The sequence below is a fragment of the Manis pentadactyla genome, chromosome 9 (genome assembly GCF_030020395.1).
Source record: "Manis pentadactyla isolate mManPen7 chromosome 9, mManPen7.hap1, whole genome shotgun sequence".
Classification (NCBI taxonomy): domain Eukaryota; kingdom Metazoa; phylum Chordata; class Mammalia; order Pholidota; family Manidae; genus Manis; species Manis pentadactyla.
The window spans coordinates 110,308,598-110,425,652 of NC_080027.1; the positions used below are offsets into that span (position 1 = coordinate 110,308,598).

The following is a 117,055-nucleotide window of genomic DNA, read 5'->3' on the forward strand; positions in this document are numbered from 1 at the left end:
CATCTCCCAAAGAGAGATAATCCCTTCTTCTCTGTCACGAAAAAAGAGGCCCACCAGTAAACACATACACCATTTGGTTCAATCACCATGATGTCGTTAACACCAGTCGGCCTGTACTTGGGAAGGTTTAAGACAGGAATTGGCTCTACAGCATTACTGCTATCTTCTGAGCAAGCACTTACGGATGGTGCCGTCCCAGTCACCCCTACTGAAAAAACAATGTGTTCTTTGTTCTCCCAACCTTTGATCTTGTGCTCATATCACTATTTCTTAAGGCCTGCTGTATCCATTTGCACTGACCTGGCTGGGAAAAATATGAGTTGGGCTTTGTCTACACCTTTAATCAGTTCACTGGAAAGGATCAGAAATAAAAGAGGGAGGAAGCATTAAAATATACACACTGTTGAGTGCTCACTATATGCCAGGCCTTTTGGGGATTACAGGGATGAAAAAGGAAGGGTCCCTGAGAAAGGCAGAGACAATAAGGCAAATACGAAACAATATAGTAACTGCTATGATAGAGGTGTGCACAAAGGGCTGAAGGAGCAAAGATGATTTGTTTTATTGGGATATTGAAGAGGAGCATCTGGAAAGGTCACAGGGAGGTGACAGCTTTGAAGAGTGGAGGAGAGTTTGTTAGGTGCAAAGAGAGGGTGATACATGGAGGAACAAGAGAACAGAAAGGACAAAGCAGAAGCAGGGAACCCACAGCAGTTCAAGGAGCTGAGGGGTGCAGGACAGGCAAGCTGGGGCTAGAGTGTGGATGACCCCAGGTGCCACAGTTGGGGGCTGAAACTTTATTCTGGAGGTGATGATGGGGAGCCTTTAGAGACTTAATGGACTTAAAAGAAGCGAGAGAGGTCATGAGATATGTGCTTTCAAAGTGATCACTGGTAACAACAGGGAGGGATGTACCGGCAGAGAGAAATCCTGGGTTAAAAACAAGTCAGGGGTGATGAAGAAGTGTGGCAGGAAGAAAGATCTTGGATACAACAGGACTTCAGGACCTATTGAGCTCTTACGCGAAGTGGCTTAACTAGATTTTGATGAGCACCAAAAAGCTGCTGGGTTTGCAAAAAGGGAGTCGTTGGTGAACTGGGCAGGAGTGGTCCAGTACAGTAGACTAGTAGGAACAGAACACAGACTCCTGCTAGTTCATAAGTCAGCGGATCGGAGAAGTAGGGGCAAGAGGCATAGAGTCTACTTCCAAGAAGTGACATTTCTACAACTATTCTTTTCTTTTTTTCTTCTCAAAAGCCAATTATCTGTCCTGGAAACACCTCTGCTTTCCAATTCACTAGCCCTGGGCACTGTGTTCTAGAAACAGACCAATTGATGTTTCCGGTTCTCCAAAGTGGCGTTTACCCTTCCACAGATTTCTAGGTGGGCCTTAGAAGAACCCATTATTTGAGGGATTTTTGCTCTTGCCTAAAAAAGCCTGTCTAGATAAAAATCAATAAAAGGGATGAAAAGGTCTTGTTATGGAGGTAAGCCCTACAGGATGGGCTCCTCTGTAAAGGGGTCTGCCGTGAATCCATGCAAGTCAGCCCTCTTCTCTTTCCAGCATAGCGTGCAGCACCAGTAAAGGAGGGACAGGGGCCAGCTGTGTCCTTAAGCTTCATTTCTAATACCAAGTTCTCCTTTTCACTTTAGTTAGAGAACAAAAAGGAAAAGAGAACTTATGGCAAAGGGACCAGGAGAGCTGATTCTGGTTCCAGATCTCCTTACCCACAGGTCCTGCCCAATGGTGACAGCTGTCCCTATTCCAATTTGATTTTCTTAAAATACAAATATGATTAATGTACTTGCTTAAAACCTCCAATGGCTGTACTGTGCCCTAGGATGAAGTCTAGTATCCATAATAGGGCAATCAGGGCCCTCCACATCTAATAGCTCCTCGATGTCCCTGCAAAGCCTCTTGTCCAACCCACTGGATTTTTTTTGTTCATTCCAAAACAACATACTGCTCTCTATTCAGTAACTTTGGAATGTGCTAACCCTCTGCCCAAGTGATCTTCACTTTCCCCCTTTATCTGGCACCTTAAACCCATCTCAACATAGGTGTCCAGCGCCTCAGGGGACACTTCGCAATCCCCTAGGCTAGTTAGACACGTTCCATCAAACTATATTGTCCCTTTCCATGCCTCTACTTGCTCAAGGTTAGTCTCTCCTGCTAGAGTATTAAGGGCCCATCAGGGTAGAGAGTTGGTTCTACTTTTTACTACTACGACCCTACCACTGAACACAAAAAATTGAATGATGTGTTCCTCTGTTCACTCGCTTATTCATTCATTCATTTAACATGTTGAGAGCAGCCAATCACATGTTATATGGAAAAGCTCTTTGAAAATAGTAATATAAGATCCAAATATTTGAAATGTTTTCAGCAGAAAAAGTCAATGTAAATCCTTCTGAAAAAAAATTCAAAATGTTCTATTATTATATAGCCTTTATAATCAAAGAACAATACTATTATTATTATACATACCTCAAACAAGTCGTTATATGTTGTTTTTATAATCAAAGGATAATATTGTTATTACTTTACATGATCCCAGATAGTTCAATTTATCTTAAGGCCAGAAGGAATCTTAGAGGCCCTCTAATTCTACTCCTTGTATTGTCTGGAGCTATATCAAATTTAAATATCCCAGCCCTAATAGATCATAGGCATTTCACAGAATCTCTGATATGCCAGTAAACAATAACTTAATGAATCAGGTCAGTAAGTATAAACACTGAATGAGTAAGGTGAATTCTTCAAGCACACAAATAGAAGCAAAATAATATTCTTTCTTTTAACTTCTTCTTTGGTCAATGAACAGTAAAATGAACTCATATATTTTATTCTCTTTACTTATAAAAATTGAAGTAAAGTGCCCAAATCTTTGAGTGACATTGAATCAATTTTTACAAATATGTACAACCATAAAGCTGTCACCTAGACCAAGTTACAGTAATAATATAACATATATAATCATATAGATATTATCTGCAATCCAGAAACCTCCCTCTGCCCCTTTCTAATCAACCCTTAGCCCCACCCACACCAAAGGTAACCAATATCCTGACTTCTTTCAACATAGATTAGGTTTTCTCTTCTTAAATGTTATATAAATGCAACCACACAGTATGTCCTCTTATGTCTGGTTGCTTTTATTTTTGCTCAATATTATGTGGGTAAGATTCATATATGTTTTTGTATGCAAAAATAGTTTTCTCTTTCTTCATTACTGTACAGTATTCCATTGAATAAATATGCAACAGGCATTTATCCATTCTACTATTAGCAGACATGTGGATTGTTTCCAGTTTGGAGCTATGATGAATAAAACTACTGTGAACAGTTTTGTGTTTTGTTGCATATATCTACACATTTCTGTTGGGTATAAACCTAGATATGAAATTGTTAAGAAATAAGATAAGCTGATGTTTGTCTTTAGTAGATATTGCCAAAAAGTTCTCCAATGTGACTGTACTAATTTCATGTGTCACTCTATCACCTACTAGCAGAGTACGAGAGTTCCAGGTGTTCCACATCCTCTCTAACACTTGCTACTGAACATTTTTGTTTTATTTATTTATTTTTTAGCCTTTCTCATGTAAAGATCTCTCCTTACAGTTTTCATTTGTATTTCCCTGATGCATAAATATGTCGAGCATCTTTTCATATGCTTATTAGCCATATGGACATTCTTTTTTATAATACAGTTTCTAGAAGAAGATATAGAATATTGTCATGACATCGGGGTAAGCAAAGACTTCTTAAATAGAACACAAAAAAGACCTCTTGTAAAGGAAAAGTGATAATGTAGACTTCCTTAAAATTTAAATATTCTGTTGATCAAAGGACATCATTCAAAGAATGAAAAAGCAATCCACTGAGTGAGAGAATATACTTATAATCATAAACAGAATTCTTAAAGAACTCCTGGAAATCAGTAAAAAAAAAAAAAAACCCAGACAACTCAATGTTACAAAAATTAAAATATTTTTGATGGCCCTTTGTTCTTTTGTGTAATTATAGTCTTTAATAAAAACAGTACATTCAATGTGATTTCATTGTTTTATATCTTTGTGTAATCTTTTACATAAATAAAATCACACATCAAGATCTAAACAATTATTTTCGGCCATAACTTGTCCTACCTTGATTTGGAAAACTCAGTGATTACTTCATCTAGTCCAGCTCCCACCCACCCTGAGCCCTTATCTGATGAATGATCTCCCTATTCTCAGGAGTTCCAAATGCTCAACAAAAACATGGAAAAGAATGGTTGCTCCACCTGCCTTACAGTAGCAGGTGGATAGGTCTGTTCAGATAAGTTCTTCAAGGCTCCAGGCCCTTAGGGAATGTATACAACTTCATCTTCCTTTATCCCTCCTGGACTGTCTCAGAAAGTTGGATGGTTTCTCCAGGCTGCATGCAAACTCTTCCCTTGTCACCACAACTATCACCACATTTTTTGAAAGTGTTCAAAGAACCCAGGAGTGGACAGAGGAGGCAATAATAGCAGGAAGGGGTCTCTGCATGGGGCAAGGGAGGTGGACCAGTGGGAAAGGCTAGGGTAGGCACCAAAGATCTCTTATCTACAAAAATAACAGCTCCCTGCAGCCCCTTGGGGGCTGGACCACAGCCCAGGGCTGAGAAATCTCAACAAGTAAATGCAAATATCTAACCCCTCCACCCCATCTTCTCATCTTTCTCATTGTTTGAAAAGAAAAAAATAGTTGAATTGAGAATCTGAAATGGCAAAGCCAATATTGAAAAAATACCCAAATATCTACTGAATGCCTATCAGAAGCTAGGAAGTATACTAGATATTGACCAAGTCATTGCCTTCAAGGCATTTAGACTAGTATGGATGAGCAATAATAATTACCAGAATAACAGTGACATTTATTCAGTACTTATACTATGCATTGTCCAAAGCATTCTAACATGTATTTTAATATATGTTTTGATATATAATATGAAACAATATATTCTGACATATATTTAATATACATTATAATTTTTTTTGATATTTTTAAAACCTAATTTAAGTTTTAAAATTTAATCTTTAATCTTCATTTATAGGTAGATACTTACAGGGAGATCTTATACAGCCCATTTATAGATAGGTATTATTTCACCCTATTTTTTAGATGAGTAAATTGAGGTATCAAAAGGTTAAGTAACATACCTCAGGTCAAGCAGTAAGGAAGAGGCCAGATGAGGAGCTGAACCTAACACAATTAGAAGGGAGTAATAACAAGTGCACAGATAGCAAAGTGTATATAAAGTATGCTGGAGCACAAAAGAGGGGCCTTCAGCCCAGCTGGGGGAAATCAGGTAAGGCCTCCTGGAGTAGGTGATGTACACCATCCTGAAGGGTAGGTGTAATGTTAGTGAAACTCTGCGGGGGGAAATATTTTCCCAGCCCAGGACAAATTACCTTTGGAACCAAAATCAGTCAAATGGAGAAATAAAGTGGGAGAAATCTGTTTATTGCTTACAAGTAGTCATCCACTTCTGCTCGCCTGTCTCTCGACCTGGCTGCAAAAAGGGACCCCACCCAACCTCTCCTGCCCAGATATGCCCTCGCTCCCCCTTGTAATTACCTGTTGATATGGAGATGGACCACTTTTCTCCACCACCCCTTGGAAACAACTATTGATATGGAGATGCACTAAGGCCATGTGAGAAATTCTGGAAATACTGCAGTTTTACCCACAGTTAAGGAAGGCAGGTGAAGGCATTTCCACGACTGGGAGAATACAGAGATGTGGACAGTAGACCTCCGTGCAGGGTGGCCAAGCCTAGTTACAGGTGGCAGACAGAGGTCGTTGCTGCTGGAGAAGTTTGTGCAAATGATCTCAGAAAAAAATATCAGAGAGATGCAATGGTTGGGATTGCAGACTGCTACAGAGAAGGGATGAAAGGAGCAAATGGAGAATCTACCTACCTGACCATCCAAATAAAGCCCTTTCTTCCTGCTTACAGTTCTTAAGGCAGTATCTGTTGTCCCTCGAAGGACAGTCGGCAGTTTTAGAAGTCCTTGGCAAGAGTGACTTCACTGTAGGCTTTTACTCCCAAAGTATCAACTGATTTTCCAGGGTGATCTCTCTCCTTTTCCCTGTAATTCAGAATAGTGCTCAGCTTATGTAGACTGAATATTAAAGATGGAGTGGCTGAGACTCAGGAAAATGCTTTGCTCATGCCTTGTAAAGGACAACACTTAAATCCTTATTTCGGGATCCTGGGTGGCGGGGGGAGGGAGAGACAATGTGCATATACCTTGCCATAAATTGGATGGGATCCAAAACTGGTTAAGAGAGAGGTGCTAGAGCCCAATTGATTTAAAAAGCTTTAAGGGTCTCTGGGTAGGTAGGGGCTGAGCTGCAAACATAGGAATAATTTGTTAAGAACTGACTTCTGGGATCATCACATTTCATATATGCATGTCTTCTATTTATAGTTGAACTATAAGATCCTTGGAGAGAATGGGCAGCCCCAAAGTCCTAGACATACAGTAAGAATTTATTATACAATAGAATACTTAGACACAGGAATGCCCCTTAGAGATCGTCTAGCTCGGGTGTATCAAATTACCCATAATAGCTTTCTTGTTGACTTGTCAGTGTCCACTTGATTATAAATTGCTTTGGGACAGAGTATCTGTCTTATTCATTTTTTTTGGCAGTGTCCAGCAGACAGCCTGGCCACAAAAAGCACTCAATAAATGTTTGATGAATAAATGCACACATAAAATCCCCTAGATGTGAAAGAGGCAATGAGCAATACCTCTCCTCCAGATCCTGGATCAAACATCACTTCCTCAAAGAGGACTTCCTTGTTCAGTGGGTACTCTTTTTAATAACTTCACAGAACTTTTCAGTTTTTACATTTGCTCATTTATTTTTTGCTTGTTTGCTTTTATGTTATAATGTAAGTTTCTACTATAATGTAAGAAGTTGGAGATCTTACGTATCCTGTTCAATGTTGTACTGAATATAGTGCTAGCAATGGCTGACGCATAGCTGGCACTCACTATTTGTGAATGAATAAATGAATGGAGCTGAAAGAAATTAAAGCTAGAATGGAAGACTCAGATCTGTAAAGGGATCACAGTCTTGGACAAACCCCACCTGGCCTGGGTGCTCTTTTAGCTTTTACATTTCCAGAACAAGGCAGCTCATAGCCCTTCTTATCTTCTCCCTTCCCACCCACTCCCCTATTCCGGGACAGAGCCTCTGGCTTCAAACCACTTTTAATTCTCCAAACTATAGTAAATTTGGTTGGGTTGAATTGAGACCCAGGCTTCCCAGGATTAATCAGATAAACCCAGCTAGTGAGTCAGCTAGAGTTTTTACTCATCCCTAACTTGCAGTTTAATCCCCTTCTGTCTCCAGAAGCCCTTAAAGAAGAGCTAGGGAAAAAATCATGAGAGCTTTTCAAATCCTCAATTATTTCCCTCCCCCCACCCCACGTTTACTCTTCAAATTCTGCAACTCCTCCTACCCTACTAGAAAAAGGATGTTTTTCAGGTGGGCTGTTGAGAGAGGAGGCTTCCCACACCAGCCCCTAGACAAACATAATACAGGGCGAACTGAGTGAGACCAGGTTCCAGCCACTTTCTGCCTTGTTTACTTGATTTATTGCTCAAGTCCAGATGGTTCAGAGAAAATTGCTTGTGTCACCTTCTAGCCTGAGGGAAGATCTCTGGCTGCAGAAACTGCTTACTTCATTCTTCTGCCATCCCAGATTATCCACTCATTTCTTAATCCTGGTTTGCTTTTTCTTGGCTTGCTGCTAGGGGCTAGATGGCTCAGGGGATTTCTTCTGTTGATGTTGTCATTCTACTGGGTTTTGTTTTGTCTTTCTTCTAATTTGAAACATTGGAACAAGGAAATGAAGAACAATTGACAATCCTAGCAGCCACTTACCTTTGGCAAATTTCAAAGGGAAAATTGGAAGCAAATAAACATCCATTCAGTAAACAAATATTTAATGTACATTGAGGAGAGAGATTAGTCCTGGCCAATAGAAATATGTGAGCCATGTATGTAATTTTTTTTTATTTTTAATATTTTTATTAGAATAGAGTTGATATACAATATTATATCAGTTAAAGATGTACAACATAGTGATTTGACATTATATATGTTGCTAAATTCTCACCACAGTAAAAGCAGTTACCCTTTGTCACTGTAACAAGATATTACAATATTATTGGTTATATTCCCTATGCTGTGTACTTCCACTCCTGTGACTAATTTATTTTATGAATTGAAGTTTGTAGCTCTTTATCCCCTTCACCTATTTCACCAAACCCCCACTCCCTTCTGTATGGTAACCAACTGTGTTTATGAGTGTATTTCCTTTATCTTTGTTTGTTTTGTTTTTTAGATTTCATGCATAAGTAAAATCATATGGCATTTGTCTTTCTGTCTGACTTATTTCACTTAGCATATTACCTTCTAGGTTCATCCATGTTGTCAGAAATAGCAAGATTCCATCCTTTTTTATGGCTGAGTAATAGTCCATGTACATAACTTAAAATTTCCAGTAGACATTTTGAAAAAGTAAAAAAAAAGTGACATTAATTTTTATAGTATATTTTATTTAGCCTAATGTATTTAAAATGTTATCATTTCAACATGTAATCAGGATTCATTTATCAATATGATATTTTCATACTAGATCTTCAAAATCTGGTGGGTGTTGTATATGTAAAGCACATCTCAACTTAGACTAGCTCATTTCAAGTTCTCAACAGCCTTATGTGTGCCTAGGGGCTACCATACTGGACAGCACAGATATGGACAGAAATGTCTCTTGCTATCATACTGGTGGGAGTGTTATTAGAAAATTAATAAATGAAGAGATTAATAAAGGTGATTTTAGACTGTGAAAAATGCCAGAAATGAAATAATGGTGATGAGCGGGCGAATGAGGGGTAGGGATGGGGAGCAGTGGTGCTTTAGCTGAGGAAGTCATCTGGGGTGTCTCACTGGGGTAAAAATGGGCCAACCAGGTGAAGAAGGGCAAGAGCATTCCAGGCAGAGAGAACTGTGAAAGCAAAGGCCCTTAGCCATCAAAATGTTTGGCTGGGAATGTTTTCCAGGTGGCTGGAGACCAGTAACTATGGAAGGAAGTGGAGTGAGACTCCTTAGCAGAGCTGAGTGAGAACCAGAGAAGGTGGGGCTTGCAGGCCTTGGAAGAGAGCTGGATGTAATTCCAGGAACAATGAGGAGCTGGTGAATGAGTTCAGCAGGGCAGTCATGTAATCTAATTTGCAACTGCAAAAGATTTCTCTGTCTTCTGCATGGAGCACGAATTACAAATCAGCAAGAGCACATGCATCTAAACTAGCTGGAGGAGGTGATCTGGTGAATTAGGTGAGAGGCAGAGGCTTGGCAGGGGTGCTGATAGTGAAGGCAAACAGATGGGATGACTTCAGGACAAGCTTTAAGGATGGGACTGATAGAATTGCTAATAGTTTGGTTATGAGGTGTGAGCAGGAGAGAACGATCAAGAATGTGACCTAGGATTTCAAGCACATGGCTTCCTCCCCACTTCTCCATCCCTAGCCCTGGATTCTATAACCCACATCCCATGAATTTCTGGTCTTGCTGGGACTTTAGCCACAAGACCAGCTTTCCTGGGCATTAGACTTTCTCTCCAGGGTTTCAAGTCAGCAGATGTGTCCCTCCTCTCTGCTCCTGTGCTTATTTATGCATTGCTGAAATCTGTGAGGAATTTGCAAGCTCCCATGCCGGACTGCATTCCTGAGAGGAGCAACATTTGCACTGTGGTCAAAGAAGTGCTGAGAAGGCAGCCCTATTCGAATCACTTACAGCCCTAAACAGGTGAACCAGACCAAGATGGCATGTGAATTCGTCCCACTGATTGGAGAAATGGTAGAAATTTATTCTAGGGGTGCAAACCCATAATACAGGAGTCAGAAAGGCAAACCTATGTGTACCACTCTAAAAAAACAACTGCAATAAGAAAAGGTGCTGGTCTAGTTTAAGATATAAATAAGGTCCTAAGGAATGGATTCCCTAGCAACACTTCCTTATTTACTCTAAGCAAACATTGAGCCTTAGTGCACTTGATACAAAGACTACACTGTATATGAAGACTCACATGAGCATTTAAATCATGTCATGGCTTGAAAACTAAGGGAGGGTCTGGGTGTGCATGTGTGGGGTCAGTGGAGTGAGAGGTATGACAGAGAGCTGGGGTAACAAGTAGAGCATACAAAAAGAGGGTGAATTGGATGATGGCAAATGCCTGACCCTTACCCTTTCTCCCTGCTGCCTGGGCCAAGGGTAACAGGCGGCTTGCTACACAATAATTACATGAAAACAGAACTAATAGCATTTGGCTGCCTAGGAATTAGTATTCCCACCAGATGGCATTTCCCAGGGGAACTGATCTAGGGCCTAATAGGCCTGAGCTTAAACCCTGGATTTGTCTGAGTCACATTAACTATGAAGGAAACGTCTCCTCTTCAGCTTGACTTTCAGTCTCTCCCAATGCAAGACAGCTACCCCCACCCTCCAACCCAGGGACCCACGCTCTATGGACTTGAGATGGGAGGGCACAGAGTCTAATGTATTTCAGTCTGTGGCATGACACTTTCTTAGCAATGGGCCTGGGCCTGGTTCTCCAGGAATAGTCAATAGCTCCCTAGGAAGAAAGCCTGGCTTTCTCTCCAGTTCCGGCCCATTTCCTCTTCTGACACTTTGCCATGTCCTCACTGGGGGACTGGGGAGGGCAATGTTGTCTAAAGGAGACCCCAAAAGCTAACTCATTATTAAGGCTAGAATACCATGACCTGAAGCCCATCTCCAAAGGGAATCTCAGAGGAAGGAGATGCTTCCTCCCCACCAGATTCAAGATATGAATGGATGGGAGGAAGAAATGGAGTGGAAGAGGCAGGTAGGAAGAAAGTAACAGAAGAGAGAAGGCATCAGCTGAGTCCAGACCAATTCATACCCCCTTTGGACAACCAACAGAACTTCAGATACTGACCTGGTAATCTTATTATACATCATCATCAACTTTTCATTACTCACCTTTCAAGTGATATTCATGACCTTCCCTGACATCTTTCTTTTTTTAATTTCCCTTAACATGTGTTTGTGTTTTCACTTCAAACTGTTATAACCATGCACTCATGTTTAATTAAGAGAGTTTGTTTTTCTCTAAATCAGAACTGGCTTTTCCATGGATGGTGTGACACTGTCAGGCAGAAAAATAGATATGAGCAGGGTGGAGAGAGAATAAGTCCAGTAAAGTCCACTAAAAGGGACTCAAAGAGTTAACCAGCTAAAAATAGAGAGCCAGAAAAGACTCACAGAGTTAGCGAGTTAATCAGTTGAAGCTCCAAAGGCCAGGAGTAACTTGGAATATCCAGATATTCCCCAGATAAAGAAAAGTATCCAAGCACATAGCCCATCTTGTGTCAATTAGATCATGCCATTGTAAGAGTTACTTTAGCCTGCTAAAAGACCCAGCTTATTCTTTAACTTAACCTATATGCTGTTTTTGGCTCCTCCGGCCCCAATCAAGTAATTTGCAACCTGGGTAAGAGACAAGCACTTTGATCAATTTAGCAAACAAGCCCAGATATAAACAGCATAGTAAAAACAGGAAAGATTTCATCTTAAAGCTAAGATTGTATTTTAAAACCCAGGAAGTTAAGAAGTAAGAAGCTAAACATATTCTTTAGCAAACAGACAATAACTCAGCCCTGCTTGGGGGCAGGGCAGGCAGTGTTGATTGATAGGTTCCCAGAGAGAAGCTGCTATCCTGGGAGAAACCGGATCAGTACATTTCTTGTGTTAAATTAATTTTTCAGAATTACCTGGAGGAATAGAAGTGAGAGAGGCAAATGGTAAATAAGCAAATAACAACATGTGAAATAACCCCTATGAAAGACTGAAAAAAAATAGAAGAGAAGACACGTAATGTCTCTCATCAAAGATAAACATCTTGAGACCACTTAACAAGTCTACACTTCCAGCCCTTTTGTCACATTCTGAAAAATCCTTAAAAGGGGGAACTCCAATCTTTCAGCACGCCTCCTCTCTGAGGACTCTCGCACTTTCTCTCTAAATACATAACCTCAAATAAAACTTCTTCTCAGCCTTTCAGGGTGCACCTCCTCTCGGAGGACGCTTGCACTTTCTCTTTCTATAAGTGGGTAACTTTAAATAAAACTTTTACTCTGCTTCACTACTGTGTCTCTGCCCTTCAATTCTTGGGTGCAGCAGGGACAAGAACCAAGGAAAATGAACAACCGCCCCCTAACAACACTTCCCATAGAGTTAGTAAGGACTGAAAATTCTAACCAACTGACTCCATGGCCTTCTGATAATATTGCATGTGTAATCTGAGCAAGGCTACTGGATATAACCTAGAGCCTAGAGAGCAGAGACCCAGAAATCAGGAGTCCTAGATTCAAATTTCAGCTTTGCAGTGGAGTTGTAAGACTTTTAGCAGATCACTGCTTCTTTCTACTGCCCACCCCATAGGTGAATTTAGGTCAACATCAGTTCAAAAATAGCAACAATTCTTGTTGCACAATGTCACATTGTTCTCTGAGTTTGTTAAGGATTGGAAATGGGGTGGGCAGGGGTGTAAATCACTTGCATTTTTAAACAATAGTTGTGCATGTATGAAAAACCCACTCAGCAATGAACAAAAACCTGATCTGAGATAAAATTTTGCACAATACCCTATTTATGAGAATCCACAAATTTTGAAAATTCACCAGCCTTTCTTGTTTTTCTGGGGCTTTCAGATCATTTAGTCTTGCACAAGCAGGAGCTATGATCAGCAGGGAGATTCTGTAGGGGGAAAGTACACTGCTGAGCCTGGCCAAACAGACTTGCCTTTCATTGCTGGAGACCTGGAATTATGCTGCCTGCCTAGGAAGCAGGGAGAAATGAAGGGTTAATCTAATCAGCCAAGATGCACAAAACAACCCTTTTCAAGTGGATGAGGGTCAGAGGACCTAGAATCGTAACTACATGCCTTCAAATTACAGGAGAGAAGTTAAAACTGGGTGTTCCTAGAGGGCTTTGACATTCTCAGGAGAGGAAAGATCAAATATAAAGTCTAGAGAGAAATGCAAAGTTTAGTTAGATCAGTAGCTCTTAACCTGTTTTATGGGGTTTTTTTTTTCAGTGTGATATAGGGGTATTTCACATGTTGTTATTTGCTTATTTACCATTTGCCTCTCTCACTAAAATGTAAGGGTAGGGTGTGAGGGTAGAGACCACATCTATCTTCTTTCTGTTATATTCTCTGGGCCTAGTAGAATATATCACATATGGTAAGCACTTCAAAAATATTTGCTAAATGGATGCACAATGAATAAATTATTTAGCCTTTTTTAAGGTAACGGACCCCTTTTAAAAAATTGGGTGAAATTCCTCTAGAAAGAGAGAGAGTTGGATTATGCGTACACACATAACCCAAAACTCTACCATCATTGCATTCTCCAAAGGAGCAATTCTGAAGAGGACTAGGGTCTCCTAACTCCAATTTAAGACATCTGAACTTGGCCCTTGGAGATTCCTGAAGGAGTCCAGGTCACCTTCGGACACATGTCCACTAAAAGGAGACCCTCAGTGAAAGGGAACAGGAAAAAATCCTAAATTTATGACTCAGAAAACTTGAGCTGAAACCCCTCTTGCCCCTGCCTAGCCATAGTATAATTACCATGTACTGGACTTCTGTTTTTCTCATGTAAATTCACAGGTCTGGCCTAGGTCCAATGTTCCATGACCCGTGAAGCAGCCGGCAGAGCTTTAATGCACGAGGATGTTGCTATTTAGTTTAAATGTCTGTCTCAGAGTAGGTGCTCTCTCACTGTGAGAAGAAAAGAACACCATTTATGTTGCATCAAGAGAGATTCTAAGCAAGACATCTAGAAAACTCTGCAGTATGTAAGAATGTGAGACCCCAGGGTCAGGTGTCTGGGTGGTGGACTCTCCGTCTGATGGTGTCCCAGGATGATGGCCCAGACTCAGCTCTCACATGACCTATTCACAGGGTTGCCCAGAAAGGAGTCATCCAATTACATGGTCTCTAAAATCCATCCACTTTTTTGACTCTAAAAAAAAAACCTAGCATTTGCCACAAATAAGATCTTAAGTGTAAAATTCCTGACAATTTATTCTAATGCTTTGGAACAGAATATTGGTCGCCTTGAGGTGTTCTTCTTCCAGTCAGTTCTTTAATATGAAGAAGCCCGAAACACTGAGCACCTGCCTGCCGTGCTTTCTGTCTGTCATCTTTTTTAATCCTAGAGCAACCCTATTAGGCACATTTTTCCACACCAATTTTATAGATAAGAAAACTGAGACTCAGAGAAAGAAAGCAACGTGCTGTCACATAGCTAGGAAACACAATGTAAATCCAGGTCTATCTGGCTTGAAAATTCTTTCTACAACAGCTGGCTGCCAGTGCATGGGAGCAAAGTGGTAGTTGAGCAACAGAGGGGTTTCCAGGCCTCCTGTAGTGCTGCATTATGAGCAAGGTCTCCTTATTCTGCTTACTGAGGGCCAGTGTGTATGCTGTATCTGGACTCCTCTCTGCTGATTCGTTCCCTCAGATACTATCTCTGAGTATCTCCCTTTAAACAAAGGACTTTTAGACCCCAACATGTAGTTGGAATTCAAGACATTTTGAAAAAAAAGAAACAATAAATTTATGAAGAGATGCTCAACCTCATTAGAAATTAGGGAAATGCAAGTTGAGATCACAGTGAGAGAGCACTTCACACCCACTACAAAGACAAGAGTTTACAAGTCTGATAATATCTCATGTGCAGCGAGGATATTGCACAATGGGAGCTCACGTATGTCAACAGAAGAATGTCTGTACCATCATTTTGGAAACAAGTGGACTTATCCTGCAATGTTAAACAGGCCTATAACCTTTGACTCAGCAATTGATAACTGCAGTACTTTACATATAATCTTCTGTATATGTCAACCATTTAATAAAAAATATTTTAGAATAAATAAATTAGAAGATAGGCTATGATATACACAGACACTGCAGGACTAATTCACAGAATTAGGAGAGGATTCACAGAAGCCTTACATGAAGAAGTTCCCAGGAGAGGGGTCAGCCATGCAACAGGGCAACACTAAGTGGCCTCCAGAGAAACTAAACTCACCACCTCAGTCTCATTCATTATGAATACGGGTGTCAGATAGGATACAAATCTCCATTTGAATTACAGATAAACAAAGAATTTTTTTTTAGTGTTTAATATATTCCATGCAATATCTGGGACATACTTACACTAAAGTTATTTAACTAGAAAATTATTTGTTTTTTATCTGAAATACAGAAATACTTGGTACTCCTTTTATATGCAAAATGTGACAACCCTGATAATTAACCTCTTATTATTTGTAAGGGAAATGTCTTTTGACCCATAAATCAAAACCAGTCAGCTGGCATATAAAGAGAACCATTTCATATTAGTAGGACTTCCTTACCAAAGGGGAATCGAATGGTTCCGTTAAGAGTTTGAAGTGTGAAATCAGGCAAACTTAAGTCTGAACTATAGCTCTGCCACTTTCTAACTGGGTCTGCAGTAAGTTATTTACCCTTTTGTGTGGTGGTCTCTTGATCTATAAAATGAAGAGCCTATCTCTTTAGGGTGTAGTATTAAATGAGGTTAAGATGCATCGCAAATAGCATGGTACCAGAGACAACATTACTTGCTTTCAATAATTTGAGTCATTCTGGCCCATACGCTAGGGTTTGTTTACAACTAAACACTAGGATAAATTGACAGCATCTTACTGGCCAGGAATCATCCTCATTTCTAGAAGAGGTAGGACAAAATCTGAGTCAGGAGCTCCCCAGTCCCTGCCACCCAATCCACTCATTGCCTGAGAGCTGGAAGTCAGGAGCAGGGACTAGCTCACCTCTAAAGTCCTCCCAACCCTAGCATTCCATGGTCTTCACGTGCTTAGCAACCTTAGGCTCACGATGGCCACCCTTCTTTGTGGCTGTAACTAAGGGACAACTTGCCAAGTTGTGCTCTATCTATCAACTGTGCGTCAGTTCTGTCATGGGGATTCACTCCGAGATGGTAAACCACATATTTACACACCTGCTCTGGGAAATGCACTTTCTCATTCTTTTGAACTCTTCTTCATAGCTCAAGTTATGACTCTGGATCCAGAGAAAGTAACACCCATAATTAAATGAAGACTTGACCAAGGTTTAGAGACCCCAACAGCACACCCTTGATCACCTGAAGAACCGTATCTCTGTGGCCCTTTTCCTGGCCTTGCTCTCCCCCTCCCTGTTTGCTCCATCACTGTATCTCTGTACTCAACATTGAAGACTATTTTTATTAACATAGTCACAGGTATCATTAACAGTTTCCAACATTACATATTAACTTTAGGAATGTGGTTAACAAATTATTGATAATATTGCCAATCATAAATCAAGTCCATAAAATAGACTAGCCCTCTGTTGCAAAATAAGGAATAAAGTTTCTAGAACAGACACTGCCATGCTGTGCGTTTGTGGCTCCATAACATCAAATGACTTGAAACTATGAACAGGAATGAGATGGGTAGGTTTTGTTGCAGCTACAGGCCCTGAATTACACAGTGGCCATCCTTTGTAGTAAATAACTTCCCTAGCATGGCTGAGAGGCCCAAATTTTAAACTTAGCCAAGGTCTTATGAGAGATGGAGTTACACAGAGGCTTCAGATGATGTCAGAGTCATAGTGGGTCCCCCTGAGCCTGGGATATGCCAGACTTTGCTCAGTTTCCTCCTTCCTCAATAACAGAAGCCACAGACATTCCAATTTTGGCAAACTAATTCTGATTGAATGCTCAGAAAAGCGTCAAGTATGTTTCCAATATCTTGAGTCGCAGGATAAGCGGCCTTTCTTTGCAGGCCGGTCGTCTCATTTCTATTTAAACCCAACCTAGTCAGCCCAAGAATATGACACAGCTGGCCAAGTCCTGTGAGATCCAGAGCATGCTCCAGCTCGAAAGCTGCAAAAAGTGTCCTGTCATGCCATGCTTCAGAGAGAGCTCTGGAACTCATGAAATCACATAACAAATACTGTCCCCACTTTCAGGCTAAAGCTGTAGAAAAAGGCAGTGCTACAAGTGTCTAAGCCTTGGGCCTCCTACTGCTTTAAGAAGGTGGGTCGGGACAGTCCCCGAGGCCCCTCCTCATTCTGACCTTTCTCGGCCTGCCCCGTGCTCTGGGGAAGGAAGCCCTCTCCCCACTCCCAGATGCAGATTCTGGTGCCTTCCTATTTTACCTCTCTCAGATGAGTAATATTTTGTTATTTTTTTCCTTTTTCATTGAGAGAAAGGAAGGGAGGAAGAAATGAAAGAAAAGAGGGAGGAAGGGAGGAGAGATAAAATCTTTTACAACAAACAAAAAAAATACTAACTCAAAAAAAGTCATGCTTTTTAGAGCTGGTTGGTGGCTGGGGATGGATAGAGCGGCTCCCCTGCAACGCAGGAGCTGTAGAAGTGGCATTCCAGGGTCATGACTCCGTCCTCACTTGATCATCAGATGCAACTTGTTTATGCAAAGTAACATATGGGACCCAGACAACCTACCTGGTGGTGTCAGAGGTTTCCAATGAGTTAGGAGACATCACATCCTCCCCTGCTCCTGCTCCTGAAGGATTTGAGCCTCCCAGCCTTTGCTTCCTAATCTAAACACACCATCTCTAAAATTTCACTGGAATGACTAATGAACACATTGCCCATTAGCCCATAATGAGTGTTCTGTTAAATGAATATACTAAGACACTGAGCAGTATTTGATTGAAGGAAAGGCAGAAGACTCCTTCCAAGTGTCCCTCCTCTTCCTACCAACGGTCAGAGTGGAAAGGAGATTTTGCAGAGGGGAAGGAGGAGGGGCTTCCTCCTTGTTACCACCACAGTTAGACACACAGTCCCCAAACGGCAGTGACAACAGCAATGTTAATCATTACTGGAAAATGAAGACAAAATCATTTAGCCATGGGATCCAGGCAACGAGGAGGGCAACACTCGAATCCACTTAGTTCAATAGGGTTTCCAGAGGAAAATTCCCCTTGGTGTTCCCCAGGCCAGCGCTTTCCTGGCTGCCTATCACCTACCCCCAGGCTTCCTCCTCCTCCTGCACCCACCCAGCTGCCCCATTAAAGAGCAGCCCCTGTGCCCCACCAGGCAGCAACTCCTGTCACACCCCAGGGCAGCTTCACATCTGGAAGGGAAGAGAACTGGAACTTCACTCAGGACACTTCCTCTCCTGCCTTCCTGGGGAACGGAGCTGGGGGAGGTGTGTGTGTGTCTCTGCGTGTGCATCAGATTGTTCTTGCGTGCCCACGTGCAGTTTCCATTCCAAACAAAACAAAATTCCTCCCTTTGAAGAGAGAAAGTATCCAAAGGCAGTGCCTCTCTAAATATGGGCCACAGAATAAGCAAAAATGCTTTTGGTCCTGAACCATCTTACGCCCATCTCTTGACTACAAGACTTGTCAGATGTGCGCTGGGAGTCCCCAGGAAGGGGTTCTGGCTGCCAGCATCTTCTCATCTCATTTGACTATGACACTTTTTTTTGTCCTGGCATGACGTATGTACCTAATATTCTTCAGAACATACTTTGGGAAAAGCCGCCTTTGGAGGAAGATAAGAATTTCTCTTTTTCCCACTCTTTAATCTCTGCTTAGATCTTTGGGGATTGTTGAAGCCAGAATTGATTTAGAACACAAGGCTCCACTGCAAGCCAAGAATATGATGGATGTTGAGTTTGGGGGCCTGTGAACCATTATTTAAGACTGCTTATTCTGGCAGCCAAGGAAAGAAAGATCTGTTTGTCCACCATGGCTTCCTCAGTGGAGAAGCAGTCTTTTATCTCAGAAGCCCCTCTGAGTAAAAAGGAGCCTGACCGGGGTCCTGGAGCCCCTTAACCTTTTCCACAATACCTTTGAGGTCAACTTGTCTGGACTTCTCTCCCTCAATCAGGTCTGTCCTCCCACGGTCCTCCCTGTGACTGGCCAACAGATATACTTTAATAAGGTACAGATGGGGTTTGATCCCTTGCAATGTCTCTCAAACTATGATCCCCGAACCAGGAGCATGAGCAGCGTTTGGGAACCTGATAGACGTGCCCCTTCCCAGACATCCAGAATCAGGAATTCTGGGAGTGAAGTTCAAGCAATCTTGTATTAAAAAGCTTTCCAGCTGATCCCCTTACATACTGAAGTTTGAGAAGCCCTGTCTTGAGGGATCCTCTTTTACACTTTCATTGATTCATGCTACAAATATCTGCTGAAGGATAAGTGTAGAATAGTGTTCAAGGCAGACAAGATCCTTACCAGGAGGAACGAACATTAATGGAAGAGCCAGCAATAAACAAATAAATAAAAAAATAATTAAAGATTGGTGTAAGTGTGACAAAGGAAATAAATAGGGTGGTAGGCAAAATAAATGCAGGGGACACTTAGAAAGGTGCAGGAGGACTTATCTGGGTTGGTGACACCTGAGCTGAGACCTGAAGAATGAGAGTGAGCCATCTTCTAAGGAGCGAGAAGACCCTTCAGACAGCAGGGACAGCACCGTCAAAGCCTCTGAGGAGAGAAAGAGCCTGTGCTCTCAGAGGACACGAGGGCCAAGAATATGTTAGGTGGTTGGTACAGTTGGCAGTAGTCAATTGCAGTAAGATTTTACTCAGGCAGCAGTGGGGACTCAGGAAGGGAGTCGTGTTGGCTGGCTTCTGTTTGGGGTGCCTTGCAAGAACCAAGGATGTGTGCAGTTTTCATTTTGTTCCTGAGTCTGACTCTTAAAATAGACAAACTGCCCAAAGCATAGCATTTAATTTCAGATTGCTTTCTTCTAGGAAAGAAGCTATCTGTTCCTGCTGTGGTGTCCTGACCATGAACGAACCTGTTCTAATATTCCCTAAGGCCAAAAATGCAATTTGATCACAAGGAAGGTAAATCAGTAGGGGTGGGCGGGGGTGGGGGTGGGGGAAGCCTCCTGTGATATATTTCGAAGCCACATGAGGAAATCCAGATGACTCCCCACTCCCACTCTTCACCTTCACCTCTCACACACACATCTTTCGGCACTTGGCACCTGGCCTGCCTTTGAATTCATGTCTTGCAAACTTTTCTTTCAAGTAAAGAGCTGTGGGCTCTTTCTTTACTCCCCTCTGTCAGTTACAAACCCTTCTCCCTGCCACATAAACCAGGTGTACCCTGTACTATTCTCTGGGTGTGAGCCTAAGAGGATGGTTCATGGACCTGGGAGGCACCATTACTTTAAAGGAGACTGAGAAATCTTAGTGCTGTGTGACCTGAACCAAGCCACTTACACTCCCAGAACTTTAGCCAAAAGTTGTGCAATGTATGGATTCATTAATTCATTTAACCAAGTTTCATCAAATGTTTCTTATGTTCCATAGACTAGGATAGTTACTGAAACACAAGACTACTAAGGCATGTTCCTACCTCACAGATGCTACATTTCAGTTGAGAAACATGCAGTGACCTGTGCTACAGCTGACTCAGACAGATTCTGTACAAATGCTGGTCATTAGACATTCAGGGATTTTAAAAGCTGGTTGTTAAACACTGCCATTATTTAAAAATTACATAAACTTACAATTAAGTAAACTGTATTACAAACAAAAGTAATGCTCATCATTCCTAATTACTTATCATTTAATTTTAATATTTTACTATTTATTACATTTTACTATACACTTGTAGTTATTTATGTATACCGTATCTATATGGTACAAATATCATATAATGCTATGCTACTGTGCATCTCTCCAGCTCCTCAATGATGTCATGTTAAAACCCTGAATTTTCTATGGTAGAAGAATTTACACCATGGAAACTGGCAAATGCTACAAATCAGTGCTTGATTTATTGTTTTGTTGACTGTCAGACTTACGTGATGGAGAAAATATTAATAATGTTGAAAGGAATTCAGTGTGTCATATCTGTAGCTACTACATTGTAATCAACACAGAAAAAAGAGGAAATAATCTCCCCATGCTCAAAAGCTATTATTCATTTCAGCAAAGTCATTGACAAACAAAGAAGGTCTGATACATCTTTACTGTTCTACTTTGCCTTCTTTATTAATGTAAGACTGGCTATGAATTCAAGATTTTGTAAGAAATCAATGAAAACACTCCAAGAGACTCAATTTGGCTACATAAGATTCACATTAGGAGATTGTGTATTTTATAATTATTTATAAATTATGTGCTATACATCCTTTATATCAATAAAATTTGTGATAAACTTAAATGCAGATAGATGATAGATAGATAGACAGATGATAGATAGATAGATAGATAGATAGATAGATAGATAGATAGATAGATAGATAGATAGATAATGTATCTATCCTTTTTTTTTCCCCATGGAGAGCCAGTTAGTAACAATTTACCAGCACACAACTGGCTTGGCTATTACCAATATTTGTAGCATGGTGACAAGTGCTTTGACAGTGTGTGTGCAAGGACAGCTGTCAGGAAAGCGAGGAGCAATTACTTTACCAGGAGTCATTGGGAAGGCATAATAGAGATAATGACTTAAGTTTTATCTTGAGGAAAGAATGAGAAATTCTTAAGTGCAATAAAATGAGGGCAGGAATTCCATGAAAAATATCCACAAAGATTTTAAATCATAAAGTTTTGCCCAAATTTTATACCTTTACACATTTAAAGGTTATTGACCTTTAAATAAGGTGAATCATAATGTATACATTCTTCTGCAACCTGGTTTTTCTAATAAGTATTATATTATTGAATTTCATCTATGTTGATGCATAATTATATTCATTTTCACAGCTGTATCATTTGCCATTGTATCTGCTTAATGGTTTATTTATTCTTCTACCATTATGCACATTTTAAAAACTATATACATTTACAATACAGTAAATCAGATTACAAATGAAAATAATACTCATCTCTTTCTAATCATTTATCAGTTCATTTTACTATTTTGGATTGTTTGTTTCAGGTTTTTGCCATATAAAACAATACTTCCATGAACATTCTTATATATGTCTCTTATTGTACATGGGCAAGAATTGAGTAACTCCCTAGAAGTGGAATTGCTGAATTATAAAGCACACAGGCACATGTGTACCTTTGCTTGAGGGTGTCCAGTCTTTCCAAAGTGGCTGAACCATTAACCGTTTATTAGTAGAGTTTTTATCATGCCACATCCTTGTCAACACTTGCTATTCTCAGACATTTTATTTCTGCCCATCTGGCAGGTGTAAAATGGCTTTCCATTCCCAGTTAAATTTTCTACTTCTTTATTTTAATAGGAATTTTAAGTTTTGTTAAATAATCTATTGTTTACATCCCTTACATCCCTGTTTTTTCCTTACATCCCTGCTGTTCAGGCCCTAGAGTTTAAAGGGAAGAAAAGGAAATAAATTATTACCCCATCCTTTCTCACTGCAAAAGAAATTGCATGAGTCACTTTAATATGCTCAAATGATGTGTTTGCCGTATCACTGGGTATCAAAAATACCTTAATGTCCTAATCTGAATTTGGTTTTTAATCATATAACACTGATTCTATGGGAGTCGGTTAGAATCATTATTTGGAGAAACAGGGAATTCCTTCAGACAGTGTAGGTCCACCTCAATATGCTTTCAGACCTTCTCTTTCACCCAAGGGAAATAGAAAAGTAGGTGGTGTCATTAACTCATTCAACATGTCAGTATGTATCGGGCCCTAGGAATAATTAAGAACAAGGCACCTCCTTTTCTGGAATTTGCATTGTGGCACAAACTAGTAATTAACAGTTCACCCCAACTTCCCTTCCCATCTCTCCAAGTCACTGGGCCCTTCATTCAAACAGCATTACTGACACATACTCCACACCTCTGACCTGCATGAAGTGTTGGGGCCACTTCTGAGGCTTTCTTGTTCTGTGTGCCACCTCCAGGAAACCCTGTCTGGCAGCCTGGCTTTGAGGCTCACAGAAGAACCATTAGTCCTTTAAGGGGGAAATTAGCTGAATCGACCTTTGGTGGCAGCTACTTTGAACAGCCATGCTTTCCCAGCTTCAGTCTACCTGCAATCAGAACCACTTTTCAGTGCCTGTTAAAAATACACATTCCTGTACCCCACCTCCTCAATGAGCTGCTGACTCAGTAGGCCCAAGAATCAGCAGTTTCACAAGCTCTTAGAGAATTCCAGTGCCTGCTGAAGTTTGAAAACCACTACCTCTCTGAAGTCCTGAAGCCAGAGAATATCAGACCCAAAGGACGTAACTAACAGAAACAAAACCGCAGAGCAGGCCCATGCAGAGCAGGTAGCATGTTGTGGCTCTCTGTCCAGTGTCCTTGGCTCTAAGGAAATGCACCCAGAGAGAATCTGAAGCAGTAGGCCCCACTGCGCCCACCGTGTGGAGGTTTGCTGGGTTGGTGAGTCAGTGAACTTTGCTGCTAGGATTCTATGAGGAAGACGTCTGTGTGACCACTCCACCCGCCTCTGGACGTTTGTCCAGAGAGAGCACACATGCTAAGACATTCCGGCCCCTAGGTGGCCCCTCTGGGTGGTAAATGGCATCAATTCACAAACACAGCACACTTGGAGCCCTGCTGACTTCCCATAGGGATCCAGCTGGCAAGCAAAGAATAACAATGAGAATGGACTGTAGCCAACAGGACCCTAGGAGAGGTGGTCTCCACGAGGCCCAAGACATGAATGGGGTGTGGTGGGGAGTACTTCCTGAGTTCCTGCTCAGAGGAGGGGAGGATCCCTGTCTCATAGCGGGTGGCCCATAAATGCCAGCCGAATGTGCAAAAAAAGGGTGACAAAGAACTGAAGCATTTGGGGACACAAGGCTGTGGGAGGAGAAGGGTCTATGTATGGACTGGACTGTCATGTCCTCAAAGAGAACAGAACTCTTAATCCACCCACCCTCCTGCCGCCCCTCCCACCGAGAGCCCTAATGTTGGTCTCCTGCGTGACTTCAGGTTCTAACATCGCCTCCCACACACTGTCCAGTTGTGCCAACTCGAGGCTCTGATCAAGGAACATGGGGCAAAACCACAGAGAAGGAAGGCGGTTTCGCTCACGTTAAACTGGATATCTGTGTTATGCTACACACTCTGCAAAGCGCTTACTTTTGTTAGCCCAAAGCTCCACCCGGGAGGCTCTTCCCTGGGGGACAAGACTGGCCCCTTCTCAGCTTTCGGGCGGAGGCTTCTAAATAAATACCACCTTCTCCAAGTTACTCTCTGTTTTATCATTCTGTTTATCTCCCACAGAGCCTTTGTCATGCTTGGTAATGATCTTATTTCCCTGTTTCCCTGTTGTCTTCTCCTCACTCTGCAATATGCTCCGTGAGGGCAGGGATCACAGCTGCCTTGTTTAGCACCACATCTGGACGCTGGGAAGAGCCAGCACACAATTTTTATTAATGAATGAGTCACAATTCTAAGGCAGGTGTTACTTGGATGAGTCCCAGGGGCGCAGAGAGAAAAAGTGAGTAGCTCAACTCCGAGCACCTGGTTAGGGGTTAACACTGACAGGAGTCTGAGGTCTCTAGCTCCTGGTCCAATAGTGAGCAGGATGCTAGCACCTGTCCCTGTCCAGAAAGAAGACGACTCAATGACATGCCTGCAGGGTAGGAAATGAGGGAGAGCCAGACACAAGCCCCATATTGGCCCAAGTCTGTCCGCCCCATAACCAGTGTTCCCAACCAGTTTCCTACTCCAGGCTCGGGACCGGGGGCAGAGAAGAGAGGATTTAGGTGCATCTTTCTGCACCAGCATTGCTTCCTGCCCCAGCCTCACTAGAACCCAGAGGTGAGGACTCGGCGCAGGCTTAGCTGGGGCCACTACTATAAAACACCACAGGCTTTGTGGCTTGAACAAAAGAAATTTATTTTTTCAGTCTGGAGGCTAGAAGTCCAAGATCAGGGTGCCAGCAAGGCCGGGGTCTGGTGGAGACCCTGTTGCTGGCTTACAGATGGCTGCCTTCTTGCTGTGCCCTCCCATGGCGGAGAGAGAGGAGACTTCTTATAAGGACATTAGGCCCATTATGCAAGCTCTACCTTCATGACCTCATGATAAGCTAATCACCTTTCACAGGCCTCTCTAATTACTTCCTAATTAACATCATTACACTGTGGGGTTAGGGCTTCACCATATGAATATTGGCGGGACACAAACATTCAGTTCCTAACAGGGACCCAGTAAGCAGTAATCTCAGGGCAAAAGGGAATGAATGCAAACCTTCTGTGATCCTCAGCCAAAAGGGGAGAAGAGGTCACAGGAGGTGAACAGGAAGACAGAGAATTCCACCCATGACTGAGTGCACAGCAGCCCTCAGATGGTTCCCGTGGCTTCCTGGGCTCCCCAGACACCCCTAGGGAGGAAGGCTGCTCAGCTGGACCTCATTAGCAGGCCCTGTTTTCAATTCCCGTTTGCCGCTGGCCTGGCGCTGGCCAGGCGCTGGTCTGCATGCTGCCCCAGGCTGGGAAAGAGCAGAGCACCACCTCATGCTGAGTCACCCAGCTCAGCCACCAGGAAACTTATACAACGAGCCAAACTGCATGTTTGTTTATCAGTCTTCAGTTCCAGGGACAGGAAAGAAAAGAGGCGAGACTGGGTGCAGTGAGAGGGCATGAGAGGTGGCACTCTCTGGGTCCCCGGGTCTGTCCATGCCAGGAAGTCACTGTGGACCCAGGAGACTGAGAGAGGGCACACAACATGCCAGGATTCCTAGGGATTCAAGGTACAGATGAAAGAGAACAGCAAGTCGGAACATTAGCTTTAAATCGGTGCAGCACGATTCCTACACAGCCTGTTCTGCGCGGCCTGGGGAATGTGAGGCCAGTCCGAAAGAACACAGGTGGTAAATGAGGAACTTCATAAAAATGTGAACTCCTGAACTAAGATATGTCTTCGGGGTATTATTTACAACCACAAGACACAGCACTGAAGTGACAGAGGATGATGTGGCAGTTGGGTAGGGAAATAGCCTGTGGGCTAGAAAAATGTGAGACGGAAGCTGTTTGAATGTGGCTGTAAAGTTCCTTTCAGTCCCGACCCTTTACTGATGAAAATTAGGAGACTTGTCCTGGTAGGAGACGTTCCTGAAAACTGGTAGAAAGGGGATACTTTCCTTTAGAAGAATATTTGTCAACCCTAGGCCTGCAATTGCTTCTGAAAGAGCAGCAACACTCCTACCCCGACAAACACCTCCCCTAATAGGCTGTGTCAGAAGTAAGTTGTGTACAAATGAAGTTAGTCACTCTTTCCCACCTAAATCTGTGTATTTGTTGCTGTTGTGGGACTTTACATGCACACAATTTCTAGGTATCTGGGTATAAATGGGGTGGTGTCTTGTTGCACCGTTTCAGCGCCTTGCCGAGTGAGAAAAGACCATCAGAGTGAGACAGACCTGAGCTGATTCCTGGAACTTTAGGTCACCTTCCTGCCTCTCTGCACCTCAGTCGTAGTACCTAACCTCACAGGGCTTCTGGGAAGGCTTGTAAAGGATATTGAAAGCTTTGGGTAATCTAAATCCCTGGGCAAGTTTTGGTTAGTGTATTTTTACTGACATTTTTTAATGGATGGAAAATTAAGAAATAAACCAGCAGGAAGTGAATAGGAGAACATGTTTTATCCCATGGAGGGATAATAAAAGGAATAGCAAAAGGACAGTGTTACTATTTTTATTAACAACTTTTTGGTCTCACACATACACACACACACCACAAAAGAATGTGATAAAAACCATAGCCAAACACCCCAAGAAAAAAATACACATGATCATCAAATTTTCACACAATTTCAGGTTTTTGGACCCTCTGAGGGCTAATAGAAGTCTCAAAATAAAAGTCTTATAATGTAAAGAATTAGTGCTTACAAGTCCCATGCCTGCCTATTGAAAAATCTACAGGAGGCACAGGACTCTATCCCTGAAAATCTTTGGTCACAACCTGTCTGCTATAGGGACCTTACTGCCCTCTTCTCCTGTCTGATTTTTGTCTCGGAGGCCAAAGATGACATTCGGGAACTGAATATTGATTGTTTGCGTAGTTTAAGGCTGGAGCTAGGATGTGAGCATCCGCTTGTCCACTATCTGGACATACCTTTTGCACATTGTCTGGAGGGTTGGTCAGGGAGGCTGGCACTGAGGACCAATCCTCTGTGTGGTTAAGAGAAACAAGACTGGATGCTAAAGAGGGAGTGAGGAAAATGAAGGAAATTTTTCCATCATCAACTGCTTCTGCTAGCCCTTGCCTGTGAGGTGATGCAGAAGATACAGGGGGCAGTGAATTCTCCTCACACACCCATGACTTTGAACCCTTGGCCCAGACAGAGAGACAGTGACCAGACCCTCCAGATCCCAGAACATAAGACTTTTGAGTCTTTACCCTGAGAAATGTTCAGAAGTCAGACTCAGTGCTCCTTTCTGCCTTGCTGTGTACTTTCTCCGTGCTCAGTGGCTCACCAAGAAAACAACTGAGCTCAGTCTACTAAGGCTAAGAGAAGCAGAGAAGGGCCTGTTAGGTAGAAAGATAGGCATGAGCAGCTGGGGAAGCGTAAGATAAAGTTCAAGGAAGAACTGCCCCAACTGCCGCAGGAGGCTGACCCACGTAAAGACAACAAAGGCTTTGCAGTAGATAACTTCTTGCCTATCGGACCAGGCCAAACCGGTCCCAAACAGGTCCCAAGGCGCAGGCGCAATCGAACAAAACTAAGAACCGCCCAAATCACACTGCCTTCATTAAAATGAAATTGTGGTTTTGCTCCCGCCTGATCCCATGCACTTTTCTGTGGGAAAGATTACCCAGGTACCCTTGGGAAAGATGGTACCAGAAGGAACCAGAGCTGTCAATCAAATGACCTCACCCTGTCAATCACAGGAAGCGCCTCCCAGCGAGGTGATGAAAAGTAGACCCTCCCCTAAAAGTTCTGCCCCTTTATCTACCTTGTCTCTGGCCTAGTCCTCCCTTGGAATGCATTCAAATACAATTTGCATTCTGCTTCACTACTGTATCTCTGCCTTTAAATTCTTTATTGCAGCAGGGAAAAGAACCAAGGAGAATAAACTCAACCCAGAACAGGCCCAGATAAGGGTAGATTGGAGCAAGCACTTCTGCGGCCCACAGGGCATCCACCACGAGCTTATTCTTAGGGCAAGACTCCAGAGAGCCTTTTATCTGGCAGAAAGTTGAGCTTGCTGTTTCGGTGATGCGTTACCACTGCTTCTGCTGAGGACCAAACGTTTCCCTCATGGTTTACTTCTTTAAGTCATGGCTCAAAACGCATTTGTGCAAATGTAAGTGTTGATCATGTCTAAACCATTACCCACATTAACTGCTTCAATTCCATCTATCAGATGAACTAGCAGGAAACGGTGGCTCAAGAAAATAGAACACAGGTAGGTAGGTGACTGGGAACAAACTGGGCCATGGGGTGCTACCCAGAAGGGATGATCTGGGTGGGGCTCTTGAGAGGCCTGGAGTTTTGAGCAACATTCACTGAATATCTAAGGAAGCAGGCTGTTGAGTGAGAATACCATCACCATCATCATACGTAAAGTTTACAGGGTGATATTTTTAAAGAAAGAATCCTTCTAGGCAGTTGGCACAGTTTGTTAATCATTTCAAACTCACAGCACCACACCATTATAAGGCAGGTACCATAAGGTAGGAAACTTATGTTCAAATGAAGAAACCAAAAATTAACAGAGACATGAAGTAACTTGCTGAGGATGGCACAAGCTAGGAAGAAGGCGATTGAGCCCCAAGTCATCTGAGTCCATCTGCCATTTGTATCTATTGAGTACCATCTCTGTGATAATGATGCCTCAAGATACAGTATGGTATATTAGACTCCTGAAAAAAAAAGTCATGTAGACTCCCTACTCAACATTTGTGCATCCGAGAGCTATCTCAAATTCAGCACATTCAAATGAAAGTCTTATCCTACTCCCCCAAACAAACAAACAAAAATCTCTAATATACATAGTGGTTGGTGTTTCAGCTAATGGTAACTTTAACCTTCTGGGTATTGAGACCAAAATCCCCAGATTCTTCCTCAACTCCTCCCTTTCTCTCAGACCACACATCCAAACCATCAGGAAATCCTTTTTGGCTTATTTCCAAAACATATGCCTATTCTGACCACTTTGTACCATCTTCACTAGTATGACCCAGTATCGTCTCTCTTACTGAAATTACTGTATTAGCCTCACTAACTAGTAGCACTATAACTTCCTCTTGACCCTATAGCCAGAGTTATTCCCACCTTTTTTTAAACCATTTTAGTGTAAAAAAAGTTAGAGATACAAAAAGCTTGAACAAATACCTAGCTTGATGAATTATTATAAGGTACATACATGCCCTTGTAACCGCCACCCAGGTCAAGAAAGAGGTATTACCAGCCACCCTGTTTTATTTGTCGGAAGTATCACACAGGATCAATGGGCCCCATCCCAATCCCAACCCCTCTCTGCCTCCAACAGTGACAGTTATCCTGACTCTTGTCACTTCCTTCTTGTGTTTTCTTATGGTTTTATCATCCAGTGGACATCCCGAGGTACTACAGTTTAGACTTGCCTATTTTTCAAAACTTGATATGTCTTTTAAATCTCTTTTAATTTACAGTATTACCTCCAGCCCTTTCTTTTCCTACTGGTTTTTCTGCTGAAGAACCTCAGCTACATGGCCTGCATGCTCTCCTGCATTCTGGGTTTTGCCAGTTAAGCACTCATGGTGCTTTTCGACATGTTCCTCTGTCCTCTACGTGTTCTGTACATTGAAAGCAGCATCCAGAGTCAGCTCAGACTCTGATTTGATCCCTTTGGCAAAATGTGGTGCATTCTTTCAACAGGAGGCACATAAAATCTGGCTTCCATTCTTTTTGTTTTACTGTTTTTGATAAACTTTATTTTTCAGCTTTCACACTCTTTTGATGTTAGCTGTCAATGATGCTCAATACCTAGATCCATTAATTCACTAGGGTTTGCAAAATAAGCATATTCCAATTGTATGGATTTTTTTTCATTTAGTATCTGGAATAATTTTATAAGATCTTTCCTTCTTCTATTAATATTACAGTTTATGTAGGATATGTGCTTGGTTCTTCCCACTTATTTGCTCAGAGTTCAGATAATGAATTGGCTTCCCATCTTCCTCAAAAGGTGACCAATTTTTTGTGTCATGTGGATGTATATAATTTTGAAGTCATAAATTTAAATGTAAATGATGGGTTTCAACACTTTGCATGTTTTATTGTTAGTGAAGCTCAAAAGGCTTTTGTCAGAAACATCAAACAGGATCATTGAAATGACAAGATTTTCATGACCTTTCAGTTTTCATCTTAGATTTGTACATTAAAAAAAAAATTATTTGTCTGCCTGTAATTATCCAGGTTGAAGAGGTTTCTCTGGAAGAAAATGCTTTATTTCTCCCAAATTTTGGCCAATGAGATCCTCTTCAAGTTGAGTAGTTTTGACTTGAGTTTAGTAGTATGTATGGATTGAATAACATCTCCCGAAAATTCATGTCCACCCAGAACATGCATACCTGTGATCTTGTTTGGAAATAGAGTCTTTGCAGATGTAACCACATTAAGGTAAGGTCATAATGGATTAGGGTAAGCTTATAAGAGGAGAGATATTTGAACACCAACACACAGGGAAAAGGTCATGTAATGATAGATGCAGACATTGGAATGATGAATCTACAAGCCAAGGATTGCCAGCAACGACCAGAAGGTAGGAGAAAAGTATGGAACAGATTCTCCCTCAGAGCTTCCATAGAGAACCAAACTTACTGATGTCTTGATTCAAACTTCTAGCCTCCAGAACTATGAGAGAATAAATTTCTGTTGTTTTAAGATCCCAATTTCTGGCACTTTATTATGGCAGCCCTAAGAATCTAATACATAGTTTTTTATAACTTTTCCACCCTCTGGTATGCAAAGGTATTATAGGCTTATCTTGGCCATATTGCAGCCCAGATCTAGAGTGTTTCTTAGCCATTTTAGTAGACAGAACTAGGGGGAAAACAAGCATATTTGAAGATAAAATTATCATGAATTCACAATGACATTTCCAATTCAAATTCTGAAAATCCAATTTCTGAAGGATGATAGAAAATCCTACAATTACTCATTTGCTTTATCCTACTTTATAAATACAACAGTCTCAGAATAACAATATCAATATTACCACCACCAGTTATGATATTTAAAAAGAGTTTCAAAGCTTCTGTTTATGCCCTCCCAATTCTCTTTATTTTGTAATGGTTATACTAAATTTACATTGTCAGAATATATGGTTATTATATATACTCTACCCTATATCTTTTAATTCTCATTTAGTATAATTCTATAAGTAACTGTATATTTAATTCACCAACAGTCTTTACATTGATTATTCTCAAGTCATTTTTGGTTGTCTGAAGCACATTTTTTAGAAAATTCCTTAAGAAGGGCTCACAGGAACAACACTCCTTGACTCTTGAATGCTGAAAAGTTTGTCAGGGCCCTTTCTGCTTTAAGTTCTGATAGATTTAAATTTTCTTTCCTTGAGTATCTTAAGTATGGTACTGCATTTGCTTTTGGCATAAAGCATTGCTGTCAAAGATTCTGATGATAAACTAATTTTCTTTCTCTTATAAGTAACATGCTCTTTTTATTGAGATGCCCAAAGGAATTTTTTTCATTTTCTTTAAAAACCTCAAAATTTTACTAATATATGTTTATTCTCCAGCATATCATATGCTCTTTCAGTACATAGTTTCAAATCTTTTTCTTTCTTTGTATACAATTTAGGCAGGTTTTCTTAAGTTACAGTGTTTAGTTTTCATTCTGTTTCCTTGTTTCAGTTTTTGTCTTCAGGACTCTTATTATTTTTGTGTTGTATCTTTTGGCAATCTGAAACATCTGTAATGTTCTCATAAATCCTTGTCTTCTTCATTACTTTTTGATATTTAAAATGTTCTGCCTCTTCATTTTATATTTCGTTGTGTTATTTTTTTGTGTGTTTATTTGCTTTTGCAGTCATTCTAATTTTTTATTTCTAATTATTTGTTGAGTTTTTCACCTTATTTCTGAGCTTATCTAATTCTGATTTACTTTTTTCTCTAATTCTGGTAGAAGACATTTTCTTACTGTCCGTTATTTCATTTTGAAAAATTATACTAAGATTTTTCTTTTTTTCTTTTCCTTTTTTTTTTTTTTTTGAGCATGCTTTTTTGGCATGATTTCATGATCTGTAAGGATGTTATTTCATATTATCATTCTCTTTCTCTTATGACAGTTTTGTATGGGTTTAAATTTGATAGTTCTCCGCTGCTCACTTTTTTGTGAATTGTTTTCTAGAACTATGAGAAGGAGGTTTGATTCAGGTGGCAGCCCTAATTTCACAGAGCTTCCTCCACTGTAGTTTTTGTGCAATATTGAAAAAAAAAAGCCATGACAGCTTACTTTCTGAGATTTCTCAAGTCCAGTCCCCTCCACCACTTTGCTCTTAAGCATCTTTTCCATGTCTCTTTTGCCCTATTTTGTTCTATTTTGAATCCACTCCCAGTGGCTTCTCCTCAAAGAGAACTGTGTCCAGGAAGGGAGCCTGAAACAGGCAGTTTCAAAAGTTCACAAGGACTGGAAAGGTTCAGCCCTGTGGGCCTTTCCAAAGGTCCCTGCACTCACCTGCCACTGGAATGTTCTTCTCAAACTGGCCTCCTGCACCTTCTGTGAATAACTGTTGGCTATTTTGGGGTTCCCCTGCCCTGAGGTCTACCAATGCCTTGTTCCTTTCCTCTGCAGAGATGCTGATACCATGCAGGGCTGTGGCTTTTGGTGATTGGTTTCTGTCTACTGCTACTTTGGGGTTTGTGAGGATACCATGTTACCTAGTATTGACCCAAAGATTTTTGTTCAAGCGTTTTTATTTTTCATTCTAGTTTCTCTGTCTATTGCTACATGGAGATTCAGAAATATACAAAATGATGCTGCCACTGCTGTGGCCATCAGGGTGAGTGTGTTGTGACATGTCAGGTTGTGCCACTTCTCAAAAATCCCGAAATGGCTTCTCATTTCACTCAAAGCAAAAGCCAACGTCTTTACAACAGCTGCAAAGGCCATGTAGGATCAGGACCTCCCTCAGCCTCATTACTTCTCTGACCCTGCTTCTCCTCTCCTCCCTCCACTCTAGCTACCCTGGCTTCCTCGCTATTCTGTGATCATGCCAGACACCTTTCTCTCTTTGCACCCTTGCTCTAGCAGTCTCCTCTACTTTGATCACTCTTGCCTCAAATGTGAGCTGAGTTAAACACTTCCTTCAAGTCTTCGAAATCTCTTTCTCAATGACATCTAGTCTGACCACCTTCTAATACACAACCTTCTGCCCAGCACTTCCAAGTCCCTTTACTCTCTGCTCTACTACTTCTTTTTTTTTGCACAGTATTTAACACCTTCTAACATTCAATATTTTACTTTTATTTACTATTGATCTTCCCCTTGATAGAATATAAAATCCATGAAAGCAGGAGTGTGTTTTTTTCTCTTATGCATATTCAGTGCCCAAACACGTCTGGCAGAGGTAGCTTCTTAATAAATGCATGGATGAATGAATAAATGAAGCAGCCAAGGGTGCGGTTAGCTCTCAGCCAGCCACTGCTGAGCTCCTTTGGTGCTGCATCACCACCTCTATCACCTCGCTGCCCTGGCCCCTCTGGACGCCTAGTGTCTGAATGAGCACCAAGCACAGCCAGGCAGTTTGTCCCTGAGCCTCGCAGATTATCAGAAGGCAAGCAGTGTCAGAAACATTCTTTCTAGGACCTCGGAGTTCAGCCCAAGCCAGAAATAGTGCCCCAGTCATGTGCATTCTAACATTTCGGCACCTCTGCTCCTCCTCCCACTGGAAGAAAAGCCTGGAGGGCTGGAAAACAGACAACTCCAGGCCTGGGGAAGGGACTCAAAGGTAGGGAAGAAGATGAGAATACGTGACAAGGTCCCTGCCCCTGAGCGTCAGCTGCTGGGCTGTTTAGAAAGCCTGTAACTGGAGCCAGTTGTATTCTTGCCCCTTTGGATGGAATTCCTGACTGTTATTTACTGGGTGTTCTCAGTTATTTACTGTTAGTCCCAGGAAATAGATGCCACACTGTCCGTCTTAATGATGTTCCAGCATAACTAATGAAGTCAGGACTGACTAAGCAAGCATCAGACTCAGCACTCTTGCCTTCTAAGCAAACCTTGTAGGTCTCAGACCTTGCAGGTAGGTCTCCCCTGTCTCCTTCCCTGAGGATAAGGAAGCCTAAGGTGGAGGCCATTTTAACAAGGAAGCCCTGCACGAAACAGTCTCTCCTAAGTTTAGTCTTGGAAAATGCTCCCTGAGCTCAGATGCCTGAAGGACCATTGTCTAATCTAGAGATCGTAAGCCTATTGCCAGGGCCAAGAAAACAGGTAAAAGGTCAAAACTGAGGCCTTTTCTAGCCGTAAGCTTCAGTTCCATTTTATTCTGATGGACACTGCACACACAGCAGCCAGGATTAGCTCCCACCCTCTCCACGGTGTCACGGGCATGTCAGAACCTCCTGTGAGCCTTCGTTGCTCCATTCCAGGACAGTACAAGATGTGCTTTTTGAAGCCCTTTCTTCTCTTCCTTTTTTTCCCTCCTCATTCTCACCTGGTGGATGGATATTCCTTAACCAGCAAAAATGAGTGGATTCTACTTCCATCAGCGAGGAGTGGGCCAAGAATCCTCAAATCGTAGGAACCTGATCACATTTCAAGGATTCCAGAGTTCCTCTGATCTTGGACCAAATATCCAGGGACCCCTACCACCCCACCAGCCACAGGGTCACCAGCCCAGCTGAGAATGGGACTACTATGGACCAGACATAGTACCTGTGATACCTTACTCATTCCATGTAAATCCCTTGAGGTAAATACCTTTCTCTTCATTGTACGCATGAGGAAACTGAGTTCAGGGGTCAAGTGACTTATCTAACATCATGTTGCTTGGAAAAGGCCCCATCAGTTTTACTGCCTTATGATATTTTCTAGCCAGCCTATAGGTTGTGTCTGTATTCAAGGGTATCAGGGATATTCACCTCTGGTTCCTGAATTATTACAGAAATAAGACTTCCAAAACAGGGAGCCTGTGCATCCTGGTTTCCCCAGGAGAGTTCTAATACCCCAGTGTAATCATGAAGAGTGCCTTCTTTTCAGAATTGTCTTCATTTGGACAATAAGTTACATAGTTATCCTATACAAGATAGACCAGGAGTGGAAAACACTACAAAAAGAATTTCTCAGGAGGTCACCAGGCAGTGGGCATGAAGAAGGTCTCCTTAGGGCTTTGGTGTTCTCAGGGTCTGCCTCACCCAACTTCTCCTGCTGGCTTTGCCTCAGATGCTCCCTTCCAGGCTGCTTGTACCTCTCCTTGCACAGTGCCAGAGCTATGACCTGCCGGACAGGAGGAAATGAGGCTGGAACATTCCAGGGTGTTCTTATTACCCCCAAATGACCCTTCCAAGTGGATACCTGCATTACTATGAACAAACTAATTCTCCAGGCAAGTGACCCATGTCCTTCTGATTCTAACAGACAAAGGACTCTCTCTTGTGGAGGAGAAATCAAAGAGACACCAAGGTTTTGAATGTCCTGTTAGGGAAGGAAATAAAAATATCTTTGTCTAAAGCTTTTATTCAACATTGGAGCTTCCCCAGAAATGCTCCTCTATCACACAGTAGGAATGACACCATAGGAAGAGCAAGTATTTAGAAATCAATGATCTAAGTTTGTATTCTAGCTTGACCACTTATTATTTTGGTGACCTTGGGTAAGTTTCTCAACCTCCTTGAGCATCAGTTTTCTAACTCATCTGAAAAATGGGTATAAGAAGGCCTACATTGCAGTGCAATTGCAAAATAGTAGATTGAATAATGTATAAACATCTGGCATATAAGAGGCATTTATTAATAGTAATGATGATGATGATGGTGATGGAAGTCACCTTTCACTTTCACTGAATACAACATAGCAATGCTGATCTCTGGACACAGAAGGAATATTCCAAAGACATAAACTCCAAGAGGAATAGCAATAAATACTTCTCAAGGAGTCAGAAGGTTTAAGAAGAAATGGTTCAATTATTTAACCAATTCAAGCTAAATTGAGATTTATTTGCAAACCAGTATGTGCCAAGTAAAATAATAGATACTGGGGATTGCAGGAATTACCACATGTAAATGAGTTCATGCCTTTAAGGTGCTCACAGCCAAATGGAGGGGCCAGGTTAAAAGGGGACCATGTCCCCACTTCACCATCATGTTAGGTGGTTTTAAAACACTGTCAGAGCAGAAAGAATGAACCAGACTGGTTTTATTTAGCACATGCAGGAACCTCATAGAGTAAGCAAGTGAACTGACCCTTGAGAGCTAGGCAGGATTCCCCAGCATCTGACAGCATGTTTATACACTAGGCTGGGAAAATTTGGTTCCTTTCTTCCTTCTTCAAAGAAGACAAGGTTTTTCTTTAAAAAGAGGATAAAAGAGACTACTGCATAATGCTCCTCTTCCACTTTCTCATCTGAAGCCACTGGCCAATTCTAAAACTGAATATCACATTCTGAGAACCATCAAGACTGCAACACAGAAATTTTGATGCAGAAATTAATCAAGACTTGGATACGAATTTAAGCCACATATAAAAAATGTTCTAGCTTCACAGAGTTCACTTTGAGACATTTAATGTCATGGGATCACAAAATCAATACACAAAATAAGTCCTATCAGAGGTTAAAAGATAAACAATACTTGAGTTATGTCACTGCTAAGAACTATCAACAAGGTATTGGAAAGAAGTATCAACTGGCTGGAAAGAGGAATCAGCAAATTCACTCATTCTCAAACCTTGTTCAGACTAGTAAACTTCTCAGCTAAATAGACAAATAAGCACTTGGCTCTGGAATGTAAAATGAAGCAGAAGTATAATTCAGTCCAATTGTTCTTTTTGTTTAGATATTCGCTAGGAGACCATAAGATGTTATTGTGTCTGTTACTTGCCTTCTTGTCCATGTTTCCTCCTTGGGCTGTAAGTCCAAAGCCGTAGTTCTCAATATGGAGAGATCTGGCCCCAGGGAACGTTTGGCCATGTATGGAGACATTTTTGATTTGGAGACAGAATGTCTACAGAAAGGGAGTGCCATGGGCATCTGGTGGGTCAAGACCAGGGATGCTGCTAAACTTCCTACAGTTCACAGGGCAGCCCCACAAGGCAAGAAATTATCCCACCCAATATGTCAATAGTGCTGAGATTGAGAAACTCTGGACCAAGCTGAGAAAGATTTTGCAAAGATAAAAGAAGATAGGATTCAGGAAATCCATAGCTTACTTCATCTTGAAAATGTGAGAAGAGTATTACCATAGGCAGGTACTTAAAATCAAAGTTCCTATAGCATTTTGAGAAGAGAAAACTAAAGGGGCTGCCCCTGGCTTCCCAGATTATAGCTTCTGCAGTTGCTGCTCAATGCCTGCAGTTATATTTTATGAAGTCCACATTGACTGTTAAAGAATTTCCTTCTCTGAGTAGTGAATTTATGTATATGAAATCTGTAAATAGTAAAAAAAATTATATTGCATATGTGTCTATATCTGTGTATAGATACACACATATATACATATATATATATATAGCAATTGCCCTTAATTAAAAATAATTATACTACAGAATGACTTAAGTTTCCATAAACAGAGGACTGCTGAAACAAATTATGGTACATATCTTTTTATCAGAGTACCTGTGTATCCATTAAATATAAATAAAAAATGGAAGTGGGAATAAGATATACTCTCAGGGATTTGCTTTTAAATCCTACAATGAAAAGTTTTAAACTAGAAGGATAGATTTAAAAACTGGAAAATTATGAGTAATTGTTGTAGCTGGATGGAGGTTATATGAGAGGTTACATTTTATGTATATTTTTTACATTTCCCATAATAGAAAAGTCAAAACTAATCATTGGGAGGCACTCTATGTTCTCACATGGAAATATCTTCAAGATAAAATGTAAATGGAAAGCAGTGAGGAATAGTTGGGGCACAGGGGTCACAGTCAGGAAACAAAAAAATTATTTTTAAGTACGTAAGTACTTAAATAAATAAATTATGGAGTGATACCCAAAACATTAATTAAAACAGTTACCTGGGAGCATAGAGAGAGGAGTCAGGAATTGAAAGAAAGGATGGGGGATCAGGGTGGGAGCAAGACTTTTTGCACTTTTTTTTGAGTTTTTGAGCCATGTGAATATATTACATATCCAAAAACTTATGTAATACCTAATGAGAGTTCATCAGATAGAAACTAGTGTCTGAAAAAAAAGTTGGGACATACTGTTGCCATACTTACATTCCAGCCTTGAAAATAACTCATGCTGCTTTCACAAAGGTTATCTTATTTATCCTCACAAAAACCCTGAAAAATTAAAAATAGGCATGGTGGAGAAGAAAGCAGGAATTTCAGTCTGATATAGGCTGGGCACATCATGTGAAACAGGAATTACGTTTATTCTCCCTGGTTCTTAGGGCAGAACCAAAGTGTAACTGTAAAGAGAGAATATTAGATTCAACAGAAAGAAATTTCTAACATAGAAAACAGTCTAAGAAGACCTCAGGATGTAGCTAATTCCCTATGATCTCCATACAAAATCTTGGAGGAGCATGCAATTTAACAAACATTTTTTGAACTTAGGCTGTGCTAGGCTCAAAGGTAAACCTGAAGTAAAGATGAAAAAAAGCCCAAATTCTTAGCTATGGCTATCTCTGTGAGGGAAAACAGGTTACTTGGCAATATCTTTAAAGATTTAAAATTCTCTCATTGCAAAACTCATAAATTTCTTTTTATTGTATCTACATGTACAGAAGAGGCATATGTATAAAGAAAATCTTCACAGCATTTTTGTGCAGTAGCCTACGTTGGAAATGACCTATGTGTCAATGAATAGGGGTTTGCTAAATAAACTATAACATTATATATCCAAATTAGGAAATACCAGGAAAAGTTTGGCAAAAGAAAATAAAAAACAACTTGGGAAAGCAACATCTAATACAAGAATAGATTGCAAAGATGCATGGTTGAGTTGGGGAAAAAATGGGAGTTGAAGAATGACACATACAGGTGAAATTTTTTTTTAACTTCTTATTTTCCATGGTTACACATATGCATAGGAAAAGGTCTGAAGAAAAACCAAAAAGTGCTAACAATGATCACTTCCAGAGATTGGGAAAAGGGATTGTAAAGCAATGCAATTATCAAAGAGGCCTTTAGCCTTCTCTGTAATGTTTCAAATTTTTATAAGGCAAGTGAATTTACAGATCACTTGTTTAGTTAAAATAGTTGCTTTTGTGACTTAAAAGCAGAGGAAAAAGGAGCTTCCTTGCTCAACAGACTCACAATCTTTTATATAATGTGTTAAAAGTATGATTCAGCATGATCTGTACAGCAGTTGAATAGTACTAGCAATCAAGAAATTATAACTGACATTTGTTGCATTCTTATTATGTGCTATGGGTTATCTATCTATTAAACCATTTAATCCTGGCCATGACCCTTGAAGTAGGAACAATCATTAGCCCTGCTTTGTAGGTGTGAAAGCTGAGCTCCTGAGTAAGTGGACCACGCTTGCAAAGCTACTGAGCACAGAGCAGGGACTTGAACACATATGTTTCTGACTCCGGAGCCTGGGCTCTTAACTCTTATGCTATATTGCCCAAGTATAGAGAAAGCATAGCTGATTTACCATGATAGAGTTGGGAGTTGGAAATATCTGTGAACTTGGAAGCAGGTGCTGGGGGAAGAGCACCAGCTGTGGCAGACAGGGCTACCTACCCACGTAACACCCACTTTCCCTTTCTTCTTCACCAGGAGAACCCTGATGTGGTGATAGGTGTCCAAGTACCTCAGTTATAACCCGCATAGCCTCCCTTCCAAATAGGGACAGCCAGGGGACAGGGTGCTGGCCAATAAAAGGCAAGCAGAAGTTGTTTGCAGAAAAGTGTGTTGAAGGGGCCAGTGCAGCTGGTCAGCATCCCTTTGGAATTTTTCCCTTCACCATTCATCCTTTTCTTTCACCTAGAATACAATTATAATGCTGGGAGATGCAAAAGCCATCTAAAAGGAGTTTGGTACATTACTTACATCCTGGCACTGCTGCACAGCCCCAGACTTCTTGCTGTGTGAGAAAAATAAACCTCTTTGGGGAAAGAAGAGAGATGTCTGAAAGGTCTTGGCCTAGCCTGGCTTTGAAAAGTAAAGAACTGATGCTCTCTCCAAGCCAGGGCGTATGCCAGCCCCACCTGGCCATGGGACAGACCTGCAGCTCTCAAAGACACAGGCGAACTTGGAATGGAGCCAGCAGTCCACAAGGCGTCAGACCCTCTAGTAAAAGCACAGATACTAGAGCTAAGTATCTGCAACTTGACCCTGGTGTTTAGGGCTGCAGATCCCCTGATAGCCATAGCAGCAGCAAGTGCTGCAGGAGAAGGGCTGGGCCACTGCAGCTGTTCTGAGCCTGCCTGGGCAGCTCCCTGAACATTTGTTTCAAAAACATTCAAGGGAAGGGGCCATTCCAGGGATGGAAAAAGGAGTTTAGAAGAGAAAAGAAGACGGGCACACAACCTAGAGACGGACTATCAATGTCTAAACTCTCTGAGGGCTATGTTTGCCAGCCCATCTTGGTCTTTTCAGATGAGCCACATCTCCCCTAATGGGATTCCCTGAGCCTGGCTGCCCCCCTAGGCTGGGGCTTGGCCGAAGGTCAGCTAGACTTGAGTCAGAGGCTGTTTGAAAGTCTGAAGGAGCCAGGAGAAGAGCAGAAGAAGAAACAAGAGTGTCAGTCAGTAATAACACTAAATGGGAGGAGCATTTTTAGGAGACAATTGAGTCGAGGTCCTCAGAGAGGCTGGGAGGGAGGACAGGGATGTGGCCTGGGGGCCAGGCAGTGTGGATTGTCTGGCAGTACAAGGAAGGAACAAATACGGTAGTAGATTAACAACATGGTGAAGTTAAGGAACGGAGGAAGGTCGGGGTGTGTAGGCAAAGAAGTAGCCGGAATGAGGGGCAAACAGAGACTTTTGGATTGTGGCGGGCTGCAGCCATGCCCCCTGTCACTCCACCTCCCAGGGTGGCTGCTGTCCCCTTTTTGCTATTAGGGTCCCTCAATCTTTTTTGCTTTTAGAATATCCCAAAGAATTTGAACTTCAACTAAACCATCTTAAAAATTGAAACATTCATAATGTCCAAACACATGAAGTTATAATGGTAGATGTTGAGGGACAAGTATACTGTGATCACTTAAATGACACTGCAGAGAGCAGGAACTTGATAGAAACTTGAGCTTGTTTTCCAATGACTAAAAAGAGGTCAGAAGCTCAGAACTTGAAAGTTAGAAAGGAATCTGGATCACCTATTCCAACTCCCTTACTTTTTAATTTAAAAAAGTGAAGGTCAGAGAAGGAAGTGAGCTTCCCAATCACACAGCTAGTTTAGGGATTATAAAGGCAAACACAGAAAGCATGTACCCGGAACATTATGCTTTATATCTATTAAGTCATTTAATTTTTACATCAATCCCGCAATGTAGATACTCTGACAAAGTAATTCACCTGAGGTCACACAGAGACAGTAAGGGGCAGGGCTGGAATTTGATCCTTCATAATCTGGCTCCAAAGAATCTGTGCTCTTAACCACTTCGTTTTATTCCCATGATTCCCACAGGAGCTTTTTCTCCACTTTCCCAAGATACCGCCACCATCCCCCCCACTACCTCCCTACCCCACCACTGCCAGCCACCTCCTTTCAGGGTCAACAGGTTATCCTCACCTTGCTCCCACGCTCTGAAGGATGCAAGCGAGAAGGATGGTTCTCCTGAGTGTGAGAAGAATGGCAGAGGAAGAACAAAGGAGTGATGGCCGCTGTGCTCCCCGTGGAGGACAGGAAGGGGCGAAGGCAGCACCAAAGAGGGTCATGTCCTACAGCCTCTGCTGAGTTCAAGGGGTGAACTGGCCTCAGCTTCCTTTCTTTTAGTTTGGAGCAGGGAGTTGTAATGTTTAATACCAACTAATGTGGGGACAATGGACCCCAAGAAACCCCAAGAAATGCCCCCCCAATACAAAAGCTGATCTAGAATGAACCAGACTCTTATATTGTCCTCGCCCACAACTGCTGGGATCCCAGGAAAGATAGCTATGACCTTAAGGCCTGAGCACCAGGGATGGAGTAAGGAAATCAGGGTTCAAATCCTGCCTGTGCCTTTTAACTAGCTGGGGCCTGAAGCAAATCACATCATTTCTTGGAGCCTCAGTTTCTTCATCTATTAAGTGAGAATAACCTACCTCTTGTGTAGAGTTGTTGAGAGAATCAAATGAAAATTAGCTGTAAGTGATTGCACCTCCTCCAGGTTACTGTTGGTCTGTTGGTTGGACTGCTGGTATATTTGCAGCTGGGGAAGCTTACAGTCCCATCGCAGGGAACACCTGAGCAACAGCAAGACTCCTAGATAAAGGGTCTTGGTGGCTGAGTCTGGTTGGAAGAGAGCCCTGAGCTATTTGATTCGAAGTTATATTTGCATAGCAAGCAAGCACACATTGTTTTCTTTTACTTTGAAATCTATTTTACTTAAAAACTTTTTTTGTCATAATATAAACCTCCTGATGAAGAAACTATTTTAAATGCTTTTATTATAATGTAATACATTTTCATTATTAAACATTTAGAAAATGTATGAATATCAACCATAGTTCCACCATTTAATTTTAACATTTAATATATATTTTTCCTAATCTGTTCAATGCATGCTCTTCTTTGTTTTGACTTTGGTAAGATGTTGATAAAGACTACATAATTAGGGCTTTTTGGTCATAGGATGAAATTATAAATTCACATATACATGTATATAGAGAGAGTGAGAGAGAGACAGATTGTGAGAGAGATTTACGGATTTGGCTCACACAACTGTGGGACTTTGGTCAGTTCAACTTCTGATGCAGTCGGCTGGCAGGCAGGAGATTCAGGGCATAGTGATGCACATCATAGCAGAATTCCTTGCTCTGGAAGCTAGTCTTTGTTCCACTAAGGCCTCCAACATGTTGGATAAGGCCAACCTACATCAAGGGTAAACTGTTTTACTCAAAGTCCACCAACTTAAATATTAATCTCATCCAAAATCATCTTTACAGAAACATCCAGAATAATGTTTGCCTAAATATCTGGACACCATTGCCCAGCCTAGCTGACATATACAAATCAACACTTTGTAAAAGCTTTTTATAAATAAAATCTATGAGGCTCAAATGAAAGTCTGTATAACAGTATTTGTGTAAAGCTTTGTGGAAATCATGTCAGGTGTTCAACCTTGAACAAGTTTAGCTTTCACTCCAGGAGGACCTAGTAAATTGTGGTAGTGTGTATGGAGTGGGTTCCTTCTGGAGCTAGCTAGCACAGTGCTGCTTTTCAGATTGTGTGATGAGGCTGCGGACAAGTAGAGCTGACGGAAACTGTGGAAGGTGGTGATTAAATCGCATGACTTTCCTTGGTGGCGTTACTTGGCTTGGAGGAACTAGGTGGGACAATGACATCCTGCCAGTGCCTCTTAAGGAGATAATAAAATGTTCTCATCTGTTTTTCTGGACATGAAAAGTCTGTCAGCCCAACCCTGCTGTTCCAACAAAGCTCCATCATCCTCAGGAGAGGGCTTGAAGCAGCCAAAGCAGCAAAGGAAATTAAAACTCTGGCAACAGTGGGGAAAGACTTCAGGCCAAGGAGAGGATGGGAATTGGGAGCCAAGAGCCCTGCTATTTCTATCATAGATTACTAGTCTGGCTGGAAGGCATCTCTATCTACAGAAATTTGCAGAGCATGAGAGCCCGTGGGTCATGTGGGTCTGATGAAGGCATGGTCCCACCCCTGTCCCACCTCCCAACATATCCCCAGCAACTTCCGTCATCAGCAACTTTAGTCACCCCCAGCCTAACATAGAGGTGTCCTGGAGCCGTAGCAGGAAAGGTCAGTTGATTTAAATAGCTGTGGCATCTGCAGCAACTTTCCTGGCCAAAGAAAGGAAACCCAAGCCATTAGAGATTGATGTGCTGATGGTTCTCCCTATGTGGGAGGGATGGGGGCAGAAAGAGAGACTAACAAGCATTTGTTAGACCTCTGCTATGTTCCCTGCTAGTGTCTTTTGGCACATCCACATAGTGGCTTGCTTAATCCTGAGAGCTGTACATCATTATAACCATGTCATAGGTGATGAAAAATCTCAGCAAGATTTAGTGACTTGCCTAAAGGTAATAGGATCAGACATCTCTTTTTCACTGACTCAGTGCTGTAGATTTAGTGCCATGGTGCTAAAGAGTGTAGAAGTTTTTTCCAGAAAGATCATAAATGCATTATTTTTTTTTAACTCCCAACTGTGGAGAAAAACAACCACAAACAATTCTCTCCTACCCTGTCTCAAGTGAGTCACTACTATCAATACGTGTTTATTTTTCTAGGAATAGTCTTTGAAGATAAGCGTGTAAGTATGTGTGTATGTGTGTGTGTGTATGTGTGTTATGCTCTTTTGCACCTTGCTTTGTCACTTAACAATATAGTTTCAATTTCCCTATCGACCACACACAGATCTGCTTTATTCTTGTTAACAGCTACATAGTACTTATGGATGAGCCATACTTAGCTAACCAATTGGTTCCAAGTTTGCTAATATAAAAAAAGGGGCAACGATCTTTCCTGTATGTGTCTTTACACACATATGTAAGCATATACATTCCTAGAAAGAAAAGGCTGGGTCACAAGGATACATGTATTGGAAATAATGATTTAAATTGTGAGTGGCCCTCCCAAAAGGCTGTCCCAATTTATACTTCCATTCAGCAATGTCTGAGAGACCGCCAGGATGCCAACCTGTGAGAAAGGTCCAAAACCTCCCTAGGCTCTAACTGATAGGACCAGGAACCAGACTCCAGGACTTCTATTTTTAAGTACAGTGTTTGTTTACGTTCCCTTTTATGCAGAAGTTACCTTCCACATACCCATGGTCTAAAGGATGTGGGAGAAAGACTTCAAATGAAATAGAAGGGAGAGTGTCTCTCCCTTTGGAGCTTAGATCCTGGGAGTAAAGAAAACAATCCAAACTTTTGAACAAACCACTAACCACCACTAACCAACCCAAGCTTCAATGGCCATCCCCATTCCTGAGCCTTACAAGTCCAGAGTTTGCATGGCGATACTCAAAAATGTTACTTTGTCTCTGCAGGATCTGCTGGTTTTGGGTGACTGGCACCGTTTTACTATGTAGGTCCAGGAAGCTTCGCCTTCCTTCCCTGATGTCTGTTTTCCAAGAGTGGGGGTACCTGTGTCCACTCCACTGATTTGCAAGATGAAGGTACCCAGAGCAATTCCTTGATTCATACCATAAGAATGGGAAGGGAATCATAGAAAATACTTTCTATAAAGACATCTTAAATAATTCTTTTGCTTGGGATGTCATTCTATGAAAGTGAACATCTTCTGAATTACCATGCCCAGTATGTAGTAGCAGGAAAACTCTGCTTAGCACTTTATGGATCTCATCACATTAATCCTAACAATGCCCATAGAATGCTATGTTAATCCCGTTCTACTGATGAGAAAAATAAGGCATAGAGAGAGAAAGTGAATTGCCAGGGTCACATAATAAGACCTAAAATTAACCTGCCATCAAAATCCATACCCCAAACTCCTCTAGTACATCATATTGAAAATAACCATTATTATTGTAAGGAATACAGATGATAAACATACAAATAAGTAGGTTAGCATGGTAATGTTGTGCTAATTCTAAACTTGTGATGGAAGAAACCCTAAGATCAATGGGATAGGGTGAAATGGAGGACGGAGGGGAGGGTTTAGAGAGTGTGGTTAGGGAAGGCTTCTCTGAGAAGGTGACAGTGAGCTGAGACCTCTGAGAGAATCAGATAGCTTCGCTCGGGACTTGGGGATGATCCTCTTCCGACTGAAGAAACAGCAGACCCACAGTGGGGCTGAGCCCAGGGCATAAGGCCCCTCTGGTCTGAGATGAAGTTGAGGAAGTAAAAGGGTCAAGATCAATGCAACAGCGTGCAGCTGCGATTTCATCACAACAAAGGGAACCCATTAAAACATTTTAGGAGGGAGGGACATCATTTGTTTTGGGGGTTTTGAAAAAATGTCTCTGGTTGCTGTTAGAAAGTACATTAATGAGAGCTTAGAGTTGAAGGAGAAAGTCCATTTGTGTGGCTAAAGGAAAAGTACAAGTGAGAGCAGATGGTCACTTGGGTTAGAAATATGATAGTAGAGATGGGTAAAAATGGAAGGACTCAAAATATATTTGTAAATAAAACACGCAGGATTTGCTGATGGACAAGCTGGGAGGAGAGCATGCCATGAATGAAAAGGAGGGATCAAGATTCATTGTTAGGTTTGGGGCAGCAGAGGAGAGTGCCAGAGGAAAGGTCTTAGAAAAGACAGGTCTAAGACTCAGAGAAGAATCTTAGAAAGGGTGCTCTGAAATAAAGAGCTCCATGTTGACCATATCTAAGTTTTAAATTCCTATTAAATAGCCAATAGCCAACTGGGGTTATAAAGTATGTAGTTGGATATAGAAGTCTAGAGCTCAAGGGAGAAACCTGGGCTGGAGATAAAAATTCGGACATGTAGACGGAGGGTTACCTGGGAAGGTTGGGGGTAGGGGGATGTACATTACGGGAGTCTAGGATAGAGCCCTAGAAACTCTCCCAAATATAGAACGGGTCAAGGGAGGAGGAGGTGCCAGTGAAAAAGACTGAAAAGGAAATGCCAGGTGAGATGTGGGGGGTAAGGAGGGGCCAAACGCTCAGAGAGGTATCTGGAATCATATGTGGCCCTGAAGGAAAGCCTTGCTATAAAGGGATTGGCTAAGACAATGGGATGGAAAGCTTGTGCAGAGAGTAAGTTAGGATTATACAGGGAGCCTGCTGATCACAAACCAGGAGCTCCAGAGAGCACGGTGGAGGATCCAGTGTGGGGCAGGAAGGAATAAACTGGTCCACATTAGGGTATGTGTGGAGCAGGGTGGATCTGAGAGGCACTGCAATAAAGGCTGAGGCTTGAAGCTCTGGCTGGAATGAGAAAAGTATGAATGGGGGCTTGAAGGAATTAGCGTCGGATGATCAGTTCAAAGTATGGTCCAGAAGAGTCCCAGTGCCTGAGGGAAGAGATGAGGCCTTGTAGTAGTGAGCTCCCTAGGGCACCTTGGGGTGTTATGATGCCCACTTTACAAGAATGGAAAATTAACCTTTATGAGTTAAGTAAACTGATGCCACCCAGATGGAGGGTGAGCGCAGGTCCTTGGAGTTCCAAGGCAGGGCTTTGCTCAGCACTCTGAAGCCAATAGCTATTTCCTGAACTAGATTGAAAAGAATCATTTGGGATGGTTCTTTAAAATCCATGCTCCTCTCTTCCTCCTCTAGAGATAATCATGCAGTTAGGTCTAGTGTAGGGTCCTTGCCCCAGAAAGTTTACAGTTTGCCCCATTACTGCAGTTGTGGGAAGAAGATGGTGCTAGGCACATGGCACTCTGGTTAGTCTGGAATCTTAGAGAATACCTGCTATATGTTTGGGATGTTTGAGGAAGAGGTGGAAAGAAGGTGAAAGTCTTAGGTTTCCCTGCCAATGAAAAACAAGCAGCACACACTAAATCCTTTCCCTTTTGAAAGGCAAAACTTACATGGTCAAGGAATGCACTAGCTGTGTAGGAATTGCCATTTCCAGATCCAGAAAGCATTTCTATGAGGGATCTCAGGGACTTCGCCCTTATTTCCACATTCCTTTCTTTATTTCCTCGCCACCTGCCTTTTAGGGATATCCTGTTGATGCAAAAGGTTGCCTGCCAGCTCCTAGCACTTAGATGGGAGGAGCCAGCTGAACTGAGAATCACTGGAAAATTCAGGATATCTGTTTTCCTTCTTCATCCATCTGGTCATGTTAGCTGCTGTCACAGTTCTTTAAGAATACACTAGCGCCATCATCATTACACTTAAATCTTTTCATATCACAAAGGAAAGCTGCATGGAACAGACATATTCCCTTCAGCATCTTGCTCTGTTCCCTCCCGTCTCCACTGCAGCATATAGTTGCTTCCCAATCAGTGTTAATTAAAAATACAAATTGAGAGATTCCATTTGCAATCGAAAGACCAAGGCATCAAGAAGAGAACCAACTTCCCTGAGTTACACGTGTTCTCTTTCTGCAACACGAAGGCAAAGGAGCAGCACCAAGACACAGGTTCTCAAATAAAACTGGGGCCACTTAGGCCAACAGACACATGAAAAGATGCTCCACATCACTAATCATCAGGGAAATACAAATTAAAACCACAATGAGATATGACCTCACACGAGTAAGGATGACTACCATCCAAAAAACAAACAACAACAAATGTTGGCGAGGTTGTGGAGAAAGGGGAACCCTCCTACACTGCTGGTGGGAATGTAAGCTAGTTCAGCCATTGTAGAAAGCAATATGGAGGTTCCTCAAAAAACTCAAAATAAGAATACCATTTGACCCAGGAATCCCACTCCTTGGAATTTACCCAAAGAATACAACAACTTCTCAGACTCAAAAAGACATCTGCATCCCTATGTTTAACGCAGCACTTTTTACAATAGCAACCTAAGTGTCCATCAGTAGATGAATGGATAAAGAAGAGGTGGTACATATACACAATGGAATACTATTCAGCCATAAGAAAGAAACAAATCCTACCATTTGCAACAACATGGATGGAGCTGGAGAATATTATGCTCAGTGAAACAAGCCAGGCAGAGAAAGACAAGTGTCAAATGATTTCCCTCATTTGTGGAGTGTAACAATGAAGCAAAACTGAGGGAAGAATATAGCAGCAGACTCAGAGACTCCAAGAAGGGACTTGTGGTTACCAAAGGGGAGGGGTGTGGGAGAGCAGGTGGGGAGGGAGGGAGAAGGGGATGGAGGGGTATTATGTTAAGTACACATGCTGTGGGGAATCATGGGGAAAACAGTGTAGCACAGAGAAGGCAAACAGTGAATCCGTGGCATCTCACCACACTGATGGGCAGTGACTGCATTGGGGTATGGGGGGGTCTTGATAATATGAGTAAATGTAGTAACCACATTGTTTTTTCATGTGAAACCTTCATAAGAGGGTATATCAATAATACCTTAATAAAAAAATTTAAAAAGAAAAAGAATGAAAAATAAATAAATAAATAAATAATAAAACTGTGGCCATTTTACAAGCTAAAACTAAACATATGATCTGTTACTATTGGAGCCAAATATACATTGATGCCACACTGTACAAGTTGCAAAGCACTTTTACATTTGCTGAGGAAAGAATGTTACTACGTCTTCACAGCAACACAGAGATGAGCACAGAACAGTTACTGCTGCCATGTTAAAGATGAGTGCCAGGAAACCATACGAGCAGATCCCCTGGATCAGATCCTGACTCTGCTTCCTGCCGGCGTGTGCTTTTTGGCAGGTCAAATAATCTTCATGTGCCTCGGCCCTCTTCTCTGTAAAATGGGAATAACAATAGTGACACCACTTCGCAGGGTTGTTGTGTAGGTGAATGAGTCAACAGCCCACAGTACTTACCAAGCGGGGGTGGGAACCTTGCAAAGAGTTGTTTATTATGTCGATTTTTGTGGAGTTTATAAATTTTTAAAGCACATGCTCATACACAGAAAAGGAATAAAGAGGCGTAGCTCAGAGCCATAATAATTCATCTACTCATTCAAAAACATTTATTGAGTATCTCGCCAGAAATTGGATAGACTCAAAGAGCAGATGCCAGAGATAGAGCAGAAGGTTCTGAATCTACCCCTACAAAATGCCACTATTTAATTTGCTTTAATCAAGTTAAACCTGAAGCCAATAATAGTGATACTAAGGTATAGAGCCTGGTGGATTTAGCAGTCCCATAATCTCCATCAGAATCTCTACTCAGTCATTCCAAATGGACTTACAAACTAAGTAAAAACAGTGTCCCACTGTGAAAATGCAGCTCCTAGAAAAATCTTCCAGTTGATGCCCCAAGAGCTGCCCTGTGTCCATCCCTTAAATGGACCCCTCTCTGGATTCCTGGGCCCCAAAATAATGTCAATATCCTTTCTGTCTTAGAGAATATTTCCTTCAAGTCTTTTCAGAGGTTCTTGTGCACCCCTCTCCCCTTTCCTATAGAAGATTCAAAGTCTCTGAGCTTTCCCTAAGGACTACAGGAGAGGTGGTCTTCTGGAAGCTTTAGATTTCCACCCAGCAACCAAGCCCTCCCCGGAGGCAAAGAAACAAAAAAATCCCAGCTAACCACAGCCCCAGCAGGTGAGACCTAAATTGGGGGTGGAGGGTGACTACCTGCTCCTTAGTCCTGGAACCATCCTCAGTAACCTTGGCAGAAACAGCAGGGGAGCCAGAATACTGTACACTGGGTGAATGTTGTTAAAATATCAATTTGGTAATGAAACCTGTAAGCTTTATGATACCAAAATAATTTTAGAAAAATTATTAGAGCAAATTATCAGGTAGTATTAAAAACAAAAGGCATGATCTTGATAAACTGGTTAAAAGTTATGACAGTCTGGTCAGATTTTCCTCCCTTCCTCCCTCTCTCCCTCTCTACCTTTATTCCTTCTTTTTTCCTTTTTTTCTTTCTTCCAATAGTGTCACTAATAGTAGAAAAGGGCAATATTTTTTGACATAATGTCTTGATTTCAGTATGACATTTGAAAAAATCTCTTACAAGCAATCTAAACCTGAAAAAATGCAAACCGGACAAAGAAAAGTTACATGGATTGGTATCTGGTAGAAAAACCCAACCAGTATTCATACAATGTTGATTGATGAATTCAGTCCAACCTGAAAGGAAATCTTTCAGAATTTTGTAGCAGAATATTCTATTTATCTCTGCCTTCATCCAGCTTTTTGTCATTTACTTGACTGGAGAATTTGCAGTAATACAGTTGAGAAATTTACCCATGATTCAAAGAGGGAGAAACAAGATAAATTCAAGACCACAATGTCCTGAAAAGGTTACATCAAAGTAAGTAAAATGAAATGTAATAAGAATAAACCTTTATGTCCTTATAAAGTCCTAAAAATCAAGAGCACAAGTATATGTTTGAGTGCAATTTATCCTTTTCCTCAAAGATTTTAATAGACTGCAAAGGAACAGGTATGAACAGACTTTTAAAAACTCAGGGAGATTTTTCTTACGTTAAGTAGAAATTTCACATCTAGAAGAAGGAAGGTTGGTCCCTATTCTGAAATCATGCCTATTTGACCAGTCCTGGAGAACCAGCCTTTTAAGAACTGGATCAACACTCCAGACAGTATCTAGAGGAATAAGAACAGGCTGGTGAAGGATCTAGAAGTTGTTATAGAACAGAGGTAACTACCAATGCTTAATCTGCCAAAGAAATGACTCGGACACATGAGTCCTGTCTTCAAGTCTTTTAAATTGTCATGTAGAAGAGAAATTAGCCTTGGTTTCTGTAGTTCAAGGGCAGAATGGGCATAAAGGCAAAAACAACAACAACAAAAAACAAATGCATAGAGGTCACTTTTACCTCATCATAAAGAAAAGTATAAAGCAGTTTGTAAATGGAAAGGGCTTCCTTGTGATGGATGCAGTTACTTCCCTGCCCTGCAGTGTTGGGACACATATTGATGACCCTGGGAGCTGGATAAAACGACCTGTGGGACAAGGGTTCTTAACTGGAGTCCCTGGTCAAGCTTCAGCAAGACTCAGAACACACTGAAATTCTATTTAAAGCACATTTTAGGGGAGAATATCCATAACTGCTTCTGTTTGTATGTTTTAACCAGAGTCCAAGAAAGAAGTAACCCAAAATAAAGTTTTGCCTAACTGCTCTAAACTGACTTCCAGTTCTGATATTCTAGGGTTAATTCACACGCCAGCAACTTTGAGCACCGGAGGCCAGTGAAATTTCCACTGAGCACGCACTGAGGAGAGAGGAAAATTTCTTCGATTCTGGGGATGGAGATGCAGGCCACACTTCAGCATCACTTTGTTGGCTTCAGATTTAATTTCACTGAAGCAAATAAAACACAGTGACACCTGTGGGTGTAAATTCAGAACCCTCTACCCTACGTTTGGCATCTACTCCTTATGTCCCTCTGGAAGTGGGCCGTTGTGGGCTATTATGAGATACAGAAAAGGAAATGCTCAGCTGTCCAGGCCCCTTGGGGGTCTCCCCAGTCACCGGCCCCCGGACTCATGTAGTCAGCATGGAATTATGATGGGGGCCGGGTGAATGGAGACAGTATCATGCCTGTTTGTTTTCCATCAGGAACTCTCAGGGATACACCACGCTGGGCATTGGCAGCCTCCCGCAGGGACACCACAGACCCCCAGGGAGAAGCTTGCTGGCAGCTGGCACTCTGGTGTCACTCCTCTGGAGTGAGCTCCTCCAGATCACCAACTGAAGGAGGCCACCTTTGCAGCTCAAACGAGGGGAGAAGAGCTTCTCAGGTAGCATAAAGCTGCCCCGGGAAACCAAGAACATGTGAGCAGGCGGTAGAAATGAAATGGTCTCACTATCTCCACTCTCCCTCTGTTTTTCATCTCTAGTCTCCTTCTCCCTTTTTGCTCTCTTTCCTTGTTCTCTTGCCATTTCTTTGATTGTTCTTCCCTCCCTTCTGCTGTGACCTCCGAGTTGGCTCAGAGTCGCTGTTCAAGATCTTAGTTACATAATACAGCTTATAAAGGCAAAATCACCCTGCTGCCTTCCATGCCAGGCTGGGTGAAGCCAAGTGAAACGAAAACACCTGGTGGTTGGCACTTCTGGGCTTTTCTGGACTCAGCCAGAAGGTTCAGCAGGAGAGGGCTTACATGTTCCGGGGGCACCAGACATCTCAGTCTTTCTGAGGATTAGTCAGGCATGTGTTGGAGCTTTTCAATCTAAAAGGCAGAGAAAGATCATACCAGAGACAAGGGATGGTGGCGATGTAGTGGGCGTTGGTAGAGAGACACTCTGTGATTAAATAATGTGAGGACTAAGACAAGAATCCCCCATTCTTTCCACCCTCTGTCACTACTCTGGAATTCTCCATCTGCATCTCTCCTAAAAAGTTTGCACAATCCACATTCGTTTAGTAGCCCATGGAAATGTTTCTTGGTTTTTATAGTTGTGTGGACAAAAGGGCAGGGCCATACCAATATTTTCAAACTTCCAGAAGTAACATATGGTAACTTTGTCCCAGATGTCCCTGACTCCAAGATCCTGATTATTCAGGCAGAAATATTAATGCAGCCCCTTTAGGGTCCCTCCTAGGAGCACGGTGGCAAGAACATAGAAGTCTTTGGGGATTTCTGGGTTTATATTCTTCCTGATGAGGACTTGCCTCTCTTAAGTATCAGAAGAAGGACTGATCCATAAAGTCTTTTTTTTTGCCTAGGGTAAGGAGGGAATCAATCATGTTGCATCCATACGTCTTCTCCAAACCCTTTAGTCCAGGTGAAATGTGGTTGCAGTGACTATCAAGAGCATCTTTGGTGGAGGGAGATTCCCCCAAAGGAGGATGACGGCTTGGGTTTGTAGTAGGCTAATATAAATGTACAAGTTGCAGCTAGTTTTGGAAGGCCAGTAGGAGTCTCCTGTAGGACTCCTTTACATGCAAAAACACACTTCCTGCTATTTTGGTCCCTGTACACATTGTTTCTTTCTTCTTGCTTACGACAGGCTCCCTGAATGGCTCCTCCTGCTGTTTGGGATGGAGAAAGGGAAAGAAGTAACCAACACTGTCCCCCACTCCCAGTGAAGTAGAAATCCTTAATTCCACTCTCTGACAGACAAGAGGGCATCGAGAACGAGAAGCAAAGGAAGGAAACCAGAAACCTTAAAGATGTTCTCCCCAGCATAAATGCTTTACTCTTCCCTGCTGTCTCAGGGCCAAAGCTGCCCACCTTGGTGAATGTAAAGATTGGACCACAAATTCTTTGATATTCCTGCCCTCAGGAGGTGGAGCATTTCCTTCCCCTAAGGGTGAGCTGAATCATAAATACACTAAATAATAACTCACTTCTAGCTTATGAAGTATGGCAAAAGTGATGGGCTATCCAATATTAGGTGACAGGAAGACTGGCTTCCACACACCTATCCACTGTTCTCTCTCTCAGGCACTGTTCGCTCGGGGTTTACTCACTCGGGGGAAGGACATGTGATGAGCAGCACTATGAAGAGGCCCCTGTGGCAAGGAGCTGAAGCCTCCTGCGAAGTCATATGAATGACCTTGTGAACAGATCCTGCCCCCTGACCACTGGCTGCAACCTCCAAAGAAACTCTGAGGCAGAACCATACCCCACCCCCAACCAAGTCACTCCCAGATTCCTGAATGTATGAAATAATAAGTATTTGCCATTTTAAGGGGCTACATTTTGGGGTCATTTGTTATGCAAAAATAGATAATATGCTTAACAATGCTTTCAAGTGATATATACCTCTCAGGGATGGAGAGTACTGGGCTGGGCTATCTGAAGATTGCTATCCAGCCTTAGAACTCCTGTACACTAAACTGGAATCTTGAAACAGAAAGAAATGGGTATCTTTAACCTGGAAGAAATGAGTTTTGAATCACTTTATAGTTAAATATTCCTATAGCTACTCATACAAAAATAGTATGTTGTAATTTTTTTCCCCAAAAAAGAAATGCTGAGTTAAGAATGACTTGCTCATTTCTTTTAGATTTCTCCAATACCTGACTTTCTGAATTCAGCTGTGAACCTTGATGGCAAAATAAATAATCGTCAACTGGAAGAGCGCTCTTATCCATCAAGAGAGCGAATTGAAACCTAAACTCCTTCATTTCTGGGTTGGACGTGATGGTTCACAGCCCAGAATTCTAAGTCTGAAAGGAATTTCGTCCCTTCCCAAGGGAAGGGAAGCCCCGAAAGGCTCAGCTGCTTCCAGGATGTAGCAATAGAGAGAATTACCTCCGAAGTCCCTGCCGTTGGAGATCAAGGAGGATATTTCTGGCCCACGTAATTTGGGATTAACTGCAGGAGTTGGGCAGCTCATACCCAAACCATTAATATCTAAAATTAATGCTTGCGAATAAATTGCCCCCTGCCCCTCCACCTCCACCCCCGGCTTTTATATACTTCCTTTAGCCCGTGATACTGACAGTGCCTTTCTCTGAAAACTTAACTCAACAAACATTAAATGAAGGCTTACTTGGCTAAGTGCCTTACGCAGGCAACGTGTTTATATTAAACAATGTTCATAGGTTGGCAGTTCTGAATCCTAACCCACCAGGGAATAAATCTGGTGGTAGGTTGCCCAGGGAGGAGAATCCCAGAACATTAATTTTATGAATTTAATTTATTGTAAAGCCAGCCCTGAAAAAGTGTATTCTCCTACTACACTGTCTCTTTACGCTTAGCTCCTAATGGATCATAAATCTCTTCCCTGAGACAAGTGTTCACTTCTTCCAAAAAAACACCCTCCTCTCTCCCCTCTACCAATACAATACTGTACTTCATTATACAGCATTCTTTGAGTAGTTACCAAAGCAGCTCACAAAATCTTTTAAGGATAGCTAATAAACAGAGCAAAAAACCCAGAAGTCCTATACTGTTTGGTGATGTCAATGACACTCTTTACTGTAAGAGCAGGAGGAACATGAAGAGAATTTCCATTCATTTGACCATCTCATTCATATACGTTCACCAAAACACCAAAAAGAGTGCCTATTTGGCCCCCACTTACTAAATTATGGAGCTATTTTGTATGCCTCTCCCACTTAACGTTGATACAGCTTTGTAATAGTTACGAGGGGCGCATTATTCTGAACCGCTATTGAAAGGCAAAAGGAGAAAGGCTTTCCACACAGTTCAGATTAAGTGCGTGGGTGCCCACTGGAGTTAGGTCGACAGGTCTGCTGATGACTCAAGGCCCCCCAAAAAGCAACTCATCAAATGACAAGAGGAACTACACGGATACTTCCTCCACAACGTGGAACTAGAATATAACCTTTTTACATCAGAGACCTCTGGTCAGTGAATCAGAGGCAAATAATTAATAGTTGGCAGTGCCTGAGAACCTCCTGTCTGTAAGGCACAGGGAAGGGTACAATTAGAAAGGGTTGGCTACAGAACCATGCTTTAAGATTGATGTTAGCTTCTGTCTCCTGCCTTCCTGCATTTAGTGACAGCTTTTCAGCTCAGTTTGGTGAATTATCTTGAGTGTGCCCTGCTTCTGGAAGAGATATTCTCAAGCGCCTCTCTGTAAGATGTTACATCTTGGGCAAAAGGTTGTATACATATGTAATGTGTACACCTGTGCATGTTTAAATATGGTATATTATACATATGTAAATGTGTGTATTTCTGCATATTGTTAAAACAAAGTATGACTTCTTTAAAATGAGTGGTGGGTGACTGAGCTAAAGGCTATAAAATGGCAGAGCTCTAATCAGCTTAAATTGTTTACCATAGTGATTTATCTGAAGTCTTTGGAATTACATGATGAATTACCATTTTATAGTAGTTGCAACTCATCAAGCCACGTGAGGCTCGATGCTCTTGGCAGCCCGACTCCAGCCAGAATTAACCAAGCCAGGAGTAGCTAAGCTCCGTAAAACAGAACTTCGCCTTGGTACAATGACCAATTAAAACACAGCCAGACCACCAAGATCTCACGGGTTTGTCACCACCCAATAGAGCTATGGGCTCAGAGCTCAAAAACCTGCTACTTAAAAAGAATTCATTAAGCAAGTACTTAAGACACTGTGATAGGTGACAGGTCTGGGGCAAATGGCCCTGACAGCAGGGTTCCTGCCTTTGTGAAGTTTAGTCAGAAAGTCCTGTAGAGTGATGGGCTTTCTTTGGGTTGAGTTACTTTCCAGACTTTGCACCTTATTGGTAGTGAAGCCTTTGGTGAGGTATTTGATGCCCAGCATTTGTCTAGGAACTTGGTTTACTTACTACTGTACTATTCTACCCAGCAGCCCAGATCTGACTTGTTAAAAGGCTTTAACTGTAACCATACAAGAACTCCTTGGAATTCTCTAGCAGCTCCCAGACATTCCTCTATTAGCTTGTACTGTCATTTAGCTCTTACCCAGTAATTGGTAGAATGAAATTAGGGGAATTCATTTAAAATGGAAACCTTCTTTTATGAATGCTGGCCTGTCTCTTTAAGGCTGAAGGCTGAGATGTCCATTCTCAAGTTTAATCCATCACTGATAAGAGTTACCGTGTTACCCAGGGTCTGCTAAATGAGCTATAAAAAAAAAAAACCTTAGAAATACAAGGGGATTGCACTGTGACATATAGGTCAAAGCTAATTCTAGGTGAGAGGGTGGAGAAAGAAATATACGGGTTATTTCCACCTAAATTCTGATCATGGTAATTTAGAATTCCTGATCACAAGTGTCAGGGAATGGTTACAATGGGCAAAAATTCTAAGTGTGCCGGTTGTTGCCTCAATCTTGGGCTTGCACTGTGCAGAAGACAGCCCACTGGTGACCCAGTGAAGGAAAGCCAACTTCAGCTGGGGAAGGAAAAGAGAGCTTCAGCTGAAATAAGAATGTCACCCTATTTATTAGCAAACCCAGAAAATGCTGAGTAACAGAGGACATGCTTAGTAATCAGGGTGAAACCGGGGCAGACTGGACCAAGTCCAACAAACCAATAGGGAAGATCATACTACTTTGAAAATTAAATTATGTCAGGAGCCAACCTTCCGAGAAAAACACACAGGTTACCTAGAATTACTCAAGACTAGAGCAATATAAACGCTTGCCCCCAAGAGAAATCTGTTTCCACAGGCCCCAGCTGCCTCCAAACTGGGAGGACCCTACCTTCTACAATTGTTACCATTGCCCTCAAAATGTGGCACATAAGGTTGAAGTATTAGACAAATGAGTGCTTTTTGCTAGAGGTATACACATAGCACTGTGAAAGAAACTCCTACCCAGCCTACCGTGGGAAAGAAGGTAGGAATAAGCCAGGATAAGGTGTTAAGGGACCAGAGCGAGGTCACAGAGATGTCAACATGGAGGTCTGGGGGGAAACGTAAGGAGTTCAGTGTCCAGCACAAGGCATATCCAAGGCATTGCAGGGCTAGCTGGCCATAAGCACAGCCAGGCTCAGTAAGCTTTAACCAGGTTAGCAACGTGGTCAATATTTGCTATTTAGAGGAATCACTGGCAGCTGGGCAGAGAATGAAATCAAGGCCAGCAGGGACAGTGACACCAGTTGGTGACATTGAATACTGTAAAGCTGCTATAAAATAAGCCAGAGGGGTGTTCAAAACAATGTTGCAATATGGTAGGTCAAAGCCAAGCTTGAGCACAGGAGGGGAGGGCTGGGGTGTGCCTAAATCCAGAGATCCCAAATACTTGAAGAAAAATACAGGGAGGCGCTGGCTGGTAACATAAGTCACGGAAGATTTGAATTCCTAGAACAGGTAAACCTGAGCTTACTTCACCTCTTTAAAAAAATTCTTTTGTAGTAGGAAAGAAGAGTAAAAGGGCACCTAGGGATATAAAAGAATCACAAAGAATCAAGTCAGAAAAGATTTTATAAATGTTAGGTTGGTTTATAAGAGCTGCTCTGGGCAGTTAACAGTTTGTTTACAATGAGGAGTTATCTAGCTGAACATACTGTACGCGGCAATCAGAAGTCGTCATGGCAAGAGAAAACCACAGCCAGCCTGCGGCAGCCGGCCAACACAAAAACAGGCAGCAACAGTACAGATGATGTAGGGATGAAGGTGGGGCTTGTTTTTATTGTAAAAGAAAGAAAACTCCTCAAGGATCTTAACAAAGGAAAAGGAACAGTACAATCAAGAGAACAGACACCAGGATACAAACAAAATTACAAGTGTTTTGACTCCAGTCCTGTCCCCATCTCAAGAGCAGAGATGGGAGGGAGAGCTCAAGCAAACAAGCAATTCTGTAAAACAAGGACTTAGGAACCCTACAAATATGATTAAAATCTAAACTTGCTTTACTTAAAAAAAATTTTTTTTAATATATCAAAAGGCCTGCTTTAGTGACATGCTAACCCCACCAGAAAATAACTCCGATAACCCCCTCGTCAGTAACATGCTCAAGTTGACCAGCCAACTCTTATTTCTAAACGCGTGTACAAGTACATGTGTATCTTTTAAACTAAAGCCACAGGGCTCAGGTGACTATTTCTAGAACGTGCTTCCCACCTGTTAACCAGCCAGTTCTACCCCCCATCTAGTAGGGTGGGCAGGACACAGAGAGACCCTTGAGTGAGGGAATAACAGCCCCAAACAGCCAACTTTTCAAGCACCACCTGCCTCAACCCTGCTCAAAAAACCCTTAGAGTTCGAACCAGACTATTTGCTTCAAATTTGGCTCCCAATGACAAGAATGGTTTTTCTCCTTAAAACACAGGTATCTATCTGCACACCCATATATATAATTTGTTTTTACATTTAAATATAAAAATACTACTCTGCTTTGTGTTATAAATGGAGGACCAAGCAGTAAGAACTTTTTCTTCTAAGGTAGGACAAGCCATCGTATGCTGACCTTGACCTGAGGTGAGGGCATTTAGCTCCAGGCAAGGGAAGGATCCCACCAGTAAAGGGCCTGATTCCCACCCTTCCTTCTCTCCTAATTCTCACTTTTAATAGAAAGTTGGTTATAACCTTGTAAGAAACAGAACTTTCTACCAAGAGGGGAAATCCTAACCTAACCAGAGTTTAAGTCAGCAACCCCTTCCCCAGCTACCTCAAGAAAAAATCCTAGTCCCCCTGTCACAAATACTATGCTCTCTGTCCAGACAGCTACGCCTATTGGACAAACACACCTGATTAAATGGAAGCAGTGGTTATGTTTCCCCAACCCCTTCCCCTCTAATGCATTAGAAAGCTTCAGAGATAGGAAAAAATGGATGGGTGGGTGCAAAGATATTAAGAACTTGACCCCTCTATTCTGGCCAAAGAAAGCACTGAGATATTAACTGGGCATGAGGAATTAAAAAAAAGACCTGGATATTCCGCCCTTTGAGTTACAGCTATTAGGACAATTGAGAAGGGAGAGAGTGGGAACGGGTGAAGAATTAGGAGGAGTTTGACGGCTGCAAGTCTAGTCCACTTAGTTTTTATACTGGAAGGGCTCATCGCCAGTTTCGTTGAGAAGACATGTGCGGATGAGGGCTTCCGTCACCGAAAAGGGGTCACAGTTGGCAGAGGGGCGACGGTCTTCAAAGTAACCCTTCCTCTCCTGGCCGACAGTCCTGGGAATGCGGATGCTAGCGCTGCGGTTGGCCACGCCGGCAGAAAAGTCGTTGATGTTGGAGGTTTCGTGGAATCCAGTTAGGCGCCGGGCATTATCCAGGCCCCCCTTGGGATCATAGGCTCGGATGTGGTACTGGTGCCGCTTGCTCAGTTTCTCGATGGCCTCCTCAATGTACCTAGAGGAAAGAGAAAACACGGTCAGACCTGTCACCGGGAAATTTGCCCTTCTAGGGTAGAGAAGCAGGTATGGATCTAATAGAGTGATTCATCTGTCAAAGACTGTTCTCTAGCTTCCAATCATGAAAACACAGCCCTAGAAGAAATACTTCGCAAGAGCAGAGACTCACCTGTGTACCCAGTTCTCAGAATAGTGCCCGACATACAGCAGATGGTATCTGCTGACAAGACCCTAAAGACTTTCTCCCACCCGTAAACATGAAGTTCATTCACATGCTTGTAGTTATTAATTTCTTATTAAGGATTTTCAAATGCGTTCATGTATGTCAACTATCCTGATCACCATCCTTGAATTCTAGTCCTAGGATATTTTTGGTGTTTTACAAATAGGAACAAAATGATAGGATCAGATGACAATTTCTGAAGCCAAGTGATAAGAGAGTTAAGGTATGAACTGAGAAATCTGGCTTATGCATCCCCAGTACATCAAATACTTCCAAGTATTCTTGCCAAGAGTGTAAGATGGCCCCGGCAGGAGCAGGCACTCACTTCAGACCGTTCTCCTCTCGCATGGCCTTGGTGCTGAAGTTGGTGTGGCAGCCTGCACCATTCCAGTTCCCAGGAATGGGCTTAGGATCAAAGGTTGCTATCACTCCAAAATCTTCACATACACAATGTAAGATGAAACGGGCCACCCAGAGATGATCTCCCATGTCGATTCCTTCACAGGGTCCTATCTGGAATTCCCACTAAAAAGAACGAGAGGGTTGACCTTTAAGATAAAGCCAACTGCTTACCCCAACTCAGAAGCCCCAAAACCTGCTCTCTTCTCACCTTTACTCCAACCTACTTCTTAGATTTTTGGTTAAGCAGCAGCCCTTGCTAACAGAAGTCCCCACTTGCTCCCAGGTAGGGAAAGCGATGGAGTGGAGCCATTTACCTGGGCAGGCATGGCCTCAGCATTTGTCCCTGCAATCTTGACACCAGCATACAAACAGGCCCGGTAGTGAGCCTCTACGATGTCCCTGCCATAGGCTTTGTCCGCACCCACACCGCAGTAGTATGGACCTGCAGAGGTACCAAGATGAATGTCAGAAGGCTGTAAACCCAGAAACCCCCATCCCACTCTTATAAGACTCTTATTATTCCCAAGTCGGAACTCAGAAAACTCGCTAAAAACTTGCTATCTGGAATTACCATCCTGGCCTTCACTGGAGGAGCAGGGGGTGGGGGGTTTCTCATCTGGGCCACTTCCTAAGTGGAGCCAAAGGTCTTCTGTTTTCCCTCCCTGTTAATGTCTGGATTTGGGCAATAAGAGGGCTCGTTCCAGTATTATTTCAGCCAGTCTTAGGGATGGTCCCATAGCTTGTTGATCAATAAGTGGGTACTCCCACCTCTGGGGAGAGAGACTTTCCTTGCCAATTAAGCAACAGGGGAGGAGCAGGTTCACCTCTCACCAAGGGACTTACCCTGGGGCCCAGGGAAGCCATTGGAAGGCCAACCAAAAGGGTGCCCATCTGTGCCCATGAGAGTGTATTCCTGCTCCATTCCAAACCAGGGTTGCTGATTGCTCACCATGTCCATTATCCGTTTACAGGTATGCCTTAAATTGGTCTCTAAAGAAAAAAAGAAGAGTCAACGTTTCATTAGAGACATATGAACAAATATACTGAATCCAGTGCTGATAGGAAAAAGGTTTCTGGATTCCATGCAGCTGAAATGTTGATGACAAGCTGAACTGATCCAATGTAAACCTTTTTGTGTCCCATCAGCGTTAAGAGAGGGAAATGGGAGAAGACGTAATTACACATCTGTAGGGAGATTCCAGAAAGACTAAACCCAGTTACAACCAAGTCACACGACGGTGGATCCAGAATGGAGCAAGTTTTCACCTTATCTGCATCCTGGCATGTCCCAAGTACCAAATGTCAGGCACTCTACTCACAAGACAGCTGCTTAGCATTATCAGACTTACTCCTAGCTTCTCAGCCATTCAAAGCTAAATCTACAATTTTTATTGAACAATCATTGCCTATCAGGAGCCGTATATTCCAGGTAAGATGATTAAGTGCTAAGGTGTTACTATATTAACTAGTACAAAAAAACCCAAAAAAACAGAACACTAAAATGAGATGAGCCACTGGAAACAATTTCCAGGCCAAAATGGAATTAAAAAATGAAGTAAATATAGTCTTATTAATGACTGTTTTACCAAGAATCATTTACGGAGACCTCTATATTAAAGAAAGCCCACAAATGAGCCTTTATTACAACTCTCAAGTGGATATTCTAAGTCCCCATTTTTATAAATGAGAAACTGAGGCTCGGATGTTAGGTAGCCTGCCCAGGTTACAGGGCAAGCAGTAGAACCAGGAAATCTGAGGGGGTCTTGCCTTCAGAGCTTCCATATGTCTCTCAAAGGCAGTTAAGGTATGGAGTCACTAAGTGACTTGCCAAAAAGTCTCACTGGCAGAGTACAGTGCAAGACTTCAGAGAAGTAAGACTTCACCGTTGAATTCAAAAAGCTGAATGGCAGAGAACTGAGAGCAACAGGTATGGCCAGAAATAACCAAAATGTAGCTACAGCAAACCTAGAGGCAAATGTATGTCATCCTTAAGCCAAAAGGCTCATATTTTATGTAGCGCATAGGAGGATAAAGAAGGAAAACAAGCTGTCTGGAATGAAACAGCAACCATATATATAATTGTTCTCAATCATTTGTACATATTAACTCATTTAATCCTCCAACAGCTTTAGGAGATAGGTTTTATTATTTTTCCCACTTTAGAATCCTAACAGAAGTATCAGGGATACTTAAGGTGCTCAAGTTCATAGCCACTACGTGACAGATTCAGAATCCAAATCCAACAATCTCACTCCAGTCTACACTCTTAAAATCTACAGGCAGGCAGAAAGGCTGTGTCCAGGGGACTCCACTGATAAATAGATCGAGAAGAATCTGAAGTCCTTTTACGCAACCGAGAGGAGACCATGGGAGGGAAAGCCACAAAACCTCTTTGAATGAGGAAGTTCAGGGTGGAGACATGCACATCCAATCCCCCAGGCTCCTAGAAAAGTTCTGAGATAGTCTCATCTTCCCAACACTGATCCTGGAATAATCTTTCCTTCCCCTTTACAGCATTCTTAGATTGGGGTGGGGACACCCACAACTACTCCAGACATACCTGCAGGCTTTCGGTTGTACTTGAAGACTTCACAGAACACCAGCTTGTTGGGGTCCTTGCGGAAAGGGTCCCGAAACATGGCAGCAGGGACGAGATACATGTCACTGTTGGAGCCTTCAGACTGATAAGTACTAGAGCCATCAAAATTCCACTCAGGCAAATCTAGGGTAAAAAGAGCAGGGTAAATTAAGTTAAAAATGCATAGCTTTCCAGGCAAGAAAAGAGTACAGTCCCACGCTCACCTTTTCATCTCTAAAGATCTACATTCTTTTCCAGAAAGCCAGTGATGCGTGACCGTTTTAATAAGCAAACTGTGACATCAGCATGTAGCCCTATCAGAGTTCCAAGTAAGATCACTGCCTCATTTCCTTAAGATGTTTCCTCCCTAAATAAATCTTTTGAATCTATTCTTGACATCACCAGGAAGTCAGCCATCATTTGAAGTATTGAAATAGAACAAAGATTTGGATTCTCTCACTAGGCCATCTGTGTGCCTAATTCACCACCTCTTACCTGAGCATCACCCCCAGCCCCAACTATGTCTATGGACTGTCTTAGTTCCAGCTGTATCCTTACGTTATTGAGGAAAGACACAACTAGCAGGATGACTTACTCAAGGATACTCCCATGGCACTTATCCACTTTTCCCATTACGTTTTAAAGGCCAGTTCTCTCCAGCTGACTATGAGTTCACCAAAAGCAAGAGACCACACTCTACTATCCCCATTGGCTGCCCAATCAGTACCTGCCACATAGCAGGTGCACAATATGTACTTTTTATTATGGTCATTCATTCACTCACACAATGTGAACATTATCAGGAGGAGAGCAAGGTACCCTAAAAGCAGGTATGAGCTGAGTTTTTCTCCTTTGGTCCCGTTCTAGAAGGAAGGGGGCTATAGCTTGTTTAAGACTGAAAAATTAAGGTCATATGACTCCTCTATAATAGCCTTTAGTGGGATAAGCTTCAGTCAGCCTAAGAATTTTCAAAAGTGGCATCAACTAAAAACAAATGAATGCCTGGTCCTACTTAGAAACCACTTTGCGGCACTTTCATTGCATCTAGAACCTCAGTGACATATGAGCATGAAACATTATACATAGAGTTTATCAAGTAGATGGCATAGTAGGTTAAAGCAGTGGTTTTCAAACTGGGTTCTAGGGGTGTCTGAGAGTCAACCAAGTAGGGATGCCCAATTCAGCAAAGTCTCCAGCACCCCTTCTCCCCACAACTAGTCTTTCAATCTTGGTTCTTCAATATACTGGCTACAAGCAAGACTCCATGTAAATAAAGGGGTCCATTGTCACTATGCCTTAAGGCAGTATAGGAGCTTCATGTTGACTGAGTGAAGTCTGAGAAACCCTGCCTTACAAAAGCTTTACAAAAAGAAGAATAAAGAGGCCAAATCTAGAGGCTGGGTCTCAGGCTGCTGCCCACCCATAAGTGGCTCCGCCAAACCTGCCCGCCCACTCTGCCCAGGCTCTCACCTTCTATACACTTGGGCTCACAGTCCAAGGTCCGAGTCTTGCAGCGCAGCCCTTCTCCAGTACCATCAATCCAGATGTACACAGCTTGGACCTTCTCACCCTGAGGCAGGGACATGTACACCTGCTTGACGCCTTTGTTTAAGTGGGAGCTCGCTGAGGTGGCCATGGTGGAAGGTGTTCTGAAGAGGAAAACGAAAAACAGAAACAATTAAGAACACCAAGGATTCCAAACTGATCCTCTGCAGGAGTGACTCAGTAAGGACAACTAAACCAAGGAGTCACAGCGGGAGTGGGAGCCCCTCCTTTTGGAAGTCCCACACTCAAAGATACTTATTTACTCTGTTTTCAGGGGGAATTAAAATTTTATGTTAGACAAAAATCTCTTTATAAGCTTCCTCAAGCTAGAATCTACACTTGTGAGCCATAAGCTCTGTTTTTCTCAGTGTAGCCAAGGAAGGGAAATTGTTTGATTTTTTTTTTATAGAAAGATACTGGAGGTGGGGGAAGCCCAAAAAAAAGTTCAGAAACAACGTTTACAGAGCAGGTATCACCTCCTAACACAAGTAAAATCCAGCCACAGAAAAGTTTGGCTGACATGGCTTCTTGGTGAGTTTTCCCTTTTCCTTGCGTTCTAGTGGGCATCTAAATAAAAAATCCTATTTGAAGATTCTTCAGCCCCTCCAATACCCCCTTTCCCCACATTTAGAGATGGCAGGATGAAACACGGGGTCTTAGCTTGAAGATTTGAAAGAATGGTGGCTTCCAGAAGAACTGCAGTAATTACTACCACGAAGATGTCAAAATTGCTGATCCAAGCTGGATTCTAAGCTGCACACAGCCACAATTTTCATCAGTCTGAGGCAAAGTTCTCACTTCAGAAGACAGACTTAAGTTTGAGAACAACACTGAGATTCCACTGCAGAACTTTTCAAGAAATCAGGAAATTCCCACTTCTAAATGAAAAAGACCTGAGGTTTCAAAAGCTGAGGCATGCTTTTTAAAAACTACAGGCCACCACAGCAAAACCTCTGCAAGAAGAGAAACAACACAAGAGGAAATGTTCTACCCCTTCCTCCCCCCCTCAGTGGCCCAGGGTATCTGAAAAGGGAACACATTGTTCTCCTCCAGCGACTTGGGCAACTTTCTGAAGTACAGTGGCTAAGTTTCTATGGGCAACCGCCCAGCTGAAAACATAACTGCTTCTCTCTGCAACAGCCTCACCCTTCCCTTTGGGGAAGAGAGGCACCTCATCTGTCAAGCAGATTAGAGGAAAACATACTTTTGCCTACTGTGTCCTTAAGACTTGGTCAAATGCCACCCTCACGCCCAGCCCTGCCTTTAAAGGCCCCCAGGAACAACCTCTGACCCCTTCAGCTCCCACTAAAAGCTACAACCCCCCGCCGTGTCCAGCTTTCCTCTCTAATCTGTTACACCTCCAACATGAACCCACACTTTCTCCCTTTAAGCCTCGGTTCTGGATCTCCTGCTCTTCTCCGTGAGACGAGCTGGATGCCAACAGCCCACTCTATTGTGTGAACTGGTGCTGCGGCGCTGGGGTGAGCGGTTCTGCAGTTTCTAGTTGTTTCTGCAGCTGCCGCCGGCTCCAAGGTCCTGCTCCTCACTCACCCCAGCCACAGAAGGCTAATCAGATCGCTGGGGTTGCCCTCTTGAGCCCTTCTCTTGGGGTGCCGTTCGCGCCTCTCGTCCTCCGGCTCTTGCTGGTCGGTGCACGGGAGCTTTCTGGGCGAGGGACACGAAGACGGAGATGCAGAGGGAGTCGCGGGGTCTATCAGGGAGCTATCGGGGTCGCGGCGGGACGTGCAGGAATATGACCCACGCTGCGGGAAGGTCTTCATCCTGACTCTCAATTTCTCTCCGCGGTTCGCGAAGTAGGCGACGAAGCCAAAGCAGTAAGAGTAGGTCCCCGACGACCGAGATGCCAAGTCTTCATCTTCGTTCGCTGCGTTCTCCACGGCCTTGCGGTCAGCGGGAGATCCCCGCTTCCCGCCCCCGGGCCAGCTGGGATAACCCACTCTGAGAACAGCCCTTTCCCACCTAAACGCCCCCGAGGTCCGCGCCCCGCCCCTCCGGCCCCCGTCCGGATCTCAGGGCCTAGCTTAGGGGGCCATACGCCTCCGAGGGCCGAGGCTGGTGGGGGGGGCCGGGGAGAGACGCGCGGCCGCCGCCCTCGCCCCGCCTGGCTTCTCCACCGGCGGTGCCCGTCCGCCACGCCGAGGCCCCGGCTCCCTATTGTTCAGTCACAGTGGAAGCGCCCGGCATAACCACGCTCACGGCCACTCGCCTCACCGTGGGCGTCTAAAAGCTCCCCAAGGCCCGTCCCCGCCGAGGAGCAGGGCGAGGCTCCCGCAGCGGTCCACCGGCCGGCCGCGCCATGCACACACCGCGCACGCACCGCAGTCGAGGGGGTGGCTCGCCTGGCCGGCCGACCTCCGGGGCGGCGCTCGGGGCCGCCAGCAACGCAAAGAGGATCAAAACAACTCCCCGCCCTCCTCAAAACCAGCGACGGGCGCGCCCCGCAGTGGCCAGCGCAGACCCGCCGGGAGGGGCGGGCGGCGGCGGCACGCGGAGGGCCCGCAGGTCCCGCGCAGAACAGCGCTAGAGGCAGGAAGCGGGGAACCCCGGCCCGCAGGCCCCGGCGCCGCGGCTCGGGAGGCGGCAGGGTGGCGCGCGCCACTTCTGGGTCCCCCGGGCCGGCGAGGCGCCTACCTGGGCGGTGAGCAGGCGGGCAGTGAGAGCGAGGTGCAGAGAGGAGATGGCCGGGCACGCAGCTCAAAGGGCCCACTGTTCTCCCATTCTCGGCGCTGCAGGGCGGCCGCAGCCCCGCACTCTTTATCAACGGTCGGGGCCGCCCCCGGCGCCTGATTGGCTTCCAGCGGCCGGGAGCCCGGGCGGAGCAGTCGATGCGCGCCCGGGCACCGCGGCCATTGGGCGGCAGCCTTTCGGGGCCGCAGGGCGGGGGCGAGCGCGCCCGGGAAAGAAAGAAAGGGAAAGGGCCGTGGGGGATGGGAGGGGCCCGCGGGAGGGGCGGTGGCTGCGGGCGGAGGGCCGCGCTCTCGCCCGGAAGGACCCCGCCTGCCCGGCCTGCAGCTCACCCCGCTGGCGACCGCGGAGCCCGCGCCCCTGCGCCCCTACCCCGGCTAACTGCCCCGGCCTCCGCGCCACCGCCTTCAGGGTGGGGAGTTTTGCAGGAGAGGCCTCTCGTTTCCAGGTGATACTGCGGACCCCAGAGCCCCCTGAATAAATTCTGACCCACGGGAACATAATTTTGCCTATTGTTGGAGCCCCTCCCGGCCCTGCCCTTCCGAGCCTGCTTCAAGTTTGAGCGGGGCCGCGGGCTATGGCCGCCTGGGCAATGGCGGGGGCCGCGTGTCCTGCGGAGGGGGCAGCGCTGAGGGGCAGCAGCGGTAGGCCCGAAAGAGCCCCCTTCCGGCACTCTCGGTGGATTTGGGGAAATGAGGCCGAGTCTGTGATCCCACATTTGAAATCACTATGCTGTTGTTTCTATCATTCCCTAGAGAGGATCCTGGGGGGAATCAGGAGACCTGACTCTGCCTTTGTCACACCTGAGACAAGTCTCTCGGCGACTCTGGGAGCCTGTGTTTCCTCATCCGCACATAAAGCGATTCAAGAGAGGATTTTCAGAGCTGCTCACCAGATTTGAAATAATATGTGCAAGCTATACCCCAGGGGCAGCTGAAAGGAAAGAGAGGGCTTCGCATGCCCAGTTGGAAGCCCAGGGTATGTCAAAAATTTAGAATTCCTTGATCCTGCCTGGTTTTACTTTTCAAGTAATTGAGCATGTTTTTAATCTGGTAAATAAAGGAGAATCAGTACTCTCCTTCCCTTCGCTCAGCCTTGCTGTGGTTTAGAAAATGTGTATGTGAACACAATCCTGTAATGGATACTTGTCACCGGATACATAATAATTATCTGTGTGCATATATATAGACACACACACGCACAAATATTTTCATGGCTACCAATGCTATTACTTGATCATTCTATTTTTGTTACCTGAAATTCACCTGATGGTGTCTAGTCTTTACCACATATTTCAGGAGTCCCAGTTTTTGAGACATCAAGAGTTGTTTTTTTTTTTGCGTGCTTCCAGTGCCTTTGAAAAAGGAAAGGAAGAAATTTGTTCTCTTGGTTATTTTCTGTACCACAAATATGGAAGAGAAAGGTTGTCTGTGATCACACACATAACTTGGCTTCTTAGGTCAACATCTCTTCCCTTTAAGAGTATCTCCAACACTGGAGTGCTTTAAATATGACAGATGCAACATTCATCTCAAACAGGGACTTTTGGTATGTTTCAGCCAGGTGACATTCTGGAGGCAGTAAGGTGCCATGCAAACATAAGGGATTCCATCCTAAGTTTCAGTGCTACATGCTGAAGTTATGAGGTGATGGTTAAAGGCTGGGCTTTACTTCTTATCACCTCTGTTGGCTTAGTTCCTTAGCCACATGGAGCCTCAGTTTTCTTGCCTACAAAGTAGGGATACTAACTGCCTTGCATATTGTAAGGGTTAATTGTGACAGCATATATACATCTAGTAAATGCTTACAAAACAACAATTATAATTATTATGAGCCCAGGATAATCTGAAGAGATTGGATTCTTTCTTTCCCCATAACAAGCCTTCAGTACAACTTTCTAACTCAGTGTAATGCTGCACTCTTAGTTTTATGACTTAGTAGGCTTAGACCCAGTAAAAAGGTGAGCTGTTTTCATCTGATAGCTTTCTAGAGTCTTAAGTCTAAATGCCTCTGAGGGAGAGAGGACTGGGGAGGGGAAAGGTGATGCTCTGGTTTTAAAAGACATTTATTTCCAGATGCCAAACTGCCTAAGCTTTAAACAAAGCCTTCTGTGTTCACCACCACCAGCACTTAAGGTGGGGATAGCAAACATAATAGAGAATGAAACAGTAAGAAGCAAATGCAGTTTTTAAAGCTTATGGTAGTACATTTTGCTATGTGAGTGCCTGCTTCCCTTGCTAGGTATCTTAATCTGCTTGAGCAGCTTATTCATCTTTGTATCCCCCAGTCTTTGTATCCAGGTTGAGTGTTCAATAAATGATGTTTGTTGACCACACAGAAATGACAGCGGCACCATCAAGAGAACATGTGCTTTGAGCTGCTTTTCCAAGAATGGAAAAGGATTTGCTTTGATCCATTCATGTGACTGGGAGTTAGGAAAGTAATACATGATCACTGAGTCTTTCAGGAGGGAACAAGAGGCTTTGTCCTCCTTGGCCAGCCCTGTACTTGCTTAAACCAATCCAATTAGGGTCCAAATGAGTCCAAGGACTGATCAGGGAAGCTTTAAAGAATATGAGGGAAGAAAATGCGGAAGAAAGTCCCTCAACTAACTGGTTGGCGAAAACCAGATTGTAATTTTTAGAGAGATTTAAATTCAAGTGGCCTGTTTCATCCAGTTTGACTTCACTGTGTCTGCTGGCCTTTGTTCTCTTTCCTCTTCTTCCCTAAATTGCCATCTGCCCCCATTCTCCACCCCCTCCATAAAAAGAGCATTAGAATGCTTGAAACTCATGAACTTGTCTGTCTCTTGGTACATGCAGTATCAAAGCCAACAGGGAGTTCTGGTACATTAGAGTTGTTATATCCAAGGGGTGGGGTGGAGTACGAGAATGATATTACAGGTAAAACTTTTGCTCCAAGTCTGCAGAACTGACCGGGGACTAAAAACATTTTTGAAATATTTTGAAATATTTCTGCTACCTGAAATAAAAGGCCGTGTGGTGGGTGGGCTTCAACTGTGAGTTCTCCTCAGTTTCTCTCTTTTGAAGGACCCAGTCTCATTCCGCAGGCTGTAAACCCTTAATCTGGTGATCTGAGAGTGCCTTCCCTGGGCCTGTGTGGCTGCCTCGCACTCATTAGAGCCAGGATTTGGGGTGGGGCTCATACATACCCAAATCTTCAACCTAACTCACTGTTTGGGAATTGGACTTTTCCCTGTATGTGAATGGTTTCAATAGGCTTTCAATGAAACTGTTAATTCAAGATAAAAAGACATAGCTGAGACCCAGGCTTGAGAAACATCCTGGAAAACCAACCCAGAATTGCATTCTTTTTTTTTGTTTTTCTTTATAAACCAACACCAGTTCTTTAAAAAAAAAAAGACCAGCGTATAATCTTAAAATAAAACAAAATGAAGAAGAAAAGCAGGCTTGGAAACTGGGGTCATTACTCCTCAACCAAATTTTGGGGAGAAACTGCTGTTAGCAAGCTTTCACATTTCAATCTACAAAATTAAAGAATGAAAGACCAGGTTTTACCTCCGTTCAGTACCCAGTGTTGCACACAGGGAAATTGTTCGTTATCCTTTCTGACTGATACTCTTAAACTCAGGTTAGGAAATTAGAGGTTCAAGTCTCAGCGATTTTTCTTTGATTTGAGTTTTGTTGAAGGCCCCTTGAAATCATTTGATTGGCAAACCCTCCACTTCCCAAGCTGCATGTTGTGACTGCAGGTTTGGGTCTGTTTGAATCCTTCCCCAAATTTTGTCTTTAATAGGAAACTGCTTGGAGACTTGGGAAGAGTTAAATTTATCTTAGTTAATAACATGGAAAGTAAGTCCTACAGAGAAAATTAAAGGTGTGCAATTCTAGAATGGATCTTCATATCATTCTACCTTAAACATAAGGAAGGTGAGGCCACAATAACTTGTAGTAGCTCTCATTGAAGTCACTTCAGTGACTTAGTGAAATACATGCAGCGTTTTACAGGCTAATGGGCTTCCAAGGTGCAAACCCACTTGAGAGCCTCTTTCTCTTTCTCTTCCTTCAGTGTCCTTAGGCCGTGGGCGATGCATTCCCCAATCACCAAAGACTAAAACTGAAACCCTACTGAACCTACCAAGAAAGTACAGAGCACAGGGCCAGTTTACCTCTGAATCCTACACTGCAAGTTACCCTGTGCCTTACATACAGTGGATATTCTGTATGTTCTTTGTGAATAACTAGATTACCAGGAAAAAAAAAAATGCTTTATGGCAGGTTGTCTTTAAAGGAATCTTTGGAGATCATTTTGCATATTTAATAATCTGTCCCTAGTTTCATTGTTTTGTAATCTGGGATTTTCATAGATAAATTTTGTTCTTTATTCACAATGTATGTATGGATCTATCTTTGTTACCTAGATTGATTGGAACATTATTGAAGCTTATTAAAAAGTTTAGGAAGTTTTAGCATTGTGATAAAAAAATCATTTGAATCAGAGTGTCTCCTTTAGTTAGTACTTTTTCCAAAGATCCTCTGCTGGACCCACAGCTCTTGCCTCTCCCTCTATCCCATGAGTTGATTTGAATCCGTTTATTTCACATTCACATGCCAAATTTTAACAGGAAACAGACAGCCCTGGTGTATGTTTTCTGATGCTTGGGCAATAGGTAGACTTGGTTTTGTATTTTTCCTGACCTCCTCCCGGCTACCTTTTAAACTTGTTGTTGGGACACTTGTTTACTGATTAGGGACCGAGAGGCTTGGCTGGGGTGGTGTGAACATAGTGCCCTCTGGTGGAATACTGTGAGAATTACAGACTTCTGCCCTCAAGCTTAAGACTTGAGTGGTCTTTTCTCTACCGGCCCTCAAGGGAAGGGGCCTCTCTGTTACATCTATATTATAGTAAATTAATGACATACAAGTTTATTACATTCACTGTATATTTAAGAGATATGATGGTATCAATTGATTATGAAAGGTTTGTTATTCATTGTAAAATGAGGCCTCAAATGACTAGAAATGGGCAGCCAGCAGTGTAGTTTGTGCTTTAAATCATCTCCCATCAAAGTGTATGAGAGGTGAAGACACAAGGAGGTTTCCCCAGGAAGGTAACTGAAAAGGGTCAAGGAACCAAGAGTTACGGGGAACGGCAAGGATCGGAAAACTTGGTCACAAACAAGTCTTATCCTCAGCCCTCCCTTGGATCTGAGCCCAGAAATCTAAGAGCCAGGCAGGAGCTGCGAGTCTGCCAGACTCCCACTCTCCCTGGGAAGGTGTGCAGGGGAGCTGGGTGGTGGGCGGAAAGCGTGACACAGTCACACCTGTTAGGGGGTCTGGAGTTTTCCCACTCTGCCACTTGTTCCACTTGTGTCTTCTGGGTGACTTTTTTCTTTCTTTTTTTCTTTCCCTCTTGCTGACCTTTTTTATCTCTCTCTCTTTCCTTCTTTCTTTCTCTTTCTCTCTTTTCTAACAGTTTCATTTTGAGAATCAGTCCCTTCTCCATTGCCATTAGCAAAGTCACTGTGGCCCCGGGGACACAGTCACCGGCTTGAGTAAGACGCACTGGCAGGTGAATTCCTGTTTGGCCGTGTACCAGCTATGAGGCTTGGGCAACTCGCCCTGCTGAGTTTCCGTGCTCTGGAGGTTCCTTATAGGAATGCCTGTGAGGATTCAAGAACAATGACAAAGTAAACAGTTCAAAGACAGGTTACTGGATTTTGTTATCCCAAGAATGAGGAAGAGAGTGGACCCATTACTAAGGAGGTGACTCAGGCCTTAGGGTTCTTGGTGTCTTTCAGAGTCTCCCAGAACCTCAGACCTGTCTGGCAACATATTTAGAAGGAACAGAGGCAGGCAGAGATTCTGGAAGCAACTAAGTCTTTATTAAGCATCACCTATACTGTATATGTGAGGCATACATAGGAAATTACGCAACTTGGATGTGGTAAAGTCCTTACCCTTCAGAATTCTACACTTTAGATGATGAGAAAAAACCTTCCCAAGGGAAATGGTTTCAGAAACAGAACAAAACAAAGTGTATCAGCTGTATGAGCAACTTAACAAGGTGGGTTTAGTATAAATGCCTAAGGGATCAGTAAGAGTTCTTGGAGAGGGCCTCCTTGGGGATAAAGCCTGGGGGGCTTTATGCTGGGTACCAGAAAGCATGGTAAACATGTGATTGTAGGATGGCATTCTGTGGGATGCAAGGGAGTGAAATTGGCAAAGACTCAAGAATAAGATCCAGTAAATTACATGTATGTAGGTGGTGATGGTAAAATAAGTAAGCTTTGACTTAGTAGGAATAAAATATGAAGTTGGGGGAGTATTTGAACATTTGAATTCTATAAAAACTTGAATTCTGCAAATTTAAAATGTCACCATTCAAGCATTAATAAAGTCTGACTTCCTGAATTTGCATTTGAAATGAAGTCAATCCTTAAAAATGAGCTGGGGTGGGGAGAGAGGGGAGCAAAAAGAGCATAATTTCAACCTGAATAAATTAATTACAAATTATGCTTATGCTGCTTCCACATGATGGCACCACTTTGGTGAGCAAACAGAAGTACCCACTTGTCTTTATCAGGATGAGACTTGAATGACTCCAGTTTTGAATTGTGAGAAATCATCATTCCCTCAGGTAAAAGGTATCACTTGTGCCTGAGAAGCAGCTGGTGGCATGACTGCTGGACTCTGCTCTCCTCCCTTCAAAGGCCTTCAAAAGCAGAAGCTTTCTCTTCCCCCATGGCTTTCCTTGCGCACTACCCATTCCCCTGGCCCTCTCCCCTCACCCCAGCAATCCCACCAGCCGCCCTTCCTCAGGCCCCTGTCCGCTCACCTCCTCAGTGAGTAGAGGTTCAGGGACAGCAGACGTGCCAGCTGTGGACCAACTGCTCTCCTTCCCCGGGGACTGAAGGGGGCCCAGTGCACATGAGTGAGAGAGAACCCAAGGAGGAAGATGGGGTGGACCTGTGCCAGGCTTTTTGGGCCCTGTGTCAGGGGAGCTCTTGGAAAGGAGAAGAGCCTGGTCATCCCTCTCCGACAGCTCCACCCTGGCAGCAATCTGTAGAGCCATCCCACCATCCTCCTGGAGCACAGAGCTGCTTCAGACCCCGTCAGCGTCAAGCTGGGACTGTAATACCCGTGCCAAAAGGAGGAGATGCCGTAGATCCCCAGCAGGCCGAAAGCATTGATCACCATGTGCAGCAGAAGGTGGTGACAAACATGATATCACTGATGTCCTCGTCCTGCCAGGGGTAGCCAGTGACTGGTCTGTACAGAATGAAGCCTGCCTGCATCAGCCAGGAGCCCATGATCAGGAACAGAGGGGTCTCCATCAGGGAGAGACTGAACCTGTCAGGGTCCCACAGCTGTCCAGTCAGCACCAGCATCGTCAGGAGCACCACCAAGGTGAACAGACAATGAACCTGCAGCTCCACCCCCGTTGAGACCTGGACGTGAGATGCCAACAGTGGCAGGAGCACGTAGAAGGTCAGGGCCAGGGCGCCTTTCTCCAGGGATGCACACCTCCAAGGCAGCAGGTTCTTGCTCATGATGTCTACACAGCCATTGAGGGTGAGGATGATGAATACGGTGAGGTGCTGCCACTCTTTGAGGTACTTGAACCTGGGTGGCAGTTCCCTGCTCATCGGAACCAAACCCCCTTCAATTCTGCTGATCTCATAAGCTACCAGGATGGAGCCAGTCACCACCTTCAGCAAACCTCCATAGGAAATTTTCCACAGCCTGGCCCATCGTCCCTTATTCGTGGAAGGACATGAATGATAAGGAGAGATTCATTGAATATCACGGCTTTGGAGATGACTATTGCCTGATACAATCCATGTAAGACTAGGAACAATCCTGGGTACACATGACCCATAAAGGTTCCCATTGAACTACGGATCTGTCTAACGAAGAAGAGAACAGCAAAACTCAGGCACGTCCACACCTTCTGGGGCCACTTCAAGGTCTGGGCTTTGGGAAGAATTGCCTTCCATCCGCTTTTATCATCTCACCCCACGCACTGTTCCTCCACAGAGAGGAAATGTTTCTGGAACCAAACCTTTGGTGGCCAAAAGCCTATTGTTCCATTCCGTTCTGACACACTGAGAACAGCTAGCTTCTGCCACAGAAGAAAACTGGCAAAACTTTAGGGGCTCCCCTCTATGGCCCTCGAGGAGCTTCTGGTTACTCTTGTCCCTTTCTCCCATGGCTTCCTTCCCCTTGTGCTGCCCAGCACTCAGAGGAAGAGGAGAGGGGCGCAAGGGAAGGGGAAGGGGCTGCCACAGTATCCAGTGGAAGCACTCAGAATCCCTTGAGTATCCTTCGGTACTTCTGACGTAACTTTGATCCAATTGTAAGCTTTTCTTTTTGGACACATATATTTATAAACATTTGTGACCATGTAATACATACTTAGCGCCTATCTGACTTTCCTAAGCTTCTCTTACAGACACATGGTAAAAGCTACCAAGAAAGCCCCCTTCACCTCCTCCCCCTACCTTTACACATCTGTGCACCCACCCTCTACCTTCAGCATCTCTACTGGCCAGTAAATGAATCTGAAAAGCTACCCTTCGATATTGATTTTAGGAACTGTGGGGGTTTTGTAGTGTGTTGGTCTGAGTAAGCTTGAGCCATTTTTCCCAGAATTCCCTTCCCTGTTGGCTCCAGGTTGGGTTGGCTACAAAAGCAATTTACATGAGAATCTGAATGTGGAAGCAGCAATCTAAGCACACTCTGAAGGTGTAGGGTGCCAAGCGCCACTGTAGCTCATACGTCCTCTTACTGATCTGCTGGTTCACCTCCTTGGCATGGCTAGCAGCCAGACCTATAGCTCCCTCAGTTTCTCTTGATGTGAAGGGCACCAGCTGCTTTTGCAGGTCATCTGCCCCCTGAGGTATGAGGGGTTGACAGACAGACACAGGACCCATTTGTCCTTGTGGGTTTCACTTTGTCATAGTTATCCCTAACTTCCTGTAATATACTTCTCCCGCCTATTGCCACATTGACCTGACATGACCTCAGTCCCATCACAACAAAGAGGCAACAGCCTTCCATAGATTATTCACTACGGATGCATAAGATCTACTATCCATAAGAAATCCATGTGTAGATTACTCTGCTTCCATGATCCATCCCCAACTGATACAGGAGATTAAGGTGTAATTCCTTAAAATGCAGATAATGTCAAGAGAAATGACTCCAGTGAGCTGGTATTAGGCATTTGTATTTTAATGTGAATTAGCCCATCAGTTTCAGTGATCTGTTACTTGACTAGTATCTAATGCACTTCTGAAGACAAAAATCCTAGGTATTGGGTAATTGCTAACAGTATAAGGCAGAGAGAATAGTGGAGAACAAAGTACAGGGTACATGAGGCATGCCCTGGGTCCACAAAAAGTAATGGGTTTATTGCAGGAAGTACACAAATAAGAGTTTCTCTAGGGGTGATAACTGTGCTGGGGGAAAGGAAGTGCATCACTCAACATGAACCATGCTGACATCACAGTTTTCTGCATAATCATCAGTCCTCACGGCACAAGCTATGCTGTGGGGTAGAGAGGCAGCATCTGTATACTGACAGAGCCCTTAGAGGAGAGGAGGACAATTTACACTAAGGTCACAGCACTGCCTCTGAGGCTTTAGTCCTATCCAAATGCCTACCCTTTCTCAAGCCCACTTAATTCTAGAAAAATTAAATCCCTGTCCACCCTTGAGGATGGCAGTAATTCAGATTGCTTCTTGCTTCTGAGAAATTTGGATGAGGTTGGGGATTTGAGTGTGAGGGCAAGTTGGAAAAATAAAGCTTAATTCTGCCTTTTGAAAGAATACACATTAAAAATTTTAATTTTAGATATTTTTATTCAATTAATGTACAGTCATTGTAGAAAAATCAGGTAAAATATATAAGCAAAAACATTAAAAATAATTTGTAATCCCATAAGTTGGGGTTGACTATTGTCATCATTGAAGTACAGAAACATGGTTTTAAGACAGCATGAAGAAGTGGAAAATGCAAGCACTTGAAGTCAAAAGTCAGTTCTGATTCCAGTTCTCCCTTAATTTGAGTGTCATACCCCTTATTTGAAAATTATGAGTGTAGAAGTTAACTTTCTATTAAAGTGATAATAAAAGGTCATGAATATGATTGCACAGAAATGCACATATTTAACTGCTGTCTCTTTCTCCATTTTGGTGAATTATCGAAACACTGACAGTGCCCCTAGAGGAGAGGAGGAGAATTTACACCCAGATCACAGCACTGCCTCTGAGCTCTCAGTCCCATCCAAATCCCTACCCTTTCTCAAATCCACTTGATTCTAGGAAAACTAAATCTCTCTCTGGAGAGCTCAATGCTCAGAGGAGATTCAGAGGGAACATCTGAGGGACACTTCTGAAGTGAGGAAGGAGAAGCCTAGGATTCTCTTTGGTTCTCGGATTTGCACAGGGCCCATTGCATGTGCAGGGCTGGGCCAGAGAGCATGTAGTCTGCAGGTCTCAAGAGGGGCTGCATTTGGTCGCTCTTAGTATTGCTTCTAGTATGTCAAGGCTGGGCTCCAAGTGAGGTGGGGGCAGCAGAGCTTATTCTAGCTCCCACACTCACCCACCTAGTAGTTCCTGGCTGCTCTGAGTGGCTGCCAGTGATCAGAGGAAGAGAGAGATCAGCAGCACTGCCCCAACAGTAATGTGTGGTTGAAAGTGGCACATATGAGGGCCAGTAGCCCCATCTTGGCCAGGCACCAGGGCTACATGCTGTTCATTAAAATATCAGTATCCTGATCTCAAGACTTTGAAGATAGGAATCATCCATCCCAAACCAGACGGTTCCCACAGGTAACCAAGAAGGAAGCCAAAGGTGGTGAATGATTATCAGAACTGGCAGACAGCTCTGGAGTCTATGGGCACCAAGTACCTGAAAGCTGTTTCCTGAGGAAAACTCAGCTTCACCACAGGAGCCATGGAGGTCTTTCCTGCCCTGGCTGCTCCCCAGTGGAACTTTCCTCAGACCTGCCTCCACTAACTGGCGCCGCCCCACATTCTCAAGGAGCCCCAGCACAGCCAGTGCTGCTTGTCGGCATGAAATGCTAAAATGACCAAGAGGTCTTCAGGAATTCAGCAAATACAAATTTACTAACTGCTGTGGATTCTACTGAGCATAGCAGGGCATATAAACAAGTGTAGTCTCAAAGAGCTGGCAGTTTAGTTCAAGACACGCCCCTCCACACTCACACAGTCCAACACACACATGCAACATAGACATAGAAAACTATTCAGACTCCCTCTGTTCCATAGAAATCAATTGTCACATGTAATTTTACATTTTCTAGCAGAAACATTAAAAAAGCATAAAAAGGTAAAATTAATTTTAGTGATATCTTCAACCCAGTATATCCAAAATGTTATTTCAATTAATATGTTGTAAACATACTACATATTCAATTAATATATGATAACAATACTATAAATAATAATGCTATTTCATGTAATTAGTATAAGAATTACAAATGCAATATTTTAGATTCCTTGTTTCATACTAAGTCTTCAAATTCCAGCATATATTTCACACTTATAGCACATCTCAATTCAGATACGCCATATTGCAAATGCTCAATGGCTCCATGTGGTGAGTGGCCCCTGTATTGGATGGTGCAGTTTAGACAGGATAGAATGAGGTGTTGAGTGAATTTTAAAGTTTCAGTGAAACAAACTTTATGGAGAAGGTAGAAGTTAGGGCAGAAATGGCATCTAGAGAGCTGCATTACAAGTTAAATTGCTGTGGGATTTTAACATGGTGCTTTCCAAAAGCATTGCTTCATTTACCTCCCTTTTGTTTAGGAGGGCACCATCGTCATCATCAAGAACGATTGCAACTCACCTTGCTGCAAGGCAGAAATACACCACAGGAAGGGAGAAAGCCAGAGGCTGGGGGCTTGTGCAGAACCACACAGGAAGTGGGTCCGGGGAAATAGGCTCAAGGGCAGAGATAGCCCCTATGTTCAGGGGCCAAACTTTATCTTATTTTAAGGGTGAATAAGCCATGGGTTTTATCACTGACTTACCCAAACAAGGCTCACAAGAGATGGAAAACATCATTCTAATTCCTTAGTTTGAAAGGAAACTATGCTTTATTTTTCCTGGCACACTAGCTCCTAATTTTGCTCTTAGAAATTTTCTTTAATGTGAGCTTTATACCTCGTTGCATAACCATGACTTAGGTTTCACAGTTTATGTAATTGATTTCAGGTACTTTGGGATGATCACATTTCAACAGCTGCAGATTTTTTTTTTTCCTGGAAACTTTTGGCAAGGTGGAAGCACATACTCAGTTTACCTCTTTGATACCTATTTCTTCCCTTATGACTATGCTATTAATTCATATCCATGGGTGAGGTCAGAACTGAAGGACACTGAGTCAGTTTTTCCGTAGATCATTTCTCTTCCAAACCAGAATATGCATCCCCAAGTTAGGGGTTAATCTTTTCTCCCTCTTGTTCAGGATTCTTAATTCTGCAGTTTTAATCTTTTCTCTCTCTTGTTTGGGATTCTTAATTCTGCAGTTTGGGGACCCTACTATAAATTTCAAAATTCCCTGTGGGAGATATGGCTATCTGATCACTGAACAGTCTTCCTTTCTTACAACAACGTAGAGTGTTGCTGGCAACCTGCCACCCAGTCAGAGACCACGCTTCCCAGCTGCCCAGTGACTGAGTTTGGGCCAGTGGAATGTATGGAAGGGATGTGTGCCACTTCAAGACATGGCCCATAGAAACCTCCCTCCTGTCCCTCACCCTTTCTTTTTCCACATCTGCTGGCTGAACACAGAGGACTGTGAGGCCCAAGAGAAGGGTGAAGTCACAAGATGGGAGAAGTCGGCCTTCTGAAAGACCAGGTGGAAGGTGCCCACTAACTAGGAATGCTGGCATTGACTTTATGAGTGTGGGAAACATAACCCTCTGTTGTGTCATGCCAATACAATTTAAGGGTTATCTGTTTTGAATCAGTTAATTAATATAGTAATATACACTGTCCAGCAAGCCTCCAGGAGGCCCACTGGAAGTCATGTAAATATAACCCCTGGCCATCAACTTTGATGCGACAAACTACCTGAAAGGTTAAGCTAATTACTCCCACCCAAATCCCTCCTCTGTCTTGGTTTCTCAAAGTCAAATTCTCCTGCATGCTGTCCAAGGCAGTGTTTCTGGGGCCCAGGAAATTATATCCACAAAGGCTGCCTTATGATTATAGACATAGAGCACAAAAACTCAGTGGTCCTGGAGCTTCTCATTTTCATTGGGATCTCATGGTTTCCATGGGCTGAGAATCCAATATAGCTTAACTGAGCTCTGTGCTCCGAATCACACCAAGCTGAAATCAGGTGCTGCCTGGGCTTTGATTCTCATTGGAGGTTCCAGATCCTCTTGCAGACTCACTAGCTGTTGGTAAATTTCAGCTCCTTGCAGTTCTAGAACTGGAGCTCCCATCTTCTTGGGGCTTTCGGCCCGGGATTGCTCTAGCAACTAGTTTATCGCAGTCCCTTGCTATGTGGCCTCTGTAGGAGGAGCTTCACAACATAGCTGTTTGCTTTCTTCCAGGCCAACAGGCCCTGTAAAGACCTTCCCACCCAACCAGGTGGAACCCATCCAGGACAATCTACTTCTCACTAATTCAGACTCTGCTGATCAGTAACTAATCATGGAAGTGGTATTCCGTTATATTCACTGGTCTCACTCACACTCAAGAGGAGGGGATTGCGCAGTACACTAGGGGCAGGATTCTTGGGGGCTGCCTTAGAATTCTGCTTACCACACCATCCAATCCTCCTTTTCATCATTACGCAGAGTTTCAGTAGAATTGTGTACATCTTTGTACCTTTCTCATTATCGCATTGCTCACTCCTGCATAGTGCCTGGAAAATGGTAGCTGCCTAGGATTTTTAAATGAATTAATCCATCCTTCGGTCATCCTGATTAAACTTAGAAGATCCCTTATTTTAGTACCCACATGTTTACAAATTAGTCTCCTTCATTATATGTTTACTTTTGTGAAATTCAGTCGTAAAAGTTTTTCTCTTGTCGTTCTAAATATCTGTGTGTGAATTCTGTTTAAGGCTTCTGGCCTCCTGGGCAGTTCCTCACCTGGTGTTTCAGATGCAGTCCTAGTATAAAATAAATGACAACCTAAACTAAGATAGCTCAAGATTTAATAAAGGTACTTCTTACATAGATGAGGGCAGAGTGTAAGGAGACCACAAAACATAGTTTAGTAATAGCTGAAGCTCTTCCTACCTCTTGGCACTAAGGAACATGGGATGGCAGTAGTTCCTGATATGGGCAAGGATAGTGTAGTGTGTTGAATGGTGGCCTCTAAAATGTTGCAATAACCTGAAAAATAATACTGAGGGTGTTGTGGTGATGGGGTACTGCCAGCTTGATGTAGGAGCTGAGAGAATTAAAATCCTGATCTCTCTCTCTCTCTGCATCTTCCTGGGTTTCTTTTCATCCCTGGCTTAGTGTTGCCCAAAGCCTGGGGATAAGGGGGTTCAATGATGTGCTACAGACCAGGCACAGTCTACTGGAAGAGACAGCAGGATGGAGGTAAAAGATGGATTTGAAGGGGCAAACTGAAGATATGTAGCTCATCTCTTTTTGGGTTATAGGTAGGGAAACCATAAATCTCAATTTGCCTGAAGCAGTTTGGGTTTTACCTATTGTCTGAGTGCAAGATTAATTTTGCCTCTTTTTTCAAGTGTCTAGGTTTGAATGATACATTTATGGTTACATACGTTATGGGTTAAAATTCAATTGGATCATTATTCGCATGGAGACAGAATTTGCTGTAGGGTGTATTAAATGAAGCCAGTCACCCCGCCTTTCAAGATGCCCTCTCTCCTGATGGCTCTGTGGTCCTAACCATTCTTACAGGTATAAGGAGAAAACGTAAGACCTTGTGAAGTTAACAAGAACAGACCTGTCTCCAAAACCTGCATCATGTGCTCCACATTTTCTGCATTCAACATTTTCCACTTCGCCTTGAAGATCTCTTCATTTCAAGGCATACAAATCTCCCGTTTCTTTTTAACTCCTGCATAGTACACAATAATTTATTAAACTATTCCCCAAGAGGAATGATTATTATTTAAGTTCCCTATGAAAACAATGCTTCAGTGACAATTCTTGTACATGTTCTTTGTGTACAACATGTATGAATATTTCTGGACTAGATGCTGTATTAGAGTCCTCAGCTACAGACCACAAGAATCCATTCTGACTGGGTTGAGAAAGGCATTCATTGAAATAGATGAGTTAGTTCACAGTCATTCACAGCATCACAAAATGGCTCCAGGTAAAGTCTGAAGGATCAGTGCCCAGAGCCGCATTGTCAAAATGGGTTAAGGTTCCTGTTTCTGGCAATGACCCTAGAACTACAGGGCAAACCAGCTTGATGAAGAACAGAGATTGCCATCTGTGCCACTGTTGCTACAGAATAGAAACCCCATTCAGAGCCAGTTTTCCTTACATTGCTCACATTTGAGTTGAAGTCTTAGGTGGGTGTGTCTAATTGGTTACATGCCTGTACCCGAGGTAGGTCTAAGGATACCAGGGATTAACAATAAAAATCTACCAGGAAGGCAGGCTGGATAGTGTGGAAATGTATCAAAATGTTGGGAAGCTGGATCAAAAATGTGGTTAGGCTCACATGACAGATGTCCGCTGCGGTTCGCAAGAAGGGGACTTGCTTACTTGAAGGATATGTGACTTCAAATTTTGGCACACTTTGCTAAACTGACCAAGAAAATGCAGACAAATTTGCATTGCCACCTGCAGTATATAACATTTCCCTATTTCCTGCATCTTCTCCAGCAATGGATAATGTAATAACGGATAATAATTTCTTTAATACTTCTGACATTTTGACAACCTGACAGTGAAATAAAGATCCTAGTTTATTTTAAATCTGCTTTTTCTCAAAATTGGTTAACATATTTTTAAAATGATTTTAAGCCATTTTTTCTTTGGAGACATAATCATTTATATCTTCTGCCCATTTTTTATACTAGGTTGCTTTTTTGTTTGTTAAAGTTTGAACATCTCTCTGTCTTCTGGTTATTGACTTTTTTTGTCTGTTACATATGTTGAGAACATCCTTCACAGGGTCTCTTTTCTTTTATCTTTTTTTCTTGTGTTTTTTAGTTATGGGAAATCTAAGCAAAGTGGGTAATCTCTTCATAGTGTTTTCTCGCTCAAGAAAATTGTTCATGTCTGCTAGTATAAAATATCTTCCTTCATTTCATGCAAAACATTTTTATAGACTTGTTCATGTTTAACTTTTCAATCCATCTGTAATCCTTTTTTCAATGCTGTATGAAGTAGAAATTAAGGTTTGGGGTTTTTTTGTCCCAAATGGAGAGCCACTTCATTCTCACATTACTTGAAGAGCCCATCCTTAGCGTGTATTTAATTCTCACACTGCTTATTTTCTATTTCTGGAGTCTCTATTACATTGGACAATGTTGACTTATGGGCCTATGGTACTTTGTTCTACACCACAGTCTTAATTATTGAATATTTATAATTTATTATGGAAGCTGGTAAAGCAATTTAGTCCACATATTTTTCTCCTAGAGAAAAAAAAAAGACATGGGTTTTTCTCTCTATTTCTTTCCCAGATACACTTTGAAATGGGTTTTGTTGAATTCCATTAAAGTCATGTGGAGAGTATTTTGATTGGGAGTGCATTTAACTTAAATACGTCTCTGTAAATGTGGGTATGTTACCTGAAAGATATGTTTTATGGATTATGATGTTGGGAGAGATTCATTAATGATCAGGGATTTGCTTAGCAGTTTATAACTAGGATGTGGATGACTTGGGAAGAGACACAAGGAAGTGTTTTCTGTTTCTCCATCACTTAACATGACTATAATAAAAAATGGCAATAAAAAAATGGAAACCCAGAAGAAAAATAATGGGAAAGAGCCTAGGAATTAGGCTTAACAGAGAAGCAAAAAGGATTAGAAATACTTAGTCAAGGGAACATGTCCCAGACTCCACTCTGACCTGTACCCAGAAATGTAAGCCCCAGTCAGGAGTGTGGAGGCCCATCAGCCTCTCCACGCCCTGGGGCACCTGGGGGTAGAGACAGGTGTGTACTCCTTGAGGGGATGGGAGACAATTGCACAGTTCTACTAGGTCTCTTTGCTGCCCACTTTCTACCCATTTCCTTGTCTGGATCAATCACCCCATTCTCTGCAGAGAAGTTGGTGGAACCCAGACAATGGAAGCAGAGGCTTAAATTTCAGATCTACCAGCTTAAATAAGGTCTTGTCCTGCCATGAGTCTTCAGACAAATTAACCTGTTGGAATCTCAGTTATAGAGACTTACGGAAATCCAACAGGGTGTACCTTACATAAATATATTAAGCAATTATATACAGAGAAACTATTTTAAACAGGTCAGTGGAGTTTATTTTACACACAGATCAGGAAGACAGGGGACCCGCTTGGTTAGATGATTCAGACTTCAGATCATCAATGCCCCCCCTGAGAATGCATAGAGCAGTCAGACATCACATTTAAAAGAGACAAGAAAGGGAGGCTCTGAAAGCACATGAGACTTTATTTAGCATCAGCCATGTAGAGGACAGTGTTATATTCTTCTGGAACATGCAAAGCAAATTAGGTAACTAGGATATGACAAATTCTCTGCTCTTAAGGAGACTACCTTCTAATTTAAAAAACAACCTCCTTGTGAGAAACTGAACGAAGCAGACTGTATCAGCAGTGTGGGCAAAAAATAAAGCAGATTTAGTTGAAATGCTGAAGAGTGCCAGATCAAAGGAGTATATGAGACTTTTCAGGAGAAGGATTTCTTGGTGGTAGTGGTGCAAAGAGATTTAATGCTGGATGGAAAATAATACTGCGTAGTAAAAATTGGCAATGGCTTTTTCTGAATTGTAAAGGATGTTATTTGGCAAAGCACAAGCGTAGGATATATATAGTAAATAAGATCTAGTAAGTTGCTGGTGAGGCTGGTGGTAGTTAAACAAGTAGCTAGGCACCTTGCTTTGGCTGGATCAGAAGTCAGGAATGAGAAAAGTGATGGCATTTCAAGAAAATACAGTTTATGAAAACTTGAAAAACTATGATATGAAAGAATTCTCACTTTACGTGCAAATTTTGCAACACTGCTTATCTACCCAAATTTATAAATTATCTGTGAGGTTCTTATCACTTGAACCAGGCAGGATAAGTGAATTCTACCATATCTGTTTCCACATGGTAATGTCACTTCAGCTGGCAAACAGAAATACCCACCATTGCCGTTCAGTTTCACGAGAAGCCTTTATTCCTCCAGTAAAAGGCTGAGAAGCAGCTGGTGGCATGACTGCTGGACTCTGCTCTCTCCCTTCAAAGGCCTCCCTTCTGTTTTCTCTTCCCCCATGGCTTTCCTTGCACACTACCCATTCCCCTGGCCCTCTCCCCTCACCCCAGCAATCCCACCAGCCGCCCTTCCTCAGGCCCCTGTCCGCTCACCTCCTCAGTGAGTAGAGGTTCAGGGACAGCAGACGTGCCAGCTGTGGACCAACTGCTCTCCTTCCCCGGGGACTGAAGGGGGCCCAGTGCACATGAGTGAGAGAGAACCCAAGGAGGAAGATGGGGTGGACCTGTGCCAGGCTTTCTGGGCCCTGTGTCAGGGGAGCTCTTGGAAAGGAGAAGAGCCTGGTCATCCCTCTCCGACAGCTCCACCCTGGCAGCAATCTGTAGAGCCATCCCACCATCCTCCTGGAGCACAGAGCTGCTTCAGACCCCGTCAGCGTCAAGCTGGGACTGTAATACCCGTGCCAAAAGGAGGAGATGCCGTAGATCCCCAGCAGGCCGAAAGCATTGATCACCATGTGCAGCAGAAGGTGGTGACAAACATGATATCACTGATGTCCTCGTCCTGCCAGGGGTAGCCAGTGACTGGTCTGTACAGAATGAAGCCTGCCTGCATCAGCCAGGAGCCCATGATCAGGAACAGAGGGGTCTCCATCAGGGAGAGACTGAACCTGTCAGGGTCCCACAGCTGTCCGGTCAGCACCAGCATCGTCAGGAGCACCACCAAGATGAACAGACAATGAACCTGCAGCTCCACCCCCGTTGAGACCTGGACATGAGACGCCAACAGTGGCAGGAGCACGTAGAAGGTCAGGGCCAGGGCGCCTTTCTGCAGGGATGCACACCTCCGAGGCAGCAGGTTCTTGCTCGTGATGTCTACACAGCCATTGAGGGTGAGGGTGATGAATACGGTGAGGTGCTGCCACTCTTTGAGGTACGTGAACCTGGGTGGCAGTTCCCTGCTCATCAGAACCAAACCCCCTTCAATTCTGCTGATCTCATAAGCTACCAGGATGGAGCCAGTGGCCACCTAAGGCAAACCTCCATAGAATATTTTCCACAGCCTGGTCCTTCACCCCTTATTCCTAGGAGGGCAAGAAGGACCCAAGGAAGAGTCACTGACTACCATTGCCTTAAAGACCACTGTTGCCTGATTCAGTCCATAAAATAAAAGATACAGACCTGGGTATAAATGACCACTGAACTTTCCCATGAATTTACAGGTCTGTCTGACTAGGGAGTAAAGGACAGAACTGAGCACTCTCTGCCCTCCTGTCCCTTGAGGGCTCTCAAGTTTTGGGCTGCATATGTAGAGCTAACTTCTGCCTACTTTAATCATCTCCTTCTGCCCATGGCTCCCAAACAGAATGGAAAGTTCTGGAAAGGAGCCTAAGCTCTTGGTGAGGTGGGTCTCATTGTTTCGTTCCATTCCAGTGCACTGGAAACAAACTGACTTTGCCAGAAAAAAGAAGACTGTTTCCTAGCATGCACCTGTGAGAATGAGTGTTCTCAGGATCTCTGTGTTTGGGTCTTTGAGATATTTCTGGTCACATGTGTCCCTCTTTCCCAGGTCCATGACATGCTTTCTTCTGTGCTTGGAGGAGCATGGAGAGGTGCACAAACATGGAGATTATCTGTAAAATGCCTGGGTTACTCACATTTGCACATCTTTGAAGACTCCTTACTCATATCTTTGGTCATATACTGAAAGCAACTACATTCTTCCTGAACATACAAATTTATAAGCATTTCAGGCTGTGCTCACATAGAATAATACTGAACACCTACCTGGCCTCTTTTTTTCTGTAACAAATTGGGGAACCACCCCCACTTGTCCCCAGACCTCTCTCTACTGGACAGTTGAACCTGAAAAGCTACTTTTTGAGATCAGTCTTGGGATGTTAGGCTGAAGTTTCTTATCAAAATGCAGATATGCTGAGACAATTAAATTCAGCAAGCTACTTATATTTAATGTAAATTAGCTCATCAGATTTATTCTCTTCATAATATGCTACACCTGATACACATAGGTGGAAAGAGTCCTAGGCACTAGATGGCAGCCAGCTGCATCTGAAGGACTGTATTCAAGGCAAGAGTCTTCATTTGGAGGGGATGGTAGAGAACGATGTATGGGGAATGTGAGGCACTCCCGGGCACACAGATGGCTCTGGGTTTGTCGCAGGAGTTTCTCTTGGAGTGATGGGTGTGCTAAGGGGAGAGGAAATTGATCACCAAACAAAAAGGATGCTGGCATCACAGGTTTCTGCATAATTCTCTGTCCTTGCAGTACAAGCAATGCTGTGTGCAGTGAGGCAGCGCCTGTATTCTCTTGGCGCCCCCGAGGAGGAGAGTTTACACCCAGGTCACAGCACTGCCTCTAAGCCCTCAATCTCATCCCTTACCCTCCCTCTCCTGCACCCACTCAATATCAGAAAAACCCAATTGGCCCCTGCCTTGAGGATGAAGACCATTTCTTGGCAGTGGGAGAGAGTGAGGATTTGAGTGTGAAAATGCTGTAGGAGAGAGAACTTAAGATTGTTTTCCAGAGGACTTGCCTTCTTATTCCATTTAAACTTTCTTTCCTTTTTCTTACACATTGTGTGCCAGCACTTGGCTAGCAATTCACTGTATTCATTTCCTTTTCTTCATTTGTATGCTGAAAAGTATGTTTCCCACCCTGCCTTGCAGTCAGACACAAACTTGCTACTGAGTCCTCGCCAGTGGAGTGTGAATGGAAGCAATATAGATGACTTCCTGGTTTCATGCATAAGACCCTCCCTCATCTACTCTCCCGTGTTATCTTCCTTTCCTCTGGCTTTATACAGAACATTGCAGCTTACTTGAAGGTTATATTGTTGAGGATGCAGAAGCCCTAAGATGGAAGGAATAGGTTTCCTGGATTACTTCGTCAGTAATTCTGTGTATGCGTTAGTCAGGGACACTCATTTTACACTATATTGGTCAAGAAATGAAATTTTGTTTGAGCACTGGAAATTTTCATGTCTATTTGTTGTAGCAGCTAGTTCACCCGAACTAATGCAAAGCTAATACACAGCCTTTATAGAAAAATTTGGAAAAATCCATATGCAAAAAAGGAGAGAAAAATAAACACCTACAGTTCAAAACCTGACAAAAACCACTGTTAACGTTTTTGCTGTAAAACCCCGGCTTTAGGAAGGTGAGATTGTGAAATCGGAAAAAAAAAAAAAAAGACTGGAAATTGCAAGACCAGAATTCCAGTCCCAGTTTCCCCTTAATTAGCAAAGTTTTGGTTTCCCTGTTAGAGAAAGGAAAGAGCTTTGGCATCTGTGTTCTCTAACCTGAGAGGGAGCGAGCGAGACGAGGGAGAGGAAGCCGTGGGGGTTGTTTCAAGGAAGGGAGGGATTTTGTTAACCCAGTTTTCCTCTTTAGCTAGTGGTCAGAACATCCAGAAACTTCAAAGAGCTGAATGCTCAGGGAGAGGAGGCCCAAAAGGAAGCCTTGAGTATGACACTGACCAGGGAGGGGGTCTGGTACTCCCTCTGGTTCTTGATTTTGCTCTGAGAAATCATTGAGCTCCTCTGAGGGGAAGTCCATTGCTCCACTAAGTACTTGCCATCAGCACAGAACGAGCTCATGTTTCTGAGTAGCCCAGTTGCACCTAGAATGGACTGCAGGTGTCAGATAAGACTCTCTAGGGTCACTAGTAATGTTATCTCCAGCCCCGCAGAGTTGTGGATCTAAGAGACATAGTGGATATTGAAGGGCAAGGAGATACCATTCATCTCCTGGCCACCACATTTATCTCCACCTCTTGGCCACCGCTGGCTGCTGTGAGTGGCTGCCAGTGGACAGAGGAAGGGACAGAGCAGCAGCACTGATCCAGCAGCAAGGCGAGGGTGAGAGTGGCCAGTATGAGGACAAGTGGCCCCACTTATGGTCCCATCTGGGTGGCGCAGACCACCACCTTGGCCAGACACCAAGGCTGCGTGTTGTTCATTAAAACATGACCATCCTGGTTTCAGACTTTGAAGGTAAGAATCATCCATCCCGCACCAGACAGTGCCCACAGGTAGCAGAGAAGGAAGCCAAAGGTGGTGAATGATTATCAGAACTGGCAGACAGCTCCGGAGTCCGTGGGCACCGAGTACCTGAAAGCTGTTTCCTGAGGAAAACTCAGCTTGACCACAGGAGCCATGGAGGTCTTTCCTGCCCTGGCTGCTCCCCAGGGGTGCTCCCCTAAAACCTGCCGCCTAGTCCTTGTGTTCTCATAGCACCAAGAGTTTATGTGACAACCTCTGTTCTTTTGTTACTTAAATAAATGAACGTTTTTACATGAAATTTAATAAAAATCAAAGCCTTACTGGTACCTCATTCAGAGCAGCACCATCTGATGTAGCAGCTATTGATTAGAATCTTTTCTGCCTGCAAGAAAGACTAGAACATTTTAAGATATTCTAAGAAACAATAGGGTGAGGTAGTTGGTAGTGTGGACTCTAGGGATACTCGGCCAGTCTTGGAATCTCAGCATCATTGCATCTCTGCCATTCAGTACTTAGAAGATCTTAGTCCAGTGACTGAACACCTTTAAGCCCCATTTACCACGTCAGTAATATGGGGCAAATAATAGTATCACCTCAGAGGCTTGCTGTCAGGCCTAGAAGAGACAATCCATGCAAAAACACTGCACATGATCCTTGGCACACAGAACTCAGAAAATGGTAGCTGATACTGTTAATAATTATTATTCCACACCCTGGACTCTAGACAAGACTATTTTCACACAAATTCTTTCCTTAATTCCCCCGGCCCCCACCCGAAAGGAGAGCTGTGAGCTCCTTGAAGACTCATGATATCTCCATGAAGAGATATGATCTACTTCTTTTGATATTCTTAGCATCCCTAAAGCTGACCGAAGATGTCAGTGAATAGAGGGCCCGGGGTCTAACCAGGTGCTGCACACACTGGCCTTGCGGTGGTAACCTCTGCCCTATCTTTGTGTTTTGTCTGCAGTCAGTGCATTAAGAAGACCTGGCCTAAATGAAATACTCAGTTCTGGATCTTTTCATGTCCCCAATTAACTTTAATGAGCAAACAGGGACAGATCAAGAGGGCCGTGACAGGGACTTAGGGGAAACTTTGAAGCAGAAGCCAGAACGGGGTAGATGCCCTCTGGAAACGAGCCGGCGTTTGCTTTTCATGTCAGCAAACCTTCAGATCTTGTTCATTTGAGCTGTAAACAAGGAGCTCTGAGAAACCGGAAAACCTGAGATTTCTTCTTTTGCAATGCCTCACATTCCACATGTGTGGAATACCTATTGTGAGCAAGAAATTTGCTCTGATGCTTTTATTATATGCTTTGGGTAATACCAAGGTGAATAAGATACTGTTACTGCTCCCAAGGATTTTATGTTCTAGTAGAGAAAATAAAATGTACACAAATGGCCATGTTTGGAGAGGGACTGTGAAGTGTCAGAAAAAAGGTACAAAGTTCCATCAGATCAAGGAAGGAGCAATTGCTTCTGCCTTAGAGGGAACCAAGACTGCTGTACGCAGGAAGTTAGATGGAAACTGACGTTTTTAAGAAGAGTGGGATCTGGGGAGGTGGGATGAGCAGTGGTCCTTCAGGTGGCGCACACAGTGTGAGCGCTGGCAGGGAAGTCCAGGAAATGTTCAGGAAATAAAAGGTTTTACCTACCCTGTTTCTTCTGTGCTTTCATGAAAACATTTCTTAATCAACTTGAGCCTCAGCTCCGCCCATGGGGCCGATTCTATCTATTCCTCGGAGTGATTGTAAAGATTGAATGACTTGCAATAGGCAGGTGTGCAGATCAGTCTGTGTGCTTAAATAATGGTGGTTAGTATCCCCCATGCCTGTTTCTATTTCTCCCCTTTTTTCCAGTCCCCAAGCTGGTGAGGAGCAGACCCCTAGGAATTTCTACTGCAATGTGGAGTTTGGGAACAAGGAAAAGGCAGCGCCAATTCCATACTGGTGCTTAAGCAAGGAAGCAGTGGATCGCCAGAGGCCGTCCCCACAGGGGCAGCTCCTCCCTGTCACGAAGGGGCCTGAGTGACCTGGAGAGAGCCGGTCCCGGACCGACTGTCCCCCTGTTCTCATCCTTGCTGCAAACCTCCTAGATAGGAAGGTCATCTTTCAAGTGTCCAGTGGCATTCACATCCCCCAAAAGCTCTTATTTCAAAGGCATTTCCTTCACTGCTTCCTCAAGCTTCTGGTTGAAAACTTCCAAAAAGAAGCTTAAAAATTCATCAGAAGCTCAGTTCTTAGCAGAAATGGTCTTCTGGGCTTATCTCAAGAGTAGTAGACCTCATTTGGAGCCATTTTTGGTATTCAGTTTAACTAACATCTGAAGCAGGAACTAAACCGTAACTCATCCCTTTATCTCTGAGTTTCAGCAGAGGCTTCAAAGGCTAGTAATGAAACTGCTGGTGGGAATTGCCACTGTCATTCCAAGGGCAGGTGCTGGGCTTTCAAAGGGAAGACCTAGAGTGTGCTCTGACCTTTGCCCCTCACCCAGCAACAGCCCATATAAGAAGAACTTGCGGTTGACAAAAGATTTGAAAGTGGGATTTCTCTGCAGAGAATTGGTAGTGTCTTGTGCGTTCTCTGTACCCCACCCCCACCAGCTGTTGGAAAGTTTGGAGATGCACTCCCCTCATTTCAAACCAAATGACAGATCCTCCATGGGTGCTATGTGGAAAGCAGGACATGTGTCCTCTGGAGGGATGGGAGTGGGGGACTATGTCTGACTCTCAGCTGGGAGTCCAGAGACAAGAGGTTCTGGGGGCTGTGCCTGCCTGGACAAGTGAGGAGAGGGGGCTCAGTGGGGTGAGGTCCATGCCCACTGATAGAAAGCAATGGTCATTGTGTCCAGGGTCTACATATGAACCTTGTGGAAGCCAGAAGGACTGGGATTCCTCAAGGTTTCTTCCCCCAGAAGACCCTCTGGAAGGGTGAAGGGAACTAAAGGGTTGAAAGGAGGACTTGAAGGTAGCCATCTGGATGAGGGCCATTGCCGGCATTGAGGTGGCCTCAGTGCATGATCCGTGAGGGAGCTGCAAAGGCGCCTGTGGAGAGAGAGGATCATGCAGAGATGGGCAAATATACCAGCCTAAGACTCTGCTCCTTTCCCCAGTCTCCTCTTCCTTGGGCCCCACCCAGGAGGGATCAGCAAGGGCAGCTGGAGAGTGGACAGAGGTGAAGTGAGAAGAGATCAGCTCACCACAGGCCCTGCCACAGCCCCCTTCACCCCCTCTGCAGACTTCTCACCCTAGAGCAGCCCCTGCTAGGAGGGGAGTTTTAAACTAGACAAAAGTTTATAGAATTTAGATATTGCATATGAATTGGGCTCAGTTATTTGGTGATTATACCAGACTGGACCTTTATTATCTGAGTGACTGATTTTGGCCCAGGAACAAAGAAAATCAATTCCACAGAGCAGGTTCATAGGGGACCATGGTGAGGAAGAATAAATTGCTTCCGGCTTGCACCCGTGCAGCTCGAGCTCATGCAGCCAAGAAGATCTGTGTGATAGCCACATGCATAGAGCTGTGGGAGTCACAGAGGTGAACGAGCCCAATGCCTGCCCATCTAGGGGCTGCTGACGAACAGTGACCCCTTTCATAAAAAAGCCTGACAGTAAGACTCTGCTCCTTTCCCCTATCTCCTCTTCCTTGGGCTCCACCCAGGAGGGATCATCAAATTCCCAGTGGAATTTGGGAAATGGGAAAGAAATTCCATCTTCATTTGGGGCAGTCTTGGTAGAAGGGGATCTGAGCTGGGGCAAATGGCATGGGTGGGGCAGAGGCATTTGATACCAACCAGAGCTGCTTAAGACAAGACAGGTATACAAGAAAGTACAGGAATGCTTGGGGATCCAGATCATATAAGCTGTAACTGGGAGAGAATGAACAGTGAGATGTTTTAAAGATTAAAACCACAGAACTTAAATTATTATAGTACTTAACAGTTTACCAAGCTCTTTTGGATATCTTACTTCATCTGACAATTACCACCATCCATGGGATAGGTGGGGAATGTGCTCTTACTATTGGTTTAACAAATCCAATGACTGTGGGTCAATGCTATCATCTTACCCAGGAGTACAGGGCTCACCAATAGACATAACTAGGATCTGAACCCAGGTTTCCTGGTTTCAAGTTTTGTTAGCTGTTTCCTGATATATAATCCTGACCCTCCACACATGTTATGGGCAGTTCAGTTCTAGAGACTTTCAATTTTACTTTTGGAATTATAGGAGTTTATAGTGAAGATGATATTGGTTGAGCCATTCAATGTATAATTACATTTTAGTGGAAGGAGATAGATCATAAAAAAATAAGCAAGCAATGTCTATATATACAGTAGATTCTGGTAAAGGCTAGAGAGAAAAATAAAGCAGAGAAAAGGAATAGGATGTGCCAGGCCTGGGAGGCGTTGCTATTTTAAATAGGGTCGACAGGGAAGACCTGCACGATAATGGTGACAATTGAACAGAGACCTGAAAGAAGTGGCATGAGCAAGGGGCTATCTGGGGAAGAGACCAGTTAAGACCAGTTATCCAGGTGGGAGTGATGGAGGTGTGGACCAGGATGAGAGAGGAAAATATGGGAAGTGGCCAGATTTGGGGTGTTTTTTGAAGGTGGTGTCAAGAGGACTGAGAGATGAACTAGATGTGTGGTATGAGAGAAACAGAGGCATCAAAAATGACACCAAGATTTTTAGCCTGAGGAGCCGGAAAGATGACTTGCATTTTATTGAGATGGCAAAAGTCTTCAGAAGGAAAAGGTTTGGGGGGAATGATAAGGAGTTTATTTGGAACACTCTAAGTTGGAGATGCCTGTTTGACATTTGAATATTGATGGCAATTATAAATGTCTGCAGTCAGGAAGAGGTCAGAACGAGCATACAGATTCGGGAGTTAGCATATGTTCTAGTGGTTGTCAGTGGAGTGATTGTCAAGAACTGTGACACAAGAAGGATCTGTGTTGTACCCTATTTATAAGAAACAAGTCAGCCTGCCATTTTATAGGCAGGAGCCAGGGATATTGGATATCCTGCAATGTATGAGACAGTATCACACAAAAAGAATTACCTCATGTCCCACACAACTTTTAAAGTCCTGTTGGGCATTCACTCAAGTGAAAAAAAAAATTGTAGTTATTTGGATTATTTGAGCCTAGACTCTTATTTCCACTTTACAAAATATTCTTAGTACAACTAATATTCACTTAATATTTAATTATTTAAATCAAAGGAATACTGCACTTTGCTCAGAATTCTATCAAAATTTACTCACCATTTGAGGAAAAATATTTACATTGCTCCAGCCAGACCAGTTGTTTAAATAGCCACACTTATATCAGACTAAAGTTGTAGCAGACACAGTTTTATGGTGATTTTATGTATGTGTGCATCTATGATTTATTCATCCTGTATTTCATAAGGTTAAATGTGGAGAAAAAAATTTTGAACATTATCTTATGTCTCTTAAATAAAACTTACTCATTGATTGTAAGAAGATATAAAATAGTTGGATGCTTTTATCAAACACTGTTAAAAGGTCAATGAAGAAGAGGACTGAAATTTGAGCACTGGATTTAGCAGCATAGAAATCATTAGTGACCTTGAAAAGAGCAATTCCAGTGGAGAGGTGGGGGCCAGAGACTGTTTGAAGTTGGTTCAAAAGAACATGAGAGGAAAGGAATTAAGACGTGAGTATAAACAACTTCTTCGAGGAGGTTTCCTGTGAAGGGAGGCAGAACTATAGGATGGTATGCACAGCACTTAGCACAGGGCCTGGCGCGCAGAAAGGGCCCTATACACGTTGGCCAGAGAGGAGCTTGATGACCCATGGGAGGTGCTCAGGATGTGCTGCTCTACTGAATAAGTGCTAATAAAAAGAAATGTAGGCACGGGGGCTGGTCACAAAGGGCTTCTTGGGGTCTTTTCTTTTGAGTCTTAAAGGAAATAATGGAGTTAGAGGAGGAGCTAGAGGTGAGAGGCTGTTTCAGGCAAAAACCAAGGCACCAAAAGGGGAGGAGTTGGAGGGACAGCAGCCCGCCACGCCAGGGATCGTTTGGGGGGCTTGAATAGAGACATCTGGGGACACAGCTGACAGAAGGCCTTAAGTGCCTGACTGTGGCATTTATTTTGGGTCTGATGAGTCAGTAGGGAGTCAGAGATTTGGGGCAGTCAGATATAATGGGAATGTAGCATTAATTTTTTTTGACTATTCTAAGTGTTGAAGTTGGGCAGATTACAGTCATGCTCCAGACAGTCTAATGAGAAGCATCTGCTTTTATGCTAGTTCCAAGCTTTAATTTCTGCCCTGAGTTAGGTCAATCCTGGGAATAAAATTCTGGGGATAAGATTAATGGGAAATAAAAACTCACTTTTGGGATTTAAGGAGCGATAGGGAGAAGGGGTCCTGAGCAAGTGCATTTGATGCTGGCTCAGAAACAGAGTGTTTCTGCAGAAAGCCAGGCACTGCTGTGTCCACTGGCTGTTAGCAGCAAGCTCTGGTTTCTGAGGCGGGTGTGTGTGTGCCTTAATGACGCCTCTCCCTTTTCCATGAATCAGGCTAAGAAAACAGTGACCTTGCTGGGTATTTTAGGGTCAGGGTCTTGTCACATATGGTACTGAGATTCTGACCAGGCACAGTTGGCCCAGGGGAATGAGTGGTGAGGATGGGCCCAAGAGACAGTGTGGCCCAGGGGCAAACACCTGGCTTTGGCCCCAGCTGGACCTGGGTTTGAATCCTAACAACACCTCCTGGCTATGTTACCTTTGACAAGCCCCTGAACCTTGATTATTTTATCTACCAAGGAGGCATGAAGATGAGGATTAGCAATCCAAAGTGTTTGTCAATAAGAATATTTATTACTGCCATTAGTTTTTTTAAATATGCCATCCAGTTCTGACCCATCGATAAGTGATGGAGTAAATGAAGAACTATGGGAGAGAAGCAGTGATGGTCACTGGCTGGAACGTGACAGTCCCTCCTAATTAAGCCCGTCATAGGCTCAGAATCCAGTCCACTCTTGGGCAATCCTGTTTCGTTCATGTGGTCCAGGTTCTAAGGAAGGCTTGAACAAGAGGCTGCAGTAACTTCTGGATGCTTCAGATTATTGGATTGTGGCTCACTATCCTTCTTTTTCATTCTGGGCTTTTCATACACAGAGACTGGGCAGGTGCATAGCTAGTGGGAATGAGCAGGCAAAGAAAACATTTGTAAATAAATGGTGCCTGTGGGCTCCATAAGCAGTTTCGGTCTCTATCTTTCTATTAGATTATCAGCTGCTGGCTGGGATGACTGAGACACCAGATATGCTTCCACAGGTGTCAGGTCTTTGCTTATCCCACTGCACCATGAAAAAGTGCAGTGCCAGCTACAGGATGGGCAGCCACAGAAGTTCGGCATGGCCCATGGCGGGTGGGGGGTCCACTTGGAAGGGAGTTTGAGTTATTCTTAAAGTAGAACTCTGAAGGCTGGCCATGGGTACCCAGGGCCACGACTGCCTCTGGGCCTGAATAGAGACAGGTGGAGAGAAGCTGTACATTGCGGTGTGATCTGAGGGGACTTTGCCAATCCTTCCCACTAAACTGCCCATCTCATTCCCCCACCAGCCAAAACATATCTGAATCCTGCCATTGTACAGAGACCCAGACCTGTAGTCTGGAGATTAACCCCTGACTAACATTTATTTCCTTCGTGAACTTGGGCTAATTACTTACCCTTGCTAAGCATCCGTTTTCTCATTCTCAAAGTGAGGATATAATTTACATCATTATTAGCATAACTTCAGATTTTTCTGTGACGATTAAATGATTTAAAAAAACCAAAAAGCCTAACTCAGTGTCTGTCAAAGAACTCAATAAACATAAGCAACAGGAACATGTGAGAATGTTAAACTGGATAATTGACAACATTTTTAGACCTGTTTTCACAAGCATTATCACTTTAAATTTTCACAACACCCTAATAACTATGAAGAATTATGACTCTTTATGATTAGATGATTGATTAAATTTAGAGTATTTTGTGACTTTCCAAGGTTATGTGGTAAGAAAAGATAAAAAATTCAATGGGATAGCCCAACTTCAAAAGCCAATTTTAGTTTATTACAGTAGGCTGCCAGCTTGAATGCTTGGAGTGAAGGGGACAAGCAATCAATATTAGATGGGGTCCCAGAAAGGGAAAAAGAAAGGGCACCCAAATCCACACTTGTATGCATGGAATTAGGTGTCAAACAGTGGAGTCTGTGAGGATAAATATATAATTGCACTCCACTAACCTTTGAAAGATTACATATAGGAACCCTCAAGTATCGAGAATATAGAGAATATCCAAGAGAAAAAGAAAAGAGCACCTTTACAAACTTTAGCTCAAGTCAACCTCTAAAGTTCAAGCAGTGACAATTAGGCAGAGAGGCACCTACAAACCTCACTCAGTGCCCATTTACTCTCCTTCTCTATGCAATGTTAATACATTTGGCTTACTGATTCATTTCCTATGTTATAGATATTACATTAATGGAAGCATGTTCACTGAAGAAGGAAATTGATACAGTGAGAGCAGGTAAGAACTAGCTCATAGCCTAACCAGAGAAAAAAATCTCTGACAATCAACAAAACTTAGAAGATTTTAGCAGTTTGGAGTTAAGTGTAAGTAATCACATTGCTCCCTCTACATCCCCTGCTCATGGTATTCCTTCTTATATGATGGTGGGGCAAGATTACTAACCAAGCCACAAAAAATTAAAAAGTTAAAATTTATTCACCATACCTTACTAAAGTAGCAGAGATGTTTTAATACTTTTTATAATATTCATGTCTAAAATTGTTTTTAAAATGGAAGAAAAAGAAACCTATGTTCATTCATTCCATTTTCCTGGACAATTTGATGGCTGATAAACTTAGATTTTATTGTCACTAGAAAGTAATTCATTTGCATAACATTATTATATATATAATTGCATAACATATATTATATATATGACATATTTTTAATAAATGTAATATATATTTGTGTAAACATTATTGAGTGCAGAGAACCAGCAGATCTCAAAGTCATGGCCTATCACTTTCTGGAGTAAAAGAGTGAGCCACCAAAAACTCCACTTGAATTTTGTGTTTCATTGTATGAGGAAGACTCTGTGGGTCTTTTAACTTGCCTTTGTGTGTGTGTGTGTTTGTGTGTGTGTGTGTGTGTGTGTGTCTGTGTGTGTGTGTGTGTGTGTGTGTGTGTCCCTGCTGCAGGAAAAGTCCCCCTTTCTCTCCTGTGAAAAAGGTGGAAACCCATCCAGAAGGAATGAAAGGTGTTGTCCTGAGCACACTGCCAGGGCGGTACATAGACCTTTGTGTTCCTGAAGTTTGGATCCTCCTTCCCAGGAGAGCAGATGGCTCTCTTTTTCTCCTGAAAATGCAGACCCTTCCTGGTCGTGCTCAAACCATTGAAGTGGGAGTCAGGATGGGCCCTTTGGCCTTTAGGAAGTTAGAAAGAGAGCAGCAGCCTGGCCCTGAAGGAAATCCCAGGGACTAGAAAAAGCCTGAGGCTCAAAGTGTGGCTGGGAGTAAATGCAATCACTCCTTCTGAGCAGCAGGGGTCTGAGAGGGTTGAACAGTGTAGACAAGGTCCTGGGGCCCAAGCAAAGAGCACTGGTGTCTGGAGTCACACTGAATAGTAGCTCAGAGTGGCCCTCCTTCAAAAGCCTCTGCTGCCTTGAGTGGGGACTAGGCCGTGGCAGCCTCTATCTCACTGGGCAGCAGCAACACAACATCCCCTGGAGCTAGAAGGGCCAGAGCACCATGGCTGTATCCACAGCAAGAGCTCTGTGTCATGCCTCACCCCTTCCTGAGAATGGCTGACAGATCTCATCGAGCACATTAGCCACAGGCTTCGTGGAGAAAGAGGGAGATGGGTAGTAGTAATGATGATGCAAGATCCATCTCCTGACATCTGGTAGACTGGGGCTGCAGACAACTCTGTTTTCATTTCAGAAGTGAGTGACATTACTTTTGACCAGAGAGTGTGAACTCTTTATGTGTAATTTCTTTACATCTGCATAGGATGAAAATGAGTAAAAACAGCTATGTCCTCTCTTGTTCGATGTTCACACAACTGAACCATTGGTTCTTATGGCTCTTCAAAGGGGATGAGGTATTTTGATGCCCCTGGACCAGCCTTCAGAATGACCCTAATAACCACAAATTATTCTAAGAAATATGGAAGCTTTCATGTTTCTTAATGGGGAACTCAAGCAAGTTTCCTCTCTCAGAGAGGCATCTAGGACCCAGATGTGGTTTTCAGTGTGATGTGGCACAAGGCTCTTCTCATACATCTTAGGCTGGCTGAAGCATCACTGTGCCAAATCTCACAGAGGCGGATGATGTTGCTACCAACATGTGGGGGACATCAGGTCTTAAAGTAACAGATCCTTTATGCCTTCCTTCACATGACAAGTTGGGCTATCTCATGGGCTTGAGTATCTTAAGTTCATGAGGGAAATGATTCTAATGAGAATGGACACATTCTTTTAATTATGATCATTAACAAAGATTATGGATTTAGTGGGATACTTCTGAGGGCTCTAACCCTGCCTTAAGTAGTTTGGATTTTCTGTACTTGGCTCCCTTATGTCTGTCCTGCTTAGGAGAGGAGAAATTCAAATCCTTTTCAGGTGTTTTGGGGCTCAGCTACAGCCTAGCAATGTTCTCTGATATCTCACAGGCAGTGAAAGCTCCTGACAGGAATGGATGTGTGAGAGAAGAGGCCCTCCTGTGAGAGTAACTTCATCCCCCAGAGGAGGCTCTTTCCAGGCTGTGGGATACTCTCTCCCATCCACATGCATGCAGTGGCTTGGCTGAACCAGTGCCACCTGCCCTGCAAGAAAGTAAAGCATCCACCTAGATGTGTGAATTGTCCCAATTTAACCACCCTTTCTCCCCTTGTACAATGAGCTTCTCTCTAAAAACTACTCCAAGGACTTCATTTGGGGCAATATGGCAGATTGATCCAATCCCCCATCCCACCTCTGCAGGAAAAGAATACTTGATAAAATAAATATGATGTAGCAGAATATTATTAATTTTTATCCAATACCTAAATAAGAAGCTCCCAACCCCCAGGTGATAAAATACAAACTGTAACTCAGAGCTAGAGGACAAGCTCATGAGCTTACCCTGTGGCAGGCAGGGCTCGACCAGACCCAGACAGGGGCCTATGAGCTGGGGCTTTCATGCCAATATAGGGGGACAAGAGGTATGGGCTTGGGCTCAGACATTGGTGGAAATAAACCACAGGTTTCTGCTGGATTTGGAAGTGTCGCCCCCTTCAAACTCCTCTCACCAGCTCAGGAAGTAAGGAAACTGCTCTCTGCTAAGAGCTCAGGGTAGAAAAAGAAATGACACAAGTGAGCATCTGAAACCTCTCCAAACTCACACTACTCAAGTTTAGAGGGGTACAAAAATCTCTCAAGCCATGAAATTAATGTAAAATGTAGTTAACACTGGGCTGGCGAAATTTGTGGGGTGCTCCACAGAAACAAACGAGACTCCCAGAGGAAAAAGCAACCCCAATGCAAGTGGGGCTCATAATCAGATTTATAGCACCTGCCCAAGGAGGTAGTATTAGTTTGTTGAGGCTGTTGTAACCAAATACCACAAACTGAGTGGCTTGAACAGAAACTGACTGTCTCATAGTTCTGGAGGTGAGGAATCTGAGATCAAAGTGTCAGCAGGGCTGGTGAGGGGGCGTCTGTTCCAGTTTGCTGGTCATCTTTGGCATCCTTTAGCGTACATGGACCTCTGCCTTTATCTTCACATGGTGTTCTCTCTGGGTGTCTGTGTCTCTTTTCATAAAGGCATTGGTTATGTTGGGTTTTAGCAGCCCACCCTACTCTGGTCTGACCTCATCTTAACTTACATGATTCCATCTGCAATGCCCATATTTGCAATAAGGTCACATCCTGAGTTACCGGAGGTGAGACCTGCAACATATGAATTGTCGGGGGAGCAAAATCCAACCCATACCAGAGATAGTCCACAGCAAGGAGGGTCAGCTGACACACACTCCCCAAATTATCACAGAGTGTAATAGAAGAATCTGAGAGAGACAGGCTCATAACTCTCTCAGACTTGGATTCCTCAGTGGTCCCAGGGAGAGAGCATCTTTCACAACCATAACAGCCTAACATGGTTTGGAGGGTCAGACAAGATAATGTAGAGAAAGCTCTGCAAAGTGTGCTAACAGAGTTTTCATTTTTATATTAATTATAAACAACTCCCATTTACTGAGGGCTGTGCTAAACTCTCCCTCATTCAATTCTTACCATAACCTTGTGTAGTAAATATCCTCATTTTATGGGTAAGGAGACTAAACCTCAACAGATAGGTTCAGTCATTTGTCTGAAGTCACACAGCTAGTAAGAAGCAGAGCTAGAATTGGCACTGTGGCCTGTCAGGGTCCAAAGTCTGAGCTCTTACTTATTTTGAATATTTCCTGGTGTTAGGGCTAAGTTCTGGGCAGTGACAAGGCCAAGGAAGAGGCAAGACAAAGAGGATGTGCTCTGTACCGAGGAGGAAAGTTCCAGTCTAATAAGGGAAGTAGATGGACACTTAGTTTAAGCAAGTAAGCATGGTATTAGAGGGTGGAGGGAAAAGAGAAGTCGGAAGATGAGTGTGACTCACTCCCTGCCCTGGAGGAGGCTGGGAGAGCAAATAACAGATGTGCATTGCAGCAGGAGAGGGCACAAGGTGCCCCTGACCCAGGGGTGAGTAATGCTTGGAGGTGGAGTTCAGGAAGGCAGGGCAGGCTGCAGGGGGCAGGTGACTTTGACCTGGTTTGGAAAGTGCCAGGGCATGGGTTCCAGTATGAATCCCACTCCACTACTTAAAAGTTGTATGACCTTGAACAAGTTACATAGTCCTCAAAACTTTCACTTTTTAAACGGTAAAATGGAGTTATTTGTTTGCCTTCTTAACCTCCACTGCTTCTTCTCTCTTCCTAGAGAACACCTCCCAACACACCTTGTTTTTTGCTACCTACTCTCCTCCCTCTGCTGTGTATCAGCGGAGGTGGGCCTGGGTGCCGGCCCCGGCTACAGAGAGTAGAGCAAGCTGAGCCTGGTGGTGACCCCGTTGCTGCTGATGGGTGTAGGTGTGGCATGAGGGGTTGAAGGGAAGCCTGCTCCATGGGTTTCTTGCAGGGTCTTCTCCCATTATAAGGAAACATTGTATATCTATCTCCAGGCTGGGTGACTCTCATGTGTATGTATCTCAAAGCTCTCTTTCCTGCCTCTACACATTCTATAACAATGTGGTATTTGGAAGTGTGGCAGCATCTTGAAACCATGAGGACTGCTAATTGTAGACAAGACCAATGCGAATACCAGAGAGAAAAACTAGAAATACCCTGAATCTCTGGTGACTTCATTCAGGTGTTGCATTAATAGCTTCCTGGGCGGCACTACCTCTGGAATTCTTCTGAAGTGAGAGAATAAATTTCTTAATGTTTAAGCCAGTGGAATCAGAGTTTTCTATTATTCACAGCTAAAAACGTCCTAAATGATTGATTACCTCATAGACTTGTGTGGAATAAATAAGGTAATTACCATAAAATGTTTATCACTATGAAATGTTAACAATGATCATTAATAGGACTCCTTATTATGGCATTACATACTGCTTTGTTCTTTACTAATATGTGTGACATTTCTCCAAATATATATGAGAACTCAAGCTTCTGCATGAAATAATATCTATTTCATCTATAGTATGTGCTTCATGATCTATTATCTAGCTTGCTAGTTATATTTTTTTCCCTAAAGGTAATCCTGAAGAACAGATATTCTTGGGTGGAAACTGTGTCCCCAAGAAGAATGTTTTGTTTTGCCACCGGGAAATGAATTCCAAGAATATCTAAGTATTTTGAAAAGGGAAAAACTGGCAGACCTTTCTAAAACTGGAAGGGGCCAGAATCCCAGGCTATCAGAAAGGACCTGGGAATCATCGGGTCCATCTTCTTCATTTCTAGCTGAGGCCCAGAGACATCCTGATGGCCACACAGCTACAGCTGGAGGCCAGGCCAAGACTGGAACCAGCCTCCAGACTCCATCTCAGTCCCTGTCCATTGTTTGCCATTACTTTTTCAACTTTCTCCAGAGTCATCTCCCTTTACAACCTGAATAAAGGTGAAGTCCTCTCCCTAGAGGCTATTCGGGCTGCCGAGAATCCACGGGAATCCGTGGGAATATGTGCATCCACTTCCTCACAAGGTCATTCTGTAGGGTTGCTGCCAGGGACGAGGTGGCCTGGCAGGAGATCTGAGATGCGGCATCCTTTGCTGACTGCAAACATCAGCCCCTCATCCCGAGGGGTCACTGAGGGCCAAGAGCTGGGAAGCGGCCTCTCCCTGTCCACACACTGATCAGCTCCAAGCTTGGAGGGCTGGTGACAAGGTCAGTGAGGGAGCCTCTGTCCAGGTCAGTGCAAAGATCACAGCACCTATAGGCTGGGTGTCACTGTCCATCCCAGGGTGAGATTAAGGAGTTCTTAAAAGACCTTTGTTCCAGTCTGTCCTAGTCTGGCTGTGCACGTGGTCAACCCTCATCCTCACCCCTACCTCCACACGCCAGACACATTCAGAGGTTTGTTTGTGTCATTTTCCACACCTGAATGTTCCTGTTTACTCTCATCTGCTCCCACCCCCACGATGTTGGCCAGTTCAATTTAAATTTCAATGCAAATCTACCCCTCCATCAGAATTAACCACCTTCTATGTTCCTGCCACACTTGGTTTATTCCATCATCATAAAATTTACTTCAAAATGACTTTAGTTGGGTCTTTTCTCCTAGATCAGTGCTTCTCAAACATACTATGCATGCAAATCACCTGAAGATCTTGGTAAAATACAGATTCACATTCAGTAGGTCTGGCATGGGGCCTGGGAGTCTGAATTGCTAACAAGCTCCCAGATGATGCTGTCACTGGTGGCCTATAGACCACACTTTGAGTGGTAATGTACTGCTTTTGAGTTCCTTGAGGGCAGGTACCATGACCTAGTCATCTTTGTAATACCAGCTTTTAGCATAGGTCTCTCTGATTACAGATGTTAATACACATCTGTTGGATTGTAATGAATTGGGTTAAGGCACTGATAATTCTCGGGTATCCCCTTTAAGTAATACTGACCTGGACAGTATTGGAAAACTGTTGTAGCTGGGATGATAGAAAGCAGGGGTGGGGCAGGACTTAGGGCTCATAGGAAGGTAGGATAAATCCTGAGTAGGACCAAGATCTCAGCTTACAGATTCAGATACTCCATTTTACCAGTCCGTTTAGGTTTTGAAGGACTGATTAACACTACTATAAAACCAGAAGGCCAATGTATTCATTAACACTAAAGGATATGTTTTTTCAGTGACTGAGAGTCTCATGCCTGCTTATGAGAAACTGCCTCCTACCACCCACACTCCCCCGCCTCCCCGCCCCTGGCCCTGGGATCAAGGTAGCTAGTGATAAGTTAGCTCAGAACACTGACTCAGAACATAGATTACTAAATACTTTATGGGAAAAATAAAGCAGGTAAAGGAAAAGCTTAACAAATTGTCACTTCTCCAAACAGATTTCACTCTGTAATAGGATACTTATTTGCCGCCAGATATAGTCTTTCTTTTTTGGTGGTAATGGATAAAAACAGAAAAATTCTTGCTTCTCACTATCTGTGTTTCTGGATTCTGTATTGACTGGCCACTTCCCCTTCAGCCAGCACATCCTTCTACCAGGAAGTGCACCCTCAAAATAACTGATTTGCTCACAGCTTTTTCCAGCTGCGTTCTGGTCTGGAGGACGTATTCAAGTGGGCATTTTAATGGTGGGCTTGTGTGTGGCTCCAAGTATCTCTCGGGGTGGGAAGCTTCTGCAGAGACAATTCCACCCATTTGATGCTGACTCTCCTTGTCCTCCAGATCTGGGGACACCTCATTTGGCCTTTCCTGGTGGCAATACCACTGAGGGGTTGGGCAGAGTGGGACAGATCAAGATCCAGTCCATAGGCCTGCTGGAGTGCTGAGCTCTCCTGCAGCCTCCAACCCCATTGGCTGAGAAGCTGGCTGAAAAGGGGGGTTCACAACCTTGGCCCACTTACTGTTTTGCCTCATGCTGAGCTGGGGTTTCCTTGTACTTCTTGTTGACTGCTGGCGACTGAGTGTCCGAGCCTATACTTTGTTACCAACTAGCCCCTAACCACATGACATCCTGTGAGGTACTTCTTTCTGGGCTCCAGTTCTTTCTCTGTGAAGGAGGGATTTGGAAGCAATTAGGCTCACGCAGCCCTAAGATCACCAACTTGAAGTACCTTATATTCATAACCTGCTTTAAAATACACTATTTCATGCAATCCCCACAATTCTACATTTACCTGTAAGGAGAATGAATCTTAGAAAAGATAAATACCTTGTCTTAAAACCTAGCAAATGACCAAACTAGGGCTCAAACAGATTGGGCTCCTCATTTTCTTAATTACTACCTGATAATGTCCCCTGGGACCAGAGAAGGAAGAATTTTTGCTTATCTCCCACCCTTGAGAGAGGAAGCTTAGTCTTCCAGCTCCCTTGCTTCCCCCTGTCCTTGCCTCTCCATCTCAGGGTCTGGGTGTTGTCATCCTCTTTGTCTTCTTTCTGCCAAGCTCATGATGGTCTTTCTCAGCCTTCGTGGTCTCTCTCTCTCTCTCCCCCCCACCTTCCCTTCTCCTTCCCCATCCATTCCTCTGAGCTTCCTCCCTCCCCTGCCCTCCCTCTTTTTCCTCCTCCTGCATGCCAGCATTTCTTAGAAAACATTGCTGGATTCTGCTTTTATAAAGATGTCGCCCCATGCTCCTGGATGAATCTTGGATCACGGTGGGCAGGAAGATGATGTCCACATGTGGCCTAATAACCAGGGTGGTGTTTTCTAGTCCAGTGCAGTGGTTTCCAAGCATCAGGTGAAGGATGACTTATATTGAAATCACCAGTGGTGAGAGTAGGGGAGGGTGTGGTTCAAAAATGCAGATTCCTGGGCCTCAACCCAGAGACTCTATTCAGTAGGCTTGGGGGAAATGTGGTACCTTCATGTTCAGAAAGCTCTCCTGAGATGATTCTGATGAGCAGTTGGGTTTATACCTCACCGTTGGGAACCTGAGCCCACCAGACCCCGTCCAAAGGGGTGAACCAGTGAATGGCCAGTGTCCATCGCAGGACCAGGAGGGTTGCCTCAGGCGGAGCCTCGCTTGTACATCATGGAACATCGCTTGGTGAGCTGGGCACCTGCTCCTTCTGCATCCTTGATGGATGCCCCATCAGTGGTCTGTCTTTCTCCACAGGGACAGCTCCTTGCTTCTGCCACATTTGGTCGGATAAGCAGAATCTTCTGATTTGCATTCCATCTGTTTTTTGGCTACAAGTGCCCAAACTAGAGAAAAGTTCATTTTGTTCATCCTTTTTAGATGACTCTTCTTTCTCTCATACAGTTGTCACCCCTGTTACTGGCTGGAGAGGAGTAACGAGAGAGCAGTTTTCACTCAAGTCCTTCAAACAGAACATGAGTTTCCTCATTACTATGCCAGAACTTTCCCCCATGAGACCTGTGGGGTCTGACGGCCACACATGCAGAATCCGATAGACTCCTTGAGGCCATCTAGTCTACCCCTCGCTAATGAATCATCCCTGCCTGTTGCTGAAATGTGCTTTGAAGATGAGCTCTGCTGCATCATCAGCCCTTTGCTGGGATCACACTCTGCCCTTGGTTTGCCCCCCGTGCTCTCAGTGGGGGCAATTTTGCTCCCAAGATGGTGAAAATTGGTGACTTTAGGTATTATAAGCATACCTCAAAGATTTTGTGGGTTCAGTTGCAGACCACAACTAAGCATATATTGCAATAAAACAAGCCAAATGAATTTTTTGGTTTCCAGTGCATATAAAAGTTATACTGACACTACACTGCAGCCTATTAAGTGTACAGTAGCATTATGTCCTAAAAAACACTTACATACCTTAATTAAAAATACTTTATTACAATACAGCATAGAGAATATAGTCAATAACATTGTAATAACTTTGTATGGTGACAGATGGTAACCGTACTTGTGAGCATTTTGTAATGTATGTGATTATTGCACCACTATGTCATATACCTGAAGCTAATATAATATTGTATGTCAACTATACTTCAATATAAAAATTTTTTTAAATACATCATTGCTAAACATGCTAACCATCATCTGTGCTTTTACTAATAATCACAGATCACAAATCACCATTACAAACATAATAATAACTCAAAAGTTTGAAATATTAAAAGAATTACCAAAAATGTGACACAGACCAAAGTGAGCAAATGCTGTTGGAAACATGGTAGCAATAGACTTGCTCAAGGAAGGGTTGACAGAGACCTTTATTTAAAAAAACAAAAAACAAAAAATACCCCACAATATCTGAGAAGAACAATAAAGTGAAGCACAATGAAACAGGTATGATTGTAAAATGGTTTGTGGCCTTCCAAAGGTTCACAGGACATAAAACAGATACATAGTATATTGACAGTACTACATTTTATGGGGGAAGGTGATCAGGGAACACGTTGAAAAGGTTCCTTTGGAAAGAGCAGAATGAAAAGATGGTTGAGAATCACTGGTTTATGCAAAGAGATCTTGAGCCTCTGGCTGAGAAGTTTTAATTATGCCAAGTCATCCACATCCTTTTATCCCACCATTCCTGTGTCCGAGGACAAAGGAGGCAAAGATAAAATTTGAACTCACATATATTAGTCTTTCCGGCTCCTCATTGGGAATGATCATATTTGCCCTGACTTCAGCTCGTGTGAGCTCTCTGATCGCATAGCTTCAGTTATTTGTTCCATTCATTTGGCTTTTAGCTCCTCACATTAGCAGCCTTGCATCATTTGTATGTACCTCTTCTGTCTTTATAACTAGATTATAAAGCATTTTATGGTAGAGACCACATGTTCATTTGGTAGTTCATTTGTTTATTCATTCATCTTATCACACATTGAGCACCTCCAAGCAAGGGGCTAGACTCTAAAGAGACAAGATGGGACATGGTCTCTGACTTCAAAGATTGCCCAGTAAATAGTGGTGAAACAGTGTATCAAGTGTAGCTATAGAGATGTGTATAAGCTACATAGAGAGGTGTCCTTCCCAGGGGGAAGGAGTCAGTGCTTCAGCTGACTTGAAAAGAGGAATTTTTCAGATAGAGAAAGAATGCAAAACAGGAAAACCATCGCACACTGAACTGAAAGGTTCTGATACGCCTGGAGATAAGGGTGCATGTGGGAAGCGACTGGAAATGAGACCAGACTTATTCTAAAGGCATAGGTTTTATCTGCAAGCCAGTAGGATGCCAATGGAGAACTTAAATTAGCCAGTGGCATAATTAGCTGTCTATTCCCAAAGCTCACTCTGGCTGCAGGATGGATAGGACTAGGTGAGGATTCAAAACTGGTTTAGAGGTGTTGCAGCAATGCGGAGTTGGTGATGATGGGGACAAGAACTTGTTGATTAATAGGCTGTGGGAGATCTCCCTTTGAAGGGAGATTTATCGCTGTCTGTTAAAACTAAAGAAGGAAATAGTCTATGACTCAAATATGTCATTTATAGTAATTTACCCTTAGAAGAATACTCAACATTGTGTGTTAAAAAAAATTCAGAAGATGAACATGTCTATCAAGAAGGAAGTAGGTAATGAATGTAATATTAAAGGGAATCAGCAGGGCCACTGTAATGATGGTCTCCAACAAGTGAAAAAAGCCAGTTGTAGAATGATATGCATAAGCGTTGAGGTCCTAGAGAAAAACCCCCTTTGACGTTTGTGAGAGCCCCTTTGCAAGCAGCTGTCTTCCCACCTTCTCACCCTAAAGTAGAGTTGTCAGGTATCAAGTCTCACTCATCCACACAGCACTTCCACTTAGTCTTCTTAACTGGGATCCAATCCACACTCCTGTGCTCACCCCAACTGTGTGTTCTTCTCAAATCTATTCTATCCTTAATCCCTCAGAGGTGACCATTTTCCTGAATTTTGTGTTTAGTTCCACATATGTGTTCAGTTTAGTTCTGTGTGCTTTAGATACATATATATTTTTATATAATCTTATATATAATACATATTATATATACTTTATATATATTTATACAGTAGGTATTAGTTTGTAACATTCTTTTTTCACCCATAATTATATTTTTTGGGTTCTATGTGTGGATTAGAGTTCTCCAGAGAAACAGAATGAACAGGAGATGTATTATGAGGAAATGGCTCGTGTGATTGTGGAGGCAGAGAAGTCCCACTATGTGTTCTCTCCACGCTGGAGACCTGGTGATATAATTGCAGTCCGAGTCTAAAGTCCTGAGAACCAGGGGAGCTGAGGATACAAATCTTAGTGCAAGGTCAGGAGAAGATGTATGTCCCAATCCAGTAGACAGACAGGAAGGAAAAGGGGAGAATTCGTCCTTCCTCTATCTTTGGTTCTATTCACGCCCTCAACAGATTGGATGAGGCCCACCCACTTTGGGGCAGGCAATCTACTTTATTAAATCCACCAATTCAACTGCTAATCTCATAGACACACACAGAAATAATTTGATCTGGGTATCCTGTGGCCTAGGCAAGTTGACACATAAAATTAATCATCACAGTGTTGTTGAATGTAGCTATAATTTTCATTTTCACTTCTCTACAGTATTTCATTTTGTGAGTATTTTACAAATTTATCTATACATTTTAATATTGAAGGCAATATTAATGATAACTTTGATTGCTCTTCTTTCTCCCAATTATAAACAGTGTTCCCATGTACATTCCTGAGAATACTGTATACATGTCAGGATGTTTATCTTTGACTTTACTATATAATGCTATACAATGCCAAATTCTTTTCCAAAGTGGTGCTATCAATTTACATTCACAGTAGCAATGTATTAATTATTCTATTTGTTTCTCATTGTCAGACTACTGACTAATATTTGTCAATATGGTGAATGTGAAATGATAGCTAACAAGCAAATTGGGACTTTAGTCCTGCAACCACAGGAACTGAATTCTGCCACAACCATGTGAGCCTGGAAGAGGGCCCTGAGCTCCAGAATGAAACGCAGCTTGGCTCGCAGCTTGGCTCGTACCAGGACTGCACTTGGTGAGACTCTGAACGGGGGACCCAGCAAAGCTCTGCCTATATCCTGACCCACAGAAACTGACGTAATAGAGTCATGTTGTTTTAAACCATTAAGTTTGTGTGAATTAGTTATTCAGAAACACAAAACCAAAACAATATTGGATCCATGGAGAAGGAAATATAATTCAAATAAATTACTTGGTTCTGCAGTAAACAGAATTTATATAGTTTATGAAAAGGCTGAGAGCAGGAGGGTTTTTTTTTTTTTTCAATAAAAAAAAATCTGGTGCTGGTCTTAAATTGGCCTAGTTTATTAGGACATAACAGCTCCCACTTAACCCACATGATTTGAGGGGACACTTCCCAGAAGAGGAAAACAATATGTTTCTACCATGCCAGTGCAAGTAGAAAAGACAAAATATGTCTAAAAGGAAATAATTTTTTCATTATTTTCAGATATCTTTATATTAAACCATTTAAAAATTAGAACAGTACATAAATGCAGCAAGTGATTAACATGAAGATCAATATAAAATTATAGTTTCTTATATCAGTAAAAATTACAAAATAAAGTGGACTATCCATTCATGGTTGCAACAAAAGATATACCAACAAAATAACCAAATGGAAATAAACCAAAATGGAAAAAACAAAATAAGATGAACATGAAAGAAACTTGAGACATTTCTTGTACCCAATTGACTGTCCTGAAGGGTAGTATAACCATTACATCCTAAATAGGTGCTTATTTCCTGAGAAAAAATATTTCACACTAAGGTTACTAGCTTAATAGGATCTTCTTTTTTACAATCTACTACTCAATGATTCTCAAAATTTAGTGTGCATAAGAATTACCTGGAAATATTTATTGAAATATTTATTGCAAGATAGCACTGCCAAGAGATTCCAAATCAGTATCTCTGAGTAGAACCTAATCATCTACACTTTAACTTGGAAAAAACATTACCTCAGCCCAAAGGAATCTCAGATGGTGACATCTCAGTTCTATCTAGAGAGATGCAGAAGAGAGATTCCTGGGATTGAATATTTTTCTGGCAGTCTTCAACCAACGTCAGAGTAATGAGGTCCTGTGTATGTTTACTTGCAGCTCTTAAGACTGTTTGTGCCCAGGCGACTACATTTGTGCCTAGTGCTTGTATGAGGTTCTATGTGAGGAATCCTAATATGCCCTACGTTTGAACATTCTCCAGACTTTGTCTGAGTTCTTTACGTTCTGTGAGTTTGGGAGGGAAGTAAGAAGGTAGCGATGGCATCAAGGACAAGTGGGAGGCAAGGCAAGGGGACCTATAGCCTAGTCTCTGAGAAGGGGAGATGCCCAGGCATTATACAGGAGAATACGCTCAGTTCTTTGTTTGGCAACAGTTGCTTAGCTCTCAATGAACCAGAGCAGGAGACCAGAACGGAACCATGACACCCACCCACCCTAAGTTTGGGTTCCCTCCAAAACCATTTCCCTTCCGTATGTGGAAGCAGTGAGCCGCACAGAGGTTATAAATAGACTTGGAAGCTCCCTCCACACTCTGGAGCCTGAAGTGGTCATTCCTGAGCCTCTTGCTTCTTCTGCCTTAGGTCAGACCTCCCTCCAGTTCCATGGGAGGCTTTGAAGGTCATCTGTACCCAGGGCTGTCTCTCTTCTTCTATGGACTTTATCAGGCACGACTCATCTCCAGGGCCTTGATACGCAACTACCCTGTCAATTACCCACCACACCATCCCTGGAGCAAAGGAAGATGGGCGAGGCTAAGGCAGATATACTGTGTTGGGTTAGTGAAGATATTGAGCACCTGCATTTTAGTAGCCCAAGAGCTGCATAACGTTCGTGGACAGTTTGTACTTATCGGCAAGAGATATCATCAGAGAAACTTTTTATACCACAAACAGTGGCAGCATCTCACTCTCTATATGACCTTCTTCCTGAGTAGGTGTGCAGATGTGGTAAGCCAGAACCTGCTGCCCCAGAGGTGTGCAGCTCTGGAGCAAGGTGCCCAGGCCCTGTGTCTAATGGTGTCTCACATGCAGGACGCAGAGGGAATGGAGCTGCAGGCTCACCTCCTGCTCATGCAGACCATGTTACTGCTGACATTGGCTCCCAACATGCCTCAGCTCTGGGTGATGAAGGCCTTCCTTTATATGATAGCAAGCTCATGGCTGATACAGACAGGCTCATTGCTGTACAAACCAATCTCTGTCCATAAATGGGTGGATGATGACAAACACAACACCATGTTTGTCACCACCTTCTTCTGCTGGCATGTGGCTTCCATCGCCACTTTGATGATCTGGATCCACGGCTTCTCCTTTTTGTGGTATTGTTACATTTGTTGATGTCTGAACCTGGGTGAGCTCGAATGGTACCTGTCACCTGCACATCGTGGAACAGCTGGATGAGAAGTGGGAAGTGGATCTGTGAGAGAGGAGGAACGGCCAAGGCAGCAGGCTCAGCAGGGATGAGCACACGCCTCTCCCCACTTCTGACTTCTGTCATTTGCTCAGCAGTGTGCAGAGGAAAAGTGAATGAAACACATGAGAGCTTTGCTCTCAGCTCCCTTCCTCCCCACCTCTGCTTGCTCTGCACAACTCCAGCCAAGGCAATCTGCTCGCCCTGCTCTTCTCTGCCTTCCCCACTCCTCTCCCAGGAAAGCATGAAAATAAATACACTATATACTGCCTTTGGGTCTTTACAATGTCCCTGACCCACCACAGAGATACTGACCACTAGTCACATTTAGTACATCGTAACAGCTTACCCATCCTCATCCTTTCTCTTTCTAGATCTCTTTAATACTCCTACTAAAGAACTGTTATTTTGAATGTATAGAACTCACAGAACTGTTACTGCATTCTTCCTTTTGGTTACTTTATGATTTACCAAACACAAGTTTTGAGATATACTTAATATACAAAAATCGTACATACATTTTGATGTCTGGACATACATGACACCATGATACCATCACCACGATCCTTAAAGGCAAGTTCTTCAGCAGGGATAGTAGGATAGAGCCACACCCTGCATGTAGTGAGGATTTAAAAAGGCTCATCTGCTTCTAAAATTTCTCCACCCCTGTCTCCCGAGGTGTAGAGTCTGTCAGACTCCCACTGCTCAGTACAAAGCTCAATCAATTTCCAAGTAGCCAACTCACCTGGACCCACTCCTTTCTGGTTCTCATGTACCACAAAATTCAATGGCTTGTTTATTCCACATACTTTTCTTTTTTTTATTTTGTTATCATTAATCTACAATTACATTACTTTTCTTTTTAATCCTTACAACTCTCTTAGGTAGGTTTACAGATGATAATCTAAAACTCAAAAGGGTTAGGAAGCTGACTTAAGGCAGTAAATATTTAGCTATGTCACAATGCTGTAGATGGGGGTGAAATTCTGAGTAGTAGGGTTAAATTAGTGGGGATTTGCAAAAGAATGTCTTTATGCCACCCACCCTGCTTCTCTCCTGCTGTCCGCAGGATATGGAGAATCTGTCAAGCTTCCCTTCTCCTGGTCACAACTCAAATATCTAGGCTCAGGGCGGAGTGAGGCTTGGCAGGGATCCAGAGGGCGTCATCCTTCTCGCCCCTCTTGCTTCCAGTTCTTAGGATATCTACATGTATCCCTCTTCCTTAGGTTCTGGCCTTACTCTTCCTTGTTAATTTTCTTGTTCAAAAGCGAAGGTGTAGCAGGGATGAATTACTATCTGGTTGTTAAGGGTCTCCACCCTCTGGTTTTGGGGGCTTGTGAGCATTCTGAGTGACTGCAGGGGGAGGCGGAGCCTCCCAGTGTCCTTAGATGACGCTCAGCAATGCCTTAGGACGTGGATGGCAGGCGCGGGCCAGCAGCCAGTGTGTGGGCAGCAGGCCTCTCTGCACGGAAGGCAGACACTTGCACAGTGCGGTGATCAGCAAACAGCGCTGCTCTCCACCCGCGATGAGCCGTGGTTCCCTGGGTGGAAATAAAATATTCCTCAGGCATTAGTACAGCTTCTGTGCTTCTCCTTGGACCTGGTGACCAGTGAGCTCTGCAGTTTCTCCTGGAGGTTCTGCCGTGTCCCTGGGTGTCGCCTCGGGGACCATCCCCTTGTTTCTCCCCCACAGCCGCGGGTCTCTTTTCAGTCCTCGCCCAGCTTCGCGGTTCCTCCTGCCTGTAGCCTGCTTGGAGCTCCTCTAGTGTCTGGAGTCGGGGGCGGTAGGGAATCCGCTTTTCCTCTACATTCTTTCCTAGTGATATGAGGAAACTGTTTTCTACTTTACTCAGACCTCCTCTTTTTGATATTAACAGCATGTTTTATGTATTTTTACCTAAAACTTGATCATTTTTGCTATTACAGTCTGACCTCATCTCAAGGCAATATCTCTCACTAATTAGGGGAAAAGTTACATACAACAGCAGAGAATTAAAGCTCAAATATTAATACTTCAAGATACTATCTCTCTATAAAGGTAAAAGTTGAAGAGATACCAAAACCACTTGCTGACAGATCTGTCTCATTTCTGGGTACTTTTGAGGTCCTGTTAGATATTTTGAACTCATCTTGTATAGCAAATTAATGCCCTCAAATATGATTATGCCTCACAGCATGTATCTTTGCAGTAAAAAAATTAAATATTAGCAGAGGCCTAAAAAGCCACAAAGGATTATTCCTGAAGCCGGACATAATGGTGGAATGAAGATGCCTGAAGTTCGGATGACAAGGACCTTTCTGCATTCCTCACATCACAGTAGATGTGAGCAGTCTGACAGCAATTGTAATCACCAGAATGGAAAACTTAAGGTAAATTTGGGGAAAAACAAAACCAAAAAACCCAGTTTGGGAAAGAAAGGTGTAATCTTCATCACTATCCACCAGAGGGCACCATTTTACATGCGCCCAGAAAGTGCACTTGCTCTCCATTTGGTATTGAATTATCAATTTAAAACAAATGAAAGAGGGAAGAAGAGGGGAACAAAAATAAATAAGTATTGTCCAAGCATCCAGTAAACATAATGAAGGTCTGTTTGTGTCCTGTTAAACTTTGATGTGTGGCTATGAATAATCATAGAATTCAATATATAAGATTATATACATAGATATATAGAAGTATAGATATCTATGTATAAATATATAGATATTTACACATGCATAGATATACAGATGTGTGTGTGTATCCCTAAAACACAATAGCGTCAAAATGTTCCTTAAGCTAAAATGGCTGCTTTTTAGCAACTCCATATAAATCATCAAAATGCTCTTGTTCAGCTCATCACATAATAGGCTTTCAATAGCTGGAGAATGAGTAAATTCCAGATGAAATATTGTTTTAATTTTGATCTGGGTTTTGAAGCATAAGTAGGAGTTTGTTAGAGGAATTCAAGATAGCCATTCTAAGGTCTTAAACATTCATATACTCGGACACTGAAGCTTAGCAACCACATGCCTGAAAGTGCAGTTCCAGTGATGGGATTTCGTGGTCCAACAATACCAGAGAAAACTATTGAGTTCCTTGCCTGCTAGGAAGGATGGCTAAGGAAGAGCCACACAAAATTGTTACATGGAAATTGTG

General features: G+C 43.2%; 4 protein-coding genes, 1 long non-coding RNA gene and 1 pseudogene across 6 annotated transcripts; 2 read left to right on the forward strand and 4 right to left on the reverse strand.

Moving 5' to 3' along the window:
* Positions 1-7,628: 7,628 nt before the first annotated feature.
* On the reverse strand, positions 7,629-10,377 carry LOC130684743 (uncharacterized). Its single transcript, XR_008999079.1, has 3 exons — positions 10,294-10,377; positions 8,461-8,538; positions 7,629-7,868 (listed from the first exon to the last, which is right to left on the reverse strand). It is a non-coding gene; the product is annotated as an uncharacterized LOC130684743 (long non-coding RNA).
* A 48,254-nt stretch (positions 10,378-58,631) lies between these two features.
* Positions 58,632-68,056, reverse strand: GLUL (glutamate-ammonia ligase). Of its 2 annotated transcripts, XM_036912609.2 has the most exons (8): positions 67,923-68,056; positions 66,822-66,935; positions 65,196-65,374; positions 63,708-63,869; positions 61,991-62,137; positions 61,462-61,589; positions 61,071-61,270; positions 58,632-60,520 (listed from the first exon to the last, which is right to left on the reverse strand). In XM_036912609.2, the coding sequence occupies exons 3-8, from the start codon at positions 65,359-65,361 to the stop codon at positions 60,202-60,204; spliced, it is 1,122 nt and encodes a 373-aa protein (XP_036768504.1). In that variant the 5' UTR covers positions 65,362-65,374; positions 66,822-66,935; positions 67,923-68,056; the 3' UTR covers positions 58,632-60,201. The 2 variants fall into 2 exon arrangements, with proteins under 2 accessions (XP_036768504.1, XP_036768503.1); XM_036912608.2 differs by lacking the exon at positions 66,822-66,935.
* Positions 67,969-108,519, forward strand: LOC118925963 (uncharacterized). The gene is made up of 4 exons (XM_057508229.1): positions 67,969-68,424; positions 68,732-68,954; positions 98,862-98,918; positions 107,845-108,519. Exons 1-4 carry the CDS (start codon positions 67,969-67,971, stop codon positions 107,994-107,996), a joined length of 888 nt encoding a protein of 295 aa, XP_057364212.1. The 3' UTR covers positions 107,997-108,519.
* Positions 73,380-78,038, reverse strand: TEDDM1 (transmembrane epididymal protein 1). The gene is given in 4 exon segments (XM_036912387.2): positions 73,380-75,013; positions 75,016-75,162; positions 75,165-75,752; positions 75,755-78,038. Coding segments are annotated over 4 exon segments (1,101 nt in total). The 5' UTR covers positions 75,852-78,038; the 3' UTR covers positions 73,380-74,744.
* On the reverse strand, positions 86,275-87,553 carry LOC118925962 (transmembrane epididymal protein 1-like; annotated as a pseudogene).
* Positions 108,520-113,108: 4,589 nt separating the features above from the next.
* Positions 113,109-113,843, forward strand: LOC118925977 (transmembrane epididymal protein 1-like). Its single transcript, XM_036912390.1, has one exon. It carries the CDS (start codon positions 113,109-113,111, stop codon positions 113,841-113,843), a length of 735 nt encoding a protein of 244 aa, XP_036768285.1.
* Positions 113,844-117,055: the final 3,212 nt, after the last annotated feature.

Excerpts from the sequence above, each read along its gene's own strand:
- GLUL (XM_036912608.2), bottom strand. The coding sequence starts at position 65,361 with ATGGCCACCTCAGCGAGCTCCCACTTAAACAAAGGCGTCAAGCAGGTG. Across the intron at positions 63,870-65,195 it reads TGAGCCCAAGTGTATAGAAG|ATTTGCCTGAGTGGAATTTT; the intron begins GTGAGAGCCTGG and ends TTTTTACCCTAG. Across the intron at positions 62,138-63,707 it reads GTACAACCGAAAGCCTGCAG|AGACCAATTTAAGGCATACC; the intron begins GTATGTCTGGAG and ends TTTTTTCTTTAG.
- LOC118925963 (XM_057508229.1), top strand. The coding sequence starts at position 67,969 with ATGGCCGGGCACGCAGCTCAAAGGGCCCACTGTTCTCCCATTCTCGGC. Across the intron at positions 68,425-68,731 it reads GAGAGGCCTCTCGTTTCCAG|AGAGGATCCTGGGGGGAATC; the intron begins GTGATACTGCGG and ends ATCATTCCCTAG. Across the intron at positions 98,919-107,844 it reads AATTGATACAGTGAGAGCAG|TTGTCACCCCTGTTACTGGC; the intron begins GTAAGAACTAGC and ends TCTCTCATACAG.
- LOC118925977 (XM_036912390.1), top strand. The coding sequence starts at position 113,109 with ATGGGAGGCTTTGAAGGTCATCTGTACCCAGGGCTGTCTCTCTTCTTC.